This window comes from Hydra vulgaris, chromosome 11, assembly GCF_038396675.1.
Source record: "Hydra vulgaris chromosome 11, alternate assembly HydraT2T_AEP".
In the NCBI taxonomy this organism is placed as follows: domain Eukaryota; kingdom Metazoa; phylum Cnidaria; class Hydrozoa; order Anthoathecata; family Hydridae; genus Hydra; species Hydra vulgaris.
In genome coordinates, this window is record NC_088930.1 from 24,645,001 (window position 1) to 24,785,000 (window position 140,000).

Sequence of the window (140,000 nt, forward strand, 5' to 3'; positions counted from 1 at the left end):
CACACATATATAACTCCTAACTGGTTGTCAGAAAATTTTTCCGTATTTTGTTGACAAAATACAAAAATTAAAATGTAAGACCGGAATTTTTTTTTTTATTACTTAATAGACTGCCTGCCTCAACCAACCCTCATTTGATGTAGCATTACCTCGCGAGTCAGGCTATAAGATAGTTGATGTAGCAGCACTCCGTTGAAAGTCAGGCTATAAGATAGTTGGTGTAGCAACACTTCCTTGTAGCAGCAGGCTGTAAGTTAGTTGATGTAGCAGCATTTCCTTGTAACAGCAGGCTATAAGATAGTTGATGCAGCAACACTCTGCGCATGATTTACAGTAAAAAAAAAATTTAAAACATTTTATTAAAAACATTGTTTATATTTTTAAAAACATTCAGAATGTTTTAAAAAACATTCTGGTCAATTAAATTTGCGTTTTTGCGGATTTTAAAAAAATAGTTAATTTCCAATTAAATTAATGGTTTTAACTTTATGTCAACATGGAAATGTTGGATGAAAGTTGTTAAAAGTGATGTATTTGTTGTCAAAAGAATTATTTTTTACCTTCCGTACTCTCAAATGCAATAACTTATAGAACTATATATGTGTTTGTGTGTGTGTGTGTGTGTGTGTTTGTGTGTGTATAATTTTATGTTTTTATGTTATATATAGAGAGAGTAGAAAATTTATGTATCTATAAATTAGAAAAATATTTAAATTATAATATGGCATCAATGGCATCTCTTTTTTCTTTTACTTCTCCTGCTGTCAAGCGATTACTTGGTTGGAAACAAGGTGATGAAGAAGAAAAATGGGCTGAAAAAGCTATTGATTCACTGGTAAAAAAACTGAAAAAAAGAAAAGGTGCTTTAGAGGAGTTAGAAAAAGCATTGTCAAATCCTAGTTCTGGCAATTCTAAATGTGTAACTATTCCAAGAAGCTTAGATGGAAGGCTGCAGGTTTCTCACAGAAAAGGGCTTCCTCATGTTATTTATTGTAGAGTTTGGAGATGGCCTGATCTTCAAAGTCATCATGAGTTGAAGCCATTAGATTGCTGCGAGTTTGCATTTAGTTTAAATAAAAAAGAAGTTTGCATAAATCCCTATCACTACCGAAGAGTTGAAACTCCAGGTAAAATTTATCTTAGTTTTCAAATTCCAGGTAAAAAATTTTATATAAGTAACAACAACAACAACAAAAAGTTATTATGTAGCTAATTGACTAGCTAATTAAATATAAGTCTCTAAGGTATTGTGAAATGTGTTTAAATAATTGTTAATCCAAAATAAATTACCTTGTTTATGTTTATTGTTTGAAAAACTTACATTTTTAGTTCTTATTTTTTGTTAACTCTGCTAGCAATTTATATTGTGATCAATGTTTGTAATGTGTTAGTGTAATGTGTTAGTATGTCATAGATAGCAAAAAAGTGTGTAAACACTATTAAGCTTTAAAACATGAGACAATTTTCAAGTTGTAAATTTAATATTTAATTTAAATGAAATTCATATAACTAATTCACAAAAAGTTTCCTTTTTTTACTTATAAAATTTTTTTCATTTATTTAAGGTAGGGCTGTTTCAAGTTACTTAAGTAAAAGCAAGTAATTTTTTTTTCTAAATTAATTCAACAGAAAATTGATATTTTATAAAAATTTGCATAAAAGTTGTCAGATTTTCAACTTTGAACCCTAAAATTAAAGTAACTTTTAGTTTAAATTTTGATTATTTCTTGGTTTTGTTTTTACCATATTTTCTAAAAAAAATATTAAAGTTTAGACTATTCAAAAAAAAAAAAAATTATAAATTATAAGAAATTATAGCAGGAGATATGCATTTATGTCTTATGATCTTCAAGATCCCAAAGCATCAACAGTAGAATGAAAAGCTTCCAATGTTGAAACTAAATAATCTTTACAAAAAAAAGAATAAGACTAAAGAACTTCACCATTTCTTGCTCAAAACTCTAATTTAATAAAAAAATTAGGCTTACTGTCTTTGATTGCATCAAAAAAGAAATGACTGAATTTGAAATGAATTCATCCAAAAATGCTTAAAAAGTTGCTTTAAAGTTATTATCAGCATCATCAGTTGTTACAGAAAGATGCTTTAGTGCTCTAGACTTTTTTTATTAATACAAATTTGAGAACACCTTTGAGTGATAAATTGATAGAAATTTTTAGTTTTCGGTGTTCTTGAAAGTTTAGTTAGGTTATGATTTGTTATATTTATATAGTACTATATCACACAAAAATGTAATATTAGATGTAATATTTCATTGTTTAAAAATAAATAAAATTACTAAAGTTACTTAAGTAATTTGAAAAAAGTTACTTAAAATTACTTAAGTAATTTTTTTCTATTACTTGAACACCCCTTTTCTGTAAGCTTTATTTTAAAGGTGTTTTGCTTAAACATAACTGTATTGTAAGAGGTCTTGGCGCAAGAGAGTTACTTTAAAGTTATCTTTTTATATATTTTCTTATTATTATTTGCTTTAATTTTTAAAATGTTTTTCATTAAAAATTGTTCTTTCAAAAGAATTTTTTTTACTTAGAAATATTAAATATTCGACTTTTTCTTTTATGCTTGGGTGTAACCCAAGATCAAAGGTTGTAAAGTTTAATATATTTCTGGAGACATTTACTCTAGTTTTTACTACTGATTTACTTTTAATGCATCTAAATAGAAACATTACACTTTGTTTATTGAATATTCAAAAAAATGAATATCAGATGTGTTGCTTTTAATGCATTTTGGTGTTTCACAATAGAAGTTTAGCTGCAAAGTTCTGTACAAAGCCACAAACAGAACACTATATATTAAGATTGTTAAACTTTATTTACAGTCTTGAAGTGGAAAATTGTCAGGCAAAAAAAAAATTGCTACAGTTTACTAGACTGTGGACTAGTCCTTGTTAAGTGCATACAACCTTAAAAAATAAAAAACATACTTTAATTTCAAGCAAGTTTGCAACATGTTTGTTCATAAAATATATATTATATATAATACCACAATTATTATTACAAAAATTAGTTATCAGCAACAAGATTTTTCAAAGTTGATAGAATTATTTTTAATTTTAAAGCTCTTGATGTTTTTGGCATTAATGACGTCAGACAGCAAATTATTACAAATAATAACAACCCTGAGGGAGAAAGAATATTTACAAACATCGAGTTTACACTTTAGATAGCGTAATTTGAGTTTATGACCTCGATTATTATTTTTTGAAAACCATTCAGCATCAGAGATTTTGCAAGTTTTTATTCCAACTTTTTAAAATGGACCCGAATTTTTATATTGTTGCATCACCAATAAAGCTATATTAAAAAGATTGCCATAGGCTTTGCTTGCAAAGAACTTTTTTTTTTACTAGATGTTACTGAAAAAAGGTAAAATGTTGTCCATCAAAATTAACTTTAAAACTCTTATTTAGGGATGTGAAGTTCTATCAATTTTTAAGGGGTCAAAAAATAGGGACTCCTTGGACTCAAAATTTTTTTAAATAACTTTTTGGAGTCAATCAGAGTTTTTAATGATAAAATAGTCCCTAAAATGCTAGAGTAGTTGATAAAAAGTTTTGATTATGCTGTAAAAATTTGAAATTTATTATTGTTCTCATTTCTTTGCTTTGAAAATATTAGTAGAAATACCTTTAATCTTTTAGGTTAAAAGTATTTCTACTAGTATTAATTATACTAAATACTAATATACTTTTGATAACAGATTTGTTTACTTCAAGTCAGGGGTGTGGAGTCGTTAAAAAAAGGAGCGACTCCGGCTCCAACTGTTGTAATTTTCAGAATGTGACTCCGACTCTTACTCTATAGCAAAATTTTTGAAAAATTCTTTGAATTCTTTAAAAAATATTACACGATAGTTTAAAGAAAAAGTTTTTTTTGCCAAATATTTGAAAAGTTCTTAAATATTTTGCACATGCATGCGCAATACCGAAGTTTTACTAAAGGAGTCGGAGTTTTGATTTTATTTAGCGACTCCGACTCAGCTAAAAATGTCACAACTCCGACTCCACAGCCCTGCTTCAAGTATACATATGGTAGTAGTGCAGTGGTGTAGCACTTGCCTTGTAAGTGAGAAGTTCCGAGTTGGATTGCGCGCTCAATTTGTATCTCTGTGCATCGGCCTTCTCTTATTTTATATCCTTCCTAAAATTACATAATCAGTTTATTTTGGTTATTGTTTAAAAATCATTAGAATTAGAAAAAGCATGATAAATTTATCTAACAATAGTTTGGTTAAGGTCTTTTTGGTTACCTATAAATAATTTTGGGTTGTTTACATTGAATAATTTTAGGTATATTAGGTGTATAGGATACTCTTTTGGCTTAATAATATATTAAAATCACTTTTATTTTCTAGATGTTATTTTCAGTGGTCCAGGAATTTCACTTGAGGCAATCATATTTGCAAATATTCTGGGATTCATAGTACATGTATGAACCTTACTGTATAATATAAACAATGTCTATAATAGCATACCAGGGAAACATGACAGAACATAATACATGTTATTTATATTTGTATTTATTTCAAGACCTATATGTTTAAATTTATTTTCAGAACACGTGTTTGACTTCTTGGTAGAATAATTAACAAATCCATCAAGGACATTATTATAAGTACCTAGACATGAGTATTCCTTGATACATATGGTAGCACTGCAAGAACATACTACAACATAAGTGCATGTAATATCAGTTTTACACCAGTGTTTTAAAAAACAAAAAAGTTTTATTAAAATATTTCTATATTTAAAAACATTTTGACTAAACTGACCTTTATAAAATAAAATTATTATGTTAATATAATAAAACTAGCTGATCTGACCCATAAAAATACAAATCTTTGTAAGTCTATTCCACACTGACCTTTTCTATACTTTTTCTTTATATATATCCTAGCTTTCCGGACCTATAAAAAATGGGTCTTTACCGAATCTATCATTTTTATACTTATCAAATCTACTTTTTCTGCACTTATTTATTCCACACCGATCATTTCTATACCTATTGTTTGTTTACTATAATATTTTTATGTAAAATAACTCATTTTAAAAATTGCTTTAAGAGCAAAAAAATTAACATGCGCACCCTTTCAGCGTACCTAGAGCTTATAAGAGATTTTTAATTTAGTTTGTTTTTCTCTTAACTGCATATCATTGATAGCTCAGTGGTTTAGTGCGTTGTCATCAGTGTCGTTTTGGGAGATTAAAAACTATAGACTATAAAATGCTAAGAGATCGTCCATAAATTATGCAATGCTAAATTTATTTTTAAAAAAGGAGATCTTCAGTTCTTTCAAGTGGTGATTTTCATTAAACTTAATGAGCTATTTTGATTTTTTTATTTAATATACAACTCTGCGAGGGAAAATTTTGATCTTTTTTGTCTTGTTCATTAGAGAAATTTAATGTTGTGTAATTTATAGATGAGCCCTTATTTAAAAGTAATGATTAGGGATCAGCCAAAAAGTATATAAAGCCAAAAAATAATGGACTATAATACTATTTTGATGGTTATCTAAATTCTGTCGTTCTTGCACACTCGGTTTAAAATGTTTAATGGGGGCGTGGTAAAATAGTTGTAAAACTCTAAATTTCCTTATTGTATCAAATTAAATAACTTTAACTTTTAATTATTTTTAAAAGTAATTAATTCGATAAAATTGTTTAATTTAAGTATAAAATTAGAATTTTCAATTATGTTCTTATATAAAACATACTTTTTAAACTCCCTTACTTTAAAAACCCTTACTTTAAAAAGTTAATGTCGCCGTGTGGCAAGTTCAAATCATCAGCTTGCTTTATTTTTTAATTTTTGTTATTTGAAATGCAAAACAAAACAACTATAAAGTACTATAGATTTTATATTCTATATATAAACATGTTGTGTACTCATTTTTCTCGCACAAACCCAACTTAGTTTGAAAAAAACTTGAAATGTAAAACTAAAAAAACATAAGTATCTCAATCATGACACATACTCAACAAATATCCCCCTGTTTTTTAATATTTTTAGAATTTTTAGCTTTTTAAAAAAAAATTTTGCATTTGTTAAAGTGTATAGTATCGTTAGATATGTTTGTTTATAATCTTTATGAAACTTCTCAAGTATTTTGTATTTAAAAAAGTTTGAAAAATTAAAAAAAAAAAGTTGCCAGTAGTTGGATTCAAACCATGGCCTTTGTGTTCAGAAGCTTAACGCTCAGCCATGCTGGCACGTTGGTCATCGAAATTTAAAACTATATAAAAATTGTTTTTAACTGAAATAAATACTGTAGATCAAAAATTAAGAAGAGGTTGATGCAATGCAGTTTTTAGTGAAAGTCAAACTGTAAAACTTGATATATGTTTAAGTATGTTTTAACATTACATAATATAAAGTTTATGTATGTATGATATATGTTTCATGTTTACTCACGTTTTCTTATAAAGCAAAGCTGCAATGGCTGAACAGGTTTTTTTTGTCAAACATGCTCCAAGGGATACTACTACTACTACTACTACTACTACTACTACTACTACTACTACTACTACTACTACTACTACTACTACTAATAATAATAATAATAATAATAATAATACTACTACTACTACTACTACTACTACTACTACTACTACTACTACTAATACTACTACTACTAATAATAATAATAATAATAATAATAATAATAATAATAATAATAATAATAATAATAATAATAATAATAATAAAACTATTAAGTTTGGCAATAATATATATAATAAAATAATTATTATCAAGTCTTTAAAAAATAGAAATCAAATGTGTGTCACATCTCTACTCTTCCCTTATTTTTATTTGTGCTAATTAATTAAAATTTGTATAAATTTTATTTCTGCTTGCCTGAGCAACTGGGATCAATGGGATCAACTTCCTTCTTATAATCTGGTGTGAATGGATAATCGTCTTTATGATACCCTTTAAAACGCGTTACATGTCTTAAATATATTTTTACAATATGCTTAAAATTTATCTGGGTTTATTGGTGTGAATCTTATAACAAGAAAAATGGTCTTTAACTGGAACTGGCAATCTGTCTTTTTCATTTCCAGTTTTCTATCTATAAACAGACTGTTTTTAAATAGAAAACTGGAAATGAAAAAGAATATTTGAAATAAATTTTTTGATTAAATTAATCTGATTGTGTTTTGCGATTTTGATTTTAATTTTATTTCCTCACTAATTAAACTTAGATATTTTATTACTAATTAAACTTATATATTTTCATACCTTCCTTGAAACAAGTATTCAAAAATGTCTTCATTTTTCATTTTTTAACTTGGTCTCAATTGTTATTATTTTTTCCAATTATAAAAAATTTTCCTGATTGATCAAAATTTTGTTTTAAACATTTAAAAAAATATTGAACATGCAGTAAATTGTATCTTTTGTAAGTTTTTTTAGTTTTAAAATTATTTATTGCATTAATCTTCTATATTTCATAAGAATATCTTCTAAAATTGGTTTATCCGACATTTATAAGAGTTAGCATTTATAAAAGTTTGTAGACAGATTTTTGTTTGAAAAAAATTTTTGATTTTCTAACTCTCTTCAATTTTTAATCTTCCAACTCTCTTGACAAATTTCAACAAAACTTTGCACCTTGAAAATTTAAGTTTGATCTTTATATATATGTATTATATATATAGTTTAATTTTAAGATGGCATCGTTTTGGGTCACTTTGTTGTTGTATTAAAATTATCTTCAAACTATAAAAGTTTTATTCTTAGTTTTTTTTTTTTTAAATTATGTAAATATAAATTATAATTTTATTAAATTAAATTATTTTTCACCCTTTTTAGATGTTTCAATAGTATCAAAAATATATAAAATTTTGACTCGATAATTTTTTTAAATTGTGTACTTATTATTTATAATCATTAATTTTATTACAGTTAAATATCATTGCCTAATTTTTTAATCTAATTACTTGAGTTAAATTTTTAATCTTTAGTTTTACCACCTGTTTTGGTACCTCGACAAAGTGAGTATCCACGAGCTCAGGCTCCTTTGCCATATCATATGCAACATTCTTCTCACTCAGGAATGCCACACAATGCAACACTTCCTGGATATCCTCTAAGCGCATATTCTTCAAATTCTGGTACTTTTTTTTTGCTGTTTTGTAGTTATTTTTACATTAATAAGTATAAATCTTTCTATGAATAAATATGAATAATATCAAAAAACATACTAAATATACTAAATCGTGGATACTGGTACTGATCATTACTTCAAAATGGAATAAACAACAGACCAGATCTGGACTAATAAACCACAATTTACGAGATCTGACTAGTTTGCCAGATCTGGACTACAGAAGGCCCAGCAAAAATAGTTAAAATTTTAAGAATGTTCAGTTGTATTGATATATTACCAAGTTTTACAGTGTGTGTATTGATATATTGCCATATATTTACACTGTATTAAAATTTTTCTATTTTTACTTCAATGTTTTCTAAAAAAACTGTCAGTTTTGATCATTAAAATCAATGAAGAAAATCCATAAAAATCGATCTTTCCATTTTTGTTTTAATCTGTTTGCAGATTGAAAGGAAGATTTTAAAAATAGTTGAATATAAATAAACTTCTTAAACTATTATTTAAAAGTTCTAATTTAATACTAATCTTGTTTGTAAATAAACATTAAAAATGTTTTTGAATTTTAATGATTTTTCTTTTAATTTTGGATATTTTAAGTTAAATTAACTTTTTAAAATTTTATTTAATGTCAAACTTTATTAAGTTTGTAAAAATAAACCATTTTACATTCAATTTAGAATATGTTAAATTATATTAAAACAATTTTTTATGTTCAATTGTTTGCAGATACGCCACCACCTGCATACATGTCAGAAGATGGTGGTAGTCCGCGTCCTGATCCAAGCTTGATGGACACAGATGGAGCATTATCACCAGGTAATAATTCATTTTATTTTTGCATAAAGAAATCTTTTTTAAAATAAAGTTTAGTTTTTATAAGATTTTTCTGCACATTAAATAAAAAATGTGTGAAATGCACTGTCAGGGTAAACACTTTAAAATAACAATGCTGTTTAAATCTAATAATAGGATTGTAAAATAAAAATAAAAAAATTAAAATTTGTGGTAAAAATCGTAAAAAAAACAGCAGAAGTCTGACACCATTTTCTTGTCTTCCTTAATGCCATTTTCTATTGATTTGATATCCTGATGAAAGCTTTGTTCATTGTTTACATTACCTATATTTTCAGGGAAAAGACATAAGTGGTTAGGAAGGAAGTGTACTAGTTAATGCTTTTTCCAAAGATTCTTAAAATTTTGAGCATTTTTCATAATTATCAGGTTTTTGATTGGCAGTTTTTTATAACCTCTAAAAATTTAGACATTGAAAGAAAATTTTTAACTGTTGAACTTTTTAACTGTTGAATTACTCTTAAAAATGCAAGCTTTTACTTATTACAAATAGTTTTTGTATTAACTAATCTTTTTTAATCCAATTATTTGCTTTATCTGCACTTCCAGCAACAAAGTAAACATAAATATTTGGTATATTATACCACCTTTTTGTCCAAGCATAAAGTTGTCCAAGCATATAACTATATGCTTGGATAAAGTAAAGTGTGGATTTGTATTTCACATTTAACCCATATGCTGTAGCATATCTTTAATAGTGTTATGCTTTTCTTCATGTTTTGTGGAATGGCTGAAGAGTCTCCAGTTATTATGGACACCTAGATACCCAAGAGTTCAGCTGATTATTTTATTAAATTGCTTAGATGTTCTTTGCATGATACTGTCGGGAAGAAGTACACATTTTTGCATGATACTGTTTGGTCAGAAGTACATGTCTTAGCCACCTAAAAAAATAATAATGCATTTGTAGCATTGTTTTAATTAAATAAATTAAATTATTAAGTACATAGTGTCAAGTTGTATTTCAAAAGAAAGTATTAAGACAAAAAGACTTTTTTAATTTCTATTATTAAACTTCTGTATCATACTTCTTTTAATTTTTAGTCACAAATATAAAGTTTTTCTTTCTATAAAAATGAGTATAGCCTTTTTATATGTGTGATGATATTTACATACTTCTTATATTAAAGATATAGCTATTTGCTGTTGCTTATAGAGTATATATCTACTATATATCTATAGATCATGTATAAGGTTTGTAAACATTTTCTGCATGGAAACTTGTATGTGTTGTGCCTAAAGACACTTTTTGATTTTACTATAATTAGTAAAAAAAGGTGTTTGGCATAATTAAGAATTATAAAAAAGTTAATTTAAAAAAATGTGATTTTCAGATTCAGTGATTAAAAATTATCTAGAAACAGGTATATTTTTATATTTTTGGGAGAAAAATTTATTGACCAGTGAAATAACAAAATAATAAATCGGTAAATTTGCTATTTTGAATTGATTTTTTTTTTTAAAACAAATTAACTGTCTTTTTAAGATGAATTTTTTAAATTTTCATTAGCATAAGTAAAAACAATCTTTTTATTGATTACAAATCACTAAGATTTTTTATTTTTGTTAATTATTTTGTAATAATTTGTATAAGCAGTTTAATAATTGTAACAACAGTACAACTATTTGAATAAAAAAAAAAAGTTCTAATAGATCAACATTTATGTATCCACCTTTCAAAGACATTTTTTTTTTGGTACATTTCAAGATGAGTGACAGTCAAGGGATAAAAAAACCTTATTTTCTTTTTCTTTTTAAAGCGATATATATTAGTATCAAAGTAATTCAAACAGTTATAAAAAGTTGTTTTTTAAGTTGTGTTTTTATTGGTTATCTTTGATGGGATAAATTTTATACTAACTTGTTGACTTTATAATGATATATAAATTTTGATATTGTTCACGCTCTTGTTATTTTATTTTTTTGTGTAATTTATTTTACATACAGTTTTGCCATGTGTATTTTATTTAGTTGTTTTTTTTTAATATACTTCGACACTAGGTTTTTGCTGTTATTGTTTTTCAAATAGTTAAAACCGGGCATATAAGAAAAACTTGATTTAATTTGTTAATCAGTCCAAAATGTTTGATTAAAATAATCTATTTAAAATAGTTTATCAATCAATACACAATAATTATCTGATTTAGATCATCATTTAATAAAAAATAGTTACTCAATTGAAATGATGAATGAATACAAAATAATTACTTGATTCAAGTTATTTTATTATAATATGTTATTTAAATTGGTCAATCTGTAATCTGCTTTAATAAAACATTTTAATTTGTTCTAAATTTTTAAACGTTTACTATTTAATTTTAATGGTTATTTGTTTATTTATAAATAATTATTTATTCAGATGTTACGCCAATAACGTATCAAGATCCATTAAATTGGTGTTCTATAGCATACTACGAGTTAAATCTACGTGTTGGTGAACCATTTCATGCATCCGGTACAAGTCTTATAATTGATGGGTTTACAGATCCGAACACAAGTAGTGATAGATTTTGTCTTGGTGGCATGTCAAATGTTAATCGTAATTCTACAATAGAAAATACCAGAAGACATATAAGCAAGGGAGTTCATTTGTATTACGTTGGGGGTGAAGTGTTTGCCGAATGTTTAAGTGACAGTGCTGTGTTTGTTCAAAGTAAAAACTGTAATTATCACCATGGTTTTCATCCGTCAACTGTTTGTAAAATACCTCCACAGTGTACTCTAAAGATCTTTAACAACCAAGAATTTGCCCAATTGTTATCTCAAAGTGTTAATCACGGCTATGAAGCTGTGTATGAGCTTTCAAAACATTGTACAATCAGAATGAGTTTTGTAAAAGGCTGGGGGGCAGAATACCATCGACAAGATGTTACAAGTACCCCCTGCTGGATCGAAATACATCTTCACGGACCTCTACAATGGCTTGATAAAGTTTTAACACAAATGGGTTCACCTCAAAATGCAATTACTTCTGTTTCATAAGAAGCTTACGTACTTATAAGGCGTTTTTACTAATATATTAGCTTTTTATACATATAAATTATACACAAGTATGAAACTTTTTTTTTATGTTTAGGTTATGTTTTAGTTTTTATAATGGACTATTTATGAGGTCCCTAATGTTCAATGTCAAATCCTGACTCATTGTGATGTGCAGTCTAATTATATTTTTAAAAAATCTAAGCGATTCTTCAGATATTTTTTTTGTTGAACGGTTTTTTTCATTAAATTTTTTGTTAGTTTTTTGTTTGCTTCAATGCTTCAATGCTTTGTTATGCTATTATTCTTTTCAGAGGCGCAGTAGGGCTGTGAGCGGAGAATAGAGAAGTTGTTTTGGAGTGGGGTTAGGAAACGCAATCTCAAAAAAAAGAGACTTTTTTCCAAAAGTTTCCGCCCTTAGGTTGCGCTTCTGACGTTGAGCTAGTTAATTCTACTATAATTATCTGTTGTTTTTTTAATCATTAACGTTTTTTGATGGAAACAAAATATTTTTGTTTTTAATAATAATAATAGTTAGTCCGATTTCATTGCTGTGTGGTCAGCGGACATCCATTACTTCATTAACATTTTTAAAATGAGATGTTTTTTTTTTACTTAAAATATATTTTGATTTATTGCGTCTGCCAAACACTCAGTACTTTATTTACTTTCTCCTTAAGGTAAAGGAAGGTAAAGGTAAAATTAAAGTTCAACTCTTGAGAGTAGAGAGTTCAATTCGTATCTTTTTGCTTTTTGAAAAACCAATTAAAACTTTTTTAAAATTGTAAAAAATGCAATTGATGTTAAATGTCAAAATCTCCAGCTTTTAACTTTCCATTATTCATTTCTTAGTTGTACTGGTGGCAATGATATATGTAAAATATAAAGTATTTATGTTGATTTTAATATGTACCGATGACTTGCATGTTAATAAAATCTTTTTTAACTTTTTTTTTTTTTTTTTTTTTTGATTTATGGAATTTTTCTGTTAAGAAAAGATGAAAATACTTTTTTTGTTGCGTGTAGCAAATTACAATCAACAAGAGTAAAAAAAAAATTTGCTTTTTCTTTTTGTGCTTATGTTTACAAGCATCAATCACTATTGCCTTTTTTTATTTGCCTTTTGGATCTCAATTTGCAATTATAACTTGTTTTAATCGGCTTGAAAAACCTGTTAAACTAATTGATCACACTTTACTGTCAGGCGATCTAAACTTTGATAGCAATAGTTATGAGTTTGCTTTTTGGTTTCTTTGATTTTTTAAATATAAAGTCGCACGAAAATCTGATCTTGTCAACAGTGAATGATCTGATAATGTTAGTTTTTCAACTATTTAAAAAATTAATTTTGCGTTTTGCCTGATTATTATATTAATATTAAATGTTATTTTAATATTTTTAACATTTTTTCATGCATTTCTTTTTTCAACAATATTCATATAAGACTTTCATAATTTTTACCTTTAATTCCTCTCCTCTAAATATACATTTTTTGATTCGAAAATAAATCAAAGATAAAGTAACAATAATGTGAATAAACAAAATCCTTGAGAAAAATAACCAAATAGTTTATGCTGTCAAAGTAGCTGAAAACCTCATTAAAATGGTCGCAATAACCAAATTAACAGTGCAAGATCTCAGTAAAACAATCTACCAATGTTTCATAAAGTTTCACAAAAGATTAAAAGGTCTTAATTTGAGTTTTTCCTGCTCGAATTATGACACCCTTTATCTAAAAAATATGAACGTTGTCTGTACATTTAAAGATAGCGAAATTATTTTTCAGTCAGAATATAAACGTCAGACTAAAAAATTGTTTAATTAAAACAGCTCTTAATAATTAAAAAAAAACAACTCGTATTGCTAAAATGGTTGTTGAAATACAATGATCAGTTAATAAAAATTTGAGAAAACGCGAAAAGATTAATATAATTGAATGCACCCTTTGAGTAGTAGTTACAGCTATGTGCTCTGTAATAAGATCGTTAGGACCGCCTTCTCAAATGGTTTAGTTAACATTTCTGTATTTGGCTCATAACAGTCGTTTATGGTTTCGATTTTTACAATCTTTAATATTTTATGCTCCTGGAATCGTGTTTAGAGATTCATAGACTAAAATTAGGGTTTTTTCCCCCTTTTTTCTATTATGCTATTAACACTATCGCTTGCATTTTCTGTCTTGCAACGTGAATACTTTTCCGAATGTTTGTCAGCGCTGTGTTCCTGAAAGACCAGTTTGATTTTATAAGCAATTTCTATGGCTAAGCCTGGTTTATAAGTATTTGTGCCATTTTCTTTATCCTTACTATATTTACACCAATTTTTTAGTTCATACTGGAAAATTTGTCTTCTTTGATGCGACATTATAAAGCGATGCTCTTATCACAGATACCGCGAAATAGAATTAAACAAGGAAGTTTTCACCTTCCTTACCAATAATGCATATATTCAACGCCGTTAATGCATGTACTGGAAAATTCACGAATTTTTGGAGCCTGAATTCTTGTTTCATCATTCACACTATAAATCACAGTGAAAGTGTTTATTTAACTTGAGTTTTTATTTAACTTGGGAATTTTTGATTGCTCAGCGAAACCTCCTTGATGGATAGATGCAATTGCAACAAGTTGCAACAATTGCACAAGTGCAAAAAAAAGTGCTCTTAACCCATTTGTACTAAAAATTTATCCATCTGCATTAAAAAGTTTTCTATCTTTACTAAAAATCTATCCATCTGTACTCAAAATCATTAAATGTAGGATTAGTATAAGTACTACACATTTACATGCGATATTATGTTCTAATTTATCACCGATATACGTAAAAAAAAATTATAAAATTCAAGAGCTCCTGATTTAAATTACATTTTTTATCATCTGCAATCTTCTGGGGGAGGCCACCAGAGCATCTTTTCTACCAATAATTTCAATTTACTTGGCAATTAGTTACCAATTAATTGCCAAGTGCGTTTTGAATTTATTTAAAAAGTCTTAGTATAATTTTTTTATTTTTTTTCAGGTTTTTACAAACTTTTTCAAAAAAAGATTTTGTTTTATCATCAACGACTTTTTAAACCCAAGGGGTTTATAAAGTCATTAGAGGTTTTCTAAGAGACATTTATATCTTTTTGTTTTGTTTTTTCGATGATAGGAAAGTTAACGAAATATATCAAACATATTTGGTTTTTAAATAGCTTATCTGTTTTTAAATAGCTTATTCTGTTTAAAAGCGCGCATTTTATATTGTTTGAATTAATCTTATGTGTGAAGATTGAGTTGAGCGACAAAAATATCAAATAATCTCTCGTAATTATATTATCAATGAAAGTCAGTGAGTTATTCGTTAGACTGGTTGGCAGATTTATCATGGAAATTGCTCCTATTTCGAAAATGAATCTTAAAAGTTTTAAATAACTTTATTATATAGAAAACAATTCGTATTTAGGTCCCTAGTAATGAAAGCTTTTTTGTTTTCTTTAATGTCTTTGAAAAAATAAGTGTGTTCAAAAAAAAAAAATGCCCAAGTTCTCACCCATGCCAACAAGTAGTCGATAACGATAACGACAGCTCAGGAATATGCTTGTTTTTTATTGTTTTTAATTTCAATAGTTAAAATGTAGGGGAGAGTGGGGAGAAGTTGGACGTGGGAGAAGTGGGACACCCCTATAATTTTATTTCGCAGTAGCGCCTAATTACTGTTATTTAATGTAAACCTATAGATTTCGTGTGCTCTTTTTATTAGACATCATTTCCCCTCCCTGCACGTAGTGAAAACCCCTTTTTTTGAAAGTACCTCCAAAAAGTACTTTTGCTGACAGCCTAATAAATCATGTATGTATTTATTTTCGACTGTTGTTGCACCTTTTTTCTATTTTATAATGAAATGCACTTATCATCTAACATTTAATAATTAAATTTATATTTTAGCATTAACTGTGTGGCTGTAATTTTAGTCTTATTTTGTCTTCCCTACATAGGGGTGAAGCGGGACAAAGAAAAAAGTCGCTGTCCCACTTCTCCAGTTTTGCGCTATTCTATTGCGGAAATTTCTAGAACATTTTCAAAATAAAAATGTGGAGACGTTTAATTGAAATATTTAATTTTAGTTTTAGTTCTTATACAGTTGATTTAAAACAAAATTTGGAAAGAGAGATTTTTATTAAAGATAAATTTGATTTGATTCATCATTATTGTTTGGAGCAAATTGAGAATTCTTTTTACATCAATAATTTGAAAGCATTTGGTAGCGATTCCACGGCTCAGCGAAAAACATTTGACGTTTGACGAAAAACAAGTAATTTTTATAAACTTTACTCTCTTATATCTTTTTGTATAGTTAAGCAAGCACCATGAGGTTTTTTGCATCAGTTAGTGTTTCTCAACCTCTTTCCAGCCAAATATAGAAAGTACTATGGTTTTTATGGCTTCACTTAAATATTATCCATATTCTGAGACCACTTTTGAGAAAAAAACTTAATGCGGGAACGTTTTTTTAGAACAAAGCTTTTTGAGGTAAGGTTACCTTGTACTAAAAAATATCCAATTTTTAAAAAATTTTCCGTATATATTAAAAAAGGGATGAGGAATCTAATGCATTGTAGAGTCTTTTGAACACTCATACAAAAAATTTTAGTTCTCAGCGTTTAAAAACTTCTAGGTTGATTTATATAGAAAAAAAAAGTGTTTTTTGAAAGACTCCAGGTGTAAATGGCAACTACAGCCTTTCCTCATTTTAAAACAGTTATTTATTTATGTTTTCTTGAAAAATTAGTACTAAAGATTTGCATATATAAATTGTGTGTATAATGCCTTTCATAGTTCGCGTATATTATGACGTTTTTGTTTTGATTTTTGCGTTTGTTTTGGTTAAGTTGTGAAAATAAAATTGAAAGTGAAAGTATAATTCTTTAAATTTTTTGGTGCCATAACACTGCAAATTTTCCATACTTAAGCCCTATACCTTATGTCAAAAAATCATTAATTTTTACATTACAAAAAATTCAATAACTTTGGATCCGTTTAACTTCAAAGGCCGAACGACCCCTCATTTTTCAAGTCAAGTCAATCTCTATACAATGATATAAATTATATATGCTTGTTTGAATTATAAAAAAATCGTCTGGAATGGCTAAATTTGGAAAGCAAAAGGCACGCATAAAAGTTTTCTTAATCATAATATGAAATCATAATTTCATATTATTCTGATATAGGATATAGTAATAACAGTGACCTTAATACCATAACAAATAAATATTTTTTTTTCAAACCTAATTTCTTTTAAATTTCATGTCATGCCTAGAGTTTATAAAAGAAAAAGTAAAACTCCACATGTTTCAGAAAACATTTTGAAAGTTGCTGTAGCCGAAGAGGGAAATGGGATAAGCCTTAGAGAAGCAGCACATTCAGCTGGCATTTCTAAGCCTGCACTTCATAGGTGTATAAAAAAAAGTGTCAATACCCAGCTGTTAATCTTCAACCAAATTATCAACATTCTATGATTTACTCTGATGCACAAGACCAAACACTTATCTAAAGTCATGTTCTGATATTTTAAATGGTCTTACACCAGTTCAAGTAAGAGCTCTAGGTTTTTAAATGGCTCAAGCAAACAAAATAAAATGTCCCTTGCGTTGGATAGAGCAAAAAAACGCCGGTCGAGATTGGTTGACAGGATTTAAAAAAAAACAACCCAAAACTATCTGTTAGAAAACCAGAGACAACTTAAATTGCCAGGGCATTGGCATTTAATTGGTATACTATTGATATTTTCTTTAACAAATTACAAGAAGATATATCAGAGTATATCTAAAGCAAGATATATCAGAGTATATCTAAAGCAATATCATTTAAATTTTTTAATCTTGGTGAGATAGGTTTTGTCTGTGCAAAAAACTTCTCGTGTCATTGCATCAAAGGGAACAAAGTAAGTCGGGCAAATAACATCTAGAGAAAGAGGTGAATTAGTAACAGTGTGTTGCTTTGTCTCCGCAGCTGGTGTAGCAATACCCCCTGTTATTGTTTTTCCAAGAAAATTATTTAGAAACCCACAAATGAGAGGAGCACCAGAAGGTTCTATTGGATTGGCCAATCAAATTGGATTGATGAATGCTGAAATATTTATAGATGGTTTAAAACATTTGTTAAGTTTGCTCGTCCAACAGCTGATCACAAAGTTTTATTGATTATGGATAGTCATGAAAGCCACCATTCACTACAGTCACTTGAATATACAAAAGAGAACCATGTTTTATGATGACTTTGCCACCACATACTTCACATAAGACACAACCTTTAAATAGGTCTGTTTTTGGCCCAATGAAAACATATTTTAATGCAGCTGCCAATAGCTGGATGCTTAGCAATCCAGGACAAGCCATTACAATTTATGAGATGGCCAGTCTCATTCGACAAGCATGGGAAAAATCTTCCACACCAAAAAATATTATGTCAGGATTTCGCGTTACAGAAATTTGGCCTTATGATAGACATGTATATGGGGGTGATATTTTATTACCATCAGTTGTAACAGATAGAGATGTGCCTCAAGAACCATGCAATGAAGGTTCATGTGAGAAATCAATTACAACTGCTACTCCTTCAGACATCTCAGGTTTGGATGTGCAATATAAAGCAGTTGTTACAGATAGAGATGTACCTCAAGAACCATGCAATGAAGGCTCCTGCGAGAAATCTAATACAAGTGCTATTCATTTAGATATCTCAGGTTTGGGTGTGCAACAGAAGCAGTAAAAGAAAACTTAACTGCACTTTCTCCTGAGATTGTACGAGGTTATCCAAAGGTAATTTAAACTAAATATTCTTTGTTTAGGTTTTCTTTAAATAATTATATATTACTATAATATATATTTTGCAGGCATCTTCTCGTAAGATTTAAAGACGTGGACGTAAAAAGGGAAAGTGTATCATAGCCACATCAACACCAGAGATTTTAAGAATAAAAAGGAAGTATTAAACAGAAAAAAAGGTAAAAAAATTGTCCTTCAAAAATCTAAAAATGTGAGGAAAAACATATTACGCAAATTGAACAGGGCCCTTGATGTAGATTTCAACAAAATAACAAATGATGTTTCTGTTAATTGTTACTCACTAGAGTTTGAAGAAGAATTGGAAACTGTTTCTTTTAGCGTTATTCAAAATGTGAGTGTCGGTGATTATGTACTTTGCGAGGTTTGTAGTAAAAACACCATTTCTTATTATGTAGGCATGGCGCAGGAAGAAATAGACACAAATTTTGATGTAGAGGTCAGCTTCCCGAAATGCCAGAATAAAGAAACTTCTAAATTTGTCAAACCTAAAATTAATGACATTTGTAGTTTGAATATTAATGATATAAAAGCAGTCCTGTCTCAACCGCTTGCTGGAACAACATCGAGAACAAAAGCTGAAATCATTTTCCGAATGAACTTTAGCATCTTAAATGTAAAATAACTTTTTTCTTTTTTTAACTAAGAAATTTTAATCCTTAAAATGCAATCTTAATTTGATTAAAAAAAAAACATTGATAATTTGATTTTTTTCTTTCTATTTTTCACCTCTCTAAGGGGACCGCTTCAGGCGAGGAGGCTACGCATTTTTTTTGCATCTTTAAATATTTTTTTATTGTGGTTACAACCCTCTCTTGACTTAGTTTCTCAAGCGCGGAAAACTAAGTTGAGCGTAGTACTTCCAGGGACGTGGTGGGAGTCAAACTCGGAACCTCTAGCTTACAAGCCAAACTCTACCACTCCATCACTGCCGCATTTTATTTAAACTAAACTTAACTTTGAAATCAAATCAAATTAATATTTAATTTTTAAAATTAATTTGAGAAAATAATATTTAAAAGTAAAATATTAATTTCTCAAATTAATATTTAACTAGATTTGGAGTCATTTTTATATAGTCCCGCATCTCCCCCAAATGTCCCGCTTCTCTTGTACACTTGTCCCACTCCTCCCACACTTGTCCCATTTTACCCCAATAGCAGGGTTCTTTTTAAACCAAAAAAAATATATATATATATTATTAAAACATTCTGTCAATCTTAGGGGTGAATTCGGTGCCCCAAACACTGCTTTATTTGTTAAGACTAGTTTGGTTCAATTCGTGCATCAAATAAAAAAGATATTGCAATTAGCCTGAAAAAAAAAATTCGTGTCCGACTTCTCCCCACTCTCCCCTATATATGACCGTCAGAAGCCTTTAAAACATATTTAACCTAACAATCAATAACTTCATTTGCTAACTAAGAATTTCTCTATGACATTTTGTAGCTAAGTTAATTTAAAATGACGAGTATAAAAGTTCGAAGTATTATTTTTAAATCATACGAAATATCAGTGAAACAAATTATAACAAAACGATTTTTTTGTTTTGTTAAGATAAGAAGCTTTTCAAAAATATGACTTCGAATATTTAAGTGGAAAGTTCTAATTTTAACTAAACTATTGCCATAAACATTTTAAAAGATAAGTTCTTCCTTCTAATTTGCTAGGATATGGATAAACAATCTCTGAGCGTGTAGTGAAATTTCTGAATACCCTGAAAAAATTTTTCGCAAGCTTTTGGGGGCGTAAAATTTTATTCTTTTCCTAATAGTATAAAGGCTTTAAACAATTGTTCTAGATATTTTATTTTACTTTGCTTTTCTTAATCAATGTGCTTTTTCTACAACCACTTTGCTATTGATTTCAAGTTAGTTTTTGAAAATACTTTAATTGCATTTTTGCAATCATTGCAGGTTTTTTTCAACACCACCTATTCGCAGATTAGTTCGTTAAGATCTGTTTTCATGGTTATTTTTGTTTAAAAAGTTTATCACAGTGTCATAAATCTTTTATTGGTATTATTTTTTCCATTAGGCTTGTTTCTTGAAAATTAAGTTTTAACATCGCTCAGGTCTTTTCAAATTGTCTATTTTTTTGGTCGGTTAACATTTTTAATTTTGCACTAATTTTTTATGCAAAACTAACTTCTTGTTCTTTTAACAACTTCTCTGTATTATTTAACATAGTGTAATCATTACAACAGTTAAAGAATTATTACAACATTTAAAGAATCATAACAACATTTAAAGAATCATAACAACAGTTAAAGAACCATTACAACAGTTAAAGAATCATTACAACAGTTAAAGAATCATTACAACAGCTAAAGAATCATTACAACAATTAAAGAATCATTACAACATTTAAAGAATCATAACAACAGTTAAAGAACCATTACAACAGTTAAAGAACCATTACAACAGTTAAAGAATCATTACAACAGTTAAAGAATCATTACAACAGTTAAAGAATAATTACAACAGTTAAAGAATCATTACAACATTTAAAGAATCATAACAACAGTTAAAGAATCATTACAACAGTTAAAGAATTATTACAACAGTTAAAGAATCATTACAACAGTTAAAGAACCATTACAACAGTTAAAGAACCATTACAACAGTTAAAGAATCATTACAACATTTAAAGAATTATAACAACAGTTAAAGAATCATTACAACAGTTAAAGAATCATTACAACAGTTAAAGCAGAAATAAAAATTAAATCATTAGAGTCATAGTTATCGGAACTAGCAGAAGTTATTAGTTTAAAAGATAAAATAAAAAATGCTGTAGAAGTTATTAATGGAAGTTAATAGAAATTTAGAAGTTTTTATTTTGAGGTGAAAACATTGATGATTGAAGTAACATAATTCATGTTTTAATACAAAGAAAGGAAAAAAATTTTTTAGAGCATTCTTTTCCAGTTTCACAGAAAAGAGTTTTTCGTAGCGTTTCTATAATTTTTGATAAATATTCTAAGTATGTGACAAATAAATATTTTTAGAAATAAATAATTCTTAGTACTTACATATTTTTTTAATATTATTTTAAATTATTTTAAGTCATCTGAAGGAAATTACGTTTATTATAGACTATTGCACAACATTACCGAAGACATTTATTATAGACTATTGCACAACATTACCGAAGCCAAAAAAACAGAATAAAGAGAAGCTAAAGAGTTCATCTAATCCTTTTGGCCGATTGCAGAGAAGTTTGCTTTATTTAATAATGATAGCTAACACAGGTATAAAGAAAGGAGAAACATAATGAAGGTATTCTTATACCAAAAGATTTTTGCTTTTGTTTCACGGTAGCATTTTTTATGAAAATTGAATAAAAGAGAGCTCAATTTACTTTTTGATATAAACCAGTTAAAATATTTTTTTCTTCTAATGATTAATTCATTTAGATGTACTTTTTTAATACACGAATATTGCTGCTGGCTTCATTTACCTCATTCGTAGCCGTTTTATCAAGTAGACTTTGAACTTTACATTAAATAGAAAAAGTCTTGAAGATCACAAGATCTAAATGGCTAGAAAGATTTGTTGTCAGGTACTTATTAATCGTATACAAGCATTTAACAAAAATACAAGAATTAAAAAAAGAAACTATAAACTTTTATAGAATTACAGAGACTGCCAAGTATATAATCTATTACTTCGTTCACTCTTACAATAAAACACGTATTATTTTGAACGCGTTTTAGTTTTAGTAATAAAAGCTGTATAAAACAACAATATAACAAAACAATTTAACAAAAAAAATCTTAAACAGTGTTTATACTAATGATAAAATATGTTTTATTCTAAAAGCGTATTTTAAAATTATATTAAATTAAATTATAATTATATTGTAAAAAAGCTGTGTAACAACAGTTAAACAATTCTGCAAGATTTTTTTGTTTATATAAAAAGCTTGTGTTAATATAAAACAAATTCACCATATTGTTTTATTGCTGTTTTATACAGTTTTTTCATTGAACAAGGTTTAATACCACTAAAAAAAAATCAATAAAAAACATCTTTACGTCATATCTTTATACAGATGTAGAAAACATATGAAATAGTTGAGTAAAATTGTGAATAAAAAGCTAAGTAAGAATGAACTTTATATAACCGTAGACAAGTATTTAAAATAAATTAAAAAGTTAAAATAAACAAAAAAAAAAAAAAAAATTTAATAATACATTCTATTGATAATAATGAATGAATGAGATTTTTAAGTTTATTTTTAAAATAAGGTAATAGAAAGATCAAAATTAAAATTTAGAAAAACGATTGAAAGGTGTGGTGCCCGATAGGTAATACAAAATTGATTAAAGTTTGTTTGACAAAAAGGTTATTTAAAAATCATTTAAAAAAAAATTTATTTATTACTAGGTTTTAGAGTAAAAAGATCTTTAAAAACTGCAAGTAATAAGTCATTTTACCACATATATGTAAAAAACATAATAAATTAAATTCATTTAGTTCGTATATATTTAGCATTCTTATTTCAATAAAATTATGTTTTAAGAAAATCAATACAATTATTAAAGTTCTTTAAACAGATTTCACGTTTGACTGATGGAGATAAAGATGTTGGAAAATCTAGATAAATAACTTTTTAATAGAATGATCAATGTTTTTAATAGAACGATCAGTGTTTTTATTAGAATGATCAATGTTTTTAATAGAATGATCAATGTTTTTAATTTAAAAAGGATAATAGCAAAAAAGTTTGTAAATAATTAAATCAAATAAAGTTATAGGTTTTTCACGCTAAGACAACGAACGGTGTCCGCTCTCGATGTACACGTTCGTTGTCTGTTCGTTGTAATGTCAATTTTCTTGATTGAAAATTCAATCCCTTTTTTATATTTATCTAGATTTTCAGCTTACCAGTTTTTATTGTACACCAATTTCTTAATTTCAGACCATAAATCTTCAATCGGACATATTTCTGGCACATTTTCCAGCATTTCCAGAAATATTGATTAGCTCAAATAAAATTACTTTTTATCGTCAATAATAAATTTTTTCTTCCAAAAATCATTTTCATTTTTAATTATAACTAAATTAAAAATAAAACTTATTATTTTTAATATTTGAAACAAAATAGGATTGCAAATAAATGTTAAATTATTCCTTCATAATTTTATAGTTTTAAAGTTTTGTCCAGATTTTTAGTTATCCCATGTTATTTCATTGCTTACGTCTAAAAATTGTGGAAAAAACGACAAAACGGACCACAAACCTTGATATTATGACTACAGCTCAAAGAAATTTCATTTTTATTGAAACAAAAAAACAAAAAAAATTTAATATTTTTGTTTATTCGATTTGGCAAACAACAATAGTTGCATATTGAACTTGCAAAAACAAACAAACAAAAAAGTAGAAAAATTCACATCATCAGCTCATGTAACTAATTATATAAGTTTGAATGCAGGGCGTTTCACACATGTTTTAATAAATGGTAAAATACTAACATACAACATATGTCGCTCTCGTTATTTATCACAGAAGCAAAGTTTTAGTTGAGCAACTATTTCTATTTGTTATCGGCTAAACATGTTAGGAAAACGTATCTTTAACCAAAGGACAAAACACAGTAAAAAAAGATTTACATGAAATTCATGACACCCATATATTTTCAAATCTTGACAATATTTGTATACTCTGTTGAAAATAATTGTTGGTTAGATATAACATTTTTGTTAATTATATAAAACTCTGTTGAATATAATTCTAAAGTGTTTAAAATTTTGAAAAGAACAAAGATGGGGTGATGAGGTTACCAATAACAGGTCTGTCTCTTTCTTTAAAAATAAATAGTTTAGGCAATTTTTATTTGATTGCTAGTTAATTGCAAACTTTTTAAGCAAGCGATCCTCGTAGCTAAATCGCCGTCTTTATTGTTAAAAGTATCGGTTAGCTAGTCGCTAGTCGATTTTCCGCCCGGTTTGACCTGCTCCAAATACTTTTTTTTTTTTTTTAACAGGTTTGAAAAATTTTTCAAACTCTTAAAACTACAAATCAGAAGACAACTTATTTGAAAAAAAGTATTTATCCTCTCGTACTAAAAAATCTTGAAATAAAGATTTAATGTTAGGGAGTTTTTAGCATTGTTAGACCTATATATTTTTGTTTTCGAATAATTCTTGAACAGCCTTGTTGAGAGTAAATTAGAATAAAATAAAAAAATCCAGCGTTCATTTATTATATAGAAGAAATCTCGGGGTGTAACGGGAGAAATTTTCAAAAATGTAAATTTCACCCAACCCTATCATCTCATTGAACGCCAAATGTTTTAATACAATTAAACAACTTGTAGGTCCTGTGCCGGCCTAAATTATTCCATAATGAAATGTCAAACTAGAGTAAAAATAGAAATTCAGTTGCTAATTTACTTACTCAAAAGAATTGACATGATACAGAAAGCATCTCTTAATGAATAATCCATTATCGTAGAATAATAAAGTGATAATATTATCGTAGAATAGTAAAGTGGTAATTCATTATCGTAGAGTAATAAAGTGATAATCCATTAACGTAGAATAATAAAGTCATAATATTATAGTATAATAATAAAGTGATAATTCATTATCGTAGAATAAGAAAGTGATAGTATTATAGAACAAGAATAAAAAAGGTGTTGTCAGCACACACGATTGTCTTTAAACTAGATATAAAATTTGTGAAAATACCTGAAGAGCATTCAACAAACTCATTGATTGAGAAGCTTTATAAATACAAGTTGGATATCAAATAAAAATGGATACAAATTTAAAGCACGTAATAAAACTTGAAAAATAAAACTTTTACAGGTAATGTTATTTAATTTAAAAAAAAAACGCATTTTACGATGAAGTTTATCAAAAAAATGTGTACACTTACATTTATCTAATCGTTTGTAGGAAGCAACACAGGTAATCTCAAATTATCGTAAGAATTTCTATATATAAAAAATATTTTTATTTATCAACCATGCTTAATGTAACTCATTTATTTCCAATTTTTAAATAATCAATCAACTGTGACAAAGTCATGGGAAAACTCTAAGCCCTATTTAAATAAAATAAAATAATTAACTTTTTAAACTTCATATTGTGAAATATTATTTTGAATTTCAATGTAAATTTCGAACTTAAGCACTAAAAAAAATCTAAAACCCGAACTTTCAAACAATACTAAAAATTACACAGCTTTTAAATCCTAACTACTCTAAGTCGAAAAATTTATATTTTGCAATTGCTAAAAAAACTTTTATGTAAATATTTACGCACCTCAATTTATTTTTTGATTTTTGACAAGGCTTATTCAAGATTCTTACTAAATACCATAAAAAGTACACTCGAAGAGTGTGGCTTTGAGAAAGTACCAAAAAAAGGCATTAACAACAGTAACTTTATGACTTGAGTCCAAAAGAGCCATCACCCCCGTCAAATTGAGTTCAGGTACAGCTTTATTCTTTTATTCATAATCATATACTCATATTTTCATTCCAAAACGGTTAAAACAATTTATTTTTAGAAGGGCCATGGTACCAACAGTGTTGATAAACACTTGAGTCCGAAAAATCTATTGTTTCCTTCAAATTCTCATCGGTCTGTAAAAATTATTGATGGGGATAATGCAAATCCGCGTAACTAGTATTGGATAGTACAGCATATTCTTTCAGACGATATGATACTCCGTTGAGTTTTCTTTTTTCACATATTAAAACCATAGCATGGTTCTCAAAATGTTGTTTTAACTTAGGATCAAGAGGCAGTTCAAACAAGTAGTTGGAAAAAACCCCGCTTTTTGGAAAAGAGCTTTATCCAAAACCAAACGCGATCAAGTCATAGGGGTCTTTCTAGTGTTAAGACAGTGAGTACGTACGCAGTATGAGTATCTCTTGTTCTATCTTTCCTAAAAATTTTCTTTTTATTTAAAAAAAATTACTCTTTTGATTTGAAAGTTTTGAAAAGTTTATGTGTTAGAGAAGGGAGGGAGATTGATTTTCTAGTATATAAGTTGTAAGGTCGCAGAGGGTGAGAGGAGGTCGTTGAAAACATAGAGTTGCGTACAAAGTAGAAAGAGGAGGGGGTCTAAACCAGTTTTACTGTGTACATATATTATGGATGCCCCCATACTAAATAAACCACCTATAATTCTGCATTTTTTCCTTATGATTCTACAAACAAAAAGTTCCTGAATCTGTTTTCTACGAAACTTCATTCTACGGAGAGAAGATTAACAGTGACTGGCTTGTTTTATCTGCCCTCTTTTTAGACAAATTTTGAAAAACTGAAATCCAGGGCCAACATCAGCATAATTATTTCTGAAAACTAGGAGAAAACATTAGGTCATCATGATCAGCACAGAAATCTCTATATTATCTGGAAATCAGCTTTTAAAAAATTGAAAATGAGGACTGGTATAAATTAAGAACTTAAAAAGTTAAATAGAAACGAGACATCTAAGTGGTGTGAAATTTTACGCTGCTTCCTAGACGTCACTCTCCATCTAGCATCGAGAAATCTAGGTTTTCGACAAATTCATAAAACAATTTTACTGCTGCTCGAATTATTAATCTAGATAAAAGGTTTTTAAACTATGGGTCTTAAATGGGGCTGCCAACCCCAAATAGGGTTGCTTTACGAAATATTAGGGTCACAAAATTATAACGTAAAACATTTAAATACATGAGCTGGTGCAATTGTGTATGTTTTTGCATCTTTTGAGCAAAATGAGAAATTCTTATTATAACCAATAAAAAGTCAGTTAGAAATTAGCAATCAAATTTGTGATTTTCAGTAGTTTTGTTTTATTAAAATATAAAAACACATGTTTAAAAAAAGGTAAAATTTTTTTTCATGGCTGTGTTTCGTAGTAGTTTACTTAAGTGTAAATCTGCCCGCAAGATAACGTCATTTCTTGGAATTTATTGTTCGAATTTTTATTGTGCAGACTAATATAGTGTTGTCGCTTTTCTAGAGTAGTCAATTGTCTCAGTTCCATAGTAACGCAAAAATATAATTATTTTAAAGTTTTAATATATAGCTGGAATGAGAACGGAGTAAAGTTACGTCATTTTAAAGGAACAGTCAGGAGAACAATAGGAACATAATTAAATTTTTTAATATGTATATTAAAGTTATAATTTTTTTAACTTTTGTCACAGTTTTAATTGGCCGTAGTTTTAAAACCTGAAAAATTGATAGTTAATATTAAAATTTCATAGTAACTATATTAAATATAGTTAAAAAAATGCCCCCCACCCACAATCAAGTTATGCTATAAAAATATTGTTGTCTTTATGACTCTTATGGAAGTATTTGATTTTTAAATTCGCTATAAAGCATAAAACATACCTAAGTAAAAACTATTTTATGTGCTTGTGTAATATGTTGGTCTGAACTGAAATTTTACACAAATACAGAAAATAGTTAATACTAATGCGTTTTATGTTTTACTCATTTCTTTTGTCTTTACCCATTTCAATGTCTTTTTTAATTAATTTTATATTTGTACAGTAAATTTTTAAAGAAAAGTATTTTTATCAAAATAATATTAAAACAGAACATTACTAACATATATTATCCATGCATTTTAGATTTTTCTAATATGTCAAATAAATATAGCAAAACTGTTGTTGACAAATATTCAAGAGTATGGACAACAAATTTAGTTTCGTTTGAAAAACGTATAACATCAAGAATTAGTCTACCCTTTCTTGAAAAACCATTGGATTCATTTAATAGAATGCTAAAAAAAACTTTTATTATTGGACGTTACAACTACTTGGCGTCAATTGAAAAAAGCAGAAAAGAAAGAGTAAAGTTAATTGTTGTCGAAATAAGTAAATTATGGAACAAACTCAACTTTCCAAGTATTTCTAAAAAATCAGTTGATCAATGACAAGTATCTTTAAAAAGGAAGAATGCTCTGTTTTTGCAGATCTTTTTGATATCACCAATATTAAGGTATATGGCTTAGTTTGGAATATAAAAAACTTTATAACATACAATTATTAAGTTTAGGAGAAGTTGGTCACAGTACTAACACACAAGTGTCATGACATCCTTCAAAAGTCAGAGTTTGTAATGCAAAAGATACAACTTCTACAAGCAAAGCAAATAATTTTCTAGCTAACAGTTCAACTGCATCAGAAAAAAGTGGTTCAGATTTAGATCCACAAGACAATTATGAACCAGTAGAATTAAAAAATCAAGAGAGAGAGTATATAATAGAACAAAGTTAGCATCTAATCTTGTGATAACTGAATCTTTAAGTACAAATAAATCAGCGAGAATCTGTAAAAAGTTATTTGAAAAAGGTATTGAAATAGAAACTCCAAGTCAGATAGGAATATGGAGATCAACTATATGGCAAGGGGAAAGCATGAAGAAAATTGTTGCTAAAATGGTACAAGAAGAACAATTCTGCCTACATTTTGATGGAAAGAAAATAAACAAGACTGAATACCAAGTTATGATACTTCAAAATGAGAAAAGGAAAATTATCTTAGGAATTATTAAATGTGAAAGTGGAAAATCCAATGATATTTTTGAAGCTTTTAAAAAATTGCTAAATGATTTTGATGCATGGAATTCAATGATTATATGTGACACAACAGCAGTAAACACAGGAAGATTAAATGGTATAGTTGTAAAAATACAAAATGAAATGGAAACTAGAGGCTTTACTAAACCACACTATATAGGATGTCAGCATCATATACTGAATCTCCTTTTAAAACACGTTTTGGATCATTTTGTAAGTTATAAATCAACAAGTCCTGGTTTTGATTATAAATTTGTGAAGGACTTTACCGAAAATTATAAAAATCTTCAAAAAAATTATACATATGAAGCTGAGCCTAATCATTACATAAACTTGGGATGGCGAGATGACTTCAAATTCCTTTATGAGTTATGTGAAGCTTTTAGTTACTTCAAGAATCATAAAAAATTACCAAAAATGAAGTGGCACAAGCTTCCTCCATTGCACAGTGCTAGATGGAACTCTAAAGCATCATATGTTCTTCTTGCCTATTTTCTTATACCAACATGGAGGTGTGAACTTGAAAGTGCAGCAACTTTTATTGCAAATCAATGGAAAAAAACTTTGGTTCAGCAAACAATTATTTGATGATAAATCATGACTATATGCTTGATGCATTGACTGAAATTAAGTGTACAGCTGCCTAAAGTGTTTATGAAACACTGGAGCAAAGAAGATAGTGTAGTTCATATTCCAAGAACAAACATTGCTAAACGAGGCGTTAAATTGATGAAAGGTCTCCTTCAAAATTCAAAAAAATGGGAATATGCAAATGTGAAATTTATTGGAAAGAATGACACGTGAAGCGTTAAAACTAACTTGCTAAAAATAATTACTTTTATTGATCCACTTCAATGATATGTAGTTTATAAATACTAAATATAATTTACAATTAGTTTTATTTAATTTTGTGGCTGTTCATAAATGGGTTGGAAATAAGCTTTAAGTGTCCTCATGTAATCTATGAAAAATCACGTTATTATCAAGGGGGGAGGGGGATATTTTTGCAACTAGACTACCATTAAACCAGTTTTTTATCAATTACTCAACATTTCTCAGGTTATAGAAGTATGGCCACAACAGATTCAAAAAATGTCATAACCCTAATGTATATTGCTACCTAATCAATAAACAATCACAAAATATATTATATTTATCTTATGTCGCGGAAAAACTTCCAATCGTAAATGGGGTCGTGAATTAAAAAAGTTTAAGAAGCACTGATCTAGATGTATATTTCAATGTTACGTTCATATTTGTGTAGATTCATCAAACATACTGGCCAAGGATAGCAATGGCAAAAGAAATATTTACAAAAATGTTAAGGCGTTTATAGTATACAACAAGATTTTGAGTTTTATATACTTATTCAATACTTTGTCTCCTCCAACCAGCTTTGATTTCGTTGTCTTTACTCTTGTTTAAAAAAGAAATTAATAATAAGTTATATATTATATATAACTTTTATTATTAATTTCTTTTTTAAATAAGCAATAAAGACAACAAAATCAAAGCTGGTTGGAAGAGATATTATATACTATTTGATTTTATTTAATCAATAACTCCATATTGTAAAGGGTAGTACCATGTACTATTTGAGTAAACATTTGTACAAAAAAAAAAAAGCGCAATGAAAACAACTCTAACAAACATTTATCTGTATATTTCAAAGCAAACAGAAGTTTTAGTAGTAGAAGTTTAAAATATATTAATACTATTTAAACTTCTTTTTTCTTTCTTTTCTTTTTGTCTGTTTTTGGAGGTAGTAGTGTTTTAGGCGTTGGTGCTTTTTGGTCTTTCTTTATCAATTTATTTTTTATTTTTGATCCGGCCTATAAAGGTAATAAAAGGCAAGTAATATATCTTGTGTAAAAAGGTAATAAAAGGCAGATAATGTATGCATGTATATATGTGTGTGTATATGTGTGGGTATGTATGTATGTATGTATGTATGTATGTATGCATGCATGTATGTATGTATGTATGTATGTATGTATGTATGTATGTATGTATGTATGTATGTATGTATGTATGTATGTATGTATGTATGTATGTATGTGTACGTATGCATGTATATATGTATGTATGCATGTATACATGTACGTATGCATGTATATATGCGCATATATATATATATATATATATATATATATATATATATATATATATATATATATATATACATATATATAAACATATAATATATATTTTACCATTTATAAAAAAAAAGATTTTACCCTTTTGTTACCAACATTCTACTTTTCAATCGAAACCAAATTAAGAAATTTTTATTTGAGTATATATTGAATGAATATTAATTTTATCTTTTATTATTATTGCTATTTTTATATTACTGTATTTATAAAACTATTATTACTTTTATTTTATACTGTCTTTTTTAACTCTACTACTAATATTATATTATCATTAATTTACCTTTGTTTTATAAATCTTATTAATAATATTTATAATGATAGTGATTCAATTGTAGTAATAGTATTATGGTTATTATTTTAACTTTTGCAAATGTTATGTTTATTTAAATAATAATCATAGTTTACTATAATTAGTACTATAATTCTGTCAACTTTACTATAATTATTTTTACCATAGTTTTTTTCATCGTTAGTTATAATTTTTAGTAAAGTATATATATATGAGCCCCTGAGATGCATAGTGGTATGAATCAATCATATCTAGTTTTGAGATACAGAGATATTTAGTAGACATCATATCATAAATCATCAAACTGTTTAAGAGGAAGTAAATAAAAATAGCATCATTATCGATATCATTAGACTTACACCATTCTGCCATGTAATAGAATAAACAAAATGCTAACCATTGGTGGCAATAACTCAAAATATTGAAAAAAGTGACTACCACTATGCATTTCATGGGCTCATATATATATGAATTTTTTTTTTTTAGTTTTAAATTAATTTTTTAGTAAAGTGTATATATATATATATATATATATATATATATATATATATATATATATATATATATATATATATATATATATATATATATATATATATATATATATATATATATATATGAAATTAACTCAGAATTTTAAAAATTAAGTGGCTAGAATAAATGATTACAATCAAAAAGTTCTCAAATAAAATTTTTTCTATAACTCAGAAAATTGGTATTTTTACTCTAAAAGTTCTAATAATAAAAGGTAAATGTCTGCTGAGACAAGATAAGAGGTAAACACAAGTGGAGAAAGGAATGAGTAAATGGCACAATAAGTAAAAGCAACCTGAACAAATTCTAACTTTGCGATTGATTGTATATATAGTTTCTATAAGAGGTTAGTACTCAAAAATAATCTGAGAAAATGTTAAGTAGAGTAACACTCAGCAACAGTGTTGTTCTTCATCAATATAAGAATTAATAAATTAATTAAATTATTAATAAAGCTAATAATTATCAGCAAAAAACTGTTAGTGGGAATTTCACTAACCACGGGTCCTAAGCTGTCACAAAGACTAGATTCAAGATCAACTTGTTGTCTAAAGTATTGAATAATTGAGTTTCTTCTTTAGAAGAAAGCCTTGAAGAGAATTGAATTAAACTATTTTTATAGATTATAAAAAATATTTTGTTAATTTTAGATACAGATTGCTGTTTGAGTATAAGTAAATTATTTCAATGTATGATCTTAATTCTACAGCTTTGTTGTTACTTTACTTTAAAATGTTGTTGTTGCATTACTTTAAAATGTTTGTGTTATTTTTAATACTTTAAAATGTTTGTGTTATTTTCAAAAAAAAATCTTTAAAATCAAATAAAGCCTTTTAGTTGTGCATTAAACAACCTACAAAGTGTAATTATTTATTTAGTTATAATCTTTTCTTTCACTGGACCAGAATTTTTCATCAAGTATCTTGTCCGCAAGTTTAATTTTTATTTGTTACATCATCAATCTATTCCCGTAGTGCTGTGTATGTAATAACACTTTTCTTTTGAGGCGCAGGTATAGGGTTGGAGGTTCAAGTCATCCTCGGAGAAACTTTTTTTTTTAAATTTTAATGTTTTATGTCTTGGAGGTCATTATTTGTACGCTCGTACCAATGTCATCATAACATTGTCGCTCACGCTATTTGTACGCTTGTACAAATAATGCTTACATAAATATATATATATATATATATATATATATATATAGAACCCTTAGATGTTGTCCGAAAGTTTTTTCGATATTTTGTTGACAAAAAGTAAAAATTAAAATGCAAGACCGGAATTTTTTTTTTTTAAAAATGATAGACTGCCTGCCCCAACCAAACCCTCAGTCGATGTAGCACACTCCCTTGCGGGTCAGGCTATTTGTCAGTCGATGTAGCAGCACTCCCTTGCGAGTCAGGCTATTTGTCAGTCGATGTAGCAGCACTCCCTTGCGAGTCAGGCTATTTGTCAGTCGATGTAGCAGCACTCCCTTGCGAGTCAGGCTATAAGATAGTCGATGTAGCAACACTCCGCGCATGATTTACAGTAAAAAAAATAAAAATAAAAACATTTTATTAAAAAAAATAAAAATAAAAACATTTTATTAAAAAAAATAAAAATAAAAACATTGTTTATATTGTTAAAAACATTCAAAATGTTATAAAAACATTCAGAATGTTTTTAAAAACATTCTGGTCAATTAAATTTGCGTTTTTGTGGTTTTTTTAAAAAACGATTAATTTGTAATTAAATTAATGGTTTTTACTTTCGTCCAACACGGAAATGTTGGACGAAAGTCAAAAGTAATTAAAAGTGACGTATGTGTTGGCGTAAGAATCACTTTTTTCCTTCCGCTCTTCCTAAAGCCAACAAACTATAGAACTATATATATATATAAATATATAAATATATATATATATATCAAGGGTGGCCACAACTTTTTTGATAAGGGCCAAAGTTAGCTTTTCAACTGTTAAATGGGGCCGAAGATTTTTAATAATATAGTTTTTTAAAAATATTTTATTTAAAAATATTGATTTGCTAAGGAATAACACTCAAACACACATATTTACTAGCTAACAACATATGCTGGTCACAAGGCTATTAGGTATAATACAAATTATAGCTTATTGGTAATCACGAACCTGCCTTTTTTTCACAATATTTTTTTAATGTTAATAGGCAACTGACTGGTTGCGATTCTTAATATCTGTCAGTACAGATCTTGTTTTGGATTTTGCAAATATCATACGAGAAAAAACACTTTCACACAATTATGTGCTACAAAACAAGAAACCCATCATTTTTGCATTGTTGACTAAGTTGGTGTACTTATTTTGGTCAAGATTTTTGTAAAATAACAATAAATTTTGTTTATTATATGCTTCTCTCAAAGCATCGCTGCATTGAAGATCTCCATTTGGAATTTATCTGGTACAGTTTTAATATCAGCAGAGAATGGCACTGTGAACAATTGGATTTTGTTTGCATGATTCTTAACATCTGCAAACCTTTTTGAAAATCTTGTTTTCAATTCAGCAATACAGGTAACAAATTTTGCTGTGTTTCCAGGATTCAGCTCACCCAAAGTTGGAAAATGACTGAAATTTCCAGTTCTTAACTGCTGCTCCCACAAAGTTAATTTCAACTGAAAAGCTTGAATAAGGTTTTTTTCCAATTAATTGATCTTTTCCTTGGAGCTCTTTGTTAAGTATATTGTAATATTGGGTCAAGTCTACTAGAAATGCAACTCTTTTTCTTCTAGCTCCGGTGGATAATCTTTATTAATAATTTGAAAAAAATCATATTTTATATTAAAACATATTTTGTTTTAATATAAAATATGATTTTTATATCTTTAATATAATATATATATTATATTTAATATAATTTATTAAAACATATTATGACAAAATATGTTTTAATAAATTATATTAAAACATATTTTGTCTCAAATCATAAGTTCTTTTCAGCATATTACCTCTAGAAAGCCATCTCACCTCAGTATAATAAAGCATACCACCATATTCAGAGTCATTTTCAGCAAGAAAAGCCTCAAATTACCTACTTCGTAATGCACTGGACTTAATGCTGTTTATTGCTTTAACTACTACAGACATTACATTTTCCACATCCATAGTCTTTGCTGTTAAATTTTGCTGATGAATAATACAATGCAGCTTAATTAATGACAAGTTGTTTTCTGCCATTTCATTTTCCAGTCTGGAAACAACACCCAATTTTTTTCCAATCATTGAGCTGCCACCATCTGATGTAATTGAAATTAATCTGTTGTAAGTCAAGTTGAACTTTTTAAAAACTTTCTTCATGGCAAGAAAAATGTCTTCTCCTGTTGTTCTGCCTTGCATAGGATAGATGTCAAGTAGCTCTTCAGTGACAAGAAAATCATTATCAATACCACGAATAAAATTAGCTAATTGAGCAGTTTGTGATATATCAGTTGATTCATCAATAGCTATTAAATAATACTGAAATGCTTTTAGTTTTTCAGTCAATGATAAACTCAGATCATCAGCAATATCACATGTTCTTCGTGTAATTGTTTGTCCTGAGAGGGAGATATTATTTAAAATTTTCAATTTTTCAGGACAAATGCTTTTGAACACAATTTCAAGAGATTCCTTAATAATTTTCCCATCACTGAATGGTTTACAATTTTTAGCTAAAAGAAGACTCACTTCATAACTTACAATAGCAGCATTTTCTGTTTGAGTGTTGCCCCTTTTTAACAAATCTTGTTGTTCAAATAACTTATTTTTCAATTTAATTGATTTTTCTTTCCGCACCTCATTGACAAACTGATTATAAGTTTTTGAATGTTTTGTATCATAGTGCCGCCTTAAATTATATTCTTTGCACACTGAAACCGATTCATTACATATTAAACATACTAGCACTGAACTACATTCAACAAAAAAGTATTTAGTTTGCCATTCATCATTAAATAAACGACATTCCTTTTCGATTTTTCGTTGCTTTGATTTTGAAGATGCCATTTACAATTAAAAAACGCAAATGGTAATTGCCGGCAGTGCCGGAAATCCTGCGATTAATTGCCGGCAGGATTTTTTTAATATATTTTTAATTATTTAAAGCGATTGTTTTTTTACAAAAAATATTTTAAAATTCATTAATTTAAATATTATATAATTTATTAATATTATATATGTTTATAGTTTTTTTTATTATCTTTACAATTAACTGACGGGCCGGATAAAAGGTTGCTGAGGGCCGGAGTTGGCCCGCGGGCCTTTTTGTGGCCACCCCTGATATATATATATATATATATATATATATATATATATATATATATATATATATATATATATATATATATATATATATATATATATATATAAAGTAGTTGTCAAATAAATAAACACCGCAAAAGAAATATTTATTTCTTTTATTGTTAATATTAAATAATTTTAATGAAGATACTAAAGATACAATAAATTTAAATTTAATATTTTTTAGCACTAGAGGCTTTTCAAAAAATCATCAGTAGTGCTATTTTTGTTATCAAAATAATATTTTACGATTTTTAAATCTGGAAATGATAATTATCCATTGGTTAATCTTTATAACTATTATAATTAATTTATTATTTGATTTTAAACAGGAAATGTCAATTAAAAATGTCATGTTTTTGTTTGTGGAGATGTTTTTCATAGGATATTTAATTCTTTTTATTTTTGAGTTCTAAAGAAAAAAAAATTGAAAGAAAGGTTTTATAATTGCATTACTTTGGAAACTCACATTTTTACTTTGGAAACTCGCAGGAGACGTGGCGACTTAATCCAACAGTTTAAGCTAGAAAACGGTTTTGAGAGTATCAATTGGCATAATTCGCAGATCATCTTCCAGCGTCCTAATACGTGAATTCACATATTATAATGCTCGTCACAATTTTTTTACAAATCGTATTATCAATGATTGGAATAACTTGCCGTCAGCATGCAAAAAGCTGCAAACAGTACATCTTTTACTGAAGATGAGCTGCACGTTAATTAATTAATTCGTGCTTTAGTACCTACAAATATTGGCTTTTTAGATACGATTTGTCAAAGATAAATTTGTAAACTTTAATTAAATGAAAGCAATCTTTTTTCCCTTTTTCCCAATTTTGATATCAACTTACTTGCTATGAAATAACAATTGCTTTTTTTACTTAAAGTTTATATTTCACAAACCATAAATTTTTGTATAATTTGTTTGATTTGTTTTTTAATTATTTGTCATTTTATCTAAGAGAACTTATTTAAATATATTACTATTACTATTGTGTGCACGTTTGAAATTTTAAACATGCTTATCAAATCTATCTGTTGATTGTCCGGTTCTACAACTAGAAATATGTCAATTTGTATGAAGTCTTAAATTATTAGTTATTCCGGTGTATGTAATTTTCTTATTGCAAGATAAATATTTTAAATAGTATATTACATTTTTACTATTGCAAGTATATATGACTCTTTATGTTCATATATGACTTTATTATCATATATGACTCTTCATGTTCCAAATGAAACCATTAGATGTTGTAAATGTTTTAACATCTTAGTTGCTATAAAAAGTTGTAATTAAGGAAAAAATTTCTTTAGATTGGTTTTGGGGAGCTGGTCCTTGGAGTTTTGCATTGTGAAAAGCTTTTTCTATAATATTATCAGGATAATCACATTCTTTTAGCTATGTTTTTAGTTCTGCTAATCGTTGTTTTTCCTTTTTGTAATCAAATGTGAAAACAATTATTCTTTTTAGCCAGATTAAAATCGATGTTTTTTTAATGTGATAAGGATGATGATATTTATAACTTAAGTAATGAGTATTGGTTTCTTTATAATAAATGTCTCTTTTTATTTTATTGTTATTTTCAAGAATAATAGATATGTCTAAAAAATTAATCTCAATGCAGGTGATACCATTTTTTTTTGCCCTAGCCTGTTGTAAAACTGATTGAATTATCTACTTCAATTAAAGAATTTATAAACTTTACAATATCCAATTGTTTTGGCCAGATTATGAAACCGTCATCAATGTATCTATAATAAAAATGTTTTATATTGTTAACTTCTTGATCGAAAAAGTTCTTGTTTCTTCTAAAAACCCAATTATGAGCATAATCAGTACCCATTGCTGTTCATGCAATTTGGTGATATATTTCATCTAAAACAGAAAGGAATTGTTTTTTAAAATAAAAGATGCTGATTCTAATATTAATTCTTGAGTAAATGTTTCATCTATTATACCTTGTTTTTGCTGATACTAATATTAATTCTTTAGTAAATCTTTTATCTATTATATCTTCATGTTTGTAATTCAGTACTTTAAAGCTTCCAATCCCAACTTGTGTGGATTACTAGTATAGAGATTAACAATGTCACATGTCAAAATTTGTATTTGATATCTCTCTCTAAATCTCTTGGTATCTTTCTTAAAAAATCCCAATCATCTTTAATGAAAGTTCTTTGTTTTACAACAATTAGAGATAAATTAATGAGTAAAAACTGACTAAGTTGTGATAATGGCGAGTTAATTCCTGCAATAATTGGTCTACCCTTGAGCTCTTCTGGCGGTTTCATTTCTATATACAGAGAGTTTGATTTGTAAATTTTATCAATAAATTCATGACATTTATGAATTTTTAAAGTAATATAAAAATTACAAGACTTCCATTTGTAACTTGTGATGTAATTTATTTCATTTTTGGTTAGACAATTATATTTACTAATCATTTTAGTAAGATCTCTAAAGATAATTTTATCTGATTCAAGATTTGCCTTTTCATAAATGTTTAAAGAAAGTAGGTGGTCTTGATAAACTAGTTTGTTGTTGTAATAAGATAAGTCTATTACAATTAAAGTATTACCTTTATCTGCCTTTTCGATAACTATATCTTTAATTTCTTTTAGTTGTTTTAAGGCTAACCTTTCTTGTTGAGTAATGTTATCCACTGATTGTACTTTTACTGGTTCGCTCAATTTTTGAAATGATTTCTTCTGTGGTAGAGGTAGAATGGTAGAGTTAAAATGGAGAATAGAGATAAAATGGTAGAGTTGTTCTAACATTATAGTTTGACTTTTTCTTATTATGCTTATATCAATATTATGTGTTCCATGAAATCTTTCTTTTAGTATTAGTTTTCTTGTGAATCGTTTTATATCAGAATCAATGTGTAAAAAATTTCCTTTGGTTGTCAGGCAAAACTTAGGACCTTTTATAAAAAGAGATATTTGAAATGTTGTCAGGTGTTTGATGGACAGGTTGATGACCTTGGGTTGTATTTTTTTTTGAGTTGGGCTCAGCCAGTTGTTGAAGCTATTACATTTGATGTTTGTTTATGGTTAGCACCGATATTAGTTGATCTAATAGAAGTTGAGCAATTGATAATACCATCTTGATGGTGTTTTATCGAATTTTTTAAATTTTGATTATTTTTATCTTCATCAAACGCAATTTTAGTGGATGCATATTTTTTTGTACATTTTTTTGCAATTTGATCAATATCTTCTTTTTTACATCTCGTATAGAAATATTAATTTATCTGCTTAATTATAAAACTTGCCATTTCATCCTAAAGTTTTGTAATGGAGAAAGAAAATTATCTTTTCTTGTTGTAAGAATCTCACATTCTGATTTGAGGCACTGTAGGTCAAATACTTTTATTGCATTTTCTTCTTTATGTGACATAAAATAGAAGTTGTCACTTCTAAAGTTTTTGGAATAACAAAGGTTCTTGTTGCAAACAGTCAACTTCAAGAACCAGCTCCCAAAACCAATCTAAAGAAATCTTTCCTTCAATTACAACTTTTTATAGCAACTTGAACTGTCAACCTTTTATAACTGAATCTATCTTTAAATGTAAGAATAAAGGAGGTTTTTTCAAATATCCAGCCAGTAATTGCAACAGCCACCCAATCTGTTAAGAATACTGACCTCTGCAAAATTCCAGGTTATTGATAAAGAATTAGGATTATTTAAATGTAAAGATAATCGTTGTAAAATATGCATATTCTATCTTCAAGAAGTTAAAACATTTACAACATCAAATGGTTCCATATGGAACATAAAGTGTCATATAACTTGCAATAGTAATATTAAAAATGTTTATCTTGCAATAAGAAAACTACATACACCGGAAAAACTAATAATTTAAGACTTCATACAAATGGACATATTTCTAGTTGTAGAACCGGACAATCAACAGATAGATTTGATAAGCAAGTTTAAAATTTCCAACGTGCACATATTACAATTATAAAACCTTTCTTCCAACATTTTGTTTTTTTGAACTCAAAAATAAAAAGAATTTAATTTTCTATGAAAAACATCTCCACAAACAAAAACATGACACATTTAATTGATAATTTCTGTTTAAAATCAAATAATAAATTGATTTTAATAGTTATAAAGATTAAACAATGGATAACTATCATTTCCTGTTTAAAAATCGGAAAACATTATTTAGATAACAAAAATAACACTACTGATGATTTTTTGAAAGGCCTCTAGTGTTAAATATTAAACTTAAATTTAGTGAATCTTCATTAAAATAACTTAAAAGCAACAATAAAATAAGTAAATATTTCATATGCAGTGTTTATTTGTTTGACAACTACTTCATTGATAATTTTTTAATAAAAAGTAGCAAACATTGTTTTTTATTTTTCAAAACTTGAAAAATCGTTATGGATAGTAAATATTTAAAATTATTGACCATTGAAATAAACTAAACTATAAAAATCTTGTTTGTACGCAAAAAATATTATAAACTCTTTAATTTTTCTCTTTATTGATATAGTAGTGTAGCCATGTGGATGTATTAGATATCTAATTTTGAGGCGCAGGTAACAGGGTTGCGAGTTCAATCCCTCCTCAGACAACCAATCCTGCTCTCCCCTATCTATCTCCCCTATAATAACATACCTGTTATTGTCTTGCAGAAGTGTTCTCCAGAGCTGTCGTCTATACTCTCAAAACTATTCAACAAGTGCTTATCAGAGTCTTGCTTTCCAGCTTGCTGGAAAGCGGCATCTGTTATCCCTATCTTCAAAAATTCAGGAAAGCGATCTGATTTGTCTAACTACCGTCCCATAAGTCTTCTTCCTATCATAAGCAAGGTTTTTGAATCTTTATTTAACCAACACTTAATTTCTCATCTTGAATCTAATCACTTACTTTCTGACCATCAATATGGATTTCGATCTTCTCGTTCAACAGCTGATTTATTAACAGTAATAACTGAAAGGTTTTATTGTGCATTAGATAAAGGTGGAGAGGTTAAGGCCATCGCTCTTGATATTTCAAAAGCTTTTGATAAAGTTTGGCATGCTGGTCTTCTCCATAAGCTTTCTTCTTATGGTGTATCCGGCAACATCTATAAGATCATTGAATCCTTCCTTTCCAATCGTAGCATAAAAGTTGTCCTCGATGGACAACACTCTTCTTCTTATTCTGTAACTTAAGGGGTTCCTCAAGGTTCTATCCTTGGCCCTATACTCTTTTTAATTTACATTAATCTTCCAGATATTATCTCATCTAAGGTGGCATTGTTTGCAGATGACACTACCATTTATTCTTGTCGTGATAAAAAACCAACACCCTCTGATTGCTTGGAGGGGGCATTTGAGCTTGAAAAGGATCTTACTTCTGCTACAGCATGGGGCTCACAGTGGCTGGTGAACTTTAATTCAGATAAAACTCAATTTTTTTCAGCCAATTGTTATCGCAATAATTTAGATCTTCCTATATTTATGAACGGTGATGTACTCGATGAGTCACCTACTCTTCATCTTCTAGGATTAACTCTTACTTCCTATCTTTCTTGAAAACCATATATCAAATCAGTTGCAAAATTAGCATCTGCTAAGGTTGCATCTCTTTATCGAGCTCGTCACTTTCTTACTTCGGATTCTATTCTCTATCTCTATAAATCTCAAATCCGGCCTTGTATGGAATATTGTTGCCATATCTGGGGCGGATCTTCTAATGATGCCCTTTCTCTTTTAGACAACCTTGTCTTGCAAAAACGCATTGTAAACATAGTTGGACCTGCTCTTGCAGCCAACCTCCAACCATTATCACATCGTCGAAATGTTGCTTCTCTTTCTCTTTTCTACAAATACTATAATGGGCACTGCTCTAAAGAGCTAGCGTCTCTTGTGCCATCTACTATGTGTTACTCGTCATTCAATTAAGTGCAATCCTTTTTCTGTGACTGTTCCTAAGTGCTCCAAAAACGCTTATTCGTCTAGTTTTTTTCCTCGAACATCAACTCTTTGGAATTCACTTCTTTCATCTTGCTTTCCTGACTCATTTAATTTGCAATCTTTTAAGTCCTCTGTCAATCGTTATCTTGCTCTACAATCTTCATCTTTTCTCTTTCAGTAACTTCCAACTTTATTTAGTGGCTGCTTGAAGCCTTGTTGGAAGCAAAGATGTATAAAAAAAAAAAAAAAAAAAATCTTTTGAACCTTCAAAAGTCTTTTTTTGGTCTGGTGCCCACTGGGAAGCTCATCATGAAAAGCTTCACCTAATCCCTATTGCAGGTTTATATGAAGCAGATTATATGAAGCAGTTTATATGAAGCAATTTATATGAAGTAGTTTATATGAAGCAGTTCATATGAAGTAGTTTATATTAGGCAGTTCATATGAAGCAGTTATTCTGAACATTTTAAAATTATTCAAAACATGAGAATCTTTAAACATTTTCTTTGCATATTCAAAAATAGTTTTGGAATTAAAATTCCAAAATTAATTTTTAATTCCAAAACTAATTTTAGAATTAAAATTAAAAAAAAAAAAAATCATTGCAAATATAGATCAATTTTATGAAAATTTTAGTAATAGAAAATATAGTTGCTTACATGCAAACGTTGCATTTTATTTGACATAGATAAATACTTTGCAGCAAAATATAAGGTTCTTAGTATATACTTGTATAATATACTTGTATTACTTAACAGCTGCAAAAACATTTAGAAAATTCCAGAAACTCAAGGGAGTTTTTAATGATATTTTAGAATTCCCGGAAGAAAATCATCTCTACGATATTAACAAAAGAGTTTTTAAAAATTGGAACTACTGATATCATTTTCTAGCAGACACAAAAACAAGATTCAGTTGATCACCACACAACTAAAATGGGGGTTTTATATCAGAACCACATGCAGAAAAACATTTTTAAAAAAAGAATTTTTCTTACATATCCAGGAAATTCAAACTTTATTCCACAGGCCAACAACTTTTCTCTTTTCTTCTTATCTCGTTTATTTAATCTTTCAAATGCCTTTTGAGAGGCTTCTTTTGTTTTACGCTGAAATCAAAGTTTTGAAACATTAAAAATTAAATGTGCTTTACTTTTTTTAATCTAACTAAACAAAATAACAATAGATAAATAAAAAAAGGTTGATATCAAATATGAAATAACAACAACAACAATAATAATAATAATAAGAATAATGACAATATATTATACCACTACTGCATTATATGTATATATATATATATATATATATATATATATATATATATATATATATATATATATATATGTATATATATATATATATATATAGATATATATATTACCACTACTATATTATACCACTACTGCATTATATGTATATATATATGTATATATATATATATATATATATATATATATATATACATATGTATATATATATATGTATACGACATAATCTGCATCGTATGGAGACATATATGACATAATGTGCATGTTATGTAAACATAATGGTAATGATATAATGCTCCTATAAACACATACAAACAAATTCTATTGTTTGTAGTTATAAAAGTTTAAAACATTCTTTAACATATAATTAACATTCTTAAATTTAAACATAATTGACATTCTTAAATTTAGACATAATTAACATTCTTAAATTTTTTTTTTTCTACATTTTTTATTTATTAAATTTCTGATTTAAATTTGATTTATATATTACTTTACAAACAGCATGACAACATTAGCACTATATTTGTATAGGACTTACCTATTCTAATGCATAACAGACATAGAAGTTAAAAATGTATAAAAGATTAATATTTATTCACAACTTGGTTCACAATTATTGGTAATATTACTATAGTGAATCTTTTTTCTTTATTTAAATTTATTTATTTTTTAAAATTTCTTTATACTAACTTTTCCTATTATGCTCTAACAACATTGATATAACAATTTTGCATAAATTTTATGGATATAAATTTTTGCATAAATTTTGTGGTATATACTAAGGTATTTGGTTAATAAACTTTAAGATTATGTCAACAACAGTGTTGTTAACAAAGAGAGGTCTAACATTCCATCTCTTTTTCATGGGACTGATCTTATTACCTTTCCCAAGGATAAGGCTGAACTATTTGAAAAGAACTTCTCTTCCAATTCGAATCTCGAATCTTATGGCCATTCTCTTCCTTCCAATCAAATTAAACAAGTTAACCCATTGTTAAAGATTCAAATCACTCCGTCTACCCTTGCTAAAGTCATATCTCGATTAAACTCTTCTATGGCTTGTGGTCCAGACAACATTCCTGTTACAGTCTTACAAAATTATTCTCCAGAACTCTCTTTAATTTTCTCTAAACTATTTAGTAAGTGTTTGACTAAATTTTGTTTTTGTGCCTGCTGGAAATAGCACTGTTCTAATTTTCAAAAACTCTGGTAAACATTCTGACCTCTCCAATTTTTGCCAATCTGTCTTCTTTCTATTAATAGCAAAGTCTTTGCGTCTTTGATAAACAAATTTCTCACATCCCATCTTGAGTCAAATAATTTGTGGACAGACAATCAATACGGTTTTCAATTCTCTCGCACTTTGGCTGACAAACTAACTGCTGTGACTGAAAAATTTTATCGTGCATTAGATGGAGGCAGAGAGGCTAGGGCTATTGCTTCTGACTTATCTAAGACTTTTGACAAAGTTTGGCTTGTTTCTTCATAAGCTTGTTTCATATGGTGTATCTGGGAAAGTTTTTGAGATTATCAAATCGTTGGACCCGCTCTATCTGCTAAACTTGAGCCTCTTTCCCATCGTTGTAAAGTTGCATCTCTTTCTCTTTTCTACAAATACTATCATGGCCGCTGCTTAAATGAGATTTCATAGAGATGAGTCAAGCAAGAATGAGTTTTAGTTGATGAAACTAGAGAGTTCCATCAACTAAAACTCATTCTCGTTTGACTCATCATTCATCTCATTCTTATAATGTATCTGCCCTTGCATGCTCCAAATACATTTATTCATCTAGCTTTTTCCACACACTTCAACCCTTTGGAACTCTCTCCCATATTCATGATTTCCTGACTCATACAACCTTCAACTCTTTAATTTTTCTGTCAGCCATTTCCTTGCTCTAAAACTCTATTTTTTTTTTCTAGTAACTCCCAACTTAATAGTGGTTGCTTGCAGCCTTGTTTGGAGTGAATCAGAATAAAAATAAAAAAAAGCATAAATAAAACAATATGAACTAATATACACGGCTTGTGATGAAGCGAGCGCAATTGCGCTCCGCTCGTAAAACACGCCCGTTAACGGTATTTTCAAACTTCTAGGCGTGATAAACAACCCTCGTTCAACTTATAACGAGCATATAAAATAACGCTCGTCCAATAGTTCAGGATTATTTTTTTATTTTCATAAAATATTTAAAAAAGATTTTTTATTAAAGATATTCTATTATCAAAGCACTGATATAAAATATAATAAGCACCACGTCCTTCTCTTTTGCACTTACGCAATGAATGAGCAGTTTGAAGTTGTTAATAGTCACTAATTTCAATGAATGAGCAGTTTGAAGTTGTTAATAGTCACTAATTTCAATAACGGAATGTGGACGTGGAAACACAATGTGAATACAAAAATGCGCAAATAAAATAAAAATAGAAAATTAGAAAACCATCATAAGAAAATAGAAACTGCTGAGTATTTTTAATCTTGTGAAAATATCAAGTAAGATTTGATTTATTGTTTGTAATATTCCACACATCGTTTATAATCAAAATAAACATTAATAATAGAGCAATTTTTAAAATTAGTTTTTGTTTATAGTATAAGTTTTTTATTATCTATTATTTATTTTAACTCAAATTTAAAACGATTCTGTTGTTTAGAATGTTTGCCATCAAGGACATTCGAAAAGAAAACAAAGTAATGATGTCAACATTTATTAAATGGAAAGTTGATAGAATATAGCTATAATATAGATACATAGCTATCTAAAAAAAATTAAATAATTAATTTGAATAAGAAATATAAAAACGATTAACTGTTGATTAAGTTTACAGCGTAACATTTTAAAATAAATATATCAAAACAACAAAGCAAAACTAAGTCACTAAATTTTACTTTAATACTAAATTAATAAGAAATCAATCAACAAGTTTTTGTTTGATATTATTTTTTAATAACATAAATAGTTAAAAATAAAATCGCGATCTGACAATATACAAGAAGTTTGGAAGTATAAAAATCTATTTCGTCGAAGTAGTTTCATGAGTGTGATACTAATTCAAACATTTTTTGACGAAAGAATTATGTAACAAATAAAAAAAGATAATAAAGAAAATAAAAAGCTTTTTATGAGCATCGCCTTCAGCAATTTTCATGATCACGCTTGCCGACGTTATCTCGAGCGCTCATAATCATGCTCGATGAAAACATATTCTAATTTTACGAGCGCGATATAACACGCTTGACAATTTTCTTCATCACAAGCATACACATATATATACATATATATATATACATATATATATACATATATATATATATATATATATATATATATATATATATATATATATATATATATATATATATATATATATATATATATATATATATATATATATATATATATATTAGAGTGGGTCATATTTTTAATTTTTCTGATTTTTGTATCGTTACTAGTGGGAAAAGTTGCTACACCATGTAATATGACTACCTGAAAAATATTAGCATTTTTTAATTTAGTTTAAACTAAATAAAAACTACTTTTGCTTATATTTTATTATGGGTATGAGATCCACTGTTATTCACCTACATATAATCTAAAAATAAGTAAAAACATCATGTAAAGAATAAAAGCTACATTTGTATACTAAAAAAGAATGTGAAAATGCAAAACCCTTATATAAAGTCCTTTTTACTGTCGAACTTTGGATATTTAAATTTCGAGTTTAAAGCGGAAACAAGCATTCCATGATGTTTTTCATAGGTTGTGACAATCTTGGATACTGTAGATACTTCTTTGACCAGACGTTCAACATTTTGAGAATGGCCTGGAATATCAGGAACTTAAAGAGTGCTATTTGCAACATTGATTAAAAGGTCTTCATTGTTCACTTCAGATAAAATTGAAGGAAGAGAGATTACCATTTGACCAGTCGATCATTTCTAATTATAAGGACAAAGTTGAGAGAAATCTTTTGTAGAGAGAAAACTCGCACACTATCAGTAATATCTTGTCTTCTACATACAATAATTTTCTTTGCTACATTGACTGCTTTTTTCTTGTCTTCATCTTTGATGGCTGACAACAAAACATTTTCAAGATAAGTTAAATGACAGTTTCTTTGCAATAATTTTTAGGCGATTGCTATTGTATCAGGATGATGTACTGCCATCAAGTGCAGTGAAAACTGCTCTTGATGTTTTAAGTAAACGAATGATATCATTTTTCTAGCCCATTTTTACATTGGTTCCATCACAAAAAACACTTTGTAAAGTCACAAGAGAACTTCTGTCGTCCGAAACTGAAATAATTTCTTTCGCCACATCAACTGCTTTACCACTTTGAGGACAAATTTGATCAAAGTAGACGCTGTTGGGATATGAACAGATAACGTAATGATCTTCTTTGATAGAAGTAGCCCAGCTTACTTTACCATCGTCCTGTTCCACTAACTTTAGGGTTTTGTCTATACGACCATCAAAACCAATTCCAATGATTCCTGTGGGTAATTCTGCATGTTCTTTGAAATATTTTTGTTGCCACAGGTTTTTTCATCTTCTAAATTTTGCTGGATCTAATATGTAGTGTGGTGAATTAAATGATATACATTTTTTAAGCAAGCGTTAATGATTTTGCATGCATTTTGATTGCTAACTCCTGTTTGTTCTATTTTTTGACAGAGTTCTTTGTACAGAAATACATTGCGATATTTGGGATGGTGTCCACTATGTGAGCTGTCTTCTGAATCAGTAGCTTCATCATATTCCTCATTACCATCGGAACAACTCCTTTCTTTATCGCTCTCCCAGGAAAAAATTATTGTCAATGACAAAGCTAGGCATGTTTCTGCATTCTTTTTTCCGAACTAAATTTCCGGTTCTTTACGAATTTTCTGCTTTTAGAGTTGTTCTTGGTCAATCTGGCCAATCTACAACTTATGATTAGTCTTTTGATTGAGCCAAAACTCCCATTCCTTAAAAGGAACTTTGGTGAAATATAGGCAATTTAACCGGTCCCTGATACCACGACTAACACATTTGCAACGATAAATGTCAAATACTTTATTGAAAGAACCAAGCTGGCACTGAGATGAAGATGAATTTCTCTTATCACCAATATATTTCTTGAATTGTTTTGTAGATGAATTTCTCTTATCACCAATATATTTCTTCAATTGTTTTGTAGATGAATTTCTCTTATCACCAATATACTTCTTCAATTAATTTGTATCAGTAACCAATTTATACAAGCTTTTCAGAATGCTGTTATATAATATCGCTGGCAACCCCGCCCTCAACCATATGTTTACCATATGGTTGAGGGCGGGGTTGCCAAAATATATATACAGTATTGGACAAAACATTTGCAACCAACATCGAACAATGCTAAAAAGTGTTCCTAATTTTACATGTCTTAAAAACGAAACGAACAATACTACGACAGCAAACAGTTCAGGAGTCTGGAGTCATAGCATGCCATGACATGAGCAATCAGCTGACAGGTGACAGCACACAGGCAGAATTTTGTTGACAAGTGCTATTTTGGAGCGGACAAAACAAGTGCAACTTTTTTGGTTTGTTTCATTTTCTTAAGTCTGGTCCATGTCTTTGTCACGGATGTTTTTTAATAATTAAAGGAAGTATCCAGAAGTATCCAGAAGTTTCCAGAAGCATGCAGAAGCTTCCAGAAGAAGCATCTGGAAGCATCCAGTGGCACCCAGAAGTATCTAGAAACATTCAGAAGCATCCAGACGCATCCAGAAGCTTCCAGAAGCATCGAAAAGAAGCATCGAGAATCTTCCAGAACAGGTTCACACAGGTTCATTTTACTATATAAGAGACATGTAAATCGACATGTAATTCAGTCAGTATATGGAAGTCAATCAGTCAGTATTATCAAGACAGTTTATCGAAGTGAATTTTATCAAAGTGTTTTATCGAAGAACATCAATACAAGAAGTGAAATACAACAAATGTTTCATTACATCAATACAGTCCACATCCAACCAAGACGTTGTGCTCCACAGAGCATTATTGTATCATCACAAGGTAAATGTAACACGGTAAGCCTTGAGAAGCGTGATTATTTATTTTTATTATTTTTATGACTTCAAGTGCAAAAATGGCTCCTGACAATCTTGGATTGGAACTAAGAAAGAAAATTATTGGCGATTACGCAAGTGAAATGTCACAAAAAAGTATTTGTAATAAATATTGCGTGAAAAAATGGACCGTATCAAGACTATGTTCCAAATATTGTTCTACGGGGAAGTTGGCAGCAGATAACAAAGGTGGAAGACCGCGTTCCACCACTTCTAGAGAGGATTCTATGATTGTCAGATCCGTCTAGAAGGATCCCTGGATATCATCAGTCGAGATACAAAAGCAATTAGAGCTGCCTGTATCGGACCGAACAAACAGGCGACGTGCTGTTGAAGCCGGATTGTTTTCTCGACGCCCTGCAAAGAAACCGCCGATTTCACTAAAAAACCAGAAGAAAAGACTCCTGTTTGCTACATCTCATATTGACTGGAATGTGCAGAAATGGTGAACTGTCCTGTTCAGTGATGAATCAAAGTTCAACATCATTGAGAGCGATGGCATTTGTCGTGTATGTCGACCGGCCGGAAAACACCTCGATTTATGTTACTGCCATAAGACCGTGAAGCATGGTGGAGGCAATGTAATGGTTTGGGGGTGTTTTTCTGCTAACGGTCTAGGTCCAATACATCGAAACGATGGAATAATGGACCGTTTCATGTATAAAAATATCCTGAAAGATGTTATGTTACCTCATGCTGAATGGAATATGGCAATAAAATGGGTTTTTCAGCAAGACAACGATCCGAAACACACGGCAAAAGTAGTCAAGCAGTGGTTTCAAGACAACCACCTATCGATAATGGATTGGCCGCCTCAATCTCCGGATCTCAACCCTATCGAGAACCTGTGGGAGATCGTCAACCGCAGAATTAATCGTGAAGGTATTCGTAATAAGGATCAATTGTTTGAACAAATCCAAAAGGCCTGGACAGCAATTCCACAAAGTTTCATTGATCACCTGATCGAATCTATGCCTCGAAGATGCAAGGCTGTGATCGAAAACAAAGGATTCGCCACGAAATAATGATAGCGAAATACAGCTTGGTCAACATTTTGTCGAGTTGCACTTATTTTGTCCAGGAGGAAATCAACTTTTTTTTAATACTTTTGAATAATTTATTAATTTTCGTGCACAAATAATGAACTTTGTGATGAATAAAACTTGAAGAACTTTGTCTCTAAACAGTTACATAGTTATTTCTCTAAATTGATAAAATGCAGCACTTTTATATAAAGAAACTAAATTTGCATTATTTGGTTGCACTCGTTTTGTCCGATACTGTATATATATACAAATTAAAACTCCATATTTTCATATTATAGCAACTTTTTGTAGTAGTGACAATAAATTAAAAAAATATGAACCACCCTAATATATATGTATGGATATATATATATATATATATATATATATATATATATATATATATATATATATATATATATATATATATATATATATATATATATATAATTAACTAAAATTTTGTATTGTAAACTGTTTATTGAATAAACGCAACACAAATTGTAAAATAAATGAAAAAAAAAAAAGGTTAAAAATAATCATTAATTGGTAATATTAAATAAAATAATCATTATAGCACCAAATTATAGCAAAAATACAGTTTAAATGACTCAAATGTTATATTACAATATTTGGTCGGATGTCCCTTATTATCAAGAACTGCTTGTATTCTTCTTGGCATACTATGCAGTGTTTTACTAAATTCTGGTTCGATTTCATTAGTCCAAACTTTTTTTAGAGTTTTTTGGAGATGTTCTTCAGATTTTGGCTTATATGCTGTAACTTTCTGTTTCATAACATTCCAGCAGTTCTTGCTAACATTAAGATCAGGTGAACTTGAGGACCAATTGGATAATAACTCAATATTATTATCAGTAAACCACCTCTTAACTATTTTAGCTGCGTGGTGCTGAATCTTGCTGAAATACGATGATTTTAGTAAGTTCCATATGCAGTTTCACTTTATCTTTCAACACACGTAATACTTTTGTGCATTGACTTTTTTACATTTTTTAAAGAGGTGCATACCACATCGATCTTGTACTGTGATAGCACCCCATACCATAACTTAAGGAGGATGTTTGACTGTTTTTATGGTATAATTCAGATATAAGCATTCTCCAACAGATCTTCTAACATAATTATAGCCCATGCTTTTAATTTGTTGAAATACACTCCCACTTAGCTTGCAATTGTGCTGGAGTTAATAAAGATTTTTTATCTGGTCTTCTAGCAACTAAACCAAAGTCATAACACAACCTTCTCCTAATTGTTCTCAAAGTAATAGTAATACCCTTTTCCACAACAAGTTGTGATTATCTTGCAGATGCTGTGTGGGACTCAGTAATAACAATATTCTTTAAAAATCTGTTTTTTTGTGGTGTACTCAAGCATCTACCACAAATTTTGCGATTTGTTTAGTATTTCAAAATTTAAAGCATTTGGCAAGACTAAACAAATCGCAATACCATTAAAATATCTTCAAAAATCAAAATAAATCAAAATGATTTGTATCAATAATAGCAATGCCAGAAATCATTAATAATTTAAAAAACTTTAAAAAATGTAGCCGACCACTATTGTATATATATATATATATATATATATATATATATATATATATATATATATATATATATATATATATATATATATATATATATATATATATGCATATCAGTGGTGTACACTGGATTTTTAGATGTTTGAGTTTTGACACTTACAGGTATTGTGCAAACTCCAAAATTTTGTATGTTTATGCTTATATCAAAAAAGAATTGGGGTGATAAGAGCTTGGAAACAAAAAACCCCTAATTTTTGGGCCCACTCAGCTATTAACGCGGGAGCAACGAGTTTATAAAATAAACTTTCTTTATTATTTTTATCTAAATTTATATTCATCAACAAATTTCAAATTTCATGCAATAATCTCACATTTTTCAAAAACTATGACCATATAAAGCTTTAAACACCTCAATTTGAGAGGGCTGTAAACATTGCAGGGTCATAAAAACTAAACACTAAGATATATAACACTAAGATACATGCTTTTAAAAAAAAAGATTTTATTTTAAAAGTTAATAGATGTTCTTTGTTTTAGTTTTAAACATTTTAAGTAAAAACAAATTTTATTTGACAATGTTAGGTGTTAAAACCCTGTAGATCAGTTCATAAACCTAAACTTATTATGGATTCTAAATGACCAATAATTAGTTTAGTCCGATCAGAATAAAAAAAAAAAAAAAAACTTTTCTGATCCAAAGCTATAAACAAACAAAAAGGAATAAACCTTTTAGATAAAAATTAAGCTTTAAAGATCTCAATTCAAGATGTTTTTTTAATGGTTTTGGTAATATCACTAGCGCTTTAAAATCAAAACTAATCTAAGATGAGTTTTTGCTTTTTATTTTTATTTTTACATGTGGATTTTTCATAGAATAAACTAAAAAGGATTGTTGCTATGAAGTTTATTCAACCAAAAAAAATATGTAAAAAATTGCAATATGTAAAAACATTGATGTTTTGCAGAGTTGAATTTATTTTGGTTTTTCACAAGTAGTCACAACCAATAAGTCATCACAACATTAATTTTTTGACAAATTCAAAATAATGTTCAATTATATTTCTGGTTTTCTTATGTGTTATTTTGAAATCTTTTTGAGCACCATATAGATCATTGGGAAAAGGTGGAATAAACCATCCTCAACATGGAAACACTAAGTCAGAAAATATAACAGCTCCATCAAACAGAAACTCTCCTTTTTCAAATTTGTTCCGAAGGTTAAAATTTGTTAGTTCAAAAGTTATCAAATAGTTTATTTTTTTGTCACTTTTGCAATATAACAAATTTGTATCATTAGCGCACCAATAATTGCAAAACATTTTAAATTTATTAACAGACCTACATGTTGCATCATGTCACTTTCCAGGATTGTTGATTGATGCAAAAAAAAAAAAAGGGTTGAATCCACATACCATCTTAGCAATTATTGTCAAGCAATGGGTATGATGGCAAGCAATTAGAAAACCTTAGTCTGCATTGGGAGGGTTAACCAGGATTATATAAGACTCATCCAGAATACCGCATATACAGGAAAAACCTTCCAAAAACTTTTGTGTAAGTATAAAGAATCATTGGGCCACTTTATAATTGCTTGTTGAACCTAATTTTATAAGATAACAGCTATAATGACTCTTTACTAAGCATAATTAATATACTTAAAAATGTAATAAACTAGAAATTTTGAAAAAAACATTGAAAAAGACTTCTCTCTAATACCGTGGAGAGTATGATAAATAGTGCTGTTAAAGACAGTAACTGATAACATAAAAAAAAACGTTTGTGCCAATAAAATAAAGAAATATCATTATTTGGTGACATGTTTTGATTGTTTAGATCAACTGAAATACTTTGCTTGATTAACAAAGCAAATCATCTTTAAGTTTTGTTTCTAAAAAGTCTAATATGAGACTTGATTTGGTTCTTGAGTTGGGATTTGATACTGTTCTTGAAAAATGAAGTTTTTCGAGAACAGTATCAAGTCCCAAGTCAAGAACATCTTCATTAAAGGAGTGAGCATTAAACTATCATATTAAATAAATCCAAATCTAAGCCATCATTTGAAAAAATTAAATCCATATTTACACATTTTTTTTGGAGCAACAATTATTATAATGTAATAAAATGTCTAAAATGTACACTACCAACAAAAAGTTTGTGGCAAGCTAGGAATTTTTAGAAATAAGTGAATAAAAAAACTTTTTGAAGTCTAATTTCTAATTTAATTAATATGTTTAACAAAAACTAAATATTATTATACATTTTTGATCAATGATTTTTAATTAGCGTTTTAATTAAATTTTTGATTCATCAAAATAACCACCTTTATTCTGTATTACAGTTGTACAGATCCTTGGCATACGATCAATCAATTTAGACAGTTTTTCAGGTTGTATTGCGTCCCATTTTACTTGCAATATGTGCCAAAGGTCTTTCAAAGAAGATGGCTGTTCTTCTTGCACATTCCTTTTAAGTTCTTCCCACAACAACTTGATCGGATTAAGATCTGGTGATTCTGGTGGTTATTCCATTAATTTTAATATTTTCTGGCTTTGAAGATCTGCTAAATAAGTTTTGCAGATTTTGCTGGTATGTTTCGGGTCATTATCGTGGATAAAAACATACTGATCAGAAAATAACCTTTCACCAGAAGGCAGCACTTGATGTTCTAAAATGTCTATGTACACCTCTTTTGTCATAATTCCTTCAATTTTAAGTAGGTTTCCAATATTTCCCCCACCAAAACATCCCCAAACAACCACAGATCCACCCCCATGTTTCACAGTGGGTATTAAACATTCTTCCGAATACCTTTCCCCTGCAAATCTTTACACGAAAACACGACGTTTTGAACCAAAAATTTCTGTCCAAAGGACGTTTTTCCATTCTTCAATTGACCAATGTTGATCATTTTTAGCCCAATTTAGCCCTTTTGTCTTATTAATTGGTCTTAATAATGGTTTACGAGCAGCTACACGCCTATGCAAGCCAAATTTCTTCAATCGATTTTTCACAGTGGAAGTGCTAATTTTAAGATCATTAAACTGATTGTACAAAGACCTGATTTTTTTGGCGGTGTACCTTTTATTTGATTAACTAATCATTTTTATTTCTCTATCTGGTAATTTATTAGTTTTTTTAGGCCTTCCAGTATGTTTTCTAGTTGCATTTTACCAGTTTCTTTGTGTTGTTGTAATGTCCTTTGGACACAACATCTTGAAATTTTCATTTTTTTTAAATTTTCGACTTGTGAATAACCTTCTTCATGATAAACTTGAATTCTTTCTCTTTCAGGAATGTTCAATTCCTTTCGTTTATAATTTTTGCCAAATCATAAATATCAAAATTCTGTGCTCGTTATTTTTCATTTTGCTACAAAAAAGAATACCACACACAAAGTTTATTGTCATTTTAGTAAAGGTATTAATAACACTATTTCTTAACAGTGGGCTATTTACTGAATAACTGATTATTTTGACAAATCAAAACTGGTGCGAGTACAACTAGAAAACGCAAGTTAAAATTGGAAATAATTGATCAAAAATGTGTAATAATATTTAGTTTTTGTAAACATTAATTAAAGTATAAATTAGACTTGAAAATGCTTGTTTATTAACTTATTTCTAAAAATTCCTAGCCTGCCTCAAACTTTTTGTCGGTAATGTATGTTTTATTGCAACAAACTAATCTATTATTTTCATAAAAATTATCAAACAACAAGAAATATTTTGTATTTAAATATTTTTTTACGTAAAAATTTAATAAATTATATTTTTACAAAAGATTCTTTTTCTCAATAAAATCTTCAAACTGTTTATAGTATTGCCCACAGAACTTTTTAGAAATAATTGTAATTAAAACAAAATAGAAGAGGTAAAAAATTATTTAACTTTACAGGCAAACAAATTTTATTTATTTAACTTATCTAGCAGTAAGCAGTGTGAGGTTTCCAAATATTTCAGAAACAATTTATCAAATAGATTCATACAAATAACTTGCCTAACATACATTACTTTTTCGAAGGAATGAATATGAAAAAGTATACCTTATTGTGTACTTGTCGAGCTAGTTTTGCTTTGTTTATCCATACAAATTTTTTATTGCATCCTTTCCATACCTTTGGATGTAATTTTTCATTAGGTACAAATTGGCCTTTTAAAAATAATAGAAATGATTTACAATGCAAGAAAAATTTTTTATTCTAAATATTAAAATACTTGAAATATTAAAAATAATTAACTTAAAATACTTAAAATAATTAAAACGTTTGTTTAAAATACAACAAAATTTAAAAACCATTGAATTTTTTTTTGTGTGTAATATTATTTTCATATTATGTGTAAAAAATCAACAGTTATATAAACAACCCCACCACATTCCTGGTAGTACTGCACTCAACAAGTTTCTCTGTGCAGCGGCCTTGTTTGTCAAGATTTGAGTTAAAGAGTTAAAAGAGGGTTGTAACCACAAATAATGCAGTCTCATCGACTGTAGTGGCCTTCATGGCCTTGGGGAGGTTAATTAACATAAAAAAAATAATGAAAAAGCATGTATATCTGGGAAAGATTTTGAGATTATCAAATCATTTCTTTCTAACCATTATCATCTCTAGTTCCATTGACTAAATCTCACTCTCGTTTGACTCGCCATTCAGCTCATTCTTTTACTGTATCTTCAACCCTTTGGAACACTCTCCCATCTTTATGTTTTTTTTTTACTCAAACAACCTACAAATTTTCAATGGTTTCCTTGCTCTATAAGTATATTCTTTTTTTTCTAGTAACTTACAGAGCCTTGTTGAGAGTGAATCAGAATAATAATAATAAAAAAAAATCTAAAATTAAAATAAAGATTTTTTATCAAAAATTGAAAAATTATACAAAGATACACAACAATAACTTACATTTTAGTAACTTATTAAACATCAAATAATTGTTCATTGCTTCTGCTGCAATTTTAGCTACATCCTCATTAGCAAATTGCACATAACCATAACCTTTATGTCCACCAGTCTGAAATTAATTTCTTATTTATTTTTAAAGCAAAAAATATAGTTAAACATAATTAGACATTTTTTATTATTTTAACATAATTTAATTTAATATGACAGGTTCATATATTATCAAACTAAATGATAAATAAAGGTGTGGGACTCACAAAAACACTGACTTACTACTGTCTTTTAACTCTTAATAACCATTAAATTTTTATTAAATCCATATTTTTTCTTCTTTTTTTCGTTTAAAAAAGTTCCAATGTAAAACATTCAATCAGGAATATTTGAGTTTTAGTAATGAGATAACACTGAATAAATATTTACAGCCAATTGCCTAATATTTTAAAATATAAAAAAATTGATAGATTTTAATTTTACAAGAGTTTCAACTGGGTTACCCCTTATAACAGTCCTAAAAATTTCTGTAAAAGTCTGCACCTCACATAAAAGTTGATATGCTAAATTTATTTAGTAGTTAAAATTTATCATTCTCACTTAAAAAAATCAATATAAAATAGTAAAAGATACAACAAACATTGTAAAAACATAATATATTTGTTTTATATAATATAATTACAAATTGTAATATATATTAATAATCGATACAAAAATCATTGAAAAAATATTAATTTTTTTACCTTTTTGCTTCGAGCGAGACGAACTTTGTTTACAACACCAAATTGTGAAAAGTATTTTTTAATTTCATTCTCATAAAATCCACGTGGAAGGTGACCAATGTATATGGTTCCAGTTGGTGAAACATCAGAAGAAAGCTTAGTGATATAAAGAAGAAAAAAAAATTTCAAACCAATGAATGAAACATATCAACATATTTTTTGCTAAATTTTATTAAATTTTTTGAATGTGGGAGGAATTATAACTTGAAATATTGAATTATTGTAATTTAATTCAACTAATTGATGAATAATAAAAATGAAGATAAAAATAAAAACTGAAACATTTTAAAATACATTAATAGAAAAATAATGAGCTAGCTTCAAATAAACAGTTAATTTGTTACGCATTAAAATCAAACAATATTTTCTTTTATTTTTCAGAGCCCTAACTGTTACAACAAAGCATGCCAAGGTTTGTCTCTAAATAGTCTCCTAAAGAGGTCCCTAAGTAGTCTCATACACAGGTCTCATACACCTAAGAGGTCCCTAAGTAGTCTTATACACAGTCTCTAAATAGTATCCTATAAAGAAGTCATCATAGCACAAACTAAAAACTATCTTTGTTCTTGTTGCAATATATTTGGGTATAAAATTCATATTAAACAAATAATATAAGAAATCAAATACTTATAAAGATTCTAGATGTCCTTTACAAGGAAATAGGGGTCCTCCACTATAAAATAACATAGTAAATTTTAAAACTTGAATTTCACAAAAATTATGACAGATATTTTTACTTTAGACACTGCTACTGTTATAAGTGGTAGCTTATGCATAAATAAATTTAGAAAAAATTTTTTTTTTTTTTATAACACAAGACAGTGTTACAACATTTGTTAAAATGTAAAATCCTCTAAATTCGTGAGACACTTTAAATTTTCTATCGAACTGCGAGGAAGCAGAAATAAAAATTTCTAACTTATCAGCAAAAGATAATCTTGTTTAAACAAAAAATTTAACAAAAATTACTTCAGCAATTTTCTTATTAAATTCTGCTTGTTGGTCACTTTTTAATGCCAAATTTTCAATAAGAGAACCCACGAGCTTTTCTGATGCCATGTTGTAATAACAAATACTTACAATACGGACGGTTTAGTGCTTAATTATAAAGAACGGACCTCAAAGGGTTGAAGCGAGGAAATAAGGTAATTCGGGTCCGCACAAGACAATTGAAGGATTACACAGACCCTAAGCTAAGCAAAAAACCCGAAACAAGTCTACATTAAATTCTGTTTAAGGTTACTCTTTTCAAAACATGTAAGTAAGTTATTTAAATCATTTAAAATTAAATTCACGAACGATTTTAAAAATAATAACAGCTTGTCTCCCACCTTACGGGGCAGGACGAGACAAAATATGTTAAATATATATATAAATAGCAAAAATAAACAATTTAAAACAGTATAATAAAATACTATTATATAATAAAAGTATAGGTAATATAAGTATAATTCATAAAAGATTAGTAGCTTTAGCTGGAAAAATTCAATCTTTTTGGTTAACGCTTAGTTAAAACTTGACAGCCACCCACACAAATTGTTGTACAAGTTATATATTAGCACAAGACATATAATAATGCATCATAAAATGCAATATTTTTTTCCGTATTGACTGGGTGGTTTATTTTATTGCATACAACACAGTCATTCATAGGGTAACCATATTTTAAAAATACAAAACCAGAAGACAAAAATAGGAAAGATAAAAAATGGAAAAAATCTGGCAAAAATAAGCAAACTTTTCCAGATTTTTATACTAAAATTAGTTGGTCGCTGATTTCCAAATCCCCAAAATAGAACTAATATGGGCCCAAAACTTTTTTTTTTTCAAAACTTTATATCTGGACAAAAGTAAAAACATTTTTTTTTGAAAAAACCGAGTGAAATTTAAAATTTTTGTATATTGCAGTATAAAGCCAAAGAAACCAGTCTGAGCTGAAGAAATAAAAATATTTTTCATAATATTTAAAGAATTTTTGTAGACCAAATGCATTAAAATGCTCAACTTGGCTGTGTGTAAATTGTACTAAGGTTGTCTATCCATTGACTGATGTATCTGATAATGAATTTAAACTACTCTTCTCTTCAAGTAAAGTTATTATAACTGATGACTTGCCTTTATCAACTAAACTCTTTCCAGCATCGGGATTGAATGAAAACTATACTCAATTTAATTAATTTATTACATCACTTGCTCCAGTTTCTGATGAGGAACTGTTCATCTTTTAATTTAAATTGTCAATATTATGACAATAAAAAATTTTGTTCTCATAACTTTGACATACTAAACTCTATGTCCTTTTTACATTTAAACATATCCTCTTTACAAAAGCACTTTGAAGTTCTGAACATATTATTATCATTAATTAGTTTTGAAATCAGCATTATTGGAATTACAGAAACAAAGTTAAAAAAGAATCTCTTTTCACTCATCCAATTATTATTAAGGAGTATATAAGTTTTATTGTTAATTATAATATGAATTAATAACAATAATTACACAAACAAACACAAGTTAAAAAAGACGAACTCTTTAGTCTTTATCCTCGCTGAATCTTTTTAAAATTGTGTCATAACTAACACCCTCTGCTATTTCAACTTTAATGGACAAAATGGATAAAGCAGATAGTCTTTCTTGGCTCATCGTGCTTCTTAAGTAGGTTTTAATCAGTTTTAACTTTGAGAAGCTTCTCTCAGCAGAAGCTGTATTTACTGGAATTGTGAGTATGATTCTGATTGTTATGTTAAGATTTGGATATATTTCGTTAAAATTAATTTCTAAAATGTACTTTATAAGTTGCTTTGCATCATTTATATTTTTTAGTAAAGTGGATTTAAAAATTTGCAGTTCTTCATAAAGTTCATGTGGCTGTTTTCACTATTCCGAAGTATTGTACCTAAATTATTATAATGCTTGAGCAGGTCCTATTTTGGCAAAAATTTCAAATAATCGATATCGTAAATAAAACCAAAATGGTCAAAATATTCATTAAGCGCTTTGAATTGACATTCAGTGTCGATTATGACTGCGTCTATCATTGTGTTGAAAAAAATTTACTTCGTACTGTGTTTCAGCAGGATGTATAGGTTCATCCATGTGTTCATAACCAAGCATTCGTTTTTTTTGTGCTATTCTTTTTTCTTTAAATTGTGACGCAATTTCGTAAGCGCTTTTTTTCATAAACAATCGAGTATCTGCAACGCTTTTCTCAAATCCAGTATCAAGGAATTCTTGAATCCAAGTGCAAAATGTACTTAACGTATCACCAACGACTTTTAAGTTTATTGGAACTGATTGCCATAGTTTACTTATATTGTTTACATGTAATAAAATCTCATGCAACGCTTGTATAGCAACAACAAATTCGAATGTTAGCCTTTCGTTCAAAATTGTTTTGCAGTCGCTTAGAGTTTCCGAATCGTCCGTTTTTTTTTTCAAGTCATTCACACATTTAATAACATTATCGAATTGCAACATTTTACTGCTCCTATTCTACTCTCCCACTGTGTCTCTGAAAGATGTTTTAGTATTAGTTTCAATTTAGTTTTGGTAAGTTCCCAAAGCTTGCTTGACATCGAAAAGAGTAGATAGATTTTATTAATTAAAGCCGAAAAATATTTTAGCTGTTGTAGAAGAACTCGCTGAATCTATTAAAAGTAAATTCCAGCTATGACATCCGCCCGGTGTGAAGTATGCTCTTGGATTAATGTTGAGTATTCTTGTTCTGATACCTTTATTGTTGTCTACCATATTGGCGCCATTTTCATATCCCTGACCTCAACAGTTTTGTATATCCAGACCATTTCTCTATAGTTATTTTAATATGGAGTTTGCAAAATACCCTCCTGTAGTATCCCTAAAAGCAATAAAACCAACAAAGTGTTTCTCTGTCGCTCCAGTTAAGGAATTGCAAAATCTTAATATTATTGACATTTATTCAATACGACTTGCATCTCTGGTGAAATCGAGCAAAAAGACATAGTATTTTGCTTGTTTAACTCTGTGTATAATTTCATCAATAACTGTTTCAGACATCAATGTAATTAATTCAATTTGAATGTCGTGGCTCAGATAACTTTGACCAATTTGCTTTTCATTAACTCATTGCAAGTGCTCCTTTAGCGTCAGATCATATTTGGATAATAATTTAAATAAGTCTATATAGTTATCACTGTTTCTGCTAATTTCCAGGTTAAGGGATTCGCGATGACCTCTAAATGCCAGATTGTGTGAGGTTAAAAAATTTATTATATCAATCAATCAATCTTTCAATCAAATTGTACCAATATTTTTGAGATTTTCTAATTAATCCCTCGTTTTCCTCATTTACATAAGCGCTGGAACATAGGGTGCAGGATGGGCAACTGCCCACCCAAGATTTCTGCACCGAGGCAGAGGATATCTTCTGCTCCCCCCCCCTCCATCCAAAATGTCACTATCTGCGATTCAAAACAGCGATAATTTTTGCAATCCGAAGAAAAAAAACTTTTGCATTCCAAAAGAATGCAAAAGTTCTTTCAAAAAAAAAGAACTTTTGCATTTGATAAGAAAGTATTTTTACTTATCGATATTTGTATTTAAGTTCCTGATGTTGATGTGTATTATCGTGAACTTTCCTATGTTAGTTTGGAGTTCAACTTTAAAAGTTTTAATAACAAAGTATGTAGAGTCAAATACTTTTCTGTTATAAAAGAAAATATCGCCCTCATATAAATCAGTCGCTGAAAATTTTTTTCAGTTTTAAAAACGTCAAAACGCAACTTTTGAAAGTCTATTGTTTCAAAGTCATTATCCATGACAAAAAAGAGAACTAAATTAATAATTTTTCAATAGAATTCGATTAGTAAAAAAATATCATTGTACAGGGTATAGAGGACAGACTCCATGAAAATGAAATAAAATTTAAAAAAGCAAAATTTGTTTTAATGTTTAATAGTTTAATAAACAATTCTTTAACAAATCAATCAATGTCAGAAGCAAAGAAGCCCTGTTTACAGACAATAGAAGTCTTCTTTTCAAGAGCGAGGTTAGTAAGCATTTAATATGTTAAATTTAAATCATAACAGACGACTGTACTAAATAGTTGCCTAGGTTAGCTAGCATACGCAGTGTGATCATTTTACGGCAGCATTCCATAATCGCAAGACTACTGAATATATATTTTTTTAAGAAATACTAAAAGGTGAAGTGTATGTAATATCCATATCCATATCCTGATTCAGATCAACAGAAATCTATTCTTTTAACCGACTGAGCACTGTGACACAGGAAGCATCATAAAAAGTGGCCTATGCACTTTGCGCAAAGTAGGGTGTACATCAAGTAGCGAAAGTGACTAAACGATTAGATTTGTAATAAACAGTTAAACAAATAATATGATTTTATGAAAAATTATTCATTTTTTATTCGTTTCTTTAACGTAATTTGCGTTATGAATAACGAAATATAAAAAAATAGTGTGGGTGGATTTTGGACGCATATGAGGCTTATATCGCTATTAGTACCGTTATAAGAAAAATGATATTTCCTTGATTAGTTTATTTGTGAGCAATAAATCTATGATATTTCTAGAGCTAAATAATCACACTACCTAATCAAAAAAGATTTTTTCAAAATTGTAGAGTTTACATAATAATAATCAACTAAATGTAAAAGGGTCGCGTTATTTTGTAATATTCACTTACTTCGTTATTGTTTTTATAACATATAGTAGTTATAAGCAATAGCTGCCCTAAATGCTTAACTAATTACGCAAATATTTAATATTGAAATTATTACTTAATAAATTAAGTTAGTTAGGTTATAATAAAAAAACCCTAAAGAACATGACACCCTCCCCGGCCCCCTTATTGCCAAGCGAGATCCTGAAACTTCTAAATAGTTTATTAATAATAAAGAGACGCTGGTTAATAATAAAAAAAGATATATTGAGATCTCTGTTAGCAACATTCCTAAAAGATAGTCAAAAAGTTACCTCATTTTATTATCATGATTTATGCGTTTTTGTCAATATATGCTTACATTTAAAAGTAAAATCAACAATACGTGTTAAGAATTATGCTGAACTTTCTTTTATTTTTTTTACAATTCTTTATTCGAAAAATATTTAACAAGTTATGAAAAATTATATCTTCTTTCACATTTCGGAACCAGTTCAATTCAAAGTATTTTTTTACATTTTCAGTTAGTCAAAAAGTAAAAGCTTGTGTTAACCGAGTGGCAAGGTATAGCCAAGTCATGTTGAATTGGTTTAAGATTGTCAATTAAGTACAATATTGAGTTTAGCTGGAAAATTGATCGAAAGTGATTATTTTTACAAAATGTACAGTACAAAAAACTATAGGTTGTTCTGTTCTCTAAAAAGCTCGTCAGGGAGGTCATCAACTGTAAAAATTGATTCATGGGTTGTTTCTACAAATAAAAAAAGAGGTTTCTCAAAAAAGCAATTTTTATTAGTCATTATGCTGCCACAATTTGAGCATAGTCTTTCCTTTTGCATGTTTAGAACGACACCGCTAATATCTCATTCAAAAAAAATGTCCATTATTAGTCTCTTCTGAGTAGATTTACAGTTTTTGCATTCAGTTGTGGCTTCATAAAATTGTAAATCAGCAAAATACTTAATAAAAAACTCTATTCAGATCCGAAACAATCTATTAGAAAGCTTCCATCCATACATATAGACGGTAAAATCATACAGATTTCAATTACCCAATTAGTTTTGGCTTCATCCCATTCATCTTTATCTATTAGCTGAATTATATCATACAAAGATTTTTTTAAGGACCTACTTTGAAAAAGGTTTATTAAGTTTGGTCCGAGTTGAACTGATGTCCAAAGAGATAAAATAAAATAATCTATTGTACAAGTGTTATTAATAACGAGAGTTGTTGAATTAGACTTTATTGTACATTTAGATCCCCGTTTAGGTACTTTTGAGAAGAACCATTCTAGGTTTTTATATTTATTAGGTGATTGAAAAGTTTTGAATCTCTTTGGTGATGACAATATCTGTAAGGAATCATCTGTAAAAGTACTCTCCTTGTCAGAGTTTTAAGCTTTATCTAATTCTAACTCACTCGACCACGCTATACTTTGTGACCTATTGCCATTTTTTTTATTTTTAGTTTTCTTTTTGCAGACTCATCATCTTCATTCTCATCGTCACTCGTCTCCAATACAGACAACTTTGGAAAAATAGACAACACCGAACCAGCTGGACTTTAGAGTTCTTTGATTTTTTTTTTGTCGTTTGAAAGAAATAAAGTAACGCTTGCTATTCCTGTTTTACAAGTACAATACCAAGAAGCGATGCTGAGTTGATCATTGATGTTGGATAAATACTTAATGTGTACCATTTATTTAGTTATTTTACTGTGTCTAGACCCGACATCAACGTTTATTCTTTTAGAATGTTGAGTTGAATTGATTTTTCCATTAAGTCTTAACTCGTATTTTCTTTTGTTAAGATGCTCCGATATATAACCCAAGCTTTGTCAAAGCTGATAGGAACCTATAGTTATAAAGGTTTGCATTGTGCTTTGATTAAGTACCAGAAAATCTTTACTACCATGAGATTCCAATTTAGTATAGGCACTTTTACGGTGAAGCTTCCTTTTTTCAACTGATGTTTCAAGTAAATTCTCTTTGTTAAGACTCTCTTTCATAATTTTAATAATTTCTACTTTGTTGTCATTATCGGAGAGTAATCTTCCAAAATATTTATTAATCAACGCGGCAGCAATCAGGTAATCATCTACCGTATGAACGAGGCTTATGTTGCGAACCTTATCCAAGGATCGAAACGATTGCTTAAAAAGCTATAAATAACTTTGATAACCCATTGAGTCTTTGTAACGAAGCATGATTGATTTGCTTCCAAAATTGTTAACTGTTTCTGGTCTTTTCTAAGACATGTTGGCATTTTTGGATCAAGTTTATAATCTTTCTTAAGCTCTTCGAAACAATCACGGAATCCGCGATCCAATATATTGACGTCGTTTGGTCGAATTAAAGAACATAAGCTTTGATCCTTGATTAGAATCTCACCTAATTTCGTCGCGTCATTTTTAGTTACTTCGTAAAGGCCATAAACATCTAAGATATATCCGTTAGAAGTACATATCACAAATAGCTTTACCAAGTGTTTCTCTTTTTGGACACTGTATGTTTGACGCTGAAAATTGTTATTGCTACTTTGACAATAGCAATAAGTTCCATCTGTTATTAATATCAATTGATCATCACTTGTTTGAAAAATCTCTTTAGCAATAAGGCTATTGTTTTTTAATAATTTATTTCTTTGGTTGTGGTTCACGCTTAGATTATTTGGAACAAAATCAACGGTAAGTGACTCTCTGAATTGCTGAAGTAACTAACTTATATTAAATTCAAGTTAAAAAACATTGATATTATCAAATGATCCAACCCAGTTTTGAGCCAGAATAGATATATTGCCAAAGCCTGGGTTTTAGTGCGCTGGACCAAATTTCTCATTAAATCAAGTGATTCATTTATTTTAATAAATTTCTATCTTGTAAATCCAGTTATTCTGAGATATTTATACTCAATTAAAGTTGTTTTATCCATGAAATGGTAAAAATACGAATTTTAAAGTAAGGTAGAGCGGGACTAGTTGAGCAACTTTTACTAAATCAAACAGATCTCATGAACGGTGCGTCGAATTTACATAATTTTTTTAATATTTGAAAGATAAATTAACCTGCTAAAAATTTCTTAAGAAAAAAGTATAGTTATTTTTTTGAGAAGATATTGCCTAAAGTTTGCGGAGCTGCTCAACCTGCCCCAGCGGGGTAGGTTGAGCAATAGTGTGTGGTAAATTCAAAAATTACCAAACAAATAAATATGCATGGTACGATATTTGGGTGAATCATCAATAATACTTTCATTAACAGTAAGTGTGTGTATTCTTTATAAACTTTTATTTTAACACTTTAATTGCGTAAAACGTAAAGTGAAAAAAGAGAAAAAATTAAATAGTAAGAAAGTGTCATAAAATATAAATATGTCATTTTATACAACTACCTTGAACTTTAAAGCTCGATTTAAAAATTACTAATTTTAAAAATATACATAAATAATGATCCGCTCTATTATTTCTCATCAAAGTTGTTTATTTGTGTTCGATAGTTCAGTTTTATTTATTTCTCTCAAAGCTGCTCTACTTACTCCTACTTGACAAGGTGACGCATTTCTTAAATTTTATAATATAACAGTAAAACTTTAGTAAAAAGTTAATTTTAATTGAAAGTTCGATAAATTGGTAAATTATCAACACTTAAGTGATGGCAAATAAAAAAGTTTATAAGCATACAAGAAATTTTTTTTTACTTTTTTTGGTCTAAAATAGAAAAATCTTACTCAGCTTCTCAGCAATCTTTTGTTGCGCATTGTATTAACATTCTAATTCCCTAACTTGCATCCATTAGATGTTTTGTCATGTGATGCGTAGTTTTTAAGATATTTTAATTGCCCAACTTGCCCCTATGCTCAACTAGCCCCACTCTACCCTACAGAATTACGAATTGTTTAGAAAAGATTTTTAACCTCCTTTTTTTTGAGTTTTAGGGGAAAGGCGCCTATGTTGGCATAGCGCCTATGATGGCATACCGCTCATATTTCCATTAAAATTGGTTTTGGTGAAAAAGTGATTAGACTTACATGACTATACCGACTTTACATTAGTTTTAGTGAAAATTTGTCCCTTGTGCACAAATATTGCTTTTATAATCAACAAAAACTGATTTTGGGATATGCTGTTGTAGTCTTATTCCCTTCATATATTTAAAATTGTGATTTTATTATTAACTGTGCAGAAAGGGAATTTTCATGCATTTTATATCCAATTTTAGTGCATTTAGTGGAGTAATTACTTTAATTTTATTTTTTGAACAAGGCAAACACAGCTTGTTTTAATGAAAATGATGACATATGATCTTCCCGAGATGGCATACTGACAAGCTGGGTGTGTTGCAATTCTGACGTTTTGAGAAAATCTTTTTTTTATAATAAAAACTTTTAATTTTTTAGTAAAGTAAAAAGAAAGCGACGCTCCAAAAGTTTTTTTTTTTGGTCCAAAAAGAACATAAAACGCAATATATCCTATGTACATGCGCGAAACTTTACAATGCTGCTGTGTTGCATGAAGTGGTAAATTAGGATGGTTCCGAGTAATTTCTAGCTTTTCTGAGGAAAGGCTCTAAGGTTAAATGAAATCATCAAGTTACCCTTGATCCTAACCATCCCCATCCTCCTCTATGCCATCATAGTAGTAGTGTTTGCCTATGATGGCATATTTGTGCTTTTTAATTAAAATAGGAATAGCTTATAAAAAAAAAAAAACCGATCAAAACTCCGAGAGTTATTATTGTTCTACATGTAACAAAGAATGTATCCATATCAAAACTTTTATTGTTTGTCTTTATGATACTGAATAATGAAGCTTCAAAGATAAATATGCCATCCTAGGCGCCTTTCCCCTATATCAGCTTTACCAATTGATAACATCTCCATACTTTGTTTGAATAATTTGACGATTGACATAGATAAATACTGCAACACACCAGCAGGCACACAACGTTGTACTAACGTTGTATTTATGTTAAAATTGCGTTTTACGTTACTTTAAGTTTATTCAACGTTGAGTCAACGTAATCTTTTTAACGTAAAACGTTAAAAAAATATAGAAGTATTAACCTAACATTTTAACGTTGAGCTTACGAACGGATAACGTAAAAAAACGAAGAAATATTAACGTAGTTCTGCTAATTATAAAAAAATCTACTGTAGTATTTTCCTTTTTTTTCTTCTTTTTAAAGATAGCGTAGGTAATAGAATATACAATAGAAGTCAAAAGAACGCCTCGTTTTCAAATTTAAAACAGTTGCCGTAATTATAGTCAGCGCATCAGCGGCATGTTATATGAAATCGTAGCCGTAATAGGACATTTTTTGTAAATGTTACAATATTCCTGTAAATGCTACAACATTCCTGTAATATTTATGTTATTATCGTATCATCATTATGAATATGAATTGTAGAATTTTGTTTCATAAGCTGTGTTATTATCTATTCTTATTTGTATATATTATAAATTACCATGTGATTATTATTTTGGTGAACCATGGAACCAGTTTAACGTCCATTTTATAAGTTTATAAACGGAGTTATAAAAAAAGTTTATAAACTCTTAAAAAAAATTGTAATTGTATCATTTATTGTATATTATCTTTAGTAATTTGCATTTCTTGATTATGCCGCTTTTTAAAATTGCGTCGAGTTTAGAAGAAGCACACAGTTTTATTAAAGACCATGAACTTGAGTATCCATTTCGGTTTAGTACATCTTTCTCTACCAAAGGCTTCAGAAACACTGGTATATTATATATGTTTATATATATATATATATATATATATATATATATATATATATATATATATATATATATATATATATATATATATATATATATATATATATATATATATGTATATATATATATATATATATATATATATATATATATATATATACACTATTTATTGCTGTAACTGGATTGGCCAGTGCGCATGCTTTTAAGAACACTGTGACAGCCGCTTCAATCGATTTTGTTCGTCCAACAATCGAAACCTGCTTTAAAGGAGTTTACAGACGATGATTTTACTAGTTTCAAAGGCAATAAGTTCCATAAGTTTGCCGATCTATTGTAAAAGAAATTATGCATTTGCAGATTTTTTGTTATTTCCCTGTAATACTTAAAACAGTGACCTCTAATATGATTTTAAACAGTTTGTATATTAGGTTCTGTTTTATTAACTTTAGAAAAGGTCGAATAAAGGTTATATATAGTAATCTAAGTAAATGACAGTCCAATCTTGCAAACGATTTTTTAATTCGGCCTAACATTCTATTTGCATTATTTGTTACAGAAATAAATTGATCTTTACACTTAAGATTTTAAAAAAATATTGCACCTAGATCTTTTACATTGTTTGATTCTGGTAGTTTTATGCCATTAATATATAGAGGATTCTTTTTACTGTTTACTCCATAGTGCATTACTACACATTTATCAACATTAAACTTCAAAAGCTAGTCTTCTGTCCATTTAAATGATATATTTAAATCCCTCTGTAGACTTGTGGTACACTCATCTGAAATTACTTTAGGCAAAATTTTAGTATCATCAGCAAACATTTTGCATTTATTCACTAATTTACTTGGCAGATCATTAATTTTTATAACAAACATCAAGGGTCCAATAACAGAGCCTTGTGGCACGCCACTAAAAGTTTCAACCCACTAAGAAACAACTTCCCCCAGAACTATTCTTTGTCTTCTATTATTTAGAAAAGCTTCCATCTATTTTAGAACTAAGCCATTAATACCATATGCATTCAATTTAGCAAAGAGTCTCTTGTGAGAAACACTATCAAAAGCTTTAGCAAAGTCTAGCATTACTACATCAAAAGGTATATCATTGCTGTTGCACGAAGAAATAAAGTCAAAAGTCTTTAACAAATTTGTGGTACAAGATTTGCTCTTTACAAAACCATGCTGTTGAATTGTTAGTAAATTGTTTTTGTGGAGATGTTTTTCAATTCTTTCTCTTATAATTGATTCTATTATTTTGCAAGGAATAGAAGTTTATGAAATAGGGCGATAGTTGCTTGCCACTGTTTTGTCACCTTTTTTATATATAGATGTTATATTTGCTGACTTGAACTGGATTGGCAGTTGACTGGTTTTAAGTGATTCTCTAAATATAAGAATTAGTGGTAAAGTAAACAATATAGCAAAATTCTTGAGGACTATTGAACAAAGTTTATTAGCTCCAGGTGATTTATTGTCTTTTAGTGATTTAAGTTTTGATAAAACTAACTCAAAGCTAATATCATCAGGTTCAATATCTTCAAATTTAATTACATATAATTACATCATTTAATTCCAGATGAAAAGGTAAAAGATCTCCTTTTTCTTTAATAGTAAAGACATCCTGAAAATGTTTACTTAGGCAGCTTACAATTTTATTTGGTTCATGGGATAAATCATCATTAGGTATTCTTATGGCCTTTATTGAATCTTTTATTGAATTTGTACTGTTTAAATACTTATACAACAGTTTAGGATTAAGTTTAGAGGTTAACAATAGATTCTTTTTAAATAAAAGTCGAGTATTATATATTTCTGTTTTAACTAATTTGCATAACTGCTTATATTCTTCGGTCAGTTTAACATCTTTCTAGCTGTGAGCACAATTTATGTATCTTAAACTTCATTTTCTTCTTATTAATTGCTTGATTTTGTTATTAATCCAAGGAGTTGTTGAGTTTTTGATTAGTGAAATGTCTATGGTTGGAACAAACATATTGCATGCTTTAGTGGTATAGTAAATTAATTCATTGCACATGTCTTGCACAGTCTTGTTTTCGTACAACTTCACCCAATTAATATTGGACATAAAATCAGAAACTTTATCAAATTTAGCTTTGCTATACAGAAGCTCAAAGTTACTGCAAGCTAATCTTCTGACATTATTTTTTAAGAAGAATTTAAAGTAAATAATATGATAACCTTTGTTTATGTCACGAAGCACAAAACTTGGATCAACAGCATATACACAACCAGATTCTGTTGTGAATATTAAATACATTTGAGGTTGAGCCATTGGCCAATTGAAAAGTTGGTATGTTTATATGTTGATAAAGGAAAGTATCACTTAAAGTTTTAAAGAATTTATGTTTTATGCCACTGTCATTTGAAATTGATGCTATACCGAAGGGCGAATTAAGTGATCGCGAACTGAAAATTCCGTAAAAAATTCTGGTCTTTAAATTTTTAGATTCTTAAAAAAACCGTGAACTCAATTTTTATGGATCTTAAAAATCAATTATAACTAATTTCATTAAGATGATCATAACTTACATGTTTAAAATAATACTTTTACTAAAGAGCCGTTAATCTAGCTAGATTAACCACTGTATTATACATTTACATAGCAAGGTAATTTTTTAATTTAATTTAAAAAATTTAAGGAAATATAAATAAGTTAAATAAAGTACATTAAATATCGTACACTCAGATTAAGGGTGCCACAAGTCAAAAATTATGGATATTGAGTTATGAATGTCATTTGATAGTATGTTATGTGTTTTACATGGTGACAAAATACCACAAGTCTAAAACGAATGTTTACAAAATGACAGATACAAATGGCACTCTTAGTTGGAAAAAATATTAAAAACTTAAAACTTCAACCCTGATTTTCTCAGTTTGACACTTTTTGACTTGTGGCACCCTTGATCTAGATGTGCGATATCAACTACATCAAACTTTGATGTAGTTGATATTTATGTATGTAGCTTTGATGATCAAAGCTACATCAAACCACCAACTTTATTATGAATGCTGTTGCTGCCAAAACAAAAGAAAGGGAGAAAAGGAAAAATAACGTAATAACTTTTGGCATAACTGCATTAAAGTTTTGTTCACTGCAACTGCTAAAAAAGAAGATAGAAAATCAATTCTAGATATATTTAGTTCAATCAGCTCAAATATTGAACCTAAAAAAATTATAAAGCTTAAATCTAAATCTGATAAAGAACCACCGTTTGTTGTCTTCTTTATAATAAAAAAGAACGAAATTCTATTTTAAAAGCTGCGAAAATCTTAAAAAGTTCAAGCAGGTTTAGCAATGTATTTATCAACCCCGACTTAACTGAAGCCGAAAGGTATAATGCCAAATTATTAAGAGATGAGTTCAAAAAACTTAACTTAGAAAATGCACAACCTTTGGTTTATTATTATGGAATACGTAACGACAGAGTTGTTAAAACCGTCAAGTAGTAATTAATTTCAAATATCAGGAAATCAAATCTGAACTGTTACGAATCATTAACTTCTGTTGGTTTTAACTATAGTCAATTAATAATAAATTTTCGCCCAAAAATAACTCGATTTATCAAATAAGCAAAAAAGTTAAAAATGAAAAAATAAGTCAAAAAAATATTGGTAACAAACAAATTAATTTCAATCACAATGACAGCTTTTCTTTACAAAAAAATTCTTTTTAACGCAAGAAGCCTTTGCTTATGTTGAATTTATGATTTCAATTATTTATAATTTGTGTTACTCGGTGTCGCAGATTATTATTGTTAGTGACTTCAACTTACCTAAAATGGATTGGCCTAGCTATGTCTCACCAAACGAAAAGTGTCATAGTATATTCTTAAATTTGGTAAACGAACTCGGTTTGCACCAATTCGTTAAAGAACCCACGCGCAATATGAATTTTCTTGATCTTGTTTTTTCGAATAACAGTTCTCTTATAAGTGATATATCTGTTGATTGTTCTTTTAGTACTAGCGACCATGACACAGTTTCTATAAATACAAACAATTTCAACCAGTGTGAAAATAAACCAGAACCTTTCTACGACATTTCTAATGCTGATCTTAAGAGCCTTGAGTTATATTTATCAAAAATATTTTGGGATTTCGAGTTTTCTTGTGCCTGTACAATTGAGGATTACTGGAGCATTTTTCTAAGGCTTTTTGGTACTGGTATTTATGAATTTGTACCTATTAAGAAAAAGTATGATAACAAAACGAGTAATCACTATCCAAAATACATTTAAAAAATCTTAATCCGCAAAGTATTATTATGGAAAAGATTGACAAATAATAAAACCATTTATAACAAATCAGCTTAAAAACAGTACGCCAGGAACTGCAAACTAATCTTATCAAATTACCAATCGAAAATTTAATTAAACCTAGTAGAGGGAAATAATATTAGCAAGTTTTATAAATATGTTAATAATAAAATGAATATCCTTAATAAGAACCACCATCTAATAGACAAAAATAACAATAACAAGGTCACTTCCAGTAATATAGAAATCGCTAACGTATTTAATAATCACTTTGGAAAAGTTTTTACGGACGATAATTGCTATTTTCCTAATGTTGCCACTCATGTTAATGATCCAATAAGTATTGATACGGTTCATTTTTCCGTGGAGTTAGTGTATAAAACTCTAATGGGAATTAATCCAAGTACCTCGTTCGGTCCTGATTATTTACCTAATGCAATTCTTAAAAAGTTAGCTCATGTTTTATGTTTTCCTCTTTCATATATTTTTGAGGCTAGTTTTACATCAAACGCTTTACCTAATCAATAGCGCAAAGCTTTCGTCTCCCCAATTTTTAAAAACGGAGCTAAATCGGATCCTAACAATTATAAATCCATCTCTTTAACTTGTACTTGTTGTCGAATCATGGAAAAAATTATCAACTCACATATTTTTGAGTATCTAAATAAATGTAACATAATATCTCCTAGTCAGCACGATTTCCTCAATAAACGTTCTACATGTACGAATCTTTTAGAATCTACTAACGATTGGAGTACCGCAGTTGACAATCATCTGATTACAGATGTTATATATATTGACTTCCGAAAGATGTTTGATTCCGTATTTCATTCAAAACTAATATTTAAACTTTCATTATACAATATTCGTGGTAACCTTTTAAAGTTGATCACTGCATTTCTCATACACAGATCTCAACAGGTAAAGATTGGTAGTGCTTTATCAGATCCGATTCGAATTGTTAGTAGTGTACCTCAGGGTAGTGTGCTAGGACCAACTTTGTTCTTATTATTCATAAATGACTTATCATCTGTAGTAAACAATCTCGAATGTGCAATAAAACTTTTTGCTGATGATTTAAAGTTATACAGTTCGTATCGCGATATGAATCATAGCCACGATTTAACAGTTGCTCTTGATAGAATAATTATTTGGTCGTATACTTGGCAATTGCCAATTGCCAGCAAGAAATGTTTTGCACACCGAATAGCACTTTCTCCATTGCATAGTATTAGTTTTAATTACAAGTTTGGTGATTGTATTCTAGATTGGTCATCTAACCCAAAAGATCTTGGAGTAATTATGGACTCCCGCCAAAATTACAAAAAACACATTCCCAGAGTCATTAATGTTGCAAATACTAGAGCATACCTAATCTTAAAATGCTTTAAAACTCGCAATCCTATTATATTAGTATATGCATTTACCAATTATATAAGACCAATTATTAAATATTGCTCTCCAGTTTGGTCGCCACACCAAACTATGTTAATAAAATCTACTGAAAATATTCAAAAACAATTTACAAAAAAAATTGCTAATATTAGTTGTTTAAGCTATTCTTGCAGTTTACAGCTGCTTGGTTCGGAATCTCTGGAACTCAGACGTTTAAAACATGATTTAGTTTCTATGTTTCAAAATTATGCATAATTTGGTTTGCATAGATAAAAAATAGTTTTTCGGAATTAACAATAATAATTATACCCATTGTGTCTATAAATTAAATGAATGAAATCTTGAATGTTTCTATTATAAAATTTATTTGTTCCTATGTACTATGTTTTCTTATTTAAGGGCATATTGTCAGTGTCTATTTATTAGACCCGTATGTTCTTTAGAACATGTATTTTTTAAACTTGTTCTAACAAATCTTTATTTATTTAACTTCATCGCACTACCAACATCTAAAGTGTTATATATATATAAAGTGTTATTTATACGAAAACATTGGTAGTAGCGGTATGGCAACTTAACCTCTTATAATTTTCATTGGTTAATTTTAAAATTTGTGCGCGTTTTTTTAGAAAAGTGAAACTTGATAAATAAGAGTGGAAAAACTTAGTTAGATTGCAATCTCTAATTTTGCTACCTTCCCCCTCCCCCTTACCGGATTAAGGGAGCCGTGAAGGCAGCTTAATAAAGGCTCTGCTTCTAAGAAATTTCTTCCATTAAAACATTCCAACGTCCTTAGCTAATTATTTTTATAAATAATATAGACTTAAAAACTACTTCAGGTAATTATTTTTAATGCGTCATTTGTTTTTCCCACTGTTAGAATCCGACTCATTTAGCAACACTTAACTTTAGCTTCCAAAATCGGCTAAGAATAAAAAATAAATACCCTAGAAAATAAATAGTTATTCTACGAATAGTATTACACTTGGGCGACGGGGGGCCATGGCGGCTCAAAAAGTGGGGGACATGGGCATTTATTTGCGGACCCTACCTTGGCTGAGAATACGCACCATGTAATGCCAAATATACCCGAAAATACCTAATTTACCCTGACCCCCCCTCCTCTACGGCCATGGGCATTGGGACCATATTCTATACTTACACCAGTAAGTATAATATAATTAAAAAGAATAATAATAGTAATTAAAAATATATATTTAAAAAGATAATAATTGGAATGAAAAAATCGATACCAAAAAACAAGATATATTAAAAGAAAAATAATATTGTTTATAACGCTTATAATACATAACACTGCCAGACTATTCCAGGTATTATTTGTTAATTAGGCAGGGTGAATAAAAATGAGCAGTTTCTTTTACTCAGTAATTGTTCAGCTTTACGCGAATAAAAACTTCAGCAGTTTTGCTCAAATTTTTATTCACGTAAAGTTAAGCAGTTTACTCAGTAATTGCTCAGCTTTATGTGAATAAAAACTTAAGCAAAATTGCTAAAGTTTTTATTCACGTTAAGCTGACCAATTACTGAGTAAAAACAATTGCTCATTTTTATTCACCCGGCCTATTGTCAGTGGCGGTTAGTTATTATAAGTTTGCAAAAATTTTATGATCGTAGTGAAGGATTGAAGAATAAAAGAAACTTTTCATAACTATGGCTTTGAAGACTTTTATGGCTTTAATTTAAAAAATGACGTTCCAATTTACAATCATTTTGACCAAATTGAAAAGGTTTGAAAACTTTTAAAATTAAAGGTTTAAAATATATTAAATTGAAAGCGTAGTTGATTAAGTGAACTATATATTCAAAAATATGGCATCATTTTTCTTACCAAAAACTAAAGATAACCATTGTAAATCAGATTCTGTTTTGAAATGTGAAAAAGAATATAATTTAAAGAGTGAGTATGATACCGAGGGAAATGATGTTGTAAGATTACGTAATGATGTTGTAAGATTACTCTGCTTGCTTTGCAAGCAAAATGAAATTCGTATTAAAAACATAAACCTGGAACTCCGTCAATTAAAAAAGACAGCGTAAGAAGTCATTGCGATAGTAAACAAAATAAGGAAGCTCATCTCATCGATTATCGGAGTAAATCGGGTGCGGAAAGTTTTAAAGAATATATAAATAAAAACACTGATATTAAAAAAGGGCTACGAAATGGGTGAAAAAAATCACTTAAAAAGAAATTCAATACAGTTCACTACTTTCTAAGTTAAGCAGAAAACAACATTAATTCTCCTTCAAAGCTACGAAAAACTTTTCAACTCAAATTTGCTTGCAGACCTTGCTTGTAAAACCACGTGAATAAGAAAAACATTTAGAAAAGCGTTGAAACTACTTAAAAATTACATATACAACATTGAACTTTATTGCTATTTTCTAAAAAAGAACAAAAATAGGTAATAGCATTACAGAAATGCCCATGTCAATAAAATAATAAAATAAGCAAGATTTGAAATAAAAAGCACTCAATGTACATCGAATTATTATAATTTAGTACTTCATAAAACTTTCTTTTTCTTTTCTTTAATAAATAAATTTAAAAGTAGTAATAAACAATTTGATGATAAAGTATTGGTATAACTCATAAAAAATTGTAAGGCCTCATCCATACCCCCTACTTACTTTCTTATAAGTTAAAAACAAGCTCAATAAAAACTGCTAGAAAAAAGCTGTAAGTAAAGATAAAAGAGTAGCTAATACAAACAATATAAAAACGATTTAAAAAAGTAAAAAGAGTGGTTCTTTCTACTTTTTATCTAATGAAAATGTAATATACAATTTGCTTAACTATTTTCTATACTTACTTTTTTATAATATAAATTTAATATTGCTATTATAATTTATCTAATATTTCTAAACTAATAAATAATAGTCAGATTCCAAAAAGTAAAAAGTTATGAATCACGTGATGCAATGTTTTTCTCGGGAGGGCAAAAATGTAAACAAACCAATAATAAACATACAAGAAAAAGATAAGAAATAGTACATCAGGTAAATAACAAATAAGAAAAAATACATCGGTTGTGTAATTTTAAAAATGATATACGTTTACAAAAATAAACACAAATAAAATAAAAGTCGAAAAAAATTTAGTAAAGAATATTTTATTTATACTTTTACCTCAATAAAATAGAAAAAGATACAAACCAAAAAATTAGCAATAACTCCGAATGGAGCCATTTCATGGCTGTCTCCCCTTTATGGTGGACGTGCCTCTGACATTTTTATTGTCAGAAATAGTGGTTTTCTTGATATACTTGAGCCCTATGACCAAGTTATGGCAGATCGTGGCTTTAAAATAAGGACAGACCTTGCATATAAACAGTGTACTCTTTGTATACCTCCAAGTGCTGTTAAAGGAATTCAAATGTCAAAAGAAGAAGTTCGAGAAACATCAAACATTGCTAATGTACGTATTTATGTGAAGCAAGCAATAAAAAGGATAAAACATTTCCGTATTTTAAAAATAACACAGCCTATACTATTTCTACCTATCATGAATGATATACTATGCGTATGTGCTGCTATATCAAACTTGAGAAAACCATTAGTTTCTAAATAGTTCATTAAACAAATTTAGTTTACTAAATAGTTTTTTTTATTGTATAATATAATGTTCAACTGTCCAAACTTTAGGTTATTATTATAACATGAGTTTATATCAACTAGGGTTTGAAAGATGTGTAAAAAATTAGTTTTTTTTTTAAAACCAAACAAGCCCCGAAAAAACTTTTTTTTGAAAATCTTTTGAAAATGCAGAAAGAATTTAAAAAAATGTAAATAAAAACAACATATTTATCTACAACTCTTAATAAAATATCTATTGAAGATTTAAGCTAAACATAAACTAGACATTGAGCACATGCAACAAACCAAGTCTAGATCTGCTATTAACTCATAGTCTTCTTTTTTTAAATTTTGACATGAACAGTGAAACCAAGCACAACATACTTCACATTGAATACTGCTAAATTCATTAAATTTTTTAACATTGATTTCTGGATCTTCGAGTATAAGTTTATCGCATTTTCCACAGAATGTTATAGGTTTTATTAGTAATGCTGGAGAAACATATGTTTTGAAAAAAATATCTAAATTTATTTTCACCGTATCCCAGAGCTCTTGATCAAATTTGATTACTTCAACATATAAGTCCTTAAGCGTCCAAACAATAAAATATGAATTTGTAATTGCCATTAGGGAATTAGTCTGTGTGTAATATTTATGACACTTATTTAATGTTATTTGATCATTTTTTATTGTAAAGAAACTACACTCACTAGCTCCTTCTTTGATCGTTTTATTAAAAATTTCAAAAGGACATTTAACTTCTAAACACATTCTACCATGACATTTGCATACCATAAATCCATCTGGGGAGCAAGCAATGTAAGGTCTGTCATGCAAAATAAAGAGACCACTTTTTTCAATTTTTAAATCAGTGTGATTTGATACATGCTCTGCATAAAATTTTTTTATAGCATCTTGCTCATGATCAATTCCCCATTTGATAGAAGCAGTAACAAATGTTTTTTTATGAGGGTATAAAATCTCAGCAACAAGAGGAGTTGTTTTAGGCTTGTTTGAATTTGTATTTCTAGAAAGAGTATTAACTTTGGTATATATTCTGTGATGTTTGGATGCAGTTATCCTCCCCTTTCTCATTTGAAACCAGGTATTGCTTTTAGCTTGATCTCTTGTGTTATATTTCATGTTTTTAATTGTTTCATGTGTTAAAACCATTTTTCTAATAATATTTTGCCTAATGTTGACTCATCAGCGTTAGGATGGTCTAAAAGTATTTCAAATGATAGCTTTTCAAGATCAGGATTACTTACAATATTTTCATCAGATTTTTTAATTTTTGATTTAAATATTACAGCAGAAGGCTCAGATATATGAATGTTGTTTAAAAAAGTTTCAAATGAATGTTCATTAAATTCACGATGACTTTCGATTCTTGGATCGAATTCTTGCAATGCTTTCATCCTAGTGTTTTCCTTATTATTATCATTTTTTTCATTATTTGCATTTTTTTTTCTAACAACTAGGTCAGTTATTAAGCACGGTTTTATATCTTTTCTAGAAGACTTATTCCAGACACAAGCTTGTTCTGTGCATGTTGGATTACACCAACCTTTGTTATTAGCATATTCCATTTTATAAAGGGTGGCAATGACATGATTACAAACTTCAAAAGCTCCAGCCATACACGAACACCAAGCAGAAAGAATATCATTATTACAAAAGGCAATCCAAAGCTTTCTTTTTTTGTGAATTTTTTGCGAACCACACACTTCAGAATATGCAAATAAAACATCTTTTTTAAACCTGAAGTGCATTATTGGGCCTACAAAACCACTATCGAAAAATGAAAATGCTTTTTGGTCCTTATATTTGCCAATATATTCCAAATCAAAATATTTTTTATTAGGAATATATGAAAAAATATTTCCCATTTTTATACTAGGCCACTCAGATACTAAGTCTTTTCTATTTTCCATTGGAGCAGAGTTTGGGTCAATTAGATCTAAAGCTTTTAGCTTGTCCGTATAAGATTGCTCAAGTTTTTTTTCCTGTTCTTCTGCTGTCTCTATAACATCTATATTTAATTCCATTGCAGAAAATGCTCTAGCAACAAGCTCGACTTTGCGTCCAGTAGTACTTAGCCCACGAACAGTTAAAAAACTAGAAAGCTGTTTAACAGATAAATTCAAAAAATCTTCGTATTTTTCAAGTGGCATGGTAAAATACAATTTTCAATTATATATTTCCAGATAAACTATTTTTAGATATTTAAACAAACAATAAAAAGATAAAACGTTTTGCCAAGTTTGTTTATAATTTTCCCGAGAAAAACATTAGGTCCGAGAAAATTATTAGGTCACGTGATTCATAATTGCCGCTCAATTTACGAAAAGGTCTATTGCTCAACAGACCGAGTGCATTTTAAGAACGCGCTTTTCAAGATCAGAAAAGCCTAGTAACTAATTAAAACTACTTTAAAAACGAAAGTGAAACGACACTGCTACTATTAAATTACAGTATTAATATTTAGATTTGAAAATAAATTTGTATACTTTTTTTTACCACACACCACTATAGTGGGTTGCAGGCAAAAGTAATAAAATGGTTTAGTTTACCAGATCTTTTTATTACTTTAATTTTTTAATTGTAACCATAGCATTTTCATAGTTTTTTTAAGACTTCCTAAGTAAATAGAAAAACTATAACGCACCCTAGTCTAACATTATGATTGTTACCAAGGTTGCTTACATCTTCATGTAAGGCATCATATTGCATGCTTCTCAGTTTGCTTTTGTTATTTCTATGAAAGCAAGACACTGCTCTTCAATTTTAACATATGCATAAGCAGCATATTGCTGAAATAGTTTCTTGCCATGGTTTAACATAATTTCTAACCAATATTAAATCATGGCAAAAGACTATTTCAGCAATATGCTGCTGAATTAATTTCAGCTTGCCTAATCATTTCACTAAATTATCAAGTATTTTTTAAGTTGATAGTATTTCTTCTAATAACTTATTTAAGCCTAATATCATCCATTTAAATTTCACTATTATCAATAAACATATTAACAGTGGTAATACTACTGTAGTAACAAAAAAACACAAAAGAATTTCAAGAATTATGATCTTTTCTATAAAATTATTTACTACTGTTTTAAGTGAACATAAGAATAAAATAAACAACTTTGATAAGTCGCCATTATTTTAAAAAGAAAAAAAATATATATAAACAGATATATAAAACTCTACAATTTAACTCATTAGTTTACCATTGAGGTCGAAAATTAATGAACAGATATTAAAGTAATTTATTATTATTATAATTTTAATTTATTATTATAATTTTATTATTATTATTTAAAATAACAATTTTAAAAATAAAAACCTATACAATTTAATTTAGGATTTATCCATATTTTTTTGGCAATGTCATTCAGTATATTTTTATCTAAAGTAATAAAAAAGATGAAACTATTTAAGAACAATTTTAAAAATATAAGAATATATTAAAATATAAAAATATAAATATATATTCAGACACCTTAAAAAGAAGCATAACACAACATTCTTTTGACAACTTCCAACAGAGTTTTTTTTACGTTTTTCTATACCTTATTTTTTTTATCTAAAAGAAGGTATACATATAGATACAGAGAATTATAAAATATATTGAAATATACGCAACTTTATGTAAATACATTTACATGTCAACAAATAACAGTCTTATTTTATTTAAAAAAAAGGAAACAGGCTATAAAAATTAGAAAAACACGAATAACCAACAACAAACAAACATTTATTTAAACTTTTATTGTAAAATTAAACAATGAACATCAATTCTTCTTAAAACTAAGAATGTATCAGCTCTAATTTGCTTGCAGACCTTCCTTGAAAGACCGCGTGGAATAAAGAACCGCGTATAGAAAAGCTAAGAAATAACTTTAAAAACGAAAGTGAAACGACACTAACACTATTAAATTACAGTATTCATATTAAGATTTGTAACGGTTTTTTTGTATTATATTTTACGTCTGATGACGATCTGTGCCAAAACAGGTTGAAAAATTACGAAGAAAAAAATTAGTTTGTACGCAGCTGTTGTATTATGTTTTATATTTGAATTATATATATATATATATATATATATATATATATATATATATATATATATATATATATATATATATATATATATATATATATATATATATATATATATGTATATATATATATATATATATATATATATATATATATATATATATATATATATATATATACATATATGTATGTATGTATATATATATATATATATATATATATATATATATATATATATATATATATATATATATATATATATATATATATATATATGTATATAAAAACTAGTTTAGAGTATCTACAATATTTTTTTTTTATAACTAATATAAAGCCATATTATAAAATGCCGCCTTTTTAATTTTAAATGGAGATTTGACGTTTGCAAAACGTTATTAGTCGACGTTGTTTAATAAAAGTAGGTCAACTTTGAACTAAAGTTGGCGCGTTATTGGTTTATTATCTAATGCTTCCGACTTTATAACAACGTTGGGTCACCGTATTGGAGCTATCTGGGTGGTAACTCCTATCTAACCAACGTATTGTGGTTTCTTTCGTTCTTGTTGGGAGCAGAGTATATAAGCTAAGTTACATGATTTAAGGTGCGTGGATTCGATTTTTTAAATGTTGGAAATGTTATTTTATCACTCCAAAACTCTCCACTAATGCTCAATTACCAATCACGACCTGCAAATGATAATTCACAAACTAATAGTTTCAGGACCAAACCAGTCAATCGGGTGACAGAGGGGACTATTATTAATCATATTTTGAATTTGTTTACATTTGTCTTATTAATGCTTTTACAAACATTTTACGAAGTATATATCTTGTAATTAATTTATCACATGATTTGAATTATTATATTTACAAAACTGTGAATTCTTATTATTTGATGGATGATTTTTTTAACAGAAAAATGTAGTTTTTTAAGTATTACTGTGAAAATAAAGAATAATATATAAATGCATCAGAAAAGGTAGGGATGACAAATGAGATTGTGAGTGCAGGGAGGTAATTACAATGTCAAAAGATATCTTGTGGATCTTAAAAGACATTTTTCAAGAAAGCATAATCATTTCTTTTGCTCACACATAGAAAAAAATCTGAAGTTTAGTATAATTTACCTAGAACAACCTGAACCACCAACGCAGAAATGTGAAATGATATTCTGCAGAAATAAGGTGATATTCTGGTTTTACTTTTTGATTTTATTTAATTTTTTTCGTTTAATAATTTTCTAAAAAGTTCCAAAAAAGTATATGTCCTTCTGTTAGTACGGCGTATTCGTTTTACACTAATGCATCTTCTGGTCAAAAGAATGGTAGAGCCACAAAGAGCTAACCATTTTAAGTATAAAGTGAGGTGAGAGTGAGTGGCAGAAAATTTTACACTCAAAGCAGAGCTTGAGTAGTAACGAAATCAGTATTTGTTTGGGGATACCACTTTTTTTGACAACGAGGGGGGTGGGGATGGGTTTTTAAGATAGCCCTCTCTTCCTCCGCCCCTTTTTAAAACCGGTGCTATGACAATGATTATTAATCATTACTTTGTTAGTGTTTACCTTGTTTAGTTTATCCGAAGATAAGGAGTTAATTTAAAATAGCGCCTCGTTGTAAAATGCATTTCTTTAAATACATCAATTTACTGGTGGACATAAGCATATGCTTAAACTATTTAAAAACACTACGCTATTGTAAATATTTATTGAAAACTGTTTAAGTATTTTAAACATTTAGTAACTATATTTCAGTAGTTTGAATTTTAGTATTTATTAAATGCTTAAAATACTTTAAAAAAATTTAAATCAATATTTATAAATCGTGTCATTAGACTGCGGGCCATAATGTAAAAAGATGTTTTAAAGTTAACTTACGTGGTGCAGCCGTGAGATCTAAAAAATTCCAATGTTAGTGAGCGTTTTAGGTTGTGGAAATTCTAAAATAAAAATTTCCTAATTCAAAGACCTTCAGTTCTTGACTTAACGAGCTTTGAAAAACCATGAAAACAATCTATCGATTTTTTTCGATTCGATGTGTTTACTGATTGAAAAAAAAATTTTTTTTTTTCATAATGTCATTGAATTTTAAATTTTAAATGATTCAAAAACAAATACATCTTTTTTTTCAAGTATTAAACGAAGGTATTGTATTAACGTTTTGTTGTCGCGAAAAAAATACTTACTTTATCGTTTTATAATCAATTTAGACTACAAAATTATTTTACAATCTAATTTTCTACTAAAAAGCGTTTAAAACTATTTACTAATAGTACTAATAGTACTAATAGTACTAATAGTACTTATAGTACTAATAAAAGGCAAGTCTTCTAATAATCTGCTTTGTATTTGTCATAATCAACAACACCATCATCGTAAACATTGTTGCCATCAGCAGAACCAGTGTTCTCTCACTTAGTTCAGTCATACAAATCTGAACACTTTAAAGTTGATTTATATACGAACAGAGTTTAGCTTCACAACCAGCAGCAAAGTTACACTTTATGAAGTTAAGTACACTTTCTCGCGTTAGTCAGATAAACTAGGTTGCTAGCCTTGATTCATAAACTAGTATTAAGAATATAGATTCATAATTGTGACTTCTGCTTCACTAATCAACCAAAATCACTCATACGGTTGGATTATTCATTCATCTAACATCAATTCGCTAATACAGCTGCATTTCGTTCATTATTTCTTTGCTTGGCAGCTTGCAAAAAAAAATAAACCTGCATCTTTTGTTATAAAACCATTTTTATAGCATTTTATTGAAGTTTTATATTATTTAATTTAAAACAATATGTCATTTATAAATAACAAACGAATTACTTAGCTATGTTATGTACTGCCCTACTGCCACCTAATAATCCTGATCTCACCATATCACACAAAATATTCAAAAACTGAATTGATGTTTTGATCAAACTTTCTCTTTACTACAGAAACACTATACTTATATAAAACAAATTTTTTCAAAAATAGCAACCATTTTATGACTTCATTAAGTATTATATAAGCATTACCTAGCCAACATTGATACAGATACTGTTTGGGTCTTTATCTTGGACCCATTTGGATGCCTTACTTCACGATTGTTATTCAAATTAAAAGTTTTTAATTTTTTGTTAAAACTACTTCTTTGAGCACCTCTTGATTGATCTAATATTTTCTTTTAATATGATCTGTAAAAAATTTCAAATTAAAATGTTAGTATTGAATTTTACACATAATATGTTTATATTTGTTTAATATATTATAAAATTTTAATTAGTTTTGGTCAACATTCGTCAGATAAAAAAATGCATTTTATCACAATATTCTAACTGCGTTTAACAATCTTCACCAAACATTATATTACTAATTCCTTAAAAGGGTTACATATATGTTCACATGAGTCACTGATTATTTATCATTATTATTATACTTAAATTTACTAACTTATCATTATTATTATTTATTAAAATAGCAGACATATTTGATTGTTGATGTTCTGAAGTCAATTAAATTATACGGTACCCAAATGACAGTCAATATGTAAGTGTGCAACTATTGCAAATCATCATATATTTTCTTAAAAAAAAATGCTTCAAAATAATATAAAAGGCAAATTAATTTTCTTATATGATATGTATCATAACTATGATAAGTATCATCGCCCATAGTTAATAGGCAAGTTAAGATGTATATATTTGGGACCATAACGAAATGGTATTCATAAAGCATTTTATAAAATAAAAAAATGTATATGTTTTATTTATGAGTTTTATACTTTTAATATATTAAAAATTTAGTTATAGAGAAGTTATAGAGCTTGGAAGTTGTTATAGAAAATAGCTAGTAATATAATGTTTGGTGAAGATTGTTAAAAATAAAGAATATTGATTATTTTTATTGAGGATAAATTTTTTTACATGGGTTATGAAGGCATTTCTATTTGTCATTTTGGAAAATATTTTTTAGTTTAAACAGGAAGAGAGTTTCAACAGTGAATTGATTGATACTTAATTGACTTTATGCTATACTTATGCGTTTGTTTTAAAGGCATAGAGAGACTACAATAAGATACAGACCTAAGTTTATAACTATGAATATCATTTGTGAATTTAAAGTAGCTAGTGAAGCAGCTGGGCGTATTATTGTGGAAAAAGTCCCATACAAGAACACAGTTTTATAAGTAGATAAGTTTGTCAAGCTTTAAAATTTTAAAAAGATTATATAGTATGTCAGAACTAAAACTGTTAGGTTGAAAGTAAATTATTCTTAAAGATTTATTCTGTTGATTTATAAGGTTTTTTCCCCATATCTGACAACTATAGCGTAGATGGGAGTTAAAAATAGCATGCAAAATACTCACAAGGGTTTCGTAATTCACTAAATGCCTTATTTTGGTAAGCATTTCATTTGCTCGACTTAGTTTGTTTGATATGGATTTAATGTTTTGCATTTGCTCGACTTTGTTTGATATGGATTTGATGTTTAGAAGATTCATATATTATCTAGGTTTCTTATCTCGATGTTTAGAATTATCTCGATGTTTAGAAGATATATATATATATATATATATATATATATATATATATATATATATATATATATATATATATATATATATATATATATATATATATATATATATATATATATATATGTATATACATATGTATATATACATATATATACAATTTTTTAAATTTATATATATGTATATATATATATATATATATACATAGGGGAGAGTCGCCCATTATGGACCGTCCCCTTTCATGGACCACCGATGAAACAAATAAATGCGATTTTATTTTTAAATTTTGGAAACTTAGCATTAAAGAGTGTCTTCCGTTCAGTTAAATCGCATTTCAATGATGGCGGTCAGCAAGATTACTTCAAAAAGGTAAGTTAGTATTTTATTTGGTTATTTTTTTCTAAAAGTACACTCGCTTTTTTTTGTGTGTCATTCTACAAATAAATGAACCAGGACAATGCCTCTATGCTAAATGGAAAGCTTTTTCATTTCATTTCTTACTAAATACAAGCGTGTTGCTCCAAATGACATCGTTTTGGTTTTATTTAGTAAAACTAGATGCTTATGTGGTTCTCCCAATATGGACCAACTGCTGTCCCTAAAATGGACCAGTGGTTCAAGATGGGAAACTGTAGTCTATATTGGGGAACATAAGTTCTTATTCTCTTGGATGTTATTATTTTATCATAGGCTATTAATAAATTAAATTATCTTAATCTTATGTTTTATTTTAATCTTTGATTATTATTAGTATTTGAAATTTGACTAGACTATAGCCAGACTATAGAATCTATAATAGATTATAATTATTTAATTATAGTAGTTATAGATCTACTAAGTATTTACTATTACTATAATTGACCTACTAAATTTAAATTAGATAATTATATAATAATATAAGTTAAGATATAATTATAAGGCTAAGGGTCTAAAAATAATTAAGAATCATTATTAATATTATAGTATTATTATAGTTATAGGCTATAGGCCTAATGATTAAAATTAAATTAATAATAATAATAGCCTATTAATAATAATAAATAATGATAAATATTTAAGTATTATATTTGTAGTGGTAGATTGTAGTGGGTAAATTTAGACAAATTTATTTTTAAAATTTTGCCCTGTCCTACAACTTATTTCAATCTTTTTTTTTTAATCAGGGGCTGCTGGACTAATGATGATCTTCAACGTGCTATTGAGGTACAGAAATGGTGATATTGGCTGAACAAATGTACAGCCACATACGGCATCCCCAAAGCAACTCTAAAGAGGCATTTTGATAATACAAATTTTTAACCAGATTCCCTGACCTCTGCCTCCGCCAACCAGAAGCTACTTCCATGTCGCGAGCCAGCGGCTTCAACCTGGGGGATGTTGACAGGTTTTTTAATTTACTAGAAAATGTAATAAAAGATCATTGCCTCAAGGCCAATAACATTTACAATATTGATGAATCTGGTATTTCAACTGTGCAAAAGAAATGCCAGCGCGTGCTTGGCCTAAAAGGCAAAAAACAGATAGGTAACATAGCCAGTGCAGAAAGGGGTGTTAACACAACAGTTGTCTGTTGCGTAAATGCTGGTGGAACACATTATGTTCCACCAATGATTATATTCAAAAGAAAACGGGTTCCTGATGAACTGGGAGATGGTGCACCAGAAGACAGCATTGTAACATGTTCTGATTCAGGATGAATAAATTCTGAACTTTTCGTACAGTGGATGAGAATGTTCATCAGTCATGTGAAGCCAACAAAAGATGATAAGGTTTTACTTATTTTAGATGGCCACAAATCCCATACTAAAAATCTTGAGGCCATTCAGCTTGCCATTGACAACAATGTCATAATGTTGTCACTTCCACCTCACACAACACAAAAACTGCAGCCTCTGGATAAAGCTTTTTTTAAGCCCCTTCAAGTCTGCTACGACCAGGAGGTGGAAAAATAGCTGAGACTAAATCCAGGACGTTCAGTGAGTTCATATCAGGTGGCCAATCTTTTTCATCTGGCATATGCAAAGGCTGCTACCATGTCAACAGCAATTAATGGTTTTGCATCGTGTGGAATTTGGCCATGCTCACAAGATGTTTTTAAACCTCAGGATTATGCGCCATCATTCGCTTCTCAAGCAGGAGACCGCGAGACCATGCTGTCTTCACCACTTACATCAGGGACATTACCAGCACAAGCCCAGGAAGCTTCGATACCAGCATTGGTATGTGTAACTAGACCAGCACAAGACCAGGAGGGTGTGCCACCACTTCCAGGCATAATGGATGAGATGGTTCCAAAACCAACAACTTATGTGACCCACCCAGTGTCACTGGCTGTTGAAACGTTCTATTCCAAAACAGTTCTGCCACAGGTGCTGGAAAATTTTTTGCTCATCCCAATTTACTCTGATGGGAAATGTTTTTTTAGGTCAGTTGTTGTGTGCACAACACCAGATCTTCAGTCAGCTCAGCGATTAAACGGCAAGCTGGTCAGTCCACTGCTTCATCTGAAGGAAACTGCTATGGCTGACTCACTTCGTAATCAGCTTGTTAACCATTTGATATCTAATTTGGAAATATTGTCTGTTGACATGCACGGGGATGCCTTAAATGCTGACCAACCCCAGCATCTTCACTTTAACTTGTTAGAAGAGCGTATTGCTCACACTGCTAAATCAGACTCGTTTGTGGGAGAATGGGAGATAAATCAGATCTCCTGTCTTCTGAAAACAAAAATTGTGATTCACAATGCAAACAGGAATGTGCTGATGTATGGTGAAGAACGTAGCGGTAACCCCATCACAGTGAAGTACACCATGTTTGAAAATAACTCTGGGCACTATGAGGCACTAATTTTTTACATCCGGGCTTTGTCTCCAATTCAGAGACTGGTCCCTGTTCTTCCCCCAAAGGGTACAGGCAAAAAGAAGTGTCGCAAAGAACAGTCAGAAATTCTTACTTCAAGTCCATATAAAAAGCTGTTCCTACAGGAAAGTCCAAAAACAAACACAAAAGTTAAAAAGTCCAAAAACACAAAAATAATTAAAGAAAAAGTAGTAAAGAAATGTAAGAAACCCAAAATGAATTCATCAACTAGTACCAGTATTTTAAATGAAAGTTCATGGCTTTGTTTTATGTGTGGAGAATGTAACATAGAAAATATGATATGCTGTCGATCCTGCAAAAGATGGGCATATGAAGAATGCGCAGGAACTTCAGATTGTGACTTTATTTGTGAACTTTGTAAATAAATTTTGAAATATTATTACACATCAGTATTCATGTTTTTGTGTGTGCTAAATGTTAAAATAGTAAAACACTTTATAAATAAAATTGAGTGTATGCATACATGTGCATGAGACTGGTAGAATTAGAATCAAATAAATGGTGGCTGGCTTAAACTTAATAACTTTTTTATTTTTTTACAAAAAGGACATCTAAAAACCTGTTAAAAATTAGAAGCTTACATACTCTTGAGTATTTATATTCTAATAATTCTATCTTTAGTGTGTATATAATTTGTTTAAATGACCAAGTCAAACCGTTTATAACTAGTCCATAATAGGAACCTCAATGGTCCATATTTGGAGCACAAGCTTAAAGTACCCCCAATATGGACCACTTACGTTTTTGACACATTTTATAATTATCAATAAATCAACCACTACAAGCTTCATATAATATGTTCAGCTGAAGGTATATATGTGTGTATATATATGTACATATATGTACAATTTTTTAAATTTAGATATAATTGCGAAAAAGATGTCGAACTTCATAGACAAATCTGAAAAAGATTTTTGTTTGTATATGAGGAGCCCATTTGCAAAACTTACGAAGATCGAGTAAATTGATTTTGAAAAAATTATGCGGGTGTCCAGTGGATGCAGACGTCCACTGGACACCCGATTCCAAAATAATTTTATTCTTTTCTCCGTCTGTTACTTTTACGCATGCGTAAATATAAAATATTTTCAAAATGGTTAAAAAATGTAGTTTAAAAGTTGTCACCTTTTCAACTTATTCGATAACTATATCTATTTAGTTATAGTTATCGAATATTAACTTATGGTTTAACTATATAGCTCTATAATGTCTTTTTAATTAGGAGTATACATGTTTTATACTCCTAGTATTATGGTTTAACTATATAGCTCTGGTTTTTATGGTTATTATGGTTTAACTATATAGCTGGAGTATTATGGTTTAACTATATAGCTCTATAATATCTTTTTAATTAGGAGTATAAGTGTACTTAACATATAGAGACTATAAATGATAATCAAATTAGCAAAATATTTTTCCTTCAAAAAGTTTATTTTGTGAGCTCATGACCATGAGTTTTAATCTAACTTAAAATTAAAATCAATAAATTCGAACTTCTTCATACTAATAATTAGGAATGCGCCGAACGTTCGGCTGTTTTGCCGAGCGTTCGCCACATTTTTGCCAAAATTTGCAAATAATGCAAAATTTGGAAAATACTATGTTTTTTTTGATTAGGCTACCGTGTCTGGTAGCATGGTAAAATAAGTTAAACTTTAATATAAAATTTATTTATTTCATTATTAATTTATTTAATTCAAACATCATCTACATATAAATAGGCACAAGGTCCTTAGATAAAACAAAATAAGGAGTAAATAAAAAAGTAAATATATATATATATATATATATATATATATATATATATATATATATATATATATATATATATATATATATATCATTCGGACAGTTATAATATTCTGTTATCCAAACCAACTGTGAAATTTCTTTACAAAATTAGCTGCTTCATCTATCAATTTCTCCTCTGACATTTTTTGGTAGTTCCAAAAAAACCTGAAGGTATCAGAAATCTGTTTTGTGGCGCTAAAACGAATTGTAAGAATTCCAAAAACATTATCTAATATATATTAAAAATTTGCTTTTGGAATTGGAATTTAAAGGGAGATTTGTCTGCCTCACTCATTTTACTAACATTTTTATCGTGAAACTGTTTTCTGCTATCGTTCCTAAACAATTTTATTTCTATATGAAGGCTAGATGCAAAAAGCTTAGCTTCATTCAACATTGCTTTCCAACAATCACAAATAGCTACTAGCTGTGAAAGTAAACTTTCTACATTTGAAACTTCTATCACTAAAGTCGCGTTACTAGGTTAAATGACTTTGTTGCAAATGTTAGTAGGAATTAGTATTCTGTGTTACACAACTAACGTTATGATGCAGGTAAAGTTACTGATATAACAAATTGCTCCACGAATCTCTTTTCTAGCTTTTGGAGTAAGATTTACCTAAAGCAAGTCTTCCAAACCCAGTTTAACTCTTGAAAGGCGAGCAACAAATGGTTTAACACTCTCTATTCTATCTAATCACCTGGTGCTAGATATGCCGTTAAGGAAACAAACAATACGTTAAGATAATATTTCCTACCTTTTCGGACTACACCTGAATAAGGTGTATACAGTTTGTATAGTTCCAAAGTAGTTTATGGCTTCTGGAATACATTCAGCAGCATCATTACCACTTAAGCTAAGTGTATGGCAGCCACAAGGAGAAAACATAGCAGTAGGACATAGATCTTTTTAAAGCTTGTGCTCTATTGTATTTTCCTGACATATTTGGCGCATTGTTATAACCTAAAGCCCTGCAACCAGCCAGTGGAATAGTATTACTTTCTAACACTTTTGTAATCACTTGAGCAATTTCATAACCATTTTTGTCACTACAATCTACAAATTTTAAAAATCGTTTCACAATTTCAAATCGCGATTTATAGCGAACTTGGTAACGTAAAATAAATGTTGTTTGCTCAATATTTGATGAATCTGTTGAAGAATCTAGAATTACTAGGTATTACTTTGCACAATATCTTTCTTCCAAAACATGCTGCTTAAAAAAATCAAAACATTCTGCAATGAACTTATTTTAGATCATTTGAAAAGTAATGTACTTGCAGTATTTCTCTCATTTTTTGTGGCTCAGCTACTTTTAGAATTTATTCCGTTAGAATAGGGTCCCAGTAAGAAAGCAACACTACCTTATATTTATCAACTTATAATTCCTAAGAAAAGGATAATGTCTTCTCAAAGTATGGTACCATTTTTTAATTTTACTTTTATTGATGATTCAATGAAATATAAATATATATAAATAACGCCTTGCATTGAAAGATGTCGTTCTAATTTACGCCATGCTAGATAGCATTGTAAATGGCCATTTCTCTTTTCATGATCTGGAATCTTGTTACATAACTTCCGTTTATTGGAACTTGCTGGCCAGCCTTCAGCTGTAGTTAATGCAGGTTTTGAAGCAATACTTAGCTTGGAACAGACATTGTTCCAAAATAACCGGCAGGGAAAACAGTATCAAGAAGCCTTATGCTTGCTCCATACAAGACGGTCTCGAGTACGCTGTTCTGCATTAATGATTCTAAACTTTAATAAACCTTCTGGAAATTTTTGATTACTATCATCTTTTGTCAAGTTTAAAGGAAAGTCAATAAGACCACTGGTAACAAAATTATATATTTCTTTATATTATATATATATATATATATATATTTCTTTATATTATATATATATTATATATTATATATTGAGAAAGTAATTCTGCTGTGATGAATCCAATGTCAAGTGTTGTACTTTATTGGTGAAGTGAATCTGCACTTGTAGTTAAGTATTTAACTCTGTAGCACCAGGTCATGGTTCTGAATCAATATCTATGTTAATCATGTTTGTAAGAAGCTCTAATTTTTTTTTTTCTTTTTCTTTTTTTCACTAGTTGCTATTTCATTTTTACGATGGCTATTTTGTTGCAGAATCTTAAAAACATCAGTTAATAAATCTAAAAGAATATAAAAAGTTATTTTTCTATAATAGATTTAAAAATAAATATTTTTTTGTATAATTTGCATCAACCACCAGAGGATTAAAAACATTGAAATCAACAAAGTAAAAAGTTGTTTAAAAAAAAATTCAAAAAGATTGAAAATGAAATTATTTAATTTTGCGTATTAAATCGATAAATCATTGTTAATAACATTATTTAAATGTAAAATATTAAAGAAATATGTAAACTAAATAAAACAAGTATATTCGTTTATTTTACATTCCCATATTTTATAAATTTAATACGATTTAATACTTTTTTAAATTTAATACGATTTAACATTACTTTAACGAGTAAGCATAGCGTAAGCGCGATTAACCGATGACAAAACCCATTACATCTTAAAACAGTAAACTAATCTGCTCAAGTCATGTGACAAAAAGTAAGAGATTTTATTTAAAAAAATGAAAACTTAGAGATGAATTTTATGTCTTCTAAAAGAAACTGATAATAATTGTTGAGAATATTATAAAAAGAATTAAAAATAATTAATTAATAAGAATTAAAAAACTCATTTTATACGATTACGAAATAAATTAGCAAAAAAGCTAATTAAATTAGCTCCTAAATAAAAACACACGCCCCTCTGGACATCATTTGTTTCTAATGTTTGTCTACTTGATTTTGTCATGTATGTTTTTCTAATTTAACATGCTCCGTAGTACACAATAATAAGCAAGTGCTCCTCGTTTTCAAATCTTCTGACAATCTTTGCAAAAATAACCAAGATTTATAAATTAAATTTAACGAATCAAATTTTTCTTCAAATTCATTAATTCCAAGTGTGGATAAATATTCACAAATCGGTTTACAAAGATCCATGACAGTTTTAAATTTCTGGTCTTTAAAAAATGGCAAATTTTTTTTAGATGAGAAATGGCGAATATTAAAATCTTGATTATGCATAATATTCCTCTTCTTTCGAGAAACCCAACTCCTTTTTTGATAGCTTAAATGCCAAAGCTCTCCTGCATCTTAAGCTTTAAAAATAACATCACCGTTGACTATTTTCATAGCCATTGTGTGTCTACAAGGAAGTTTTATAGAAACTTGCAAAGGACAACAATAAATTTTATTTAAAGCTATGAAATCAGAACGAGACTTTTTCAACTCTGCAATAACAATTCCAGCAGCATATGGAGTTAGTATTTTAACAACTTTATTTGTAACTCCACCTTCATCAGCTCCTAATCCATATGGTTCTTTGAAGGATTGATTAAATTCTACATGAGTTATTTGCTCAAATTTACTTGTATGCAATAAAAGGATACCTTTCACCGCCTTCGCCAAAGATATTTTTCTGGACAATATATTTTTGATTTTTTGGTTATGAGAATCAGACCTGTTATGGGTGGTATTTCCAAGATTGACATACTTAATAGTTTCGTAGTATGCCCAATACTTAACTTGGTGTGGTAAGCACCAATTTTTGTTGTAAGATACATTACAACATCTGGTGTTACTCTAGCAAGCTGACCCATGCATCAAACATTCTCTTTTATTTAACTTTCACAAGATTGAAATATTTTTTTAGATTATCTTTTTCAATACTGCTTAAGGCTTGCTTATTTAACAATCTATTGAATGCTTAAAAAATATGCAATTTACAAAGTTGAATTACAGCTGAGGGTATAACCATAAAAACTTCACCAATTTCTTTTAAGTCTTTATCAAGCACAACTACTTTTACTTTGTTAAGACTCAGTATGAGCAAACACATCCTGCAAGGTACTTTTGGTTTCTTGTGTTATAAAAGCATAACCAAAGCTCAATCATTAAGACTTCAGGAAACATTTCCAAGACCTGTTTTATGTCTCCACTTATAAATAAAAAGAATTGCAGAACACTATCTGGATCAACCTGAACAGATATTAAAGCTTCAGGATCTTTTTCACCTAAATTTTAAAATCAAACTTAAACATGACTAAAATATGTTGTTTAGATCAAAATAAATTAGTGATTTCGCATTTATTAACTAAAAAATAAGTTGTATCTCATATGATTTTTTTTTTAGGTTATTTAGGTGCTCCCAGAAGTCTTTACAGTCTTATCACGGAGCACCGTGGAAGAGCATTTAACAAGAAGTTCACGCCTCCTTCCAATGTCGCATATTGAGCTTGAGCCGGCGTCGAACCTCAGGCCTCTGGGTTCTGAGCCAGAACTCTTACCACTGCGCCACGGCTGCTCAAATTGATTGCTCAAATGATTAAAAGCACATAAAACGTTATTAAGTTAGTGGTTTTAATTTTCTATTTATATAAAAAGGGGAATTCCATTGCTTTAAACATAAGCATTGTTTTAAATTTGAACTTTGATTCCTCAAACAACTTTTATTTTTAAATTAACATGATTCACTGTTTATAAAATATCCCTAATCCATAAGTTCTGCAAAACGCATTGAAATTTAATAAGTAAGGTTTTTATAAAAGGCTAACAGAAAGACATAAATTCATCAACCAACAAAGCTGCATTTGTTTTCTCACAACTGTGCTCTAGTTCATTATTTTTGTTAATGGCGTATAAATCTTTTTGTATAAAATTTCACTTATCGTATAAGTAAAAAAGTAAAGGACATCATCTTTTACTTTTTCACTTATACGACACTGTTCTGGGTAATGCATAAAAGCAGTTCTAAAAAGACATAAAATTTTTTTTTTCAAAACTGAAGTACTCAAAAAAAAAAAAATTCAAGTAATAAAATATACTACTGATGAGTCATTATTGGGGTATCAAGAAATGTTTAACAGCTTATTAATTAAGTTAAAGGGATTCTATTAACGATGAACAATAATTTAGAATACAAACACTTATAGTTTGTTTTTGTTGCTACTATCTATTACCTTAATAGCTTCTTGAAGTTAAAACAAAAAATTACCTTTGAATTTAGATCATTTTTTTAATGTTGACTTACTAATTTAATGTTGGTTCATTGTTTGCCTGAGCTCTTAGTTTATGATTTAAAAGGTAAACATCTGGCAGAGGTTTAACTATTAAATCATTTTTTAAGAGAACAGGGTAAGTAGCTTACTCACTGTCACAACAAAAAAAATTTAAATATTTTTCAACTCTCTTCATAGCTAAAATATATACATATTTGAAATTTATACAAAAGGCAAATTAAACAAACATTAATGGAGAGACCTTACTTTGCAAATATTTAAACTGATTATAAAAACTGGTATATTAGTCCATCGGAAACTTAAAAATATAAATCTTATTTAAAAGTAATTTATTCTTAAAACTTGCAAATGACTGTCATTTTTGACAACTACTTGTTTAAAAAACTTAAATAAATACAATATTTACTATACTGCAAATACAACACAAATAGTATGACGTTAAGAAAAATTCACTGGTAGATAATTACAAATATAATAGATTATAATTTAAGAAAAAGTTATAATAAAAGCTTGAAACTTAATTTAAGTTACATTAGTTTAAAATATTATAGTGTTATTTAAAATATATATTTTTAAATTTTGTATTAACTTCATAACTTTTAAAATTAAAAATATTTTTTCAAATGTTTTGTTTGACATAATTTTAAATGAAATATAATTTTATATATTTTATTGTTACTCTGACTGTCAAAATATATTATAACTCTACGAACAAAAATTCAAAAATTGTTGCTATTACTGTTCATAATATAACCAAACAAACTTTGCATCTTATTATTAGCAATATCTTTTAGAACTATGCTAATAATAAAGTTAATCATAATTAGATTATTTATATTATTAAAGCATGGTGGCTCTAACCTGCTTATTTCATGGTTGTGGTTAGCCTGAAGTTGCTGGATTACTAATTTTGTCCTGCTTTTGTTAATAGTAATAAATAGTTTGGCAGTAGATCCAATTTTGAAAGAGCTAAATAAAAAGTATAAAAGCCATATTGCTATTTTAACCAATGAGATTTATAGAAAAGAAATAAAAAATTTTAACCAATGAGGTTTATAGAAAAGAAATAAAAAATATATTGAATCTGTATAGCAGTGAATACATGAGAAATGAACTGAATATTTCAGGAGGGAGGACAGTCCTTTTTGTAGGTTTTCCTCTTTTTTGATATCTCAAAGCTAAATTTGCTGAACTATTAAATATGCACTGTTTATTTCGATGTAAAGTAATTTAATATAATGCATCTAAATATAAATGCCCTGAATATTCAAATATATTAATAGAAAAAATTAACAAAAAGTATAATTTATGATTTATTAAACTTTAATAGATTTAATTTGTTATATTTTAAACTTTTTGTTCTCCTTTTAATTGGGAAAAAAAATAAGATTACTTTCTTTAAAACTCTTTATTATAAAGTCTTTAATTACTCTTTACTATAAAGTTTGTATATTTACTTAAATAAAGATTGAAAATTTACTTTGAATGCTTATTTATTAAATATAGCTCAAAATGACACTTTGAATGCCGGTAAACAAAAAAAAAATCTGACCTTTGATTACGACGAAGTCCTTTCCCTTCTGCTCTCTTAACTCCTCCATGCTTGCATAAATATGTCACATTTCTTAACTTAAACTTTTCATCAAAAGGTTTAGAACCATTGCTCAGGCTCTTGTTTTGCCAATGTTGTTGTTAGATTTTGTCCATAAAACATTTGTAAACATCGACCATGCAATCCATTTATTTTCGAACTCAGAAAAGTTATCAAACTCATCTCCTTGCTTAATTTCAATACTTATAGCTGATTCTATAGATAATTTAAAAAAATCTTTTTTTATATAAGTAAATAAAAGTGTAATTTAAAGAAAACCTTATTTTATAATGGTCAATAAAAGTGTAATTTAAATTTATTATGTAATCATAAGCTTAATCATAGTATTTCTAAATCTTTGAGTTTACATAAGGTGATGCTTTAATTTTTTCTAAAAAAGCTACCTTATTAAATTTTTACAAAAACAGAGCAGTCAATTTTTACTATATCTGCACTACCGTGGTCATGCGAATAAGCTTTTGTTGTTATTTGTACAACGTTGTGCGAATAAACTTTTGCTGTTATTTTCACGATGGTTGTGCGAATAGACACTTCCAATAATAGAACTATATTTCTTTTTTTTTTGATATAAATTTTGTATGCAATATAACTTTATTAGATATTTTATACTATAAATTTAAGAGATTTACATAAATATAGTTGTAGTTGTAATATATTTTTTAAATTAACATCTCCAATAAAGATTTAATAGACAATCATTTCTTGTAGACATTTTTTTAATATATAGATGAGGATATATAAATATATACATATATATATATATATATATATATATATATATATATATATATATATATATATATATATATATATATATATAATGAATTTAGGTTTGTACAACTTGGAAGTTAAAGAAAAAGGGAAAGTAGCTATTTTTTGTAACCTGTGGTTTCTTATTCTTGTTATCATATCATAGTTGTGTGACTTAAATATGAAGGCGATTTAAGTGACACAAAATAAATATCAAGGCTATTTAAGTCACACAACTTAAATAGCAAGGCTATTTAAGTCACACAACTATGGAACCATGATTATAAACTGTTAAAAAAAATATCACTCTAAATCGAAAGATTTTTTAATTCACATTCATGTATCTTGGATACATTCATGTATCTTGGATACATTCATGTATCTTGGATACATTCATGTATCTTGGATACATTCATGTATCTTGGATACATTCATGTATCTTGGATACATTCATGTATCTTGGATACATTCATGTATCTTGGATACATTCATGTATCTTGGATACATTCATGTATCTTGGATACATTCATGTATCTTGGATACATTCATGTATCTTGGATACATTCATGTATCTTGGATACATTCATGTATCTTGGATACATTCATGTATCTTGGATACATTCATGTATCTTGGATACATTCATGTATCTTGGATACATTCATGTATCTTGGATACATTCATGTATCTTGGATACATTCATGTATCTTGGATACATTTATGTATCTTGGATACATTCATGTATCTTGGATACATTTATGTATCTTGTTGACACAGGAATGTATCCGGGTAGCATATTTTGAAACCTTTCCCATTTTCAGAATAGGCAGAAGTATGAGCAATCTGATTCATTGGTTTTAAAAGAAAGGCAAGCTTTTGTTGAAAAATATAATTAAATTTAAAACAAGCAAATCGTCGGCTTACTATCAAAACCAAAGACCGATTTTTTTATTTTTGAGGTTTTGACTTAAATTGGTTAGTTTTCTTATTGCGCAGCTTTATGAAAAGCCACATAAATCTATCTAATATATTAAATATATGCCATCTGTTATTTATGGTCAAAACCTTCTAACCCACAGACACATAATTGTTTTACTCATAACCTCTTATGTCTAAAATATATGTCAAAATAATTGGTTAGAAATTTAGCTCATACAAATTTATTGCATTTTGAGTGTGTTGGCTGTGATTTGAAAGTGCAAAATGGATAACTCTTCCAAAATGGAGGTAAGTAATGTATTTTTATTGAATTTTTAAACTAGTTATAGTTATTAATTGCAATTTTAATTTTAATATCACTTAAACGAGACATAGAAGCTTTTGAGCATTAATTTGTTTATTTTAAAAGAGACATAGAAGTTTTGGTCAGACTTATTTTTTGAATTACTTGAAATACAAAATTAGTTTGATAATTCATTTTGTCAATTTAAAAAATTGCTTACACATTTCATTTTTATTTTCAGTTTATCTATCCCAACTTCCAGATCTCGTCGTATTTTTTCGATGATCGATATTTACAGCAACAATATTGTAACTGATAGACTGAATAATGAGACTGACTGTATAGAAAACTGATAGACTGAATAATGAGACTGACTGTATAAAAAACTGATAGACTAAATAATGAGACTGACTGTATAGAAAACCTTAATAACGAAATTGAATTAGCTGTTATTACTTTGAGAAGTTCAGAAAATTCAGATATAAATGACGATGATAATTTTTTCCGTTCCGCAACTGTAGACTGTGCAGAAAATATTTTTTCGAACACTGAAGATTTTAGTGTAAATAAATCTCTATCACAGTACTTTCAAGACAAACAAAATTTGGATAAGAACAACTGTAGTTCCTTTGTACTTGCAAAAAGTCTTGATTCTGTTGGAGAAATTCAGGCGGTTTCCTGTGCTGAAATTACCACTGAAATTTGTTTAAATAAAATTAATATTGTAGGTACAGAAAATTTTATTGACAACGGTTATTATGGACCAGATAATTAAAATGACCAGCCGAGTAGTAGTGTAATTCCTAGTGATACTAACAAGGAGTGTACTGAAGAAAAAGAAGAAAGACAAGTTGAGAAAGAAAGACTAAACGCAAGAAAAAGAAAACATAGGGTAGATAAGAAAGATTGGGATAGAGAAAAAATAAAAGTAAAGTTAATAGAAAAAATAAAAGTAAAAAAAAAAATAAAAGAGAAAAGGGACAGGAATATTATGGATTAAAAAAAACGCAGAAGGAAATTGGTTAATTGATCAGAAAAGAGAAGCAAGAAAGTTAAAACCCTTTTGCAACTGTAAGCAAAGTGCAAAAGCTACAAAAATTCAGTGCAGAAAATTTACAGAAGACGATAGATTAAAATTTTTTAACCATTTCTAGAAAGAATTTAACTGGTCTCAGAGAAGAACTTACGTAGCTAATTTAGTCGATGGTGTTGCCCTAAAAAAACAAAAAGAATCAATTTAATGAAACATCACGCCGTTCAAATACGTTTTTTGTATCCTTAAAAGAGACGGCGTTCAAGTTCGAGTGTGTACAAAAATGTTTATATATACGCTATGTATAGGTACATGGACCTTACGTAACTGGGCTATGCATAAAGCAGACGTAAGACCAACAAAGCCAGACAAAAGTATTAATAAGAAAGATGCAATGAAAAAAAGGTTACAGCAATTTTTTTCCCTTCTTCCCTTCTTCAAAAGTATTAATAAGAAAGATCAGTGTGCTTTGTGTATACAATATAAGAGTGGCAATACTTCTGAGGAAGCGTCTACTTCACACATTCAAATCAAAATAAGAGCACGAAAAGAAAAAAGGTCGACAAGGATCACACTGAACATGTATATACCCTAGATCTAGAAGCGATATTGCTTAGTCCAATACTGAAAGCATCGACTCTTTATTATTAAGAAAAGGCTAATAGTTCACAGTTACACTATCTTCAATTTAAAAACCAAAGATGGCTATTGTTATTTATGGCACGAATTAGAAGGTGGTTTAAGTGGCTCTAAGAGCCACCGGTGACATGTTGTTTCAATATAAAAAATGCATTTGCAATACAATTTTTTATATTGAAACAAAATGTTTAATTAACTATTGTTTTTGACAATTCATTATTATCATTGAAGTTAATAGAATAAGTTTCAACTGTATTGATTTTCAATTAAATTAATTTGTAATATGTATAGAAGTGCATATTTTAAATTTGTATTATTGAATTAGGGGCCTAATTTTTGACAATCGGTAGGGACCCAGGATGCGATAGCACCCTGGGCCAGTCCACCACTGGCCAAGTCTGCTTTTGTCTGTACTTTAGACACATTTAAGTTATAAACTAATTTCAGTTCGAAAGCATAAACATTATAAAATGTTATTGGAAAAAATATAAAAACAAAGAAAATTTTAAACACCAACCTTTTTTTGTTTCAACAAAACTTATTTTTCAAATAACAAGTCACTCAATTTATATCTTTTTTTAGTCATTACATTAGACCCTGTTGAAAAAAGCCGTTCGACTGGCGCACTGGTTGGAAGAGGTGTGTTAAATTCTAAAAAAACCTTCTTAACTGCTGGGCATAATAATAATAATAAAGATAACTCTTTCGATTGTGATTTTAAATATAATTCTAACTCCTCAATTCCAGATCTTTTAATACATTTGCTGTCCACTGGTAAACAGAAAAAGTCTTCTTTAGATGGACCCGCAATTGCTATACGCAAAGAAGTATCAATTTCACAAGTTGCTAAACAAGAACTATGATCCACATTTTTAAACAACGATTTTAAACAGGCTTCGGCTGTGAAACGTTTGACACCATCAAGCCATAATAATTTGAAACGGTGTAACAAAGATTATGCTAATATCAGTTCTTGTTTTCCCATATAGTACTAAATCGAGTTTAAACTGAAGATTTTACTATGTTGACTAGTGGACCAAAAGTGTTCAAATTTTTTTGTTGCAAAGAAACTAGTTTTTTATCCAAAACATAAAGTGTAGGTAATAAGTACCCCATAAACATTGATTCTACTCCTTGTAAAAGTCTAATGAATGGACAAGAGGAGTTATTACTTCACAGTACTCTTGAATTAATTGAACTTCTCGATTTGTGAATCTTTGTATTTCACAGAAATCCATTATATTGCTCATTTTGTTATGTCCATTAGAGTCTGACATGTTTTGTTTACTCCATAAAGGTGAACACTTACCCATTGCTTTTCTATAAATTTTCTTAAAATTACTGGGTGAATTCTGTACTATTTTCTCAACATCACTTTCTGCTATTAAGTCTAGTGTGTGACTAGCACATTGAGAATGCTGTGGTAACTGAACAAATAATTCAATCTCTTCTTGTTCATGGATATTTTTGTCCAAGATTTCATACAAAGTTATATTTTCATCGTAAATATTATCATTGGCATCGTCATCACTTTCCTCATCATTCTCTGAATTTTCGAAAGCAGAAAATAGTTTAAAAGCTTTTATAAAACTAAAGCCACTGTTTGTTGTTGTAGCAACTACCTTGTTTTGTATTTTATAGATTGAATGAATCTTAGACAAAGCCGTCGCCAAAGCAATATATATATATGTCTTCCTTTTATTCGGCTGCATGCTAAAGATACTGAATGACGCTGGAGAGTCTTTTAATCTATCCTATGGCAAGTCACCCCAATATACCATCTTTTATCTTTTACCAATATACCATCTTTTACCAGTCAGCAGTAGTTGCAACATACATAATCTCCAAGTGTTGAGCTAACATTTTCAATAATTGATAAATACAGATTATTAATACGCAGTTTTGAAGTTTTACTGCAGATAACCTTAAGGTCTTTAGGATGGCCTAATTTTATCAAATTCACTAATGATGGTTTATCAACTATAAATAAAGGTTGTGTTCCATTAACAACAAAAATTATAACAAGTCGATCTAAATTCTTTTGAATTTATTTTAAAACGCTCTTATTTTTTATCAGCTCTATATTTCTCCAGAGTTGATTCACTGCATTTTAATTCATACATAATTCGAAATAAGTTAAACATAATTTTAAAACAGTCAGAATCGCTAATTTTAATTTACCTTAACGTGCCGTTTTAATTTAGACAATGTATTTTTAGCTGTACTTATATATTTTCCTGAAGGGCTACACAAACACAATTTGCGTTTATATTATTCCCATTTATTTCATTAAATATAAAAAATGATTCTAAACCATTCCTTGGCAATCATTCACCTGAAAGAAAAAGCAAACATTTTATAGTGTTTAATTAATAGCTAATATATTTTACTTAAATAGACCTAAGCCTTATGACTATAGCTAAGTCCTAAAGTTAAAGACATTTATCATAATAAACTTACTTTATGAATATAAACTCAAGTCAATTCAACATAAAATAGATAAAAGTAAAAGCATATTTTAAAAAATACCATTAGATTCAGTGTCATTATTATCATATATGTCATTTTTTGTAAACTATAACCGCGTGAAATGAAATAACTTTTAAAAAATTACCCTTTTTAACAGGAATTTAATTTCAGCAGCAAAGTTCGCATTAAGTTAAATAAACTTGAACCGAATAAAAAATATAAATACAAGCTTCATGTTTTTGAAATGTTAAACCAACTATAACGCGTTATAGTTTTACGTTCATGGAAAGCAAATTTATAAATTTTTGAGGAACTTTTGCTTTTCGTTCACGTTCCTCAGAAAAAAAATTCGTTCTTGTTCCTCGTTCCGTTGTTTTAAAAGGAATCAGTTACAAGCTTCGTTCCTCAAAAATGGAATTCGTTCTAGGAATCCGTTCCTTTTGAAACGCGTTCTTCCAAACACTGATATATATATACATATATATATATATATATATATATATTTATATAAATATATATGGATGCGACAATGTTTTCTTATCTTTTATTACTAAAATACCAAACATTAAAATAATCCAAATCCACTCTTGCTTTCAGTTGGTTTTAATTTGGGAGTATCGAAAATTGTCTCTATAACAACCAATAATATTTTCAAACTTAAAATGGGAGTAATTAGTTTAAAAATCTGAAAAAAAATTTCAGGGAATTTTTAAAAATATTTTTCTCGCTGAATGATTGGATATATGTGAAATAAATTAAGGTGACCATATTTGAAAAATACCAGACGCGTACAAGGAATAAATTTGATATGTATAAATAATAATGGTATTTAAATCAGGCCCGTAGCCTGATTTAAATACCATTTCTTTTAAAGGGGAGTACTTTTTCAAGAGGTGCCAAAAATTAAATAAAAATAAAGGCGCCCAAGGGCATTTTTGTTTAGCGTCTATATTCACCTATTTTTTGATAAGATTTTGCATAAATTTAATAAAATGATTATTTCTGTTTTTTATATTTTCAAGGCGTTTTTGCCTTGCCCTTTTTTGTGTTGTGCTACCAATTTTTGAATATATGTTTAATTTCAATTTTTTTAAGTGGCCATACAGGACAAAACGCAGGGGAGCACGTGCCTCCAATTACAAACCGTCCACGAATACTAATTCCAAATAGACTTTGACAAATAGTACATTTGAGGAGCTCATCTTCGATCTGCGTTAAGAATGGAAACATTTTCTTTAAATTGTCATTAAATGTGTTTAACCTTCTCTAAATAAATACCTTAAAAAACCTTAAATTACTTTTTTATGAACCCATATTTTTATGAACTTCTAATTAAAATATATCGCAAAGCGTTGTTTACAATATTTAGGGAAAAAAGACATTACAAAGCAAACAAAATTTGCGTAAAACGAGCGCATGTTTTTTTTATAGTTGAAAAATCTTTCGAAGTAATTTTTTTTTCTTCTCTAATGAGAATTAAAATTTTTTTTTTTATTCAATGTTTATGGGAATTTAATTCTTTTAGTTTTGTGTTTTATAGTTAAGTTTATTGGTTATTTGGTTATTTTGTTTTTTTAATCTTAGAAAATTCATTTATTAAAAGTCTTTTAAATAATATTTTTTGAAAGAATTTAGTTTGCTTTTTTTTAATATATAAACGTGTATACAAACGTAATACACAAACGCGAACAAATCCCAAACGCGCAAAACTACCGCCAAACGCTTATTGTACGCGCCAAACGCGTACGTATGGTCACCTTAAATAAATCATACTAAGTTATTAATATTATATTGATATTACCAGGTAAATTATGTAGCTGTTATGAAAAAATAATTATAAAAATCTATCGTATGAGAATCATATTATAGTCAAGTTTCACTTGACTATAATATGATTCTTATACGATAGATTTTAACATACGCGCTAAATCCTCTCTTTTAAAATTAGCCAATCTGATTGCGCATATCTCTACCTATTCTGAGCCTGTATCGGGTTTCAAAATTTGCATCCGGGCATCTATTTTTTTGATTTTATTCCTTGTTTAGAGCTTCGATACACTTTGCTTTAAATTTGCAGAAAAATTTTCAGAGTATTTAAGATTGGCAAGCCCAAATCCTTTATAGGCTTAAAAACATTGAACATAGTGGAGATTTTGATTTTATTTTGAATGGTGACAATATGGAAAAAAAATACCAATAAGTTCTTTTGAGAGATTAAATATTATTGAAAATATTTAAAAACAATTTAAAATGCAAGAAAATTCTAATGTTCACTCACTTTGACATTAAATATCTATATTCCAATTTTTGTTATTGCTGAAGAGTAATGCCTGGGTGTGTAAGAATTTTAGTGAAAACAATGATAGTTGTATTAATAATAGTAATAATTGTGATATTGATACGCGCTTCCATTTTAAAAAAGAAAATCTAAAAGCAGTATCTATTGTTAAAGCTAAAGTTAGTAGCTATTGCATCTTATATAAGACTGAAATATTTTTGTTAAAAGTAAAAAGCAGAACGTGAAACAATTGTACATTGCTCATTTTCTCCTATTCATTGTTTGCAAATATGTTTACGGTTGTTTTTAATTTAATAACAAAATAATAACAGTATTTTAATATAAATTTTTATTGTGGGTGTCTTTCAGCTTGTTGACTTTTTGGAAATTAAATTCAAAATCAAAGTTTCTTTACTTTGCTTTTAAATGTTTATTTTTGGTTTTCTAAAACATGCCCTATGATTAACAAACAGCTTTGTGATAAATATTATTTCTTTAGATACTATTATTGGTGACAAAATTGGTTATGATGCAAGCAACATCGAGGATTGGCGACATATTAAAACGAGCCAAAAATTAATGTTATTGTTTGCTTTTATTTATACATTAATATTTCGAAAAATTTTTATTTTTATTTTTTATAACGATTTGTGTGAATACTGCGATTTATTTATACAATAACCTTATTATTTTTATCTTAATGAGGGTTGCGGCACGTGTTGAATCTCTAAATACGTGTATATTGATATTGAATTTAGGCACTGTGGGGAAAGAAAGACTTCATTTCCTATATCAAGACTCTTTTCATAGTTGTTATAAAAGGAGTCGGTATGAGAATGAGCTGAATTAAATTAAACGTTGAATGAACGAACATAGTTTAGACATCCGATAGCGTCTATTGTGGACCTCCAAACGGACTGTTTTTGACGTCCTTGGACGTATATTAGAGGTCTAAAATGGACGGATGAAAGTCGTTTTGTTTAGTACGTCCAATCTACATTCAAGGATGTCCGAACGGACCATTTTGGACGTCCTTGGACGTACTATGGACGTCCGTGTGCCCATTGAGAATGGGCACTCATATAAACAGCTTTCAGGTATGCCTGAAAGCTGTTTATATTAGTGTTCATTATAAAAAAACACAATAACAAGTAACTCAATTTCATTTTGAATGTGCCGCCAATTGCACTCTTGATCTTACTTGCATCATAACCAATTTTGTCACCAACAATAGTATCTAAAGAAATAATCTTTATCACAAAATTGTCTGTCAATCATAGAGCATGTTTTAGAAAACCAAAAATAAACAATTCGATTCAAAAGTAAAATAAAGAAACTTTGCTTTTGAATTCATTTGCCTAAAAGTCAACAAACTAAAAGACACCCACAATAAAAATTAAATAAAAATGCTTGTTATCAGTTATGGAAAGTCATACATAAAAAGGTGAATTAAAGTAACAATCGGCAGCAAATATTTTTGCAGCCAATGAAAAGGAAAAAAATGAACAATGTACTACTTTTACACGTTCTGCTATTTATTGTTAACAAAAAAACTTCAGTTTTATATAAGATGCAATAGCTACAACTCGCATTCAATCCTTACCTTTAACGCATTTAGAATGAGCAGTACTTGTAAATTTAATTTTTCCTTTTCTTCTAACCTCACTAAATAATGCCTGTATAACATGATAGCATTAAAAACATTTTTTACTGTTTTCCGTGGAGTCGTTTCTTCCACTCTTTAAGGTTACATTAAAGTAACCTTAAAAACTAATATTTTTTAAGGTTACTTAAATATTATCAATTTTTAAGTAACCTTTAAAAGTTTTTCTGCAATTTATAAGCAAAGTTTATTGAAATTCTAAACAAAGAAGGAAATCAAAAAAATAAGCAATAAGCAAAAAATAGATACACAGATATGTATTTTGTTGATACATGAATGTATAACATTGAAAAATCTTTTAATTTAGAGGAATATTTTTTTTAGCAGTTTTATAATAAAGTTTTATAAAGTTGTGTGCCTTAATAACTCTGCTTTTTAAGCAACAAAACTAATTGTAGCCTTGCTATTTTATCTCTTAATATTTCTTAAAAAATTTATAATAATTTTTTTTATGCAAATGAAAGACAAAAATAAAACTTAAGTTAATTTGTCATCTCTTGAACCAAAACTCTACCTTCATTAATTTTTCTTAACTTCTCAACGCATTAATAACTTTCCTTATCTTAATCATTAATTATTTTACAAGAATTAGAAGCCACAGGTTACAAAATAAATAGTACTTTCTCTTTTTCTATAACTTCAAACTTTTTCGAACCTACAGACAATAAAATAAAATATTTATCAAAAAATATTTTGCTAATTTGATTACCGTTTGTAGTCCATATTTGTTAATCAAATTTATTGATCTAAATAAAAAGATTATTATATTGCTATATAGTTAAACTATAAGTTAATATTCGATAACTATAACTAAATAGGTGAGTTTTTAAGACTAAAAATTGACAACTTTTAAACTATTTTTTGGCCATTTTAAAAATAAAATACATTCACGCATGCGTAAAAATAGCACACGGAGAAGAGTTTACACCTCCTTACGCAAAAAATAACTTTAAGTAGCTTTCTTTATTGCTTCACGTTTATATAACTTTTTTTAAAGGTTCCTGCTTTCTTCATGCTTTCAAATTTGTTTTTCAACTTTTTTTATGTTTGTTCTAAACTTTATTAATAAAGCCATTAGTAAAATTAGAAATTTAGATTCCTTGAATTCTTTAATGAAGATGCAAAAGTTGTCTCGAGGAACATTTTCAATGGAGGCATAAATAACTCCATTAAACTTTCTGAATGTGTCAATAAATGGAATTGCTAAAAACCAAGCCAACATTTCATAAAAGCTTTCTGCACTCATTGCTTGCAAATTGCCCTCCGTGAAAAGGTTGTTGTTGAAATTCCATCATTTTTGGTCACTCTGGTGCATTTTGGTCACTGCAGACACAGACTCTAGAAGAGGGGCTTAACAAAACTAACAAGAAATTAAAACTCCATGGTTGGAATGAAGTCCAAGATGAGTGTTCCTTTGCGTAACTTAATAACTGACTTATGCAAAACATTCTAAACGTCCCTGGCTTTTTTTGTTTAGGCATCTGTTACTTAGAAGCCTTAATAATCAGTTTGAATGGATCAAAATTTTTGGAGCTCACCAGTCTGATTAAGATTATTTGACTCAATATCACAACAGGTACAAGAGTGAACACTTGAGTAAGACTGCAAACCACAAGTAATATTTGCAAGCTTCATGCCACACAACAACGCAAAAGACATCTCTCAAGGCTCAATTTTCCCATGATCTGCTTTACATTATTATCTGCTTTACTTTGTTATAATGCTTCACTTCTGAGTCCTTGAAAAGAGGTTTCTTAGTCGGGGAAGAAGCATTTGGTTTTAAGTCAAGAACCCCTAGAGACACTTCCAGGAACCTTCCATCCTCCATCGATTCCCTGCTTAATAATTTCAATGAATAAACTCAAGTATTTCCTAGAACTTTAAAATCTTTGCAGTTCACCAATAGGCGTTTAGATTATTTTCCAATAGACTTTTAAATGTGTTTGAAACTTCTTAGGAGACAAACAAATCAGAAAGATGCTTTTCAAGAGATTCAAATTTTTCCCTGAAGTTTTTTTCAACTACTCGCTTGGGAGCTACTTTGTTAAGTGTTTTAAAGCCCAGTCAGGTTTTTAACATGAAGAAGTTATTGAGCAGTCAAGGTGGATGTTGCTGCTGAATAAAGTTCTCTTTGTATTGATCGCCTTAGAAAAAAAGTTTACTTCAACATATCACAGTTTTTCACATTATAAAGTTTTTTTGTCGTAATGTCACTAAAACAAAAGCATATTAAGCATATATGACTAAAATATTTTTTTTTTACTTGGAGAATTGGAAGATGCCTTCCTATTCCTTGACTATGGTGCACAGTGCCATTGGGTGAAGGAACCTTGTTAGCTATAACTGAAACAGCTACTCTTTCTGCTGAATTTATGTATTTTGCTGCAACTTCAAGCAAGGTCTGTTGAAGCATTTCTTTTGTAAAATTAATTTCTGAGCATGATTTTCACTGATTCGAATCCCTCTTCGAATCAGTGAAAATCATGCTCAGCAACGTTTCTCGACAACTAGCTGTTCTTTCAGCTGACTGGTTGAGTTTGTTGTTCCAATCGATTAAAGGTTTCCAAACTCGTTTTTTTCCACATAACAAATCATGCACAACATGGTGATTCTTTTGTTGCAGGACGAATCTTTGACGAAAATGGCAATGTGCAATACAGAATTTATTACAAGCTGAAAGAAGATTCAAAAGAAAGCAAGCCATTGTTTTTTGATGTAACAAATGAAACTTTTGCTAATGTTGCTGGGCTTAAAGAGTATTGTAATTATATGTTTTTTGTTGAAGCTTTTACTGCTGGTGGTAACAACACACATTTGAGCAACATAACAGCTATAACTTCTTTCGGTCATACTCGAGGAGGTCCAGGTAATTTGACAGTTACACCTGTTTCATCTACTTCTCTGAATGTGTCCTGGATTCATCCAGAAGATTCTTCATTGAGGCGCCGTTTCATAATTTACGTTAACAGCGCATCTGAACATCACATGTTTTCTTGTTACGTTAATTACACATCAATTATTGTAGGAAACTTGAGCATTTTTACACTTTATGATATTTCTGTGTGTGCAATTTATCCAGAAAACAAAACAAGTTGCTCGAATACAACAGGGGAAACATTAGAAGGCAGTAAGAACATGTTTTACTTAAATCTAGTCTTTAGTTTTCTGTTTGCATTTTGATTCTATATGGTGTCTTTCAATATTTATATGTTTACTTTATTTTGATAAATATATAGAAAAGTTAAATTTTATTGTTAAAGTATGTAAGCTTTTAAATCAATAAAAACATTATGTCACTTTTATTACAATGTATTTATGATAATAAATATGATCCCTTTTTTTATTTATTTATTTATTTTTTCACCCCTTTTTTTTCCTTTGAAATGAATAAATATGTTTGTTATACTTAAAAGTTCCTTTAAATTTCGATATTTCTTTCTACGTTTTGAATTTTCATATTTTATTTTAAAAGCCTGTCACTCTGCTAACATTTTCTTTGCCGTTTTTTCTTCTTTCTTTTCTAGTGTATGACTTTCGAGTATAGGTAAAATATCAGAAAATCTATCTTTTTAAATGTTTTGTTTATGTTGTATTTTTTTATGCACGAATAATGTTTTTGCCGTTCAGTTCCCAGAGAAGCAGAAGATGTTTCAGTTCTAAAAATTAATGTGACAAGTGTTACGTTGAGTTGGAAGGAACCCAGAGTTAAAAATGGCAATGTGCAATACAGAATTTATTACAAGCTGAAAGAAGATTCAAAAGAAAGCAAGCCATTATTTTTTGATGTAACAAATGAAACTTTTGCTAATGTCACTGGGCTTAAAGAGTATTGTAATTATATGTTTTTTGTTGAAGCTTTTACTGCTGGTGGTAACAACACACATTTGAGCAACATAACAGCTATGACTTCTTTCGGTCATACTCGAGGAGGTCCAGGTAATTTGACAGTTACACCTGTTACATCTACTTCTCTGAATGTGTCCTGGATTCATCCATTTGATTCATCGTTGAGGCGTCGTTACGTAATTTTTGTTAACAACAGATATGAAACAGCGTTTGCTAGTGTGACATCATTTCTTTTAGAAAACTTAAGTATTTTTACACCTTATAACATATCTGTTTGTGCACTGTATCCAGAAAGCAAATCAAGTTGCTCCATTACAACAGGGCAAACATTAGAAGGCAGCAAGAACACGTTTTTCTTATATCTAGTCATTTGTGTTTCTGTTTGCATTTTGATTCTATATGGTGTCTTTCAATATTTATGTTTACTTTATATTGATCAATATATAGAAAAGTTAAATTTTATTGTTAAAATATGTAAGCTTTTTAATCAAGAAAAACATTATTTTACTATTGTTGTGTTATACGTTTTTTTAATATTTTTTATTGTTTTTTAATGTTTTTAAAACAGTCTGTAATGAGTGCTTGTTTCTTTTACTACGTTATATATTCTTCTATTTTTGACAGATTATTTATAAACTCGTTGAGAAGGAAACAGTGTAATAGCAGAATTCTTTCGGAAGATTTACTTTCGTTACTAAGTTGGACTTTTTGGTTGATTTTTGCCTCTTAAATTTTGTCTAGGTAAAGGGTTGTAAATATTAGATAACTTCTAATGTTTTATGATATTTTTTTTTTTAAGTTATTTCCTTATTATTCTATTAAATATTTAAAAGTTTTTAAACTAGTGTTAAAAAAAAATCTGTTGACAAATCAGCAAAATCAGGAAGTCTTTGATTTGTATATCTTTAAAACAAATTTATTTTAAATATATGAATTGTATATTAAGGGAAAAAAAAAAGTAACAAATATAGCACAATATTTGTCAATTTTTAAAGAAAACAATTTATGTTTTAGGCAGCACAACTTTTGTAATGAACTTACTTGTTAAATTCAGTCATAACAGCCGCCATATACAGGAATGAGGCGTAGCACAGCTTCTCATAAAGAAAACCGTAATGCAATAATTAAAAGTATTTTTTTCCGAAAGGGACGATGATATAACGGTATTAAAAAAAAACTCCATTGTAGTTTGCAATTATCGATTAAAAAAAAAATGAAAACACCTTAAATAAAGTAGATTTAAAAAAAATTTCTTTATTATAAAAATATGGCAACGGGGATCGATTTTGAAGTAATTTTTTTTTATGAAAAACTAACTATATTTCATTCAAAGAACAAAATAATAACTCTATAAAATAGAAAAATAAACTAATAACTCTATAAAATAGGAAAAAGAATTTCAGATTTTAAAATTAAATTCAAAGAACAAATTAATAACACTATAAAATAAAAAAATAGAAGTTTAGATTTAAGCAATTGGATAATAAAAATACCAAATGTTATCTTGGTTTTTAATATTTAGATTAAAAGCATTTAGGTAGATTAATGAAACTACTTATATTCATTTTTAACAATAGACACGAAAGGTAAGCCAAGCTATCTATTAACTCAAAACATTACAACAAAGTACATAACAGCAATTACGCTTAGCAAATCGCATAATGTGTTTGTATTATCACATTGCATTACACAAATGTTTTTTCTATATAATTATGAGAAGCTAGACAACACAACCTTTACAACAGTAACACATCTGCCCTGCTACAACAGTAACACATCTGTCCTGCTATACATTATCACCCTGCCCAATACATCAGCCAAAACCTATTCATCAATATATTTATTTTGAGGAAAACAAACTATTATTCGAGTGCCATTGCATAACCCAGCATATTATCATTTGCAAAATGAAGTAAAAGATGAACATGTGGCAAACCACGCTTTTGAAAGTCAATACCCTAAACATGAGTTAAAACTCTCTCTAATACACCATGCTAGAAAATATCATTTTGGAGATAATTTATTTTGAATATAAATACTTTAGTGACTAAGTCAGGTCTATCATTTGCAGACTGTCCTAAATATAAATTTTCAGTAATCTTGCGTCATTTGGGGTTGCAGGTAAAGGCAATAAAAAGATTTGGTTTACTATACTTTTTAATTATAGCCATAGCATCTTCAAAGTTTTTTTTTAAACCTCTAGATCTTGCTACATAAGTTGGCAGCAAAACACAACGCAAAACTACAACACGTCCTGGTCTAGCAATACGATCGTTTCCAGGGTTGTTTACATGTTCATGTAAAGCATCATATTGCTTGCTTCTCTGCTTGTTTTGGTTATTTCTGATGAAAGCCTGACGCTGCCCTTCAACTTTGACACATGCATCAACAGCATATTGCTGAACTAGTTTCTAGCCATAAAATATTGAACAAAAGTTTTGTTTTACTGAAAGTAATCATTATAAAACTGATATGTAACATAATTTCTAACCAGTGTTGCATGTTTAGGGTTAAGCACTAGTTGGTTATGCCAACCAGCATCACTTCTTGGAAAAGAAACTGGATAAACCGTAGGAGCTAAATTGGTTGACATACTCAATATATTTTTTAGAGGATGACTTTTTAGGTTAATAACAGCTTCCCTGGAAACAGGGGGAACGCTATGTTCACTTACGAATACAACTGCAACTTCATTATGTGAAGGCAGATTATAGCAATATTTATTCTGCCCTTCAAGTAAGGACATTTTCACAACTTGTTTGTTTTTGTTAGGTGCCCCAAGAAGTCCAAACGGTCTTGTCACAGAGCACCGAAGTGCATTTAACCAGGAAGTTCACGCCTCCTTCCTTACCACGACGCAAAAATTTGTTCAGAGCTCGTTTCGAACCTGTATCTCCTGCTTATAAAGCAAGCACTCTAACCACTGCGCCACGGCCGCAAAACTGAGACTGAATGACTTTCTATAGCTGCTTGATAAATTTCTTCATCTTCTACTTAAACCATGTTTTTAAATGGAAGAGTAAATAAGCTCACTTCACTAACTATAGTTTGCAAATGAAACATTAAATCACGTGAGCAAAGATCATTGCCATGTTGTTGCATCTTCTTACTGCAAAATTTACTACTGAAAGTGGAACATAGATAAAAAGTTGACAATATGTTGGGAGAATATCTTGATCTGGCCTAAGATTACCTAAACAATGAAAAACTTGACCACATACTCTAAAACATGATGGCCCATGATTCCAAGGTTGAACCTCATTAGCTGCATATGAAGCAAAAGAAAAACACGCATTAAAATTTCTAATATATATTATAAAAATTTATATTGGAATTATGATCTATATAACTCCCTGCATATAAATTTTGTAAAGCTTATAGAGATGGTTAAAATAGGGGGCAAACTACCTTTCCATTATGGCAACATAAAAAATGTGTTTTATGAGGAAAGTATTTAGCACTGCTAATGCTGACAGATCTGGTACAATTCTCTTTAAAAATCATAATCTGGAATATTATTACTTCTTGCTATACAATGCGCCTTCCTTGTCTAGCTGCATTTCATACACTTAGTAGATTAATCTCATGATTATTTTATCTCGTCTAGCACCATTTCTTTTGATTCGATGACAGTTATTATTAACTTGCTTAAACACATTATCCTTATTAAGGTTCAAATTAATTTCTGCTTGTCGAGCACCATTTCTTACATTTTGTAGATGACTAATTTTATCTCGCCTATCTCTATGTCTTTCATTTCAACGACAGTTATTATTAACTAAATTATACTCATTTCTTACATTTTGACAACGGTTAATATAATTTCGCATTGCTCTATCTCTTTCATTTCGTCGATTATTTTCAAGTTGTCTAATTAGTATTTACACTAATGACTTCTTCAAGCCCAATATCATTTATTTCAATTTTACTATTGTAAACTCAAGTTGTCTATTAGCATTTACACTAATAACTCCTTTAAGCCCAATATCATTCATTTCAATTTTACTATTATTAAGAAGCAAGTATTAATACTGTTTATAACAAATAAACGTAAAAAATCTTGTGATCTTTTTTTTATAAAATTTCTTACTATTACTCTAAAGCGAAGAAAACACAAAAGTAAGTAACTTTAATAAACCACTTTTATTTAAAAAAAAATAATAATAAAATAAAACTTAGCTAAATCATGAGACAAAACAAAATTAAATATATACTATCCTTAAGTTAAAATACATTTTTTACTTCTTCTAAGAAGTTTAATTTCAGTTTATCAATAAATTAATAAATAAAAATTAAACCAATTTTATAAAAGTTTTCAAGAATAATACAAAAGTATAATATTTTAATTTAAGATTTATCGAAATCCATTTCTTTTTATAAGTTTATTTACAAATTAGTATGACAAAAAAATATATAAACTGATTATGAAAAAATAATAAATACAGTAATGGCTTATCTTTTTTTTCTTTAATTTTTAACTGTTATTACTTTTCAAATATGTGTTTGACTCCGGTTATTAATAATACCTCGAAGGAAGAAGATTTAGATGGGGTAATAGCCCCTTCCCTCATATTTATTTAAAAGGAGGGTCACTATCCTCGCCCTTCCCCTTCACATCTCCAATCCTGGCTGTTTTAGTCACTCCCTCTCAAACTGGTATGGCCTTCTTACGCTACTGAATAATATTTTACTTTATATTTTGAAACAGTATGTTTAATAGGTTTTCTATGCATGTTCAGTTAATTATTTACAGTTTACTAATATATATTATAATAATATCGTTTCAGTTAATTAAATATAATTAGAGTAAAAAACATTACTGAAGTTGAAGGTATTGCCTCTTACTTTTAATCTGTAAGTATTTTCTATATTTAAAAATATATGGTGATAATTAGTATATATATTAATAAATAAATTCATACAACAGTTTTAACTTGGGATATTATGGGTAGAAAGTCACAATGCACCTCAGCTGAGCTTTTAGTAATTCAACGGTTTAATGGAAATTCTTATAAAAAGATTTCAAGAATGACTAAGCGTTCTGTTGGAATGGTTCAAAACGTTCTTAAACCAAAAATATGTGTGGAAACTAGAGATTGCAAAAGAAAAGCAAATTACAGAGAAGATAAATTAATTATTCGTGAAGCTAAAACAGGTCCATTGATCTCGAACAACACTATTAAAAAAACTTAGAGTTAAATGTAAAGAGCACGAACAATTAGAGGACGTTTAGTTGAAGCTAATTTATTTTCAAAATCACCGAGAAGTCTTTATTGAAAAAACGACATATAAAAGTCAGAAAAGAGTTTTGTCATAAATATTCTGCATGGACAAATGAGAAATGGGGCACAGTTTTATAGACAGATGTATCTAAATTTAACATCTTTGGATCCGATGGTGAGCTGTTTGTTCGCAGACCACCAAATAAAGAGTTTGACCCACATTGCACTTAAAAAACTTAAATTTGGTGGTGGAAGCATTATGGTGTGAGGATGTTTCTCGTCATTTGGTATTGGTCCTATCTATTTAATAACAGACACTATGACAGCTGATATTTATACTAATATACATGAAGCAATAATGCTTCCTTATGCTGATGATGGTATGCCGCTGCTCTGGATATTTCGTCAAGATAACGATCCAAAACATACAGCTTCCATCACAAAGAGATGGTTCCAAAATAATGGTATTAGACAATTGGACTAGCCATCACAATCACCAGATTTAAATCCAATAGAAACTTTATGGAAAACTGTCAAGGATGAGGTAGCAAAACAAAAGCCTCAGAACAAAAAGGATCTGTGGGAGTCTGTGAAAACATCATGGTACGCTGTTCCACTATCAAGATGCCATAAATTGGTTAACAGGATGCCCAAAAGATTAGTCGAAGTTAAAAAAAAAAAGGCATGCAACAAAATATTAGGCAATTTTTGTAAATATTGTATGAAGTAATTGATAAGCCTTTTTCAGAAAAAAAAAGAAATGTTGTTTTTGTTATTAATTGTTTTTAATTATAATTGTAAAATATTTTTTTTATAAACATTAAATTTTCTTGATTTTTTCAAATATACGATCAAATTAACCATTTCTGTATTTATTTATTTTTTCCAGTAAATTTCCGGCTACTTTAAACAAAATTGTTAGTAACATGAGAAAAATTAAAAAAAACATTCATAATTTTTAACATTTAAGTTTATAAAAACATAAAAATTAATATCAGTTAACAACAATTGCAGGGAATAAAAAGCACTTTTCTAAATGTTTTTAGTGTATATATATATATATATATATATATATATATATATATATATATATATATATATATATATATATATATATATATATAATAACAATATTTTGTGTTGAAAGACAGATAAGCTTATCTTTCCGTTATCGTTAAAAATGATTATAGGTAGTTTCATTAATCTATCTAACTGCTTTTACTCTAAATAAAAAGAGCTAAGAAAACATTTACTACTGTAATCCAATTCCTTAAATTTCAAATTTTTTCTTTTTTATAGTGTTATTAATATATTTGCTCTTGAACGAGATATTATAATTGGTTTTTTATTAAAGAAATTGATTTCAAAATCGATCCCGTTTTTATAATTAAGTAATTTTTTTAAATCTATTTTATTTGAGATATTTTCAATTTTTTTTTAATTAATAATTTCCTACTACTATGGAGTATTTTTTTAATTACATGTTAAATCATCGTCCCTATCACAGCTAAATTTTTTTAATTATTATAATATGGTTTTCTTTATAGTTGACTATACTAGGCGTCAGTCCTGTAGATGGCGGCTGTTATAACTGATTTTGAAAAATACGTTCTTTATTAAAGTTGCTGTCTTCAACGTTAATTGATTTTTTAGAAAATTGATAAATGCTGTGTTTTAATTTGTTTGTTTTTTATTGTTTTTTTTTATTTTTTATTGTGTTTTTTGTTTTTTTGTTTTTTTTTTGTTTTACGAAATATTTAACTATATATCATTTTTATATTTAGAATAAATTTTTTTTAAGATATTTAAATTCAAGACTTTCTGTTTTTAAGGCTTTGTTAAAAAATCTTCGTAAACACAAGTTTAAAAATATAATTTTTGAGAGATATCTGTTTTCTACCCTTTCCAGCTCATTACCTTTTACAAAAATTATCGAAAATTTCATTTAAAACTAATAATTTTAACGCAAAATTAAGGCGAAAGCTTAGAAAAATATATTTCGAATACTTTTCGCTTTATATTTTCCGCATTAGTAAATAATGACTCGGATTATTGTTGAATTAATAAATGGTTGGCATACGTTTACATTTCTGAGGCAGGTCGATATATTCTTTTTTTTTTATTTCTGCCGCAATAAATAAAATAAAGATAAGTAATAAAACAGAAAAAAATTTCAAAGCTTATAGTGAAAAAAAACACACACACGCACATGGAAATTAAGGCTTTGATATAGGAGCAGAAAGATTCAAGTCAACTTTTATATATATCGACTTTGTTATAGGATATGCATAAAATGCTCGAACGACGCAAAGGGAAACGTTAAATTAAATCTTTATTGACGCTAAGATCATTACTTTCTACCATTTTCTGTAACTTATTAAAACCAAGTAAAAAATAAGTGGGAGGTGTGAATCAGACCTATCATGATCCGTATTACGGGTACGGACTTTTTAGTAATTATTAATAAATTTTAGTTTAATAATGTTATTGTATAAAGCCTTTATATCCTACTTATTGTTATTAACATCTACATTTATTACATCTACAAAGGTTAGAAAGTGACATATATTTCAAATAAATTAAAAAATATACCTTAAATGAATGAAACCATTGTTTTAAAAAGTTTCTTTTTTTATCACTTAACTCAGTTTTTAGCGAACAAGTGTTTTAAATGTATTTTTGATAAATATGTGTATATCTATTATTTTCGTTTTGAATTGTGTTATACCTTTTATACTTTGTATATATTTAAATCTATATTATCTAAAATTCCTTTTTATAATCTTTTCTTTCACTTAATTTGAACTCTTTATCAAGTAACTTTGTCTTCCTTGGTGCACAATAAAACCTTTTAATATAAATTAGCTTTTAAATTGCTAATAAACTCTTTGTAAAGACTAAAAGTAGAAGTATAGCAAAAACGTTTGCTCAAAAATATAATCTTTTTTGTATTAAAAATTAGAAAATAAACTTTTAAATTTAAATTTAATAGTTTCACTAAAGATTGACAAGTATGTTTTTTATATAAACCTTGCGCAAACCTGTCAGTCTTTAGTTTACTGAACTATTAAATTTAAATTAAAAAGTTTAATTTCTACTTCTTAGTACAAAATAGATTATATTTTTTAGCTAATGTTTTTGCTATATTTTCTTTTTTTTTTTTAATGAAATTTAAAGGCTTTTTATAATGAGTATAATCCTTAGAGAACAATTTAGTGTATCTGAATATTTTATCATAAATGAAGATAATAAAAAGTAGCAATATGATGGAGAAAGTTTTACTTGTGGAACAAAATTTATTTAATCTTTAATTTTTTAAAGCATTAAAAAAAATAACATTATTGAGTTTGTTGTGAAAAATTCAATGCCTCTATTTGACTTTTGCAAGCCAACTTTATGTAGATTAATAGTTGAAATGGTAGAAAAATGCAAACTCAGTTTTGATAGACCCAATATTCATTGTTTGATTATAGATAAAGCTAATGAAAAAAAAAACGTTTTTAAAAGTCAATTAAAATGACGGCATATATTTTTAAAAATGGATGCCTGCGCAAGAATAGGATTAGTATTTTTTGTTACAATCTTGTATTCGGCCAAATACCAAATAAAAAAAGTACCCAAATAGGCTGAATACCGAATAGTCACCGAATATTCGTGACATCTTAAGTTCATGCGCCAACTGACAAATAAATAGAACATGTAAGGAGTGCCACTACATCGAGGATTTTAGTTTGGGAAGGCAATTTAAAAAAGTATCAATTTTTTTAAAAAATGTTTTTTTTCTTTAAGGAGATTTTTTCTCGGACTTTTTTTTTCCGGGAGGGAAGGGAAAGAAGGTCTTTAAGGGATGTTTTCTCAGAGAATTGTTTGCGGAAAATTTTTTCATGGGTAAAATTTCCTTGAGACCAATCAAAAAAAACTTGTTTTCACAATAAATTGGTAATCCTTTAGTTAAGCGGCGTATATTAAAATTATTTTTTTGCATTTTTGCGCTAGTCACAAATACGTCTGATAAGGATACATCACTAATAAGTATGACTGATGTGACGCACTCTTCCACCGATTAAAAAAACTTGTTGAGGGTTAGGAGCACGGTTAGAATTTAATGATACTATCAAGTTATAGCAATCTGACCCTTCACGGTTTGTAGATTGGGGTCCTAATATCAATGAAATACCCTATGGAAACCCTTTTAAAGGTTGATAGTGCATGTCATATGGAACACAAAATGAGTGATTTGAAAATCCTGGATTAAAATCCAACAGACTTATTTAGCTTTGAATGTTTTACTACGAAATACCCATACATTTAGGCTATGAGTAGCCCAAAAAGTTTGTTGAAAAAAAATTTTTTTTGCATTTTTTTTACAAAACACAACATATTAGCCTGTAAAATTCAAACCAATATTCTTTAATTAATTTATTTTTTAAGTGAGTTTGTTTTCAAGTTCTGTTACAACCTTGGATTTACATTAATGGATTACAGAGAAAAGGCATGTTTTGAATAAAATTTTCTTTTCTAAAAAAAATTAAATTCTCTTGCTGTTGTAGTCAATGACACATTTTAAAAGGTGACTGGCATAATCTGGGTGCAATGGATCTCTCTTAAATCTCTCTCAGTGAGATTTGAAGTTGGAATGTAGAGCTTCTGTTGCCTGCTCACTAAAGAGGCCGAGTCCAATTTGTTTCATCTTGATGAACTGTGGCACGTGGTAAAACACTGCATGCACTTTGGGAGTCACAGAAATAGGAAGGTTGGTGTAAATAAGTTTGAACTCTTCAATCTTGGATTCATAGTCAGGGTCCAGGCTTTTTCCAAAGCACGAGTGACCACTGTCTTGAATAGTGTTAGTGTTTGAATGAAGCCAAGAGCTGGACTGAAACTTTTTTCTGAAAGCTGTTGAAGCTTATCCAGACCTCTTAGAAGCTTCATGCAATCGTTCCCATTGAAATGCCCCCCCCCCCCCCATGGTAAGGCTGGATAGGGATATGAAGTGATGGAGGCCATTCCTTGGCCCTTGGCCACAGTTCGCAAAGATTTTTAAAGATGTGGTTCACAACTCCAAGTAATAAGTGGAGCTCCATTGGTGGAATAGCCTTAAGGACAAACTTGTCATCTTGAAATTCAATCAAAGGTAGGGGAGACCGGGGCTAGTTGCAACAAAATTTAAAAAACTGCATTTATCTCCTTAAACTTTAATATTTTTGAAATTTTTTTTTCAGGGTTATAAAATAGATCTTAGTGACACGTTAATCCAACATTGATAAATATAATATAAAACTTAGTTATTCCGCAATAGTGAAACAAAAATGAAAAAAAAAATGTTGCAACTTACCCCGCGTCGGGGCAAGTTGCAACAGTGAACGGGGCAAGTTGCAACACATTACTTTAAAAGAATAAGCCTTGTAGAGTTCACAGAAAAATTACTTGTCAATCTGTAATTTCTATTTGGCAACAAAAATTTTATAATTACAATAAAAGAAAGTAGTATTTTCCTTGAGTTGCAATACATTTATTATGCTAGACTTCACATATACCTGACTTGTTTAGTAATCTCAAAACTGTTTTTGAAAAAAAAAATTTCTCTTGGTCAAATAAACAACAATTAAGTTTAAAAAAAGACAAGAGGAGTATTTAGGATATTAAGTTCTGTTTTTTTCTGTTTTTAGGATATAAAAACACAATAACATTTTGTTTAAAAAACAATTTTTTTAATGCAAAAAATGACATTAATTCCATTTTAATTCACCTTTAATGTTTTTCTTTTTGATTGTTGGTGTGGAAGTATTAGACTTTCTCTTTTTAGAACTAACTTCTTTTTCAGCCATAAGTCGCTGTTTTACTGGAGTATCTGTAAGAATTTCTGCATACTTTCTCTTTGATCTAGTGAGTATTTCTTTCCTAGGTTGTGCTTTTGGCAGAGGTCTTACATTCTCTGGGGAAAATTCTAATGATGCCAGAGATGGAATTGCATCTGAGATTGAAGTTGATATACTAATATCAATACCTGCTTTAGATTGAGTTTCTGGACGATCAGTAACAAATGATGGAGCGAAATCTGCATCTGAAAATATATCCTTATCATATGGGAATATTCCTGCCACTCTAAAACCAGATGTTATGTTTTGTTGTGTAAGAGAATGCTGTAAGGCTATTTTTGCAATTCCTGGCAAATCATATATACTCATTGTTTTTCCTGGCCATTGTTTCATCCATGAGTCTTGTGCATTAGCTACGCATTTTTTGAATGGTCCGAATACAGATCTATCTAGAGGTTGCAACTTATGTGAGCAATGAGGAGGGAAGGAAAGCAAAACTATACCATTATTTTTACACAATGTTATTAATTGAACAGATAAATGAGACTGATGGTTGTCTAAAAGTAATAGCACAGGACTTTCTTTTGTGGGCTTGACATGCCGAATAAAGTGGTTTAAGTAAGTAACAAAGCACTCTTCATTCATCCACCCTGACCCATTCGAAGCACCAATGCATTCATTTGGTCCATCACGAATAAAGTGATCAAAAAATTTCTTTCTCGGAAATAGAAACATTGGAGGCACACTATTGCCACATGCATTTACAGCTAACACCATTGTCACTAGTGTCCCCCGTTCTTGAGATGTTAATGCTCCAACTTGTTTAATACCTTTACGAGCAATTACCTTGTTTGGTTTTTGCACAGTAGTGATACCAGTCTCATCAACATTGTAAATATTAGATGCAGAAAAATGATTTCTATCTAAAACATCTGATAATTTATGAAAAAATACACCTACATTAGCACGATTAAAACTAGTTGCTCGTGCAAGACTTGTTGCTTCTGGAGTTCTAATAGACAATCCTGAATGTCGATTTAAAAACCCTCTCATCCAGTCAGGACCAGCCATTGAAAGTTTTAACCAAGATTTTGGAAAATTAAGGTTATACTTTATAGCACATTCAAATGCAAGTTTTCGTGCTTCATAAGGTGATAATCCAAAATAAATATCAGAAGCTGTTGATATATATAAAGCAATAGCTTTTTCTTGTTCTAAATTGAAAACTTGGCGCGATTTTTTATAACCAGAAATAGGTAGCGGCATTCCCATATTAATAGCTTTTTTTACTTTATTTATGTAACGAAAAAGAGTTAAGTAGTGGATTCCATACTTTTTTGCTGATGCTCTAATCGATATTTCTTTTCCATCAATAACATGGTTTGCTGCCTCTATTACCACTGCTGTTGGATAAAGTCCTTTTTCAGTTTTTCTCTTATAAGTTCTCATTTACAATTTTTACTTAAGCACAAAATAACAGTTTAATCAAATAACAATAAAATAAAAAAACATTAAAGTAATTTTACACAACTTAACCTACATCATAATTTATTTATATATGAATGATTAATGTATCTTTGCATATATGTATACATGTGTATATATATATATATATATATATATATATATATATATATATATATATATATATATATATATATATATATATATATATATATATATATATATATATATATATATATATATATGTATATATATACATGCGTATATACATATATATATATATATACATATATATATATATATATATATATATATAGGTACGTGACAATTGCGTTTTACGGAACCGAATTTTGTGCTAAAATTTTGTGCCACGATTTTCGCAGTCTCTTCAAAGTTAGCGTGCTTGAGGAAGGCTTTCTGAAATAACTTTTTAGTATTCGTTATCAACATAGAGTATTTTTAGAAAGAAGAATAGTTGAAGCTCATTATTAATTTGGTTTTAATTATACTCAATTGATATATTACCGAGTTTATTGATGTCAAAGTTTTAGTTGTACTTCTGTGGTGAAATTAATGTCCAGGATATAGTCTATATTTCATCTATTCAATTTTTTTTTTTAAGTTATTCATTTATCTATGCACCTGCCAAATTTCATTGAAAAATATTATGTAGCAGTCACCCTATTTCTTGCTGCACTTTTGTTACCTAATTTACATTTTCCCTTTTGTTAGCGCGGGAGACAGAGGGGTTCATTGATTATTTGTATATATATATATTTTTTTTATATATAACATTCATATTAATCATATTATTAGCAATATTTAACTTATTTCATAAATTGATATTATAAACCTAGATACTTTATAGTGAAAATATGATTTGAAAATATGTAAATTTAAACAAAATTGTTTTATTAAAAGGATTTTTAGTAAATAATAAAATAAGACTTAAATTTTATATTTCATTTAGAAACAAAATGGAGAAAGAAAATAAAGGTTTCACATAGTATTTTGTATCATATTCATAATATAGTTTATATATGAATCAAATTAGTTATGAATCATATCTAATTTGAAGTTTGAACGTTGTCTTTATTTAACAAGGAAAGCCTTTAGATTATAATTTATAACTAATAAATAAGTTATTTTTATATAAATTTATTAAATTAATTTTAAATTATTATTTGGCCATTATCTAAACCTTTATGTATAACTTAAATATTTCTTTCGCTGTTTTAGATGCTCTAAGTTGTGAAATGGTGATATATATATATATATATATATATATATATATATATATATATATATATATATATATATATATATTATATATATATATATATATACAAATGACTTACTATATGCAAATTTTTATATTACTTTGTAAAAATAAAGTTAATTTAATTTGTTTAGATGAACTTGTTAGTTTTCAAATACAGTTCTTTATTATGCCTATGTAGATTGTTGTTAGTTGTATTTTTGTATACCTAATTCTTACATTTTATTAAGTCACTTTTTTTTTCTGTAGACAAATTAGAACAAACAATCAGTAAGTTTAGTTTAAATTGTTTTAGTTACTATATCATTTAAAAGCATTTCTATGCTGTGTTAGTATTCCTTGTTAGCTTTGAATAAACGTTTTGATTTAAAATTGGTATTTAGGTGAGTACGGCCAGCAGATATGTAAGTTTCATAGATTTCTATATTTTTCAACATATAACTAATTGATACATCATTACAAATATAAACTTCAAGTAAATGTTTTAATTTAAAATTGGTATTTAGGTGAATATGGCAAACAAATATGTAAGTTTTGTAGGTTTCCATATTTTAAAGTGTATACTTTGTTAATACATCATTATATAGATATTATAACTCGAAACAAGTGTATTTTAAAGTTGAAATATATTCCATTCACATTCCGACAATTTTAATTTATTTTCTTTATCTTTAGCAAACCTTACTTCGATAATTGGTGAGAGAATTTATATATATATATATATATATATATATATATATATATATATATATATATATATATATATATATATATATATATATATATATATATATATATTAATGGAAGGAGACTTATATTATGCCATTTAATTCATATTTAGTGTCACTGTCGTCTATTCCTGCTGGTAAGGTTTATATATTCTTACTTTTCGATATGATTATAATTGCTAAATAATTGTGAGTTTATGTTGTGGATTGTTTTTTTATTTTTTAGTATCATCATCGTCCATTACTGTTGGCAAGTTTTATATATTATTATTTTTCAGTATAGTTTTAATTATAAAATAATTGTAAGGTTGTTTTGTGTATTGTCTTTTTATTTTTTAGTATCATCTTCATCCGTTACTGTTGGTAAGGTTATATATATATATATATATATATATATATATATATATATATATATATATATATATATATATATATATATATATATATATATATATATATATATATATATATATATATATATATATATATATATATATATATATATATATATATATATATATATATATATATATATATATATATTTAAATATATATATATATATTTATATATATATATATATTTAAATATATATATATATATTTATATATATATATATGTGTATATATATATATATGTATATATATATATATATTTATATATATTTATATATATATATATATATTATATATATATATATATATATATATATATATATTTATATATATATATATATGTATATATATATATATATATATATATATATATATATATATATATATATATATATATATATATATATATATATATATATATATATATATATGTATGTACGTATATATATATTGTTAATTACAAATAATTTTATGTATGGTTTCAATTATTAAATAATTAAACAGTTATGTTGTGTATTGCATTTTTTATTTTTTAGTATCAACTTCATCGGTTATAATGGGTTAGGTTTTTATATTTTTATTTTCATATATGATTTTAATTTCTAAATTATTTTAAGGTTGTGCTATATTAATTAATTATTTCATATAAAGTTTTTCATATAACATTTTTTTATCATATAAGTCTATGCTATAGTATTTTATATTTTTATTTTTTAGTGCCATCATCATCAAAACAAGTTGGTAAGGTATATTCTAAACCTTTCAACATGATTGTTATTACAAAATAAATACAAGATTTTATTTTTTATTTTAGTGCCACTTGCATCTGTTCCAGTTGGTAATGTCATATATTTTCAATAAGAATTTAAAGATCTTAAATAAGAAATATTTTCCAGTATCGACAAATAATTTACATATATAAATGCAAGATAATGTAATGTATTTTTATTTTTTAGTTTTATCTTCTTCTGGTAATACTGGTAAGGTTTACATATTTTTACTTTTTAACAACCAAATAATTTTAAGACGTGGCTGTATTTTATATTTATTGCCTAAATAATACAGCAAGTGTTGTGACTTGTTAAATTTTTTGATAGACGGCTCTGGCTTACCTTCACGTGGTGTCTATCGTTAAAAATGGTTAAAACAGTTTCATTTTTGGAATTAATTATTTTTATCATTCACTAAAAGCCAAGACAAAAATATATTGTATTTTATTTAAAATAGTTTTATATTAATACTATTATTTTTTAATATTTTATTTATTTTTTATTTTGAAACAGAAAGTTTGTTTGTTAACCAAACAAAATGGCTAGCTCGTTAACTATACTGTATGGTCCTTACTTCTGTTAATGTAATAATCACAAATAGACTTTATTATAGGTTTTTGCTATACTTGGTTAGAAAGATGACATGTTTTTTACAGCCAATTGACTTATAGCCCCACATTAGTAGTTGTATAATTTTTTTTGTAATATATATCCAATTAAATAATAATTTTTGGTAAGAAGTGGAAAGGGCATTAGAATGCCTCTTTCTTATGACATATTTGGATATGCCCTCTTTTAAACTCCACTCTCTTATGACCATGGATGCACCACTAATGTATCTTTTAATCTAGTGAAATATGTTTTTTACTTCTTTTTTGTTGTACTTTAAATATTCAATCAGATATTTCAAGAATTGAAACATTTTTTGATATTATAGTACTAAAACATCATAAACATATCTACTGTGAGTTTTACATTAACCTCCCATATTTGGTGGTTGTCTGGTATGAATTTATTTTTTAATTTATTTCCAATTTTTTAATTTATTTTTTAAATTTATTGTTCAAATTTTGAAAAAAAATTTTTTTTTTTTAGGTTGGGTGGAGAGGGGGGGGGGGGGTAGGCAGGTGGTGGGCATACGCCCCTTTATAATATAAACACCACTTTTATACGTAAGATTGTATAACATAATTTTATATTGTGTACTAATTTTACTCATTATAGTAAAGATATAAATATTTATAAAATCAACTCGTTTTTGATCGTAGGGTGTGATACACCAATCGCCACCACACCCACCTCTATTGCTAACATTCACCTCTCGTATATTTTGGTGGTTTACTATAAATTTAAAATAACTTTTTTGTGTATTTATATTGCTTATGTATTTAAAAAAATAAAAATTTCTGAAAAAAGTGTCCAGTTTTATATGGGCGAGGTGGTGGTTTGGTGCCCCCTCTGTCCATCCGATACACCCGGTGGTTAGAGTTTAACATAAAGTTGTAACCCACTCTTACACCTATCTTTTGACACCAAGATATTTGTATTTCGATAAGAATTGGCAAAGTTATGACAATTTAAGTGAAGAAAAACATTATTTTGACCACAGTTTCTTCAACAAATCCATATATAGAAAAAATCGCTACTTAAACCGTCATAACTTTTGAACCAATTGTTCGATTTTGATAATTTTTTCACCTTTAAAATACTGTAATAATCCTCTTTCTAATGATATATAACATTATAGTATTCAAACAATTTGAAATTTTTTACTCACGTACCTAATATATATATATATATATATATATATATATATATATATATATATATATATATATATATATATATATATATATATAAATTTAAAACAAAATTTTATGATAAAAATAAGTTTAAAAAAAAATAAATAAATAAATAAATAAAAGCTTATATAAGTTGTATATGTAAATAATATATATGAAACGTATTTATATATATATTTATGTATTATATATTATGTATATATATATATATATATATATATATATATATATATATATATATATATATATATATATACATGTATGTAATATGTATATTAAACATAATATACATATAAAATACATGTATATATACATAATATGTAATGCATAAACATATATACATATATATACATATGCTTTATATATATTGTATACATTTACAATTTATTTAAACTTGTCTTCATCATAAAATTTTTGTATTCGTTTATATTTGTTTGTGCTGTTACATAAAAAAAGCGTCCATTATTTTAGAAAAAACTAGTAAAGTGCGTAAAATCAACAAATCCCGCAGCTAATTTATGATTCTACTTACCCCAAGCAATTTGATGCAACTTACCCCATAGGCATCATTATCACTCGAATCATTGTATATAATTATTTTTATTAAAAAAAAAATTTTTCTTTTGACTTATCGTGTTTCAAAAAGATTTTTTTAACTTACCATAACTTTATTATGGTCATATACCTCTAAGTTTAAAGTAAAACCCAAAAAACTTCAAAAACGAAATTTAGAATTTTATATCGAAAAAAAAAAAACATCAATAACTTTTGAAATTTTTATTAAATAACTGTAAGTTTTTTACAGCTGACGCGTTAAAGTTATAGTTATATCATTTAAGAAAAATTTAGGAAAAATATACAAAAACCATTCTTTAAACCGCATTGTTGCAACTTACCCCTGTTGCAACTAGCCCCGGTCTCCCCTACATGAATGACATTTTTGAATTCCTTCGACTTTCTTGAATCTCCTCCTGCCTGGATGTATTCAGAATGCTGTCTTCTGATCTGGCTAAAAGTCCGAAGTTGTCCACCATTTTCAAGACCTGGAGATGCAGTATCACACCAACAACAAGGGTGTTTGCTACTGTGAGACTGAATGCCACAAAGAATGTTGGCCAGCTTTAGGTCAAAAGAGACAACCAAATAACCTGTTTGGCATTTTTCTTTGACTTGAATGAGGTCGAAAATGGCCTTCACATTCTGGTAACTCTCAAGAGTGTTTTGTGATAGTGCTATCAGCATCTACTGCTTAACACTTGTTTTTTTGGTTGATGCTGGTGCCATCAGCTTGATTGTCTTCTGTACTGAGCTGTGTGGAGGAGTCTCATCTTCTTCCAACACAATGTGAGTGAAGCTCACTTTCAGAAATGATCCATTACCATCAATCCCGAGTTTTAAAATGGAAGATTCTGATAGTTTTCGTGATGCTCTGTAAACATCACTGAGATTGCTGAGGCTCTGGCAGTGCACAACTTGACAAGTTTGACCATTCTCTGCCAATCTGATGTTGCTGACCATGAACTGATCATTAAGTTACTGGCCGGCTAGAGCAAACTTCAAACGAAAACTTGGCTCCATCAATTTAATTGGACTGATTTGATTTAGTGCTGAACCTAGTTTTCGCATGCCATTGTTTGAAAGTCCTGTATTTTGCTGAATTTTGAACCATATTTTCTGTTGTGAGTGGTTCTTTGAATAGCTGCTGAGCCAATGACGGACCTTTAAAAACAATAAAATAACATCCATTAGGAAAAAAAATATTTATTCTTACAATGAGAATGGTTTAAAGTAAAATTAGGTTGATGAAATAAAATTGAAGCAGGGTAATTAATTAAGAGATGAATTTTCAATAAAAGCAGTTGCAATTACCATTTTAATTAATATAAAAGCATTCTTGTTTCTTTTTCTCATAATTAATTATTACAGGTAATAAATTAAATGTTTGTGAATCAACATTTTGAGTGCCTTTAATTTAGCATAATGATACTATGATAATTAACTAGACAATAGAAGTAATTACCTCTCCTCAATGGCAAAAGTTTTCCACAAGGCTGACTGAGTCTAATAGTGTCATTTGGAGATGCGCTTTTGGATGCTAAGACTGCTGCAGATACTTGCTCTGCACCTACGGGATCATTTGTGGCCATTCTTCTCAGGTTTTCATGGCGAGTTCCAATGGTGCAGTTAAAAGAATTCCTCGGCCAATAATTGACAAGCACTTTGTGCAGCGCTTTTCAGAACTCTAAGAAGTTTGCTTTGGAATTTTTTTCTCGGATTCTTTGACTTAGTCAAACGGATGCTTCTCCTTTCCTTTGATCTTGGCAATTTGGCTAAAAGGCACTCACAAACTGACGAAACTCTAGTTATAAGTTGGATAGAAATTGACTTGAAGTCAAAAAGTTTTGGCACATGATTGATTTTTCCAGCACAAAGTTTTCCAATTTGAGATCTGCATGAAACACAAGTAGCCAAAGGCACTCTTTCATCACTGAAATCTATGTCTGTTTGAATCAGTTGAAGAATTTTCAACTTATAGTTTTCAGTCAACTCTTGATCACCCTTTTTCATGCATATAACACAAACAGATTTTCTGCAATCTTCATGAGTTTTTGCAAATGTAGGCATCTTTAAATTTATTTCAAAAGCGCTCACTGTGTTTACATTTTGCTTTCTTCTTTGAATAATTACTGCCATTTCTCGAAAAAATTATCGGCCGGTAATTTTTTAACCGAGGGGCAAAGTTCGAACTTGAGAATTTAACTTGATACATTGGAACAGCAATAAGATGCATATTTAGATAAAAGCTTTTAAAAAAAAAAAAGTTTTGTTTTTATGCATTACATTTTATACTATATATATTGTTTAAACAATGCATGTCTTGTAGCATTTTAAGCACTTAAATAGATCGCATTATGGTATGCAAAAGCTTATAAACTTCTTGACCAAAATTACGCTTTGGATGTAAATCCAAAGCGTAATTTTGGTCAAGAAGTTTATAAGCTTTGGTCAAGATTTCAAAACCCTTTATTTTGGGCTCCCATAGGCATGCACTATCACCCCTTAAAAGGATTTTCATATTGAAAGGTATTTCATTGGTATTAGGACCCCAAATCTACAAACCGAGCCTTGTTTTAAACCGATTTGGACCAGAAATGATCTAAAATCTGACCCTTATCACCATAAACCTTGCCCTTGGGTGCGATGTTTCAGACGTAGTTGTAACAAGCGCATAAAAAGCGAAAAAAAAATTATCTACGCCGCTTAACTGAAGGATTACCAAAAAATTTTGTTGAAAAAAAATTTAAAACATGTATAAAATTTAAAAAAAAAACTTATTTTTTAAAGGATATTTCTAAAAATTGCATACATTAAACTCAGCACTCTGTTGAATAAATACATACGCAGAGAAAAAAGATTCACGTTAAACACTTAAGTATAAATATAAAAAGCACATGTTTGGCCTAATTCTACTTTTGTCAAAGCAAAAAAAATGCGGTCTAGTTTTTAGAACACTTTTTCAACGGCGCATTTTCTCACATCCCTACAATAAAAAGAAAAAAAAAAGACACATAAAAACTGTATGTTTATATATATACAGGCCCGCGCAGAGACTTTGTGGTGCCCGGGGTCAATTTTTGTTCCCAAACTTTGAATTCCTGGGTATATTAAATTAAGCATGAATTTCACTGTGTATTGTCCGTATGTCTAGTATCACATTACAATTTAATGAAAACAATTATTTTTGTATTAACAATCGCTGCACATTGACGCTCTATATTTGAACTTGGCTATATATGATAAAACGGAAATATAAATACAATTAAAATGAATGGAATTAATATTTCATCAATAAAATGTTAATTATGTAGACTAGTCAGATCATACTAATTTCACTTTGCGGGCTTTCTTCTTTGCGAAACTAGAGATGACATTTTCGTATAATAAAGTCTTGGCAAGGTTGTTTTCAATTAAAATCACTATAATGTTATTAAGGGATTCTTCAGTCATTGTTGATTGCAATTTGGGTTTGATGAGAGCAAGCTTACTGAAAAAGCGCTTTCCTTCAGCCACTGAAACCAGAATTGTATTAAAAATGCAAAGCAAAATGCAGATCGAAGAAAATATTGACTGAAGACCTTTTATGGTATATTCTGTTGAGCAACTTGATAGAAGAAAGAGATTCTATTTGTCCAAAAGTATTTGATTGCACCAGAATATCTAGATGACGGATTTCTTTAATCAACTCCTCCTTTTCATCATTTACGTAAAGATTTTCCAGGACTTTGCATTTTTCTTTCTAAGTTTTTTTTCATCACTAGAAGGAGATGGAGAACACCATATGAACGAAAACATATCCGTTGTCTCTTGAGCTGTATCCATTCTGTATTTTATCTGCTGGAGCAGCGTGTCAAAAGCAATATTAAATACATTCACCTCAAAGTCCTTTGATTCGTCTTCGTGAAAGTAGGCTGTGTTCATTGACTCGCTGTAAAGTGTTTTCCATTTTTTTATCCTCTTCTCAACAAAATCATTTTGAAACCCAAACGAAGCTAACCCAGATGCAACCAGTTTTGCTTTTTGGAGGATTTGGGACCAAGAAGATCGTAGTCGGTCAAGATCAAAGATTAGTGTTTTTAAAAACTTTGTCTCGTCATCCAAAGAAACGCTTTCTGATTGAAGAAGGAGGCAGGCATCGTTGACACATAGAAGAGTCTTGAACCAGAAAGAACCCAGTAAACACAGATTGATTCAGAATTAGTCAATATTTAGTCGAAATCGGTCGAAAAACGGATAAAACGTTTTGCGACCTATTATTGTCTAAAAATCGACGCTTGATTTGAAATGTATATTTCAAACTTTTTTATATATATATTTACTAAATGTTGACTAACGTTTAGGATATCGACTTACATCAGTCAATATTGTAAACCTTTAATCGACCTTAATTAAGCGTAAACATTTATAGATTTAAAATCGCTTTAAATCTTTTAACATCTACGTTTATTAAAGGTTTATAAAAGTTTATCAAATGTTTACAATATTGACTAATATAAGTCTTTATTCTAAACGTTTGATCACCGCTTATTATATTATAATAGTAATTTAGCCTATTAAAAAAATATTTTTTATTGGCTAAATAATTAAATTAGACTTAAATGCGTTTTCAAGATTCACTTTCTTACAAAAACTGACTAATAAATAAATAATAAACGAGTGTCGGGTGCGACTCTCTTAAACGCCTACAAATCAGTGGACTCCGATGTTTTAGAAATTATTGATGGTGACATTGACACTGTTAGAAAATATCAGTTGCTGGTCTCTCATTATGAACGTCCTGCTGCAAGAATTTTGTAAGTTTTATAAACAGTTTAAATTCATTTTGTAAAGGCTAGTATGATTGTGTAACAGTAGGTATTCATCTTTGCAATAATCAAGAGGTTTAATTTTTTAATGTCAAAAATGAACATGGATGGTACGGGATAATTTGGAAAACTTCCATTCAGAAAATTTTCTATATGTAAAGTTGTTCTGTGTAATTCTAATTTTGATTTATGAATCTCCATTTAAAATGTTAACTATTTTACAATTTTTTTTTGCGGTTACTGATCAGCTTACAAAATTAGACGATCAAGATACGAATGTAGAACATGATGTTGCACAAAAACAGGTGCATGATAAACAAGCGGTGGACGGTATACTAGGAAGATTTTTGACAATGCATAAACCAGAGAAAGCAGTGATGTTGAAACAGTTTATGAGTTTATTATAATTTTATTAGTAGTTTTTAACTTAATCTTCATGTAAACGTTAAGTTTCTGCAAAACCAGATTAAATTTAAAAAATATTTGATAGAAATTGTTTCTATAAAATTTCCACTGCAAAAAGCTTGATATAATAGTTATGAAAAATATAAAAAATGAGACCAGGTCTTTTATAACTATACTTTATTTATAAATTTGAAGACCTATATAGCTCTTATTACTTATAAGTTATAACGTAATTTTAATTTATGCAAGTTTTAAAACTTAAATAAATTGAAATTACGTTAACTAAATCAAAGAAACTATTAGACAAGATCTAAAAGTTTAAAATACGTATACTTAGATTAAATCTAAACGCTTTATATACGTTAATTAGACTAGATTTAAAAGTAAATTAGACAAAATCTAAACGATTTATATGCGTATAATAATCCTATAATAGCCGTCTAAAATACGTTTGAATAAAGACGTTTTGTGAAGGTTTGTTCTAAACGTTAATCTGGATTTCATTCTAAATGGATAATCGACCAAATCTGAACGTTTTGTCGAAACGTTGTTTTGATGTTTAATAGACGTTTGTGTGTTTACTGGGAAGTCAAGACAATGAACTTAAATGATTGAATCCACTTTTTGAGTACCTTGTCTAAAACCAGTTTATAATCTTCTTTTGGTCGTTTCGACAATGGCTGGACAGCCTCCATCTTGTTTGGGACGTTTGGTGAAGGGACTGCCCAGTTACTTCAGTCAAAATATTCCAGCGCATGGTGCTACAACTAAAAAGAGTATACAACGATTGGATGTTGCCAAAATAGTCCTTGACTACAGTAGAGAATTCTGCAGAATGAACGCTAGCTAGGTTGAGGCTATGCGCACTGCAAGGCATGAAAATTTTTCTTGAGAATGATGGCCTGCACTCCTTTGTATACACCGGACATATTAGCCCCGTTATCATAGCCCTGGCCCCTACAGTTTTTAAATCAATTCGGCTTTGATCCAAAACGTCTATAATCAACTTTGCAATGTCAGAACCCTTTTTTTTCTCCAGATTTTTCACCTTCAGAAAGTGTTCTTTTATTATCCATTGATTGTCAGATCCTAGGCGGACAAACCGAAGAGGGAAAATGCATTGTTCCGTATCAGGCGCGTCCGGAGTTCCATCAAAAAAAATAAAAAAATAAATGGCTGAGTGGACCTCTTCGATAATAACAGCTAAAACACCACATGCCATAATGAACTCATTTTGAGTTCTCCAGTTCAAATAGTGTGCTTGCATTCTTGTTTTTTGCTTTTGGTGTCGAGAAGCTTCTAGATGAAACTGAAATGCCTTATTGTTTTTCCCCAACGGCTCAAGGGTGGCTAAAAAATTACCCTTATCATACTCGTCCAGCATGTTTGATGAACCTACACAAATATGAGCATAATACTAAAATTAAGATTACATCTAGATTAATATTCCAAGCAACATTAAAATTACTTTATGAACATAAACTGCTAACACACCTCGAAAACTTAGATTTCTCGAAGCTAAATGGAGAGTGACGTCCAGGAAGCAGCGTAAAATGTCATACCACTTAGATGCCTCATTTCTTATTGAATTTTCAAGTTCTGAATCGATCCTGGTCTGATTTTTCAAGGATTCAAATTATCTTTTATTCCGCCATTCCACAACAAGTGGAAAGACTGAAATCCAGGACCAAAACTATGTTTTTGTCCGAAAATAGAGCAGGAAAACAAACGAACGTTTTTGCAGTTCCACTCCAGATAAGCCAGTCTCTGTTAATTTTCTCTCCGTTGAGACAAGTTTCGTAAAAAACGTAGGCAGGAACTTTTTTGTTTGTAGAATCTATAGGGAAAAGTGCCGGATTTTAAGGTGGTCCATTTAAGGTGGACTCGATTGTCATCTTCTTCAAAAACCATTGAAAAATTTGAAGGGGAAGATAGCTTTCTTGGACTCAAAGGTTCATAAACGCTGTTGATAGAAAAGTCCGACTAAAAAAGAATTGTTTTTACAGTTTTGGAATGAAATTACGAATATAAGGCTGTGATAAAAAAAAACAAAGCTGTTATCCTGTACCTAGACTATATGGTTGGATTTTTTTGAACTTTATCGAAGTCCCACTCTTTCAGTGTACGTTTGTTCTTGTATTCTTTTACAACTTTTTCTACTGCTTTTTTCTGCCTTCGGACCCTAAATCATGCTTTTGAAAACTGGAGATATTTTAACTCTTAGATTCGTGTTAATTATTTTTTAATAAATAAAAAACCTTTTCATTTGTTTCGAAATCAAAATGAAATCGAAAAGAATTAAATGCAATTTCACAATATCAAACTAATTGGAGTAAAGAATATTTGAAAAGTGTTGGAATGAGAATAACTTCACTGATTTATGTAACATAACATCGATGATGTTTTAAAACAAGCCTTTTGTTCGGATAAGTGTTATATAATTCAAATTTTAACTACATTTACATTGGAGTCATTGCAATCAATCCTTCCACGCAGAAAAAATAGAAATTGCGAAATTTACATTTAACTTAACCTAAATTTCAACTTCATTTCATGTTATAAAGTTCTTAAGATCTTACAAAATATTTTGCAGCAAAAAAAAATCTTACATTTGTCTTAAATATTTTGCTTAAAATTATGCAAATAATCATCCTTTTTTTGCCGTTTGATAATTTGCCGGTTTGAAAGTTTGCCTTTATTAATGTTTAATAAAAAATATTCATTCAGTGATAATAACAACGTTTTTTTTTTCCTATTTTGAATTAAATTTAAAATAATAAATATTTTAAGTCTGTTGAAATAAATTCTAATTGTAATAAGAGTCCTTTAGATTATGTTTTAAATTTCTCCAAAGAGTAGTGCTCATTATGATTATTTGAAATTTTAATAAAATTTTTTATTAAAGCTTCCATTTGCCCCCTTTGTCCGTGTGTCTAGGTAAAATGTACCCAGCGGTCCCCCCTTCTGGGCGGCTCTGTATTTATATATATGTATATATACATACATACATATATATATATATATATATATATATATATATATATGTAAAATAAAAATATATGTAATATATGGAAAATCTATGAAAAAACCCATGGAAAAGTCGTGGGTATTTGGAACACGTTTTCATGGAAAACCCATGAGTTTCCTATAAAAAACCCAAAGGTTTTGCACGGAAAAACCTACGGTTTAAACCTATGAGAATACCATAACTTAAGAATGGAACTTACGAAATATATCGCAAGTTTTGTGCTTAGCAACTGCGCGAGTTTTGTGAATACGAATATCATTAAATTTAGAACTTACGTCAAACTTGCGCCAAATTTATTTATTATAAAACTTATCTAATTTATTAAGCTTAGATATGCAGTGTATCGGGTATGATTAGATAACTAATGTACAAAAGATAACTAGTGCTATCTTTTTAATTTTTTTTAAAGGCTTTAGTTTGCATAAAAATGTTTGAAGTTTAAATACTTTATTGCATGGTAAATGTTTATTAAGTATTAAAAAACTTTATTTTATGATAAATATTTTATTCAATTTTAGTTCTGTTAAGTTGTTGTTGTCTTTTTGTCGACGCGATCATTCAAGTCGGCGTTTAGTTAGCGACTAGATCTGTTCGGGGATATTTATTATGTTTTTTCTTTACTATTAAATAGCAGAATTATTAGAATTATTAGAATATGGATAATAATGAAATAGTTTGTGTATAAATTCTTTTATTTTTACTTTGTTATTTTATTTAAATTACTACATTATGAGCCGACAGGTTTGACTGGCGATATAAATAATGCTTTTTATCATTTATATCATTTAAATATTGTCAGTTTTTATATGCATTAAATATTCTTAAAAATAGTTCAAAAGCTGCCTAAATAAAATGGTGAATTGAGTTTGAATTAACCAAAAAAATATAAGTGTAATCTATGGAAACTTGTAAGGATGTTCAAAGAACAACTTAGTTGGAGAAGGAAAACTATGGTAATGTTTTATAAATATCAGAAAGGGAAGTTAATTAATGCACAAGATTTTACTTTACCGTTAAA

General features: G+C 28.5%; 3 protein-coding genes and 2 long non-coding RNA genes across 5 annotated transcripts; 2 read left to right on the top strand and 3 right to left on the bottom strand.

Annotated features, from left to right (window-relative positions):
* Positions 1 to 670: 670 nt before the first annotated feature.
* LOC100211577 (mothers against decapentaplegic homolog 5-like) lies at positions 671 to 12,189 on the top strand (the record flags this gene model as incomplete). The annotated part of the gene is given in 4 exon segments (NM_001309742.1): positions 671 to 1,127; positions 7,995 to 8,144; positions 8,870 to 8,959; positions 11,355 to 12,189. Coding segments are annotated over 4 exon segments (1,269 nt in total). The 3' UTR covers positions 11,978 to 12,189.
* An 18,800-nt stretch (positions 12,190 to 30,989) lies between these two features.
* Positions 30,990 to 59,282, bottom strand: LOC100206584 (MKI67 FHA domain-interacting nucleolar phosphoprotein-like). Its single transcript, XM_065810533.1, has 6 exons — positions 59,132 to 59,282; positions 58,124 to 58,258; positions 57,393 to 57,501; positions 56,535 to 56,641; positions 43,529 to 43,639; positions 30,990 to 31,173 (listed from the first exon to the last, which is right to left on the bottom strand). The coding sequence occupies exons 1-6, from the start codon at positions 59,219 to 59,221 to the stop codon at positions 31,060 to 31,062; spliced, it is 666 nt and encodes a 221-aa protein (XP_065666605.1). The 5' UTR covers positions 59,222 to 59,282; the 3' UTR covers positions 30,990 to 31,059.
* A 20,708-nt stretch (positions 59,283 to 79,990) lies between these two features.
* Positions 79,991 to 81,001, bottom strand: LOC136086941 (uncharacterized). Its single transcript, XM_065809442.1, has one exon. It carries the CDS (start codon positions 80,999 to 81,001, stop codon positions 79,991 to 79,993), a length of 1,011 nt encoding a protein of 336 aa, XP_065665514.1.
* A 1,225-nt stretch (positions 81,002 to 82,226) lies between these two features.
* Positions 82,227 to 99,002, bottom strand: LOC136087221 (uncharacterized). The gene is made up of 3 exons (XR_010641636.1): positions 98,752 to 99,002; positions 98,061 to 98,168; positions 82,227 to 82,413 (listed from the first exon to the last, which is right to left on the bottom strand). It is a non-coding gene; the product is annotated as an uncharacterized LOC136087221 (long non-coding RNA).
* Positions 99,003 to 126,671: 27,669 nt separating this feature from the next.
* LOC136087222 (uncharacterized) lies at positions 126,672 to 128,639 on the top strand. Its single transcript, XR_010641637.1, has 7 exons — positions 126,672 to 127,020; positions 127,169 to 127,189; positions 127,335 to 127,358; positions 127,561 to 127,584; positions 128,151 to 128,174; positions 128,332 to 128,355; positions 128,429 to 128,639. It is a non-coding gene; the product is annotated as an uncharacterized LOC136087222 (long non-coding RNA).
* Positions 128,640 to 140,000: the final 11,361 nt, after the last annotated feature.

Excerpts from the sequence above, each read along its gene's own strand:
- LOC100206584 (XM_065810533.1), bottom strand. The coding sequence starts at position 59,221 with ATGGCATCAGAAAAGCTCGTGGGTTCTCTTATTGAAAATTTGGCATTA. Across the intron at positions 43,640-56,534 it reads CTCGACAAGTACACAATAAG|CGTAAAACAAAAGAAGCCTC; the intron begins GTATACTTTTTC and ends CTTTGATTTCAG. Across the intron at positions 31,174-43,528 it reads AGTTTGAATTTCCTGGATAT|GCCGGATCAAAAATAAAAAA; the intron begins GTAAGAAAAATT and ends TTACCTTTATAG.
- LOC136086941 (XM_065809442.1), bottom strand. The coding sequence starts at position 81,001 with ATGCCACTTGAAAAATACGAAGATTTTTTGAATTTATCTGTTAAACAG.